At 51.3% G+C, this 119,345-nt stretch overlaps 1 protein-coding gene across 2 annotated transcripts; it reads left to right on the forward strand.

Moving 5' to 3' along the window:
• The first annotated feature begins 7,460 nt into the window (after positions 1-7,460).
• On the forward strand, positions 7,461-84,146 carry KLHDC8B (kelch domain containing 8B). 2 transcript variants are annotated; one of them, XM_032954390.2, is made up of 6 exons: positions 7,461-7,734; positions 29,048-30,543; positions 49,498-49,662; positions 68,327-68,551; positions 80,801-80,902; positions 83,492-84,146. In XM_032954390.2, the coding sequence occupies exons 2-6, from the start codon at positions 30,162-30,164 to the stop codon at positions 83,686-83,688; spliced, it is 1,071 nt and encodes a 356-aa protein (XP_032810281.1). In that variant the 5' UTR covers positions 7,461-7,734; positions 29,048-30,161; the 3' UTR covers positions 83,689-84,146. The 2 variants fall into 2 exon arrangements, with proteins under 2 accessions (XP_032810281.1, XP_032810282.1); XM_032954391.2 differs by having other exon boundaries at positions 29,051-30,543.
• The last annotated feature ends 35,199 nt before the right edge of the window (positions 84,147-119,345 follow it).

Consider the following 119,345-nt stretch of genomic DNA (forward strand, 5'->3'; position numbering starts at 1 on the left):
ATTATAAATGTGGAGGGAATACCCCGACGGCCCCAGAGAAAAACCTACGCGACCACGGAGAGAACATACGACCTCCAAATATACAGCAGCAGCAGGCGTCAGTGTCGGGATCAAAACCACGACCTCCTGCACACCAGGCGAGGGAAATAACATCTCCTCGCCACCTCGGCGAGATCAGCCGGCGCCAAATCCAGCCCTTCCCAAGCTCCGCGGTCCTTGATATGTGACGGTGTTATCGGCCAATGGATGATGGTTTACACGTGGGAGGAATCCCACGCGTGCGAGGGAGGCGGCAAGTCGATCCAGACGTGTGGAGGGAACACGTGGAGTCCACTCTCGCCGTAGCGCCATCTCCTTGCGAGCCACGGTACGACACCTCGACGCTCAAGGGATGGGAGTTTTTTTTACACCGGATCTGTGTGTGATCCACCAACCCCCGCTGCTGCCTGCAAAGCGCTGGACCACCGCCTTTTAATCGCCTATAATTTGTCTGGACTTCCAAAATCTGCCGGGTTGCGAGGTGAGAGACCGGCAGATGGCAGTGCCCCAAGCGGGTTCCAGGAATTGCCTGACAGGATCTTTGAGATGCGTGTCGGGTTATCTCGTCATTATTGATCTTATTCTCCATAGTTCCACCTATAAAACGAGCTCGAAAAGTGATGCCATATGCGTGGGTTCCGTAACGCGTCCCAACGAGCGCTTGCCAACACGCGTACGTCATCGGAATGACAACAATCGCCTGGATTGATGTGGGAGTGGTGGTCGGTGCAGTGTCGAGGGGCAGCACGCGTGGTAATCTAAGGCCCTCTAGTGGACAATGTTCGCCATGCTGCTGCAGCTGCTGCTGGAACCTACACATTCCAGTAAAACACTTTTGTCTCTTTAGTTTGTTGTACCCCGAGGTGAACATTCGACCAAACCGGGATTGAGTCTCGTCTGCAATAGCGACCTTGGGTGGCATCAGTCTGTCAGTACGGGGCGTTGATTGCTGCTGTGTGCTGGGAGTATAATCCCAATTGAACAATCGACCGGACCATGACGCCCGCCGCACGATGGCCCTTAATTCTTGCGATTGACGGCCACTGTGAAGCGTGTGGTTTAGTGCACCGGCAGTATTCATCAGGGCGGCCGCTGGACTCGAACCGTGAACCTCTACGGACTTGCCGCTAGGCCATGTCACTGCCCTTTTGGTCGACCCACTGCTGGATGAAGGCCTCCCCAACATCGTCTCGGCCGTGCTGGTCGAATGCCCATACTTCACCGCGCCGGTCAGGGGGATGTCCATGGCGGGTCGACGTAGTTCCTCCCCACTGATTTTAAGTCGTGACCGGGAATCGAACTCCGCTTTGCTGGGTTCATCGCAATGTGCGCTAACCACTGCGCCACCCCTCCTCCCTACAATACAGACTGCAAGAGCATGTGACATTGGACTCGATGCAATAAATAATACAGTTTAGAAACGTAGAATACCTCCCGTGCGATTGTCTTGGGGAACACGTTCGGTCAACGGACATTTTGCAAATTAATGTTCCTACCATTTAAGAAAAATCATCCTCCTCCTCCTCAGCCATGGTCAATTCACTCCTGGATGAAGGCCTCTTCAATCCGTCGCTATCTCTCACGATCCAGCGATATAATAATCCCACCCAGCAACTGCTGCACACGAGATGACTCCATCGCGCCGTCTCCCGGTGGACTTCCACTCGAACGCGATCCGTTCCTTGGCGCAAACGATTCCCAATTCTACAGCCTGCATGATTGCAACAGAGGATTGGTCATTGCTGCTGCTGATTATGATTGATCTAATTTAGTGGATTATAAATCAACGCAGTATCATGTTCATGCTGCAGGTCAGTGGGAAGAGACATTGATTTCTCAATATCAATAAACATATCAATTGGCGCAGTTACCAACACCAGGACACGACACAATGCATAACTCGACATTCGACCGCACCTGAAAGACGTTATGTAAGTGTAATCGCTCAATTTAGCTCAATTAGATAGTGGACTTAATGTGACGCTCTACCGATTCAAACGTGGCCCTGATTCGAAGATCATTCATCAGACAAAATCAGGGCGCTTAATGGCGAAGCACCACTCCACGCCACGGTGGCTAGGAGATGTTAACTACCTCGCCTGGTATGCAGGAGGTCGTGGGTTCATTCCCGACCATGACGATTCCTGTATATTTGGAGTTTGTGGTGTCCCTCTCCGCGGTCGCGTGGATTTTCCTCCGGGTTTTCCACATTTAAAAACATGCGTTTCGAGTATTTGGCTGCTACACATTTCCAAATGATTAAGCCACTATCATTTGTGATAGCCAGGTCGCTTCCGAAGAAGAGCTAAATAGCTCAGTGGACTCATCCGCCTGTTCAATTTCGCCCCCCCCCAACGACCCCTTTTTGTTGCCAGGTGCCAGCATAGCCCCCCCCCCCCGCCCCGACCCGTGGGTCCCGGCGCAGTTGCACCGCCTGCGCACTCGATAGCTATTGCTGCTGTCGTCATCGCCGTCGATGACAGCAGAGCGAGTAGAGAGTTCAAATTCTCGTAGCGATCATCGCGGTACGGCTCGTGATGACCTGGGTAGATGAAAGAAGCGCATTCTGGGGAGGCTGCCCCACGTGTGGCGATACGTGAACATCTCCTACCATCATGAGCTTCATCTCCGTGGCGGAGGTCCTCTCGGACGTGTTCCCTCCGTTCGGCTGCCCGCTCCGCCGTTAACCTCCACCGCCGACCACCAAACCGTGCCCAAACCGCACCCAAGCCGTGCCTACACCGCGCCCACTCGACTCGCGTTACGAATGCATTATTAGGGCTGCAAGCGCCTGCAAGGGGCGCTAAACGCACGGGACGCGTGTTAGTACGGCCACGTCCGCTCGGATAAACTCACCCAGACCCCCCGTACTCGACGCGATGTCAATTGCTCACCCGATTAGCACGGCTGGCGAGGTACGGTGGGAAATAAGTTCAACATGCGGACGTTAAATTGGCGACCGAGGCGCAGCCACGCAAGGGTTGGTGGACCACGCAAATATCTGTGAAACGTGCTGCGATAGGGTCAGGGCAGTACGACAAGTGGGGTTGCGAACCCGTGTGCGTGGCCTCGTGGTGTGCACGTCGAGGTGCGAGTCGCACATCACAGTGCATGACCCACCTCGAAATGTCCCATGCACAATCGTGCACAATCCACTGCTGGATGAGCGCCTCCTTATCTAACCATACTTCCCCCATTGCTGATCAGTGCGGGTTTGGCAAGAGCGAACGGAGCATAGACGTGGGCGCATAGACGTACGGTACAACAAAGGAATGTTCGCTGCACTGCTGTAGACCACGTGGCCCAGTCTGCTGAGCCTGAACAGTGCTCGAATGGGTGACCACCACGCGTAGTCGGTTGTTGTAGGCTGCAGAGTTACGTTGCGGGCATCAGAGGGCAGTGTCCACCGTTGTACTGCACTTCTAGGCTCCCGCGTCTTTTGCTCAGCGCCTTCACCAACCGGCAATTGCCAACATTGTGACGCGTGATCATATGACCTCCACGACCTGCAGAGACGTGGGATGGGGGGTGGGGGGAAGCCCTCGTGGAGCAGTACATCGCGCAGCATTCCCTTGCACGTGTCAAATGCTTGCCCTGCCTTCCGCCGTGTTGGTGGTCTCCCATCCAAAGCACGATTCCAGGGCTCAGGCGCACCGTAGCTTCCTAGAGAGAGAGAGAGGACAGGGCCGGGCACATCGGTCAGGCGTCCGTGTAAATGCAGATCAGCGTACAAACGCGCAGCGAATGAGCCATCACTTTTGATCAGACTAACGCTGAATTATTTAGTCGTTGAGCCGCGCATTTGTTGGCTATTGTGCGACTCGCGCTGCTCTTAGGACAGCGCAGGTGGGAGAACGGTGGGTGATGTACAATGTTAAAAACACGTTTTAAACAAAGGGGCCTTTATATAGACACTGTATACATCCACTGGTGGATGGAACAGACACACACACACGTTGTTTTTTACGTTTACGTTGCCAGGTAAGGCCCGCTGAGCTACATAGCTCTTTTTCAGAAGCGACCTGGCCACAAGTGATAGCTCAACGAAATGGCTTATTATGTGGACATTTATAGCAACCAAATACTCTAAACGCATGTTTCTAAATGTGAAGGGGAGAACCCGGACAAATATCCACGCGACCACGGACAGAGAGACATGCAAACTCCAAATATACAGCAGGCGTTAGGGTCGGGATCGAATCCACGACCTCCTGCATACCGGGCGAGGTAGTTAACATCTCGCCACCGGAGCACCCAAAATAGGCGGAAATAAGGGTCCATGGGGGGGGGGGTCCAGAATATTTTAACCGGTTCTGGGCACCCCCTAGGTCGACTCAGCCTCAAATGAGCACCCGGTTCCCTGTGTAAACACCAGCATTTGGCAGACAAAGACGGCCGGACGAGGTGCTGGCAACCCACACAATGAACATCGTCACACTATGTGACTTACGACGACGTTTTGCGATACGCTGCTTTGAACAAGGTGCATGCATCGTATCACATAATGACGACCGGCTATCCGTGTCAACGATATCCTCGCGTTATTGTGATTACTACTACGCATGTCAAAGGTCAAAGGCGCAGCCGCTGGCAAGTGCTTGATTGCACGACCTGTCAGCGGAAGGGCCTCCGCTCGAGGAAATTCTGGAGAGCCCCCTCGAAGGCACTTGGCCTCCTCTTCCCCAACTGGACATGTCGTGGAAGAGCTGGGGCAGCGGATCGACTGACTGCGGTGGTCACACATATCGATCTGTTATCTGTCGACTGTCTGTGATGTGGGATTTCATGAACTCGTCCGTTGTTTCGCCTGCCGCGCCTGGAGATTAACAATCGAACTGGCGCCCTGCGGATTGCAAGGTCACTGTGACGAGACTCACACACGCGGACACTCACGAAAAGAATGCGTGTAGCCCCTCCGTCAGCCCACTGCTGTCGGCAAGTGGAATTTGTTTTTGACTTCATGACGTTGATCAGTGCGGGTTCGTTTAGGGGCGGGGGGGGGGGAATATGGGCGGCTATGACATCACTCGCTACTGATGTTAGCCGTGGCCGGGAATCGAACTCGGAGCCACCGGGTTCATAGCGCAGCGCGTTAACCACTGTGCCCCCCCCCCATCCCACAGTGCAGTAATTCAATTCTGTCATATAATACGGCATATCGCAGTAGTCTCAGTGCACACACGGGCGGTTAGACAATAGATTACACTTCTACAACGGAGGAGTACCATTCCTCACATTTATATTCGCAGTGTCTCGAATGATCACGGGGATGGGTTCAGTCTCCTCAAGGGACGATGCATTATTGTTATTATAATCATCATTACACGCGTAATTTGAGTCGTAACTTGCAAATTGTGATGTTGTGGCCGGTGCAACCAAATTTCCCCAGATTCGTGTGCAGCTGCGCTCCATGTAGACGACCCGGCATCTTTCAGTGCGGCTCCACGGCCAATGTAGAGACGGAGCGACGCGGATCACAGATGCAGAACCTCCGCGACCAGGTGTCCAGCTAGCAGTGGATAAAGACTGGATGGCGATCATAATGATAATGCTGGTGGTTGTGGTGGTGACGATGGTAGTGGTGGTGATGATGATGATGACAGTGCTTGCTTGTAATGACTACGTTGCTGGTGGTGGTGATGATGATGATGGTCGTGGCCCTGGTGATGATGATGGTAGTGATGATGATGGTAGTGGTGGTGGTGATGACGATGGTAGTGGTGGTGATGACGACGGTAGTGGTGGTGGTGATGATGGTAGTGGTGGTGATGACGATGGTAGTGGTGGTGATGACGATGGTATTGTTGGTGATGATGGTAGTTGTGGTGGTGATGATGGTAGTGGTGGTGATGACGATGGTAGTGGTGGTGGTGATGATGGTAGTGGTGGTGATGACGAAGGTAGTGGTGGTGATGATGATGGTAGTGGTGGTGATGACGATGGTATTTTTGGTGATGACGATGTGGTAGTGATGGTGATGACGATGGTAGTGGTGGTGATGACGATGGTAGTGGTGGTGATGATGGTAGTGGTGGTGATGATGGTAGTGGGGGTGATGACGATGGTAGTGATGGTGATGACGATGGTATTGGTGGTGATGATGATGGTAGTGGTGGTGATGACGATGGTGGTGGTGGTGATGACGACGGTAGTGGTGGTGATGACGATGGTAGTGGTGGTGATGATGATGGTAGTGGTGGTGGTGGTGACGATGGTATTGTTGGTGGTGATGACGATGGTAGTGGTGGTGATGACGATGGTAGTGGGGGTGATGACGATGGTAGTGATGGTGATGACGATGGTATTGGTGGTGGTGATGATGGTAGTTGTGATGACGATGGTATTGGTAGTGATGATTGTAGTGGTGGTGATGATGATGGTGGTGATGACGATGGTAGTGGCCCTGGTGACGCCGGTCACTGTGGCGAGCTACTGATTGCGTGTCACTATAATATTACGTCTGATGATGCTTATTGTGATGCCGGTGCTGGCGATGATGATCGTGATTGTAGTTTTTTTGTGGTGCTGCGAACAATAATTTCACTCCTGATGATGACGACGGTGATGCTGGTGGCGCTTGCACTGATGATGATGTGCAACTGGTGGTGGTGATGATCGCTTGCTGGTGGCGATGCCGGTATAACAATAACATCACGACCGATAACTCCGCTTGTACTGATGCCTCTGCGAGTGATGAGAGGTGGTGCCCGCACAAGGAGTGTGATGCGTGACGGGGGGGGTGCGGGCAGCTTTGATGATCATCAGTGACGTCGGCAGACAGACCTGCCGGGTGTTGCCCGCGTCTCTCCTCGACATCGTGACGTGTGCGCAACCGCACGCAGATAGAAGGGAGCGCCCACTCATCACGGACTCGCGGAGAGAGCACCACCACCCACCACCACCCACCATCACCCCCACCACCACCCACCACCACCCACCACCCACCACCACCCCCACCACCACCCACCACCCACCACCACCCACCACCAACCCCACCACCACCCACCATCACCCCCACCACCACCCACCACCCACCACCACCCACCACCACCACCCCCACCACCACCCACCACCACCCACCACCAACCCCACCACCACCCACCACCACCCACCATCACCCCCACCACCACCCACCACCACCCACCACCCACCACCACCCCCACCACCACCCACCACCACCCACCATCACCCCCACCACCACCCACCACCACCCACCACCACCCACCACCACCCACCATCACCCCCACCACCACCCACCACCACCCACCACCACCCACCACCAACCCCACCACCACCCACCACCAACCCCACCACCACCCACCACCACCCACCACCACCACCCACCACCAACCCCACCACCACCCACCACCACCCACCACCACCACCCACCACCACCCCCACCCCCACCACCACCCACCCCCACCACCAACACCACGCGCGCGCGCGCGCGCTCTCAACAGTCGCCAAGACCCTCGGTCGCACTCCGCGCGCCTCGCTGAGCGCGCCGCTCATTGGATCATGAATTCGGGACAACAACGACACCACCACCAGCACCACCAGCAGCAGCAGCAACAACAACAAGAAGAGCAGCAACAACTGTAATAAAATAAAACACTAAAAACAAATAGTCACCTGCTGGGCGGGTGCTTCATGGACCCTCGGATCGAATTGCTGCAATCGTTGTCGACGGTCCAGGTACGTGCAGATGTCAGTGTGCCTGAGTTTAAAGATGATGATGATGATGATACTATTATAAGTTACACGCGCAATATGTATTGTGCTCGTACGCACTGATTATAATGGCCACACTTGATACGTTGCAGTAGCGGTTGTGAAGTGTGGGGATAATGATGTTGATGATAGCTATCTAGTGTGCGTGTGTGGGGTTTTTTTTGGGGGTTGTACCGCCGCGCATCATTCGGCAACTGCGTTTCCGATGTTTCGCCGGAAGCCCTGGGAGCCTCTTCAGTTCCTCGAAGAAGCCCGTCGTGCTGTGAGCAACACGGGGGAGCAACCCGAACGCAACATCAGAGTGAATGATACAACGGCGGCGGCAGCCTGCCACTGCACGGTGTTGCTGATTGTGGATCGTTCCCGCGGCACCGCGCTTCTCTAGCGAATATCTTCTGCCAAGCGGCACCGAGCAACTCGTGTGCGTATCGTGTGTGTGTATGTATGTGTGTGTGTATGTGTGTGTATCGTGTGTATGTGTGTGTGTATGTGTGTGTATGTGTGTGTATCGTGTGTATGTGTGCGTATCGTGTGTATGTGTGCGTATCGTGTGTGTATGTGTGTGTATCGTGTGTGTATGTGTGTGTGTGTATCGTGTGTGTATCGTGTGTGTATGTGTGTGTATCGTGTGCGTATCGTGTGTGTATCGTGTGCGTATCGTGTGTGTATGTGTGTGTATCGTGTGTATGTGTGTGTATCGTGTGTGTATGTGTGTGTGTATGTGTGTGTATCGTGTGTGTATGTGTGTGTTTCGTGTGTGTATGTGTGTGTGTATGTGTGTGTATGTGTGCTAGATTCCCTACTGTGTGCCCCGAACCCAATGTTGCTGCTGATGATGATATCCATTGTGCCAATCCCACTCGGGAACACACGCGTAATGAGCACAGTGCATCAGCTTTTTTATTTTTGCCAGGCCAATGTTAGCAGGCGGGAAGTGTTTAAGCAAGTGCACGTTGTGCCGATTTAGACCTTCTGGCGATCATCAGCAGGCTTGTTAAAACAATGCCGATAGATCACCGGATGTTGCTGGCAAAATAGCACTGCACGTATCAGCAACAACAGCAGCATCCACTAAAATGTGGGCCCTTTGAAGTTGCACGCCGTTTGCTATTTGTGGGAAAATATTTTTGTCCGTCTAGATTTGACGAAATTTGGCAAATTAATCTCAGAAAATTATCACTAATGTGCAGCAATTAGCAGCGATGATGGGATCTTGAGTGCAGTAAACCGACGCATATATATTGTTTTCGTGATGCCACTGCGCCGGCAGTGGGTGCACAAGCACAGACAACACAACCTCCACACAATCCTTCCATTGCACAGTTAAAGTGTGGACAAATAAATATAACAGGTGATGTTTCGAGCCATGACCCTTCTTCACAGTAGAGAGAGATGAAAATTATCCAACCGTGCAGCAATTCGCAGCAGAAGCGGTGCTATAAATGGACGCAGTAAATTAAAAACACAACGATTTGTGTAGTAATTAGCAGCAGCAGTAGCAGCAGCAACAATAAATAACATGCGCATTCAATCCCCACGCAACCCCCCAGTACCTCTGAAGATAAGATGCAGGGGATAAGCCATGCGGAACGCTTTAATCAGACCCGCTGGTTTAGAATCCAAATTTCGTCTCTCCCTGTTAACTGCTTGAGCAGTGTCGGCAAGAAGCCACGAACGAACAACGCGGGTCCCAAGTAGCTCAAGGGGAAGCCGAATTAATTTTGCACAAATAGGGGGCGCACCGTATATCAGCTCCTATTCAAATTCCAATAGAGACATACCGATCTAATTGACGTTAAATATCGTTTAATCTCTCTCATCTCCACCCTGTCCGCATCTTACTTCTTCTCTCATCTCACGACACCTCTCAGCTCAGTCGACTAATCCTGCACTGCAGAGGCAAGGGTTGGTGGATCGCACAAACGTTGCGAAATCTCCATCCCCGTAGGGCGTCGATGAGCAACCGGAGCAGCGCGGTGTGGCGGGAGAGGGCGGCACAGAACACGTGGACTCCACGTGCTCCGCCTGCATGGGATCGAGTGTTGCCCCCTCTCCGGATGCTCCGGTTTCATCTCTCGCATAAACACTCATCAATTGGCCGATATCGCCTTCACATAGAGAGAGAGAGAGGACCGCAGCGCTTGGGCTAATTGTTTATAGAGCCGGATCCGCGGTTCGTGGCTTCTCCTCGCGCTTCGGAGTCGTCCCCCCCCCCTCCCCCCCGAGAGCGAGCGACTCCTCTGTGCCGGCGGCGCGTTACAAGCTTGACGTCATTTTTATTCTTACATTCATCTTATCTCACACACTACGTCTCTAGCTCTTGTCTATATATATAGTCATCTCGCTAGCTTTTGAAATGGTGGAAGAGATAGAATGAGGAGGAGGAGGCAATTAATTTTTGATGAGGGCCCTCCAATGGGCTAGCACCATTGCACTGTTGCTCGGGGGCTGACAGAGAGAGGAGTCGCGTTCAAAAAAAAAAATATTTCCAGAAGGACGCGAGGGTCGTGCCCGCGATTATGCGCAGAGGCGCCCGCGCCGCGTCCACCACCACCACGGTGGAGGCGAGACACGACGTGCATCGTAGGCTTTTGTGCACAGCATCGTGTCTTGCTTTCTCACTGTACGTACGTACGTTGGACTTCTTTCGCACCGTGCGTCGCCAACCGTGCAAATCGGAGGTGCGCGGGGGAAAGACAACAACCTAAACACAGAAAAGCAGTGCTAAATAAGTACGTTTTCAATTTCGATTTTAAAGTGCATAGCACCGGTGGATTCCTAAAATCGGACGGAAGAGCGTTCCAGACGGCCGCAGAAGCGCATCTGAACGCGCGCGATGCAGTCACCGTCTTTGTTCGATGGCCAGCCAAAGCTGCCGTGAGGATGATCGGAGTTTGCGTGATGGTTTATGCTCCTTAATCAGGGCCCTGTAATGTAGACGGAGTGCCCTTGTCAATAACATCTGGCAGCATTTGTTCCACAAGGCTGACTCCGCTGATGAGATCCAGGAAGGCTCAAATCGGTCCGGAGCTCCCTTTTGACGAGGCACGTGTCGCTGGATAGACACCGGCCTGGAAAGCGAATGTAGGCGCATGGACTTAAACGTGTTTCGTTTATGTGTGTGTGTTGAACTTCTTTCGTACCGTACGTAGCCAACCGTGCCAACCCGGAGGCACGGTGCTGAGGTCTGAATATAGCCACGATTACCCCACGACGGATAATTCGAATTGTGAAGCAAAGTAGGCTGGGGCAGGACTAGGGAGAGCACGTGTGTCTGGATGGTTCGTCGACCGCGGAGATGGAGCGATGGAATCCGCTCCGATGCAGGCGTTTGGGTGGATTGTTGTTACATCGCTCGATCGTGAGATATGGCGGTGCGCTCGAGGATTCACTATCCAGCTGTGGATTGACCATGGCCGATGATGATGATGATGATGCAATAATGAATTTGTTATTGAGTTAAATGTTTGAAGTCTTCTAACGCAACACTCGTTCACGTGTCAACAATAATCACTTAAAGTCATTTTACAGCCGAGTTGTCAATCCCACTGCTCTATCAAGATGTCCCCGTGCGTTGCGCAACAGTCATGAGGACTGTTTAACCATACTTCACCACCGCTGCTGATGATTGATGATGATATCGTGGCAAGACGGCGGCTGTGTCTTTGTCTTCGAGTGTCTGTATGAGTGTCTTGCTGTGGGAAGCGGTTAGAGCGCTGCGCTACGAACTCGGCGACTCCAGTTAGATTCCCACTCACGGCCAACATGAGTGACGATTATCTGAACCGGTCCTGGGCCTCCCCTAGGTCGACTTAGCCTCAAAATGAGTACCTGGTGCGGTGTGTAAACATCGCCACTCGGGAGACAAAGGCGGTCGGGTGAGGTGCTAGCCACCCACCCCCTCGTGTACCGTTCCGGCCTTCATAAGGGTGCTCGCTAACAGCACTTGCCCCTACAGTCTGTGAAAGGCTACACGGGAGATCTTTGTCTTGCCGTGGGTTTAACTTTGACATAAGATGATGATTACCCGTTTGTGTAGTGTGTGTGTCCGTGATAAATCACCTGTTACGCAAATGCATTTTCCCCGTCTTGTCACAAGGCGGATTAAATATTAAAGCGCCTGCGTTGACAGCGGCGTTCGAGACAAACAACCACAGCCAGACTCTGGAGCATTGTCTGGAACGTCACAGCGATGTAACATAGAACGACACTGTCTGGCCATGCTACTGATGATCATGCTGCTGATGTTGCTGCGTTGGCAGTGGTGCACAAGCACCTGAAGTAAAAACAATATAAATAACGTGCGACGTTTCGTGCAATGGCCCTTCTTCATAGCAAATTAACGTATGATATCGGATGACGTTTTTGTCCAATGACCCAGCCTTCGGAGCTAAGCATACTGCAGTGCGCTAAGCACTGCACCGCTACTGCATCACATTGTGATATCACCACCCCATCACAATCTTAAACTGCAATAGAGGCTATCGCCTAGTTAACATGCGATAGCAGTCCTATGCTACGAGTACTAGTAGCCGAGAGAGGGGGTTTTACAGACTTCTATCGGCGTTAGCGTCACACTCCACGGAAGGAAAACAACTTGGTTCACTGATGGTGGGACTCGTGTATGCGTAAGTGTTCAGCACGAGACTTGGAGCAATGCAGCACCTTCGTCCGACTCGGCACCACGAGTGAAACCAATCTGTCTCCAAGCTGTAATGCTGGGAGCCACAATGCAAACAATTTGCTTTGTATGATTAATTATAATCACATATTCATAATAAAGGTTTTTGGTGAGATCGCGTCAGTATAAATGTGTCGTAACCCTCCACCACTCGACACAGCCGGTAAGGTTTGTCACGTAAACAAAACGCGCCAAATAGTTTCTCCTTCAGCCCACTCTATAAGCACATAACTTGATTGTGGAATAAATTAATATTTTACCAACCTTTGCTAATCCACTGCTGGATGAAGACCTCGGCACGCTGGGTTGATAATTGGGGTTGGTTGACTATACTTCACTACGCTTGTCAGTGAGGGGTTGGCGAACGATCGAGCTCCAGGATGGGTTGAGATAACACTTGCCACTGATGTTAGCCGTGGCCGAGAATCGAACAATCCGCTTTTATGGGTTCATATTGTGCGCTAACCACTGCGCCACGACTCCTCCGTGCACCGTGCTTTTACAATACAGGCTGTAAGAGAATATCTAAGTCCTTAGGCTCTCCTTAACTTCTTACACGGTTATTTTTGTAATTAATTGCACGGAACTATTCCCAACAGTCAACTCGACAAAAGTAATAAAATAGGAACAGAGTTAAGAAAGGCAGATCATTTCGTCCCATCAGCATGGGGAACACGTTCCGTCAACGGACGTTTTGTAAATTATGTTTCAGAACGAATTTGTGTAGACAAGGCTCATGACCTGTTCAGATATCTCACTCGTCATTGATGTTAGCCGTGGCCGGGAATTTAATTCGGATCGCCAGGTTCATAACGCGATGCGTCAACCACTGCGCCACCGCTCCAACCCAGACGAAGCCACACCTTTCATCTCCCTGTCGCTTCCCGAGCGTCATTAGAATTGACGTCAGTCGCCCAGTCACGGTGTTCACGAGGCAGTAAATGCCATACTTAGCGGTAATATTGCGGCATCCGAATGAAACTATTTTGGGTTTCGTATATTTCTGGTTAAAAGCACAAACTTGACCATAACTATTCTTTGGTTCTTTCGGTAAAGTTACGGAGAAATAAATGAAATAAGAATAGAATACGACGTTTCGATTGGAACACAAGCAACCATCATTAGGTACAAATGAATGAGAAAACAAACCCAGTAAACTTGGAAATATAATGCAATACAACACAGAGAGTCGGCCAACACAACAGTCAAAACCCCACCTGGTTGATTACGTTCCTCCAAAGATTCCTAAATTTGAGAGAGAGACAAAACATAGACACACAGACAGACACACACGCAGAGAGAGACTCACACAGAGACAAACAGAGAGAGACACGCATAGGCACACAGAAAGACAACGCCTCTGTGTCGACCATAACTGTCCCATATTTCAGCTCACTATGTCTTCTGGAAGACCACTACAAATGACATGAGTTGCTCAATCAGGAACGTCTGCATGCGCGAGCTGTAATACCCAGTTGTACACTTGGGTGACCCAAATTTAAACATCGCGAGTTTTGCATTTATGTGGTTATAAGCGTATACCCGATTTTAATTGTCCCAAATTTCAGCTTCCTATCTCTCGTAGCACATCATTATAATTTGCGTCAACCAGTGGCTCCGTCACGATATTCGATGCACACGAGGCGTAGTGCGCAGTGTTCGAGGCTGCTCACATTCGCCCTGTCGATAAGTATTGTTTCAAGATGGCTCAGACTGCTCAGATAAACACGGCTTTTCCTTGCACTGAAAAAGCGAAGCAGCCCGCTTTGAAATGGCACAGCGACGTCGGCGAAGGGATCAGGGGACGAGTTATGTAACATCATCCCCCACGCTCTCCTAAACATGACGCTGACCTTTGCGAATTACTATTTCGAGATTGGCATTTTCTGGTGATGGGTTAGCAGTGGCGCACGAATAACATTTCGAAACAAAAAGTAAACACGATCGTCAATAAACAACGCTCGAGCCTCGAAAGGAAAACAAATTATGTGATAGGCGACGTTTCTCACAATGAAGGGCCATTGACTGGAACGTCGCACATTGGCATGTTTTCCTTGTGAAGGCCACGGTGTTATTGACGAATGTGTTGAGCTTTGTTTAAAAATATAAATATAGAAAAAGAGAGAGCGAGGGAGGGCTTGTAACATACCGCCCACGCCCGAAAACCTCGTCGGTGTTTGTGATTGAAGTACCTGGTGTGGCGAATCGCACACACCCGGTAAGTCTGAGCTGTTCCATCGTCGCCACCAACTGCTACAATTCTGCGGTAATGTGTCTCACCGAGACACAAAAAAGTGTTACTCGGGGTTTTTTTCCCAGAGCTCTTCCGCACCTATTCTGCGTACAGCACTTCATCATCGCTCACATCATAGGACGCATTCTCTTTGCACGAGGAGTAGCAAGAGGGCTTCTAATCCTGATAACGATCTTCCAGGACCACTTGTTCTGCAGCATGATGCCTTTTGTCAGCCCACTGCTCGGGAGATCCTTCCCTCTGCCGTGCGGTTTGTCCGGGTTCGTCCAATGTACTTCATCGTCTCTGATTCTCACTACTTAGCCCCCGCAGCCTATAACACCTGTTATTAACATATAAATGTATGTTGGACTTCATTTGCACCGTGTCTAGCCAACCGTGCAAATCGGAGGTGCGTGGGAAGGACAAAAGACTAAACACAAAAGTAGTTCTTAAGAAATGAGTTTGTCAATCTAGATGATGATTTAAAAGTGCATAGCTCCAGTGGCTTCCTAATATCGGACGGAAGAGCGTTCCAGACGGCCGCAGAAGCGCCTCTGAAAGTGCACGATGCAGTGACCGTTTTTGTTCGATGGCTGAGCCAAAAGCTGCTGTGAGGGTGATCGGAGTTCGCGTGATGGTTTACGTTCCATGACGAGATCAGCAAGCTATTGTGGTTCATTTGTGGCAAGTACTTTGTATTTAATGAGCACTCATCTAAGCATTAGCCAGGCACAATACTGCTTAGAATCCCAGATCTGATGAGACTGGGTGCGCTCCCGCTCATTCGGTCACAGGTATCCCGTGGAAACTCGACCTCAAAACATTTTGAACGCCGCTCAATTATCACCAGCAGTTGTTCAATGGATGAACTGGCCTTTGCCATGGTAACGTGGAATTCCCATCACTGGATCAAGGTCACAAACAGAGATGAATTTCTCCATCACTCGATTGAGCACTTTGAGTTGACATCAAATATAGATGATAATGAGGGAGTGACACGTCTCTTTTATAGATTCTAGTGCCACACTCAAGTCTACAAACAGCTACCCTCGTTACTTTGCGTCCATACTTGTTGCTCGATTTGCCACTATACCTGCTAATGAAACAGCTCATAGACACTTCTACACTCCATCACTGTATCCTTTCAAACCCTATCTTTGTCCCAATATTTCTCCAGCACTCCTTCCAAACTTCATTCTGCTCTTAAAAATAGCACCATCTGCGAGCTACTGCTAGTCGTCCAAGGTTCACCGCTCTTCATCCTTTCACAGAAAATAATTGTGCAAACTATTAATTCTACTTTTCTTATTTCTGGGTGGTATTGAGCTTCATCCTGGCCCAAATGTAAAGAACTCGTATTATTCTGTAGATTTTTCTGGCAGGAAAGGTGTTGGTGTTCTACATGTCAACATCAGAGGGCTTGTGATTAAATTAAGTCAACTAAAACTAGAAGTGGCAAATCTTGACCCGGACATGTTTTGCCTAACAGAAACATTTCTCACTCCTGCCGTCAATGACTTACAGATTGCGAATGACAACTACAACCTTTTTCTGCTTGACCGAGGATCTAAAGAAGGTGGAATTGCCATCTATGTTCGTAATACTATTGCATGTTCACTAGCTCACTCCTTGTTAAAAAAATGTTGCTTTGAAGGTCTGGCTCTCAAAATAACTCTCCCAAATAATCAATAGATATTGGTAGTGTGCTGCTATCGACCACCTAGTGGGAAGGATGTTGAAGCTGCATCTGCACTGAGAGAGCTTTTTGTGGGCCTCCCTAAAGGTGAAATAGTTTTAGTGGGTGATCTAAATTGGAATTGGCTAAACCCGCTAGCCGTGGCCACAAATTTTGCAGATTAATTTAATCTGTTTCAATTAATAAATGTCCCCACAAGACCCAACCTAAAAAATCCGGGACAGTCATCTCTGCTTGACGTCCTATTGACAAATGCCCCTCACAATTCACACTGACTGGTGTTCTGGGTAATAACCTTACTGATCACTCCTTCATTTTTGGGGTGAGATCATCAGCCAGACCCAAAGCCCCCCCGAAATTGGTTGAGAAGCACTCTATGAGACACTTCAGCACTCAGGCATTTAGTAATGATGTGCTTCACTTGGATATTGACAAGGTCTGTGATATCCCCAACCTGACTACGGATTGGGAGACCTTCAGGTACACGTTTCTCCAAATTCTTAACAAACATGCTCCGTTGGTTAGATTTAAAACTAAAAGCAACCGCCCACCATTGTTTGATCCTTTGATTACAAAGGTCATGAAAATTAGTTACAAGGCTTGGGCATGTGCTCAGAAAAGTAATTTGGTCAATGACTGGCTAGAATACAGGATTTTAAGGAAAATATGCGTCAAAAAAATAGAGGATGCAAAAAATGCCTATTCCACTCTCCTGAAATCACATGGAAATGCCAGGATTTTCTGGAAAACAATCAAACGTATCGAAAAGACATCCAAAACAGACAATCTGCCCGTTGAGCTTAACCGAAATGGGGAATATTTTTCAGATCCCCAAAAAATAGTTGATCATTTTAACCTTCATTTTTCTGAAGCTGATAATCTTTTTGATAATGTATTGGGAGTCACCCCTGCTCATGCAAATTCCTACACCCCTGTCCAAACATTAAAGAATTTAGTTTCCAGCCAATCCATGAAAGTAATGTTCTGAAACAACTGTCCTACCTCAAAGGGTCCTCCTCAACTGGAGCAGATAGTATTCCCGTCTTTGCTCTACTAACTGTTGGTCACCTAATATACAAACCTACAGCCCATATTTTTAACCTGTCCATCAAAGAAGCATCAGTTCCTCTAGAATGGAAACATTCCAATGTCCGTCCACTTCACAAAGGGGGCCCTAAAGATGATCCAAATAACTACCGACCTATCTCAATTTTGTCCCCGTTGATGAAAATTTTGAAAAATTATTGAACTACCAAATTAGCAGTTTCCTGTCCACCAACAATCTACTACATCTCAAACAATCTGGGTTCCGAAAATAATACAGCACAACATCTGCTGCATTAGACTCTCTGAATCACATTTACAGTAGCCTTGATAATAAGCAGTACTCTGCCTGTCTTTTTCTAGACCTGTCCAAAGCTTTTGATACAGTGGACCACAACACCCTGCTTAGTAAACTGAGTTGCCTCGGTTTTTCCAAAAACGCAGTAAAATGGTTACAAAATTACCTCTTTTCTCGCACCCAAACTGTATTCACAGATGGTTGGAGGTCAAACAGTGTTAAGATAACAAAAGGGGTTCCATAGGGTTTCATCCTCGGCCCGCTTTCGCTCTCTCTATGTCAATGACTTGGGCACTGACCTGGATCATTCCAGGGTAAATCTTTTTGCAGATGACACGATACTGATTACTGCTGGCCGCTCTCTTGATGACGTGATTGCTACGCTCCAGGTGATTTCAACAAACTACAACATCAGCTAGTTGCTCTTAAACTAGTCCTGAATACCTCCCAAACCAAGCTGCTATGCTTCTCACCAGGACTAAAGCAGGACGTTATTTTTCCCCAATTACATTCCTTAAATAATTATCAAATAGAGCATCCTGGATTCAAAACTGAATTTTGAAGATCGAATTGATTATATTGGTAAAAAGACAAAAAAATTGGTTTTCTGTATCGACACAAACACTGCTTCCCCCCAATGTTCCGTTTGGAATTGATAAAAGCTACCATACTGCCTCTACTTGACTACTGTGACATTGTGTATAAATCAGCCCCAAGTACCGTACTGAAGAAGCTTGATTCCATCTATCACTCGGCCTTAAGATTTACATTGAACTGCCCATATAGGACTCACCACTGTGATCTCTACATTGGGTCAAACTTAACATCTCTTAATGTTCGACGGCTTGTGCACCAGATCTTATTTATTCACGATGTACTTACAAAAAAAATCCGCAGACTACCTGCTGGATCTCCTCTCTGTTTCAAAGAACAAATTTGACCTCAGGTCTTCACTCATTTACCAGCTTCACATTCCCTATTGTCGTACAAAAACTGGAGGAAGGGCCTTTGCTATTGATGCCCCCAGGGTCGGGAATGCTATTGCCAATAAACTGCAACTTGAATCGCTACCAATGAGATATTCTCTCAAAACTGCTCTAGAGGAGTTGTACACCCCTAGCTGCCACTATTCATTGGCGTAAAATAAAATAAAATGTTTCGCTCCGGATGACGCTGCAAAGTATTATCTGCATTTTGATTTAGCGTGCTGATCTTAAAGGTGCATTGAAAAATTTGATACTCCAACTGATGCTTCTGTTGTTGTGGAGTAACTCATGCAGCCAGCTATGGCTCTAGGATTTGGTGTTACATGTTATTTATGTAGTTTATTGTAAAAAATCGGTCACAGTCCCTATGATCACTGTTACGTTGCAATTATGGCTTTATTTTTTGGTAATTTCGAAAAGTTTTTTGGTTTGGACATGTTTTTTTGTTGTAGTACGGAGTTAGACTGATGGCCTTAATCTAAGTTTTCTTGTGGTTGTTGGTGTTGTTGTTTGACTTACATCCCACTGGGATTTTTTGCACACAGCGTTGGTGTACGGTGCTTTTTTCAGGAATATTTTGCTGTTTTTTTCATGGAATTTCTGTTTGCACAGTCACACATAGTCACTTTAAGATGTTTTTCTTGTTCGTGTTTTTTTTTTGTTGTGGTTGCACCCGATTCAGGAGCCGAATGGCTCACAGGGCTATACCAAAATAAATAAAGTAAACTAAAAAAAAACTAGAAGGGCCAGTAAGATGAAATTTGGCACAGAAGGCGGGCAGTCTTTGCGTCACCATTATTATCATCGTCCATTCTCTATCCACCGCTGGATGAAGGTGTCCCCCATGTCATCCCCATCCCTCCTGCTCCTACAAAAAATTTTGTCCAATTGTCTTTGTCCGTGTTTACGATCCATATGTCATTACTGGCAACATGCAGTGATTGAAAATTATCCTCACTTGGCCACACGCGTTAGCACGTGGCCTACAGCACTGCACCCTGCTCTTGTTCGCTCATTATTTGATCATCTTCATCCCATGCAGTCCATCTTCATTCATGGCCCTTCAGACATATGATTTAAAACACACAATTTCAAAATTGGACCCTATAAATATGTATGTATACATCCTGAAGGTTAATTGATTTCACCAATTGGGTACGGGCAGCCTAAAGTTCAACGTTACTTTAATGTTTCGTGAACACTCGCAAACACACTATCCCCATTACTAGTTAAGCGTTGCTATACGGTGCTTTTTCTGGAAGACTTTGCTGTTTTTTTCCTGGACTTTTCTGTTTGCGCGTAGTCACTTTAAGATGTTTTCTTGTTCATGTTTTTTTTGTTTGTTGCGGTTGCACCCGATTCAAGAGCCGAATGGCTCACAGGGCTATACCTAATACATGAAACTGAAGCAAGTAATTGTATTTCAATGGGATGTGACTCTAAAGGCAGTATAAAAAAGGCAGTATATGAAGACATAAATACGCTCTACAGGTGAAATTATATCACACTGCGCGAGGTACGCTGAGAGCAGCTAGGGCTTGGTGGGTAGGGGGGCGGGGGACATTCATCCAGCAGTGGATTGATGATAGCTGACGATACAGCGAGCATTCCTGTAGACACCACCAGTGCGTGATGTCGCTTTGTGTTTTGTCCGTGATTGCATGTGTGTGTCGCTGTCCGTGATGTGCGTGTGTGAGTGTGCAAGTGGGCGTGTGTGAGTGTGCGTGTGTGAGTGTGTGTATGTATGCGCGTGTGCAAGGTGGGAGCGGTGATGCAGCGGTTAGCGCGCTGCGCAAAGAACCCGGCGACCCGAGTTCGATTCCAGCACATGGCTAACACCAGTCACGACTCAGCCTCAAATGAGTAATTGGTGTGGTGTGAAACATCGCCACTAGGGAGACAAAGGCGGCCGGGCGTGATGCTGGCCAACCACCCCCTCGTGTGCCGTGCCGGCCTTCATAGATGCTCGCTAACAGCACTTGCCCCAACAGTCTGTTAAGATTATACAGGGAAATCTTTGTATTCGTGAAAGCTATGAATATGCTAATGTCGTATATACGCTCATAAAAGCAGATGTTTGTGTGAGCGTCTGTATGATATTAATGTCAGCGCGTAAGGGGCCTTGCAAGGCAATCTCACCAGCCATCCGCTGCTCCGCAGGACGTAGACAGTGTTTGGTTTCTGCCACAGACTACTCCGCGAGCCGCACGAATACAGCCACGTGTTAGTGCGGCTCGCGTGGGCCACTGTGTCCTTGACTGGCAACGGTGGACCCAGGAATTTGAAAGTATCGGCGAGCATAGTATTGGGCGACCGCGTGGGCGTTCTAGGTAGCTGCCCCATCGCTAAGACCTCCGTGTAATTATCAGTAACGGTGCAGTCTTTGCTCATGCCACTGCTGGCAAGAGGGCCTCGAGAAGGCCACTCTAGAGGGTACTTGGCCTACGCTTCCAGATATCTTGGAAAAGGTGAGCGTACCCACACTTTACCCCACCACACGTGGTGCTGCCAACGGACACTATTGTACCCAAACAAATGGAGTTAAGATGTCCTAACACCAAATAGACACCGTTTACAGGTTATCAAATCTGCATTAACCATACATACTTATGGTTCGATAATGTATGCACTGTCCTTGAATATGATTGGCCTGCCCCAGAGGCAGCTTCTATTATGGCTTTATCTCACCAGTGGTAAAGACCAAAAAGGCTGCCAGAACTCGAGCAGTACAAGGGCAATGCAAATACCAAAGCATCAACAGCTCAGGTCATGCAGAGCTTTTTAGAATCATTCGATACAGTGTCTCGATACTGGCGAAAGGATCCTCGTGGCGGGATTAAAGAAACCGCGCCTCCGATTACCGCGGTTGGCTACGTATGGTGAAACAGACGTTCGACGTCCGTACGTACAAACCTTGTTTCAAACGCCGTGGCGGGAGACCGAATCTAGCCGCCCACCCCAGGATTGCAAGTTCAGTGCCCGAACCGTTACACCACGGAAGCATCCCCGGTTTAATTACCAGCAATGCACAGCACAGCAAAATAAAATCAACCGCACGCAATTAAACGTCGTTCTTACCGCAATTAAACATTACCTGCATATTCACTGTATGCAATGCATCAAATTAAATTTAAAAAAGATAACGCCTCTTGGAGAAGACCTCCGGGTGATTTGAATGCAGTTCAGGGACGGTGCCGGGTATTACGGACAATAAGTCAGGGCCACCGCGCAATTTTCATTGCCGTAATGAACTGTCTGGAACCCGCGACACGTTTGGCTATCTCCGGAGAGCCTGTGACCGTGATCGTCTATCTCATTACAGTTTACTGAATTGTACAGTCCAGACATGAATGTAATTGTGACGTGGGGCAATTGCTATCTCACCTGCCCCTATGCAGCAGCAGCGTCGTCATCGTCGTCGTCATCAGCCACACTTTGATCCACTGCTGGCTGAAGGCCCACCCCCCCCCTTCACCAAGTCGACGACACCGATCACGATCCTGCGACGTATCGGTTCACCTGGCACCTGTGCACAACTACCTCGTATGGTATGCAGGAGATCGTGGGTTCGATCCTGACCCTGATCCTCATGCCTGCTGTATATTTGGAGTTTGCGTGTCTCTCCCTCTCCACGTGGTCGCGTGGATTTGTCTCCGGGTCCTCCGGTTTTTCCCCTCCACATTTAGAATCAGCATCACGCGTTTAGAGTATTTGACTGCTATACATCTCCACGTGATCAGCCACTTCGTTGAGCTGTCATTTGTTGTCCAGGTCGCTTCTGAAAAAGAGCTACATAGCTCAGTGGGGCCTTAACTTGTAAAATAAAAACAACGTTTTAGTTCATCCCTCCTAGCGACGTGTCCTGCACCATCCCCCCGCTTTACGCTTGTTTATTATTGAATTATGTCATTAACCTGTGGATGTTCTTGAATTCAAGTGTTCCTCTTTCTATAGGGCATTGTGAATATCCAACGCAATCGTGATACTGTATATAGAAGAAGGACCATGGCCTGAAACATCGGCCTGTTAACAATGAAGAATTGTCGAGGTATCGATAAGTCACTGAGATATCAACGACCTTGAGATGGGTGGGACACACGTAAAGGGCTTTGCAATTAAAATGTCTTTATCTCGATTACTTTACCCTATTTTAGTGGGGTGTCTACACATTATTCACCTGATTTACATAGCGAGTTTTTTTTGTTATAAAGCAGTGGTAATAACCTATGCGGTGGATATATTTTAAATTTAGTGGACAGTGGATGTGGCTCGAGAAGAGTCGCAGGAATCACATCCAAGCAGCCAACTCCATGGAATAGTGGGTCCCAGGGGGCAGGAACCAGCATGGCATGGCTCTTTGGCTTCCCCCTTGCGGCCCTTTGGCTCCCCCCCCCCCACCCTGCCCTCGCGGGAAGCCGTTAAAAATGTTTAAATCTGAAACATAATTTAACGTAGAAATTATTTCTGAAATATGGCAGGGAATTGAGTCACTCTGGAACCTCTTGGTGTCGACAAAATGTACAACAGTCAAACTCTACTGTTACAAAATACCTAGGAGGGGTGGGGGGGGGACTAAACAGACGCCGTTTATTCCATCACCTATTTTGTTCACTTCCGTCAGAATGTAAGTCTATGAGTCCCTATGGATCTTTATATAAAATGAATGGGTCTCTGAGTATCAGGGTCTCTTTGGCAGTACTCTATATTTAATTGCACCTTCTGTTTGTTTGTCTGTGTTCTCCATGTAGGTCTGTGGGTCTCCGTAGGTCTATATGGGTCTCTATGTAAGTTGATGTAAATGTATGGGTTTCTATGTCAGTCTAAATGTTATACTGTATATGGGTCTACGGATTAACTAAGCATGAGTAAGTCTGTGGAACACTCTGTATGCAAGGACGGTGGATGTGGTTAGAGGAGAGGTGCAGAATAGAAGTTCATGGAGGGAGAGAAAGAAATGCGAGCAGACGACCCCCGATGAAGCAACGGGGGACTCCTGGCTGAGCAGAAGAAGCGCTGTAACAGGCTGTGATGAATCCGCGACAGAATGAATAATACGCTATGTTAAATACTCTGGCCCAAATGTGGAGTTATTTCGCGTGCCTTCGTCCATATAAGGAATACTGGAACGGAAATCGGCCGACGTTTAACGATCTGACGCTCGATCACAGCTCGGTCCATACTCGAACACATAGACGCAAGACAATATTCAGAATGTCGTAGCTTGATCAATACTGAAAACACATTTGACAATTTGTAGATGGAAAAAAGGCCATATTAGCCCGCCCATTGGGTGCTGATTGGCTTCCCTGCGCATTAACATAAACGAGCCATTATATCCTGTTGCAGCGCCCGCACTCCCCAGCCTGGGGTGGATTCATCGTCACGGCGGGGGGAAACGCGCGATCGCCTTTGCACGCCGCAGTTTTTGTCTTCGCGGCGGCTCCAGAGAGAGAGAGGGGGCGCGGGGTGGATGCGGAGCGGGCGAGGGGAGGAGGGCGGAGAAGAGAGGAGAAAAAACGGATCCTAAAACGCACGCGACATTTATTGGGCGGAAACTAATTACACCTGTAACAATTCATTTGGATGAAACGTTTTGCAATTATGCTGAATGGAAATGCGGTGGCTGCGCGAGAAGATTTAGACGAAATGACATCCGCGATTCAAAGTAAAAAAAAAACACCCTGTTGACTTTAACCGTTGCACGGGCGTGCGTGTTGGTGACAGCCTCCCGCTTCATCCTCTCCCCCAACACACCCCCCTCTCGTTCAAATTCAACTTCGTTTGTTTAGCCAGGCGAGGTTGCATTGAAGTTCATCACCAATTTCACAACAGAGATCTACAGAAACTGCAGAATGCATACGGAGAGATACGTTTCTTGGCAGCTGCAGGTAATATTTGAATTTAGGATTTGAGTTGTGACATCAGCAAACAGCAGCATATGTACTCTTAAAAATTAGCTCTTTGGCGTTTGACACATCTCACTAAGCACACTTCGTTTAACCTGGGATCATCCACAAAGCCAGACATCGGCGGAGAACGGGGACGACACGAAGCCAGACGTGGCGGTGAGACGATCACAAAAGGCCCTGGACCTGAAGTTTTTCACTCTTCAACAGTTACGGGGTCTGGCAGAAAGAAATATTGATAACAGTGGCCTGAGCCACGATTAGCTCAATTTGTTGTAATTTTCCCGACAATTGTATATCAATCGTGATATCGGTGTTGCTGCACGACACGAAGTATCGATTCTGATCTATCTTGCAGAGCTGGACGAAAACAGCCCATGGAAGCTAATAATCACAGAGCTATGTCTTAGGTCCCTTTAAGTGAATTCTGCTCCACGTACAGGGTCAGCATGTTCCCACCTGCTCAGCATATGAAATGTTCATCCCATCTCAGAAAATAAATACAAAATATTCCCCATTGTCAACAACTTATGAATGCGTTAATGGTCTAATATGTATAAGAAACGTGGATAGTTTGGGATCTCTGCTGACGGTTGCGTTACACACACCTCAGGTTGACAACGCACTTCTGTTTTACAACACGGGGCCTTTTCTTCCAAAGCCATGGCGTGCGATGTAAATAATGCGACGAGAAATCTGAGCGCCATCTCCGTCCGTCCCCTTCGTGACATCGTCCCGTGAGTACGATGGTGGTGGGGAGATGTTACCTGCCTCGCCAGTATACAGCAGTTCGCGGATTCAATCCTTGGACCTGACGCCTGCTGTATATTTGGAGTTTGCGTGTCTCTCTCTCTCTCCGTGGTCGCGTGGATTTTTTTTCCGGGTCCCCTCCGTTTCTTCCCTCCACATTTTATGAGCGGGCGTTTATTATCTGCTATAGATGGCTGCTATAAATGTCCACATGATAAGCCACTCCCCGTTAAGCTATCTTTAATTTGTGACCGGGTCGCTTCTGAAAGAAGAGCTGTTTAGCTAAGTGGGCCTTAACTGGTCAAATACAAGTTTCGTTTAATTCCGCTCGTCTTGTTGGATGCAACGGCCCCAGTCCACTTCGCGATTTGGATGATGATGATGATAATTATGATGATTATTATGATAATGATGATAATTATGATGATGATGATAATGATGATAATTATGATAATAATGAAGGTGATAAGGATGATGGGGTTAATTTTTGCTTTGTTTTACCGTTTGATCGACGCTGAAGCGTCTTGTATTTACGGGCATGCTCTCTTATTGGAAGGTATTTCTTGAATAATGTATCGCGCTTATTCGATGATATAAAGAACACTTCACATCACCGCTCGTGCCACAACATGGACACTGGTAAAGGGGAGCTGTTTTTGCTCAGGCTGCAGACAGGGCAGTTTTATGTATTGAAAGCGTTTGTTTACGGAGGACAGCCTCAGTGAGTTTCAAGACTCTGCTTCAGGAGGGTCCTGTGCTGCTGCTATGTACCCAACTGATTATTGTATTTGTGGTGTCAGTGTTCGTTTTTGACTTGGCACATTTCTGGACCCTGACGGTGGCACGCGTGGTCTACTCATTTTCGAATAACTTCGCGGAATATTTGAACCTCCACTGTGAAGCGAGCGGCGGGGTCTTTTTTGATTGGTCACTGCAGAAGGATTCACACACGGCACGGAGACCCCCCCCCCCCCCATGCCTGCCGTTGTGCCTTTGTATGCCCAGGTCATGACCCTTAGTCGAGGCTTTTACGGACTAAGACCCAACGGCAAAGCCCCATCCCGATAAGAGACAGACCCTCAACGGCGGTGACGGCGGATGAGCTACGATTCCAGAGAGCTAGCGGCTTGGCGTGGACGAGGCGTTTGAGAGGGACGATGGTGTGAGTCCTTAACAGCACCGCGGAGGAAGGCAACGGGAAAGCATCCTCTCCTGTGCCCGCCTCTGGTCTCCGTGACGTGAGGCGAGAAGGATGCCGCCACACAACAGCGATCGTCCCACCTCCAATGAGCACGGCTGGCTAGGTGCGGTGTGAAAGAAGTTCAACATGAATCGTACATCGGTCGTTGACGGACGCTCATTAGACATTGACCCTCAGTTACAAGGATGACATGAGGTAGAGAGATGGAAGGGGAAAAAAAGGGATTTCTTAAAAAGTTCTGGAATACCGTGGCATTTGCCACGCTCCTATGTTACAACTACTGGGCATTGAGCGCTGGGTCACATTAGGCTGGGATTAAAAGGAAACGCCGTTCCTACTCCAGTGTTGCTTGCAGGGACTGCCACGTTGGTTTCACTCCGGTGTACTGCAATCAATGATTTATTCTATTAACATTATAGATGTGAATTGCCCCTGTAGTATAGAGAGAGGGTTTATCCATGAATAGAGACCCCGCGAAATTAATATTGAGACTGAGACCGAAGGAAGCCCTCACGGTGGCTGGAGGAGAAGGATCGCGGAGGGAATGTCGCGAATGAGCTAATGGAACGCACGGAAGGGTGGCGCTGCAATCTATGGGAGCGGCAGGAAATCGAGAAGGCTGCCGTCTGATGGAACCGTCGCACGCCGCAGCCGCCGTCAATGTTCTCCGTCTGTCGACGACAAAACTCGCCGGCACCGCAAGTCTACCGCCAAGCCCCTACCGCCACCCCCACGACCACCGCAGGGGTTGGTTTGATCTCACTCCGCCGAACTATCGGTGGCACCGCTGTGCTTCGCGGATGCGACGGTGGTTTGGCAACGCGGGAACGCTGCTGCTGGCTCGCGTGAGCTGCTGCTGCTGGCTCGCGTGAGCTGCTGCTGCTGCTGCGGCTGCTGCTCTTGCTGAGCCACACTTGGCAGCGTGCCTTTCCTGTAGCTCGCCCAGCCGGAAGATGAGGCATTTACAGCGACGCAGACACCAACATCGTTCAAACCCAGCCAGGAATATTTGTGTGTCTACGCACAGCTCTTTAGACGACAGTCTCCCAGTGCCGTGTTGATCGTAAACCGTACTTGACCACGTTAGTCCGTTCAGGTAGGTGGGGGCCGGAGTGCCGAAGTACAGCACAACCTGCGGATTACATCGTGGCACAATCCAGAGCGGCCCACAGGTAGTCGCCCACGCAAACAGGTAGAGCACCTGCTGCTTAGCTTCCAAAAGGAATGTGATGAGATGCATAGAAAGTCTTTCAGATCACATGCGAGCAGGAGAATGGGGCTTTGGATGAAATGCCACGGGGCAAGGTTCATTCTTTTTGATACGGAACTAAAGTGGGGGCGAAGCTGAATATAAATGAGACGCGATGTTACTCCGGCATTATAACGCCGCACGTGTGCACGCGATGGGCCACCCTCGGGGTGAGGATGAATCTTTGAACCCTGAGCTCTAGGCTGCCACGTGTTTGGGTGAAACACACACAAAAACACCAACGCATCAATACCGCGGGAGGCGCCCGATCCCGTCACGCCTCGGAAGCTCAGCAGGTTTGATGCCTGGATATTACTTGGACGGGAGGCGACAGTACGCGCCACGGGTTGTTACAGGATGCAGGTGCTATGTGTCGGGCAGCAGAAGGCAGGGCAGCAATCCATTGCTGCATGAGGGCTCTCCCCATGCCTGTGTGTAGGTTTTTTTGACCATACTTCACCAAACTGGTCAGTGCAGGTTGCCGGGGTTATTTTTGTGGTGAGCGGTGGCGTAGCGGTTAGCGCTACAATGCGCAATGAGACCAGCGACCCGAGTGCGAATCCCGCTCACGGCCAACACCAGTGACGATTATCTGAACCGGTCCTGGGCTTCCCCTACGTCGACTCAGCCTAAAATGAGTACCTGGTGCAGTGTGTAAACATCGCCACTGCGGAGACAAAGGCGGCCGGGTATGGTGCTGGCCACCGACCACCTCGTTTGCCGTGCCAGCCTACATAGGTGCTCGCTCACGGACTTGCTCCTACAGTCTGTTAAACGTTATACGGGGGATCTTTGTCTTTGGTTATTTGACCATAATTCACCAAGCTGGTCAGAGCAGGTTGGACGAAGGCAGGCAGCAAATATGTGGGCGCCTACTAGTACAGTACAACGGTGGATATTGCTGGATGGTTCTCTGCTGCTCACAACGTAACTCTGCAGCCTGTATCGCCTTTGTGCGTGGGGGTCGCCCATTCGATGACTATCCAGACTCAACCCTTGCTTAGCGTCCTCGATCTGACGAGATGGGACGCATTTCCAGTGATTTGGCCATAAGGCATTTTTCAAAATATAAATACGTGTGTGTGTATATAAATATAAATAGATTGTCAAACGGTGCCAATAACAACTCCTAAAAAACACAAACCGCAGATTATCCACGACGCGCTGGCGAAATGAAACGCGCCGCCTCGACGCGTGGAGTGACCGCGTTCTCTGTGTGTGTATCTTCAGCAGCAGCAGCATCGGGAGGAGAGTTCACATCCGCCACGCTTCGCGATCGCTTTTACGGAGAACTTCTAAACAACAACAATAATCGATGTCGAAAATCCCCCGCGGAGTTGACCTTCGCGTGGGGCCCTCATCCCGAGCGAGCGAGCCGGCACCGTCACCCCACATCACGGCCTCGCCAAGAAGCTCGCCCCGACAGAGGTGAGACACCGCGAGAGGGAGCGGGGAGCAGGCGCGACCTTGCCGGGGGGCCGGTGCGCTCGACCTTCTCCGTCTCTCGCAGCCCTTGCCAGCTCCGTCAACTTTCTTAAACAAGCGCCGCTGCCGGTTCCGCCTCTGCCAAGAGTCAAGGTTTTGGCTGCTCGCCCATTAGGGAGTTTGGGGGCTTGAGCGCTGCCGCCGCTCCAGCCACACCGGCAAAAACAGCATCGCGCGCGTGCAAGCAGTCGATATTCGCCATCGATCGGCCCGCGCACCACACCGCGCGCCATTAAGCGCGGGCCTTTTGCCGAGGAAATAAAACACCTTAAGCCGAGCAATGGTCCGTGAGAAATCGGGCGAGATTTACGCTACGCTTGGTAAAGAATACAAAATGCCGCTGCCGCGAGGTCGCTGCGCGCGGCGGATGGCAGGGGTGCCCGCAGAACGAGTTCTCTAATCTGATGCTCAAACCCACCATGTGAGCCATTGCCCTCGTAACGACCAATAGACCACCGCCGCTAAGGAGTGAAGAGTTATCGCAGCGGCGGCAGCAGCTGGCGCCCGACGGATGCCGCGTGGCTTATCCCCGCAAGTCCTTTCTCGAAACAAGACACGTGAAAGGTGACACCTCCTGACCTGCGCCGCGCCCATTACGAGGATTTACGGTCATAATAAGTCGCGGGCTCCACGATCGATACGTCCAATTTGAGCGTGTCCGCTCTGAGCGGGCGTCAGCACCAGGGACAGCTCCCCCCCCTCCCTCCACCACCCCCACCCTCCACCACCCCCCTCCCACGGCCGAGAGATGGCTCGCGACGTCGGCCCGCGGCGCCCTGCGCGGAGACCCGAGAACCGCTCCATCGCCGCCCGGCGTTGACGGGCGGCCTCGGGGCGCGAGCCGCGCCAAACCGCGCCGATGGCCACGACGGCGCGCCGGGCCAAGGCGTTCGTGTGGGAGCAGCTGCCGCCCATGCCCACCAAGCGCGTGTACTGCACCCCCGCGGCGTGCGCCGGGCAGCTGTACGTCGCGGGCGGCTGCGACGCGTCGGGGGCGCCCCTCGACTGCCTGGAGGCGCTGGCGCCCGACGCGAGCCAGTGGACCAGGCTGGCGCCCATGCCCACGGCGCGCGCAGGCGTCGGGGTGGCGGCGCTGGGCAAGCAGCTGCTGGCGCTGGGCGGCGTGGACGGGCAGCAGAGGCCCGTGGCGGCCGTCGAGGCGTTCTGCACGGAGGAGCGGCGCTGGGAGAGGAAGGCCCCGCTGCCCGAGCCGATCATGGGCATGGCGGTCATCGTGAAAGGTGAAGTGGATTGTCTTGCGCGGATGCCCCGGGGTCTTCGTCTTCACTGTCGTTATCAGCCGCGGCAGCCATGCGCGATCTACTGCTGGATCAAGGCTCCCACCCCTCATGTTAGCGTGTCTCATTGTTCCTTCGTGTCAAGATTAATGTTGCTCCTGCGCAGGTGCTGATCGCATTGCTCCATTTCCATGGTGGCAACGGAGCAACGAGATCAACCTTTGTGTTCCACTCTGTCACCCGTATCATCCATTTGTCATCATCATATCTAGGAATATGGCCTTCCGAAGTCACATCATTTATCCTCACAGTCACCACGAACGCTTCAATTTCCGTTATTCTATGATCCACATGCTTCTTTTTAGTGCTGCCGGTGTAATTTCCCATCCTCAGTTGTGCAATGTTGAACTTTTGTTCCATATCCTTTGTCAGTGTCCATGTGTCCTATTTGTGCGCTATGTGGTGGTTAAGCACACTGGTGACATTGTTTTTCATCATAAAAGTCACTTCCCCGAAAGCCCAGGTGTTGATTTCGATATCCGCGTGGTCAAAGGCAACGTTCAGTAGGAAACGTGATGACTTAAGGCGACGATTTTGTCACGGAAATTTGTTTTTGGCAAATATCAGGATCAGAATATATCTGTACTGGTGGAATCTGATGAGCTATAAAGCTCTTTTTCACAGATGTCCAGTAGCGGCGGGTAAGAAGGTTACAACAGCAAACAATACAAAAACATGATAGTAGTGCAAAATACAAGAATGGTAAACAAATCACCCAAACACAAACAAATTAAACAAAACCATACCCATACTATCAGGCAAAGCCCACTGAAGTATTAGCTTATTTTTCAGAAGCGACCTGGCCACACATGATAGCTCAACAGAGTGACTTATTGTTTGGACATTTATAGCAGAAAATGTATCTAAATAATCTCAGTGATGGCAAAAACCGAATGACCCGGACAACAAAAAAATCCACGCGACCACGAGGCACGACACGCGGCGTTCTTGAAGCGCCGAAATCGAGCGCGGTCCCGACGGCAAATTTTTCTTCCTGGCGTCTCGCGGACTTTATTCCATTTCATAATTTCCGTGACCTCCGTGCCCAAAATGATTACTCAGCGCCAGGCACAACGCACGCCAGCGAGGAAGCTGCACGGGGGCAATGACCTCCATTATCACTGTCATCACGTCATCATCATCGTCGTCGGCGTCACCATCACTCCCCACAGTGCAGGTGATGTTTGTATAACCACCGTGGTGTTCCTAAATCACGGACAATATGTTCTTCGTATGCAGTAGATCCCATGCCCTCGGCCCCCACATGCAATGTGCTGATTGAGGCATTTGGCGAATATCCCAGTGCATAACCCTCCGGCAGGGGCTTTGAGGCGTTCCTGTGTAAACATGGGACATTATTAGTCTCAGAGCCATAACCACATCAACCCCGGGAATATGACCTCGTCAGATCTCCGAAGCTAAGCTGAGCTAGGATATTGCTTTGTTGGGTGACCACCATGCACAACCAGGTTTTAATAATACTCAATAAAAATAATAACTATTTCAACTTGTCACGCGGCTCCGCGCTGTATAGTCCTCTATATACAGGGTGCTTCAAAAATTATTAACACTTCTGAGAGTTTGCAACAATACAACACGAAACGTGCTGCCTCCGGGCTCTGGAGACCGCCTAGAGAAGATTCCAGGCACGCGGTGACAATGATGGTGAACAAGTGGAGACTCTTTGACTTTTTTAAGCTATTAACATTACATTTGTTATCATGTTAAAGTGTATTATGCGTTCTTTTTCATAAAAAAAATAGTCCCATATGAATGTTAAAACATTTTTATAGCACCCTGTATATATAAAGGCCATTTCGGCTGATGAGTGAGTGTTTACATTGGGTTTGTTATAGGGCTTGTGGAGCCGAGTGGTTTCCAGCAGAGGACAATTCAGTAAAATCCAATGTTGTATAGTACTATGCTGCAACATCTACGTTCCCCGCCTTCACCAACCGAAACCGACCAATGTGGTGAGGTATGGTCAAAGAAACCCGCATGACCCTTCATCCAGCAGTGGATTAACAAACGAGCGATAGATGTACATACGTCTCATGGTAGTCTTCATCATCATCAGCATCACAATGCCCTTGCGTTAGGTCCGCCACCGATGAGGAACATGCGACCCTCGCCGTCCACACGATTCAATGCGCCGCTCAGTTACTCACGAACTGAGCCATCTGAGTGTCGTAAAACCCCAGAACAAAATCTACAACAACAACAACACACAACAATGCCGCACTGTGCAAAGGTCCAAAGGCCAGCAACGGCACCTGGGCCGTGCGAATGCTACGCGACCGTCAAGAGGGCTGCTGCCACGATCGCCAAAGCCGCCGCCACCGCCGACTTTGGCGTCACGGACGCTGCCGGTGTTCGATCAATTGCGAAAATTTCCCACGGCGATTGTTTGCCGCTGCGTGCGCGCGTGCGTGCGCGTGCGTAATTGGGAGTCGACAATACCACGGCGCCTCTCCGCGCGGGACGCGAGCGCGCGCTCCTCTCGCGCTCCGTCAGCGTCAGGGCGCGGTGTCGTTCCCGTCGGTTCAATGACTCCTCGCGTGCAGCAGTCGCACGGCCGTCGCGGTCGGTCCGGGTAGCACATCGCTTGACGATGACGTCATTTTAGACGTTGGCGTCAATCACCCCGGATATGAGCACGCGCGAACTCATAAGTCTTGTTCGTGTGCGCTTCGTTTGTTGTCCTTCCCGCGCACCTGCGATTGGCACGGTCGGCTGCGTACGCTTGCACGCACACATATTGGCAGGGTCCAGCCTGGATCGTGCCTAGATGTGTGATCGTTGTGCGCACCAGGCGATGTAGGCTGTTGCACGGTTACGTTGTCAGCAGAGGACAACCAATTGTTGTACCGTCCTACGTTTCAATGTCTATGCTTCCCTCCTAAACTCGCTTTGATCAGCGTGGTGAAGAGTGGTCACATAGCCGCCCACGACTTGCTTAAGGAGGCCCTCATCCAGCAGCGGAATGTACGATAGTATTATTAGGGCGTCAGACAAGCGAACAGCGAGTACATAGGTGACCCAGCAGTGAGTGGAGATCAATATCACCTGCCCGAACGGTGAAGAATGGTCGCACAAAGCCCTCCAGTCGACACAGCGTCCGTGGAGGCATGCATGCAGCAGTGGAATAGGCAAGGGGCTGTCAATAAATATAATATAAAGCTGCATTGCATACACAATATATGCACGGCGGGAAGATAACTCACGTTTATTTTCGTAAGGCTGAAATTTGTGGGGCTGAGTTGCCTGATTTTAATCATTAAACTTCATGAGAAATAAGTAATACTGTTGACGGCTCATTGTCAATTTATCAAATAATATCTCATGCTTGATTTATAACGGAGTAGAAGCTCTCCAGTTTTATTTTACGAGATGACTCATGACAGATTTATCAGACCTCCTCTTGGCCGATGTGTCAGATGTGTGACGGCTGACTTATCAGATACACCACAGCCGATTAATCAAAAGAAATGGCAATCCGAGATGTATTTATCAACTTCTACCTCATAAAATTTTGATTTAAAGCTTTCGTGACTGCAGGGATTCATATTCTTGGTTCTTTCGGTAAAGTCACGTAGAAGGGAACCAATAAAATAATAAAATATAAAACAATTAAATTCTCACGACGTTTCGACTGCAACACAAGCAATCATCATCAGGTGTGAAACCACAGCAAGAAAACTGCCAAATAGTTCTCCGTGGTGCTAACGTTAAAAAAGCCACTTTTTTAAAAAAAATTCTTGCTGTGGTTTTCACACCTGATGATGATTGCTTGTGTTGCAGTCGAAACGTGAGAATTTTATTGTTTTATATTTTTATTATTTTATTGTTTCCCTTCTACGTGACTTTACCGAAAGAACCAAGAATATTCTGCCTCATTGTTAATTCACTACATGTTTTAATGGGAGGCGTTTTTGTTTGTTTGTTTAATATTATGTACATATTCTATTTTCGTAATTTAAATTCTCGAAGTCGCTGTGATGGACATACACTGTGGAAGAATTACCTATCTGTGCGGATTTGTGAGTCCCGTAGCCTGCTGTGCATGTCTTGTCTCCAGATTCGTCACTTTCCTCGCAAGTGAAATGTATTTCCCTTTAAGTAATTGGCCAGAAATCCCAATGCGGGGAGTCTTGAGAGTGAACAAGTCTTTATTGTATAAATAAACACGAATCTTTAAATAAAACACAGAATAGCTTGAGTTGGCCATGCATCATCACCGCTCCTGCCGTCGGTGGCTGGCTCAGGTTTCTACACCCCTGAGTGTTCGATGTGACCAGATTATGTATTCATACTGGCGGAATCCGATGAGCTATGAAGCTCTTTCACAAATGTCCAGTACGGCGGGTCAGAACGTCACAACAACAAACACGATAGGAGGGCAAATTATAGGAAAGTTAAAGAAATTCTCTTTTAAAACACAAACAAGTAAAACGAAACAGGTAAGGCTCACTGAGCCATTGGCTTTTTTTTTCCAGAAGCGACCTGGCCACAAATTATAGCACACTGAGCCAACACTACTGAGAGTCTGGGTCCGAATCCGGGTCTCGGATGCCTGCGATTGGCTCAGTGCCGATTTAAGGGACACGCTCACTTCAGGCGTTTCACTGCAGGTGTTCCACGCAACTGGCCACAGGTTCTCTAGCATCAACGTTGAGCAAACGTTGAGCCAACGTTAACCAACATTGGTCCGACGGTTTCAACCGCATGTCGTGGTTATCTCGACGCTGGCGTGTGCACTGGCTGGATGGTGTTTAACCTCATTACCAATTACTGTAGAGTATATAAAAAATATATATAATTACATTACACGAGGGGTTTGCCTCTTAATTTGAAGGATTACAGCGAGGAGAATTAAAGAATATCGGTTTTATTGACATGCGACGGACACTCTCTGCTTGGTACATAAAAGGCGTGACCCGAGCGCGCACAAAGATCCCCTATTGAAGTGACTTCAGAGAGGGCGACTTTGATGTCTCACCTTCAGGGGCCTGTTCTCCGGCACAGCGTGGTCCACTGCTTGCGGCACTAAGGGGTTCGCCGTCGAAATATCTCCTCCACCGTGGTGTCACGGATTAACGCGCCCGGACTTGCAATCTAGAGGCAGCTGATACAATAGTGCAAGTTGATTAAATCCACCCCCCCCCCCATTCCACCCCCCACCGCCCATTCCTCTATCCATCCGACAGTCTCCGCCAAACCTGCGATTAGCACGTTTGGCTACGTACGGTGCGCACGAAGTTCAACATATACGCTTACTTCAACGGGCGCACGGCAGCCAGGCAATCGGGAGGTCTCGTGCGGACGGTGGGGGTAGCGTGCGGGGTGTTTCCCACGTGCGGCCTACCGGCGTGTAGGGGGGCGGGGGAGTCTCTGGAGAGAGAGATAGAGAGTCATTCCACGGGGGGAGGGGACTGGGTGTGGGAGTTTGGGGGTGGAGGGGGGGGACGAATAAATAAAGCAAAGACGCCCCCCCCCCCCCCAGGAGTGTGTTGTTGCGTGCAGGGTCAGCAGTGAGTTGCCGGGTCACGGGAGTCGAAGCCAAAGAGGGATACTTGAAGGATGCTTTCAAGAGTTTCAGTTTCATTTATTTGGTACAGCCGTGTGAGCTATTCGGCTCTTTAATCGGGTGCAACCGCAACAAACAAAAAACATGAACAATAAAACATCTTAAAGTGACTATGTGACTGTGCAAACAGAAAATCCATGAAAAAAAACCAGCAAAATATTCCTGAAAAAAGCACCGTACACCAACGCTGTGTGCAAAAAATCCCAGTGGGATGCAAGTCAAACAACAACAACAACCACAAAACTTAGATTAAGGCCGTCAGTCTAACTCCGTACTACAACAAAACAAACATGTCCAAATAAAAAAACGTTTCCAAATTACCAAAAAATAAAGCCATAATTGCAACGTAACAGTGATCACAGGGACTGTGACCGAATTTTCAAGAGAATGACAATTTAACGGGAGGTTGTTATTTAATTATTTCGAGTGAGGTTTGCCCAATTAAAAAAGGTAATTGCCAGTTTTTTTAACTAATAAATGTTTTAAATTAAAATCAATTAATGTAAAGTGCTTCCAGAGGCGTATTATTAATGTAATGTGTAGAATGCACGTGTATAATTTGCACTTGGCAATTATCCCACAAACCAGTAAGTGCGGTCGTATTCCAGTAGTAAAGGTTTTGTTCCATTTTACATGCAAATTTAACTTTCACATAGTGATAACAAAGCTACTTTGAGGTTCATCAACTATGACTTAACCTTGTAAAATGAAACCAAGAGTAAAAGTGAAAGGCCCTGAAAGTGCTCGCTAACGCCACTGCTGGCAGAAGGTCCTCCGCTAGCGGGAGCTCTAGTAGGAGTACCCACACTTTACCCCACCACACGCAACCTGCCCTCTTGACTATTTTTGGTGAACCCATTTATACTGCTGGGTGGGCAGAGGTCGATGAACGTCCTTTCACCTCACCGGGAGAATGAGCCAGAGGCCTCTGAAGCTCACTCCCCATCCTCAAGATTTCCCCCTTGGAATCGCCTCTGCCCACCTCTCCCCCTCTCATCTCTGTCCAAGCCTCCAGTCAACCTCTGCTCAGTGGCACGTCGGCTCATTCTCCTCTACTGCCCCAACAATCTGGAGCTCTCTTCCCCCCCAGCCACCCGTGCTGTCGGCACCCTGTCCCCTATTCTAGAGCAGGCTCAACACCTTCCCTCTTCCTCTGTCGGCGACTGCCTCTCTCTATGACATTAAATTTGCCCACTGTTTTGGTACAGCGTCTTGAGATGCAGTTGGCGATGCATTGTATTACATTGTCTTTAAATAAGGGTGGCAGGGTAGACGCAAATGGTAATACTCGTGCCTTACAGCAAGAGGGATCTGGGTTAAATTCCTGCCTCGGACGCCTCTCTCTGTGTGGAGTTTGTGTGTTCTCTCCCCCTGTTCTGCGTGCCTTTCGTCGGAGTTCTTCGGTTCCCTGCCATGGCTGAACACATTCAGTGGAAGCGGTGTTGTCCAATGTGATTGGCGTTGTCCAATCAGCCCAATGCAGGGCTCACCGAAAAAACAAATCTTTGAACTCGGCGTGGCTTTCATGGGTAAGTAACTAAACACTACACAGACTATATATTAATTAATATATATTTAGTTTAATGTCCTCTTAACACGAGGAATAAAAAAAACGCCTGTTTGTATACAGTATATATATTTTTCTTTACCCAGCCTGTTGCTCATTGAATAATACCACGAAAAGCTTCGGCAATTGAGGCACTTATTGGAGGACAATGAGGTGATTATATCCGGTGACAACTACGACACACGCGGAATAACTAAAAATAGACCGCTAAGTGCAAGACCACACACACTGTCAATATCTCATTTCAAACCTGCTGACCTTGCCAAATACGCAAGCGAGACCGTCGATGATTCATCTATCGATGTATCTATCTAGCGATGCATCTCATGATCTGTCGATGTATCTATCTAGCGATGCATCTCACGATCTGTCGTATCTATCTAGCGATGCATCTCACGATCTGTCGATGTATCTATCTAGCGATGCATCTCACGATCTGTCGTTGTATCTATCTAGCGATGCATCTCACGATCTGTCGATGTATCTATCTAGCGATGCATCTCACGATCTGTCGATGTATCTATCTAGCGATGCATCTCACGATCTGTCGTTGTATCTATCTAGCGATGCATCTCACGATCTGTCGATGTATCTATCGCCTGCGGCCGTGGCGCAACGGTTAGCGCCGCAACCCTTCGGATCTGGCGACCCGCGTTTGATTCCCGGCCACGGCTAACATCAGTGGCGAGCGATACCGGAGCCAGCCCTGGTCCGACCCCGCCCCTATCTCACGAGGGCCTCCTCACGGCATGCAGGCCCCCTGGGTGAACATTTGACCATACCTCACCACGCTGGCCACCGCGGGATGGTGAACCACGGGAATCGCAGACGTCGGAACGTAGAGGACAACAATCGACGTTTCACTGCCCTCTCTTGGCAATGTAGGCACGCAGAAGCCGATAGCACCTTTTTCAGCATGGTGTAGGAAGAGTGGTTCCAAAACTTTCCGGACGCCGAGGGCCGCTGTCAGCGCTCAAAATGTAATTCGCGTTTTTCCACCACCCTGGAGGAAAACAATTTCGGCGTTTCGTGGAGGAAGAAATAACTCCGATCATCTGCATCTCATTCTATTCCGACGCTGCTGCTGCTGCTGCTGCTTCGACAGCGGCGCACGAAGCACAGCTAACAACGCACTCCACCGCAATTCGTTAACAACAACACAATGTGGCCTTGAAAGGGAAAACAATGAAATATTTTAAAAAAATAGGGAAACGATATCTGTGCGGTCCACACACGCGAAGTTGGGAGACTCTGGCATCGACGAATGCGGTGATTCTCACAGAGGATTGTGAGTTAAATTTTGGGAATAGCGTCCTGACCCCCCCACCGCCCTCCACGTCAAATCCAATAAGAGGAGTGAGTTGCTCTATTTGTCTCAAATAATTGTCACTTTTATCATTATTATGTTTTCTTCTACCTACGTGACTTTACCGAAAGAACCAAAGAATATAATTGTCACAGGCTCACGCCTACTGATAGGCTGCCTAGCCCAGCACAGCCCAGAGTGGTGACGCATTAGCAGTGGCTCGCTCTGTTGTGCGGTCTCCCTGGCCACGTGGCTCTCTCTGTCTCGCGACCGCCCCGCTCATCATTGCTCTGCGTCACACGATGGAGGCCCTCTGTGGGTGTTTAGAATTAATAATGGATTTTAAATGTTCGTCGGGCGGAGAACGCTCTGTTTTATCATCATCATCACCACCGCCACTGTCGCCATCATAACCACCTGCACCACAATAACTACGCTCTACGGATGCAAGCATCATCGTGATTACAATCGTCGTCAGTGCTATAAGCATCACCAGTACTACCACTGCCAAAATAATCATCAGTATAATCAGCACCATCATCATCTTCGCCATCACCATCATTTGTGTCACTAACAGGACTACAGCCAGCACTCCTACAATCATCATCATCATCGTTTCTAACACCGCCAGCGCTTCTACAAACGTCACAATCCTCAATGTCATCGTCACAACTATCATCATCGCCAACGTCTTCATCCATTGTCTATGCCCTGCCGAGTGAAGGTCTCCTACTCCCACCACACAAGACAAAGATCCCCCGTACAGCCTTAACAGACTGTTGGGGCAAGTGCTGTTCGCGAGGAGCAGCACCTATGAAGGCCGGCACGGTACACGAGGGGGTGGGTGGCCAGCACTACGCCCGGCCGCCTTTGTCTCCTCATTTGAGGCTTAGTCGACCTAGGTGATGCCCAGGACCGGTTCAGATAATCGTCACTGGTGTTGGCCGTGAGCGGGATTCGAACTCGAGTCGCCGGGTTCGTAGCGCAGCGCGCTAACCACGACACTACCGCCCCCCCCCACGGCCACCTCCACCATTAAAGACACAGATCCCCCGTGTAGCCTTAACAGTGTTTTGGGGCAAGCGCTGTTAGCGAGCACCTATGAAGGCCGGCACAGCACACGGGGGGGGGGGGGGTGGTGAGTGGCCAGCACCGCGCGTGGCATCTCCAGCTCACTCCCGTGCGCAGGGCCGATCGTCTCACCGCCGAAACCGTCTTCCGGCGCGGCATTCCCCCCTCCCTTCACGTGGAAATATTTGATCGCCGCTCGCTAATCGAGCATCATTGTCACCGCCGTCATTCCCAGGGGGCGTCCGCCTTCGAAAACCCCGCGACCGGTTGCCCCTTAATTGTAGTCGCGTCGCGCGCCGCCGGTGCTGGACGGCGGCGAGCGGCGGCCGAGCGGTCAGCCGACATTCGCAGCGGTAATTGGCGGCTTTGAGAGCAAACCCGGTTAACTCTTTCCTCTCTACCCCCCCCCCCCCCCGACAAAAAAAATATAGCACTGGCCCACCCACCCCCCCCCAGACGAAGCGTAATCACCGGCAGAAGCCACAATCAATTTGCCGCGGGGTTGCCATGGTAGCCGCGATTGCTCTCCCTTCCGCCACGCGCACGGTGGGTGGCACGGAGCGGGGTCGGTCCCCGGGGTGGGTGGGGACGTGGGCTTGGAGGGAGCTTCAGGGGGTTGGGGTTTGGAGGGGTGACGTGGGGGTGACGTGGGGGTGGCGGGGGGGGTGTCCCTCGATGAGGACAGAGATTTGTGCCTGGATTTGGGCCCAAAATTGGGTGTGGGAATGAATGTTTATTCTCGCGCGTGCAGCTGATCTGAGCGAACTCGGGCACGGCTGGCTCGGGGGGTTCACGCTCGCGCCGTGCGGGGAGCAGGAACGGGGGGAGGAGGAAAGACGCAGGGGCGTGGATGACGGTGGAAACGTACAAAATAAATAGTTGCGTAAATAAATGATGCGCCAGAATATGTTAACCGTGATGGAAAGGATTTTTTCTCTCGCAATATATAAATACCGTAGCGGAATCAAATTTAAATTGAGAGGTGAGCGCGAGACAGAGGGAATGAGAGAGAGAGAGAGAGTAGAGAGAGAGAGATGAGAGAGAGGGAAAAAAATCACAATTTTAAACTTGCATGGCAAATACAAATGCCGCTTTAAGAGGTGAATCGCGCAGCCCGCGACATTGACTGCGATTACACAGCACATGGGGAAGTTCAGTATCGACCACAAAGACAAAGATTCCCCCAGTGTAGCCTTTAATAGACTGTTGGAGCAAGAATGTATGTATGTTGAACTTACTTCGCACCGTACGTAGCCAAGCGTGCTGATCGGAGGTGCAAGTGCTGATAACGAACACCGATGTATGAACGCACGCACGTTGAACTTCTTTGGCACCGTACGTGGCCAATCGGAGGTGCTGGGGAAGGGTGCACGTGGCGGTGGTGTGGCCAACGCTACGCACGCCGCATTTTTCTTCCCCCAGTACTGATGTTGACACACACGGCTGCGTCGACCTCGAGGAAGATTCGGGACCGGTTCGCAGATTCGCCCGCTGTGATTGGTCGTGAACGGGAATGGAACTCGGGTCGCCGGGTTTAGCAGCGCAATGCGCTAACCGCTGCGCCACCGCTCCCCCCCCTCCCCCATCGACAACACAACAACCACCATTCGCCGCTAAGTGGCGGTGACATCACCACGGCGCTTGTGCCAGGCTAGGTGCACATTGATGCCACACACGCACACGTTGACACGCAGTCACAGTGCATAGCGTAATAAAATGATAATAATATAATAGTAACTAAATTATAATATATATAATAATAATAGGAACGCATTCCGCCACTCATCCCCGCCAGCGTGGCGGAAACGATTTCAACCGCGAGTTCCCATGGCAACCGGGACTAATTTGTATCAAACCCAATTAGCGCCGATTAGGTCGCGGTGGTCTTCGTTAATTCGATACAAATGGACATCTTTCACGTGCGCGCCGTCGATGGTGGGAGCGGCGCGGTTAACGAACTCGACAGAGCGAGCGTTCGTCTCGCGCGAGCACCGCCGGCAGCATGCATCTCGTACACCGCGAGTTTCACATTTTTACGACACCGTGGTGGTGCTGGCACTGGGCCATTGGGAGGGCCCTGAGCAAAAATTACTTTCGGGCCTCCCACCACCACCCCTCCATCCCACCCTCTTTCAATTTAGAAACTCCGAGTGAGATGAAAGAAGAGATACAGACAATAGATAGAGATGATAATAGGGGGGGGGGGGTTTCCCCCTTTCTGGCAATAAAATAGTTGTGTTCAGATGTTAAAACACCAAACTGAAACCTTTGCACGGAATCATGTCTGCATTAACCACATGTACATGTGGTGAAAATGCAAACAAAAAAACACATGCTCTGACAGTATGTGCATTGGTCCACACCAGAGACAGCTTTCTTTAGAGCCGAGTCTCACTAACAGTCTGAGATCAGAGGACGCCAGAAGGCGAACACAGCACAAAGACAATGCCACTATCAGCACAATGAGAGCTCGGGGTGAGCAGCTACATCATGGGACCTCCTTTGCCAGTATTAAATGATGATGATGATGATAATAGGGTTTACGTGGTTAATGCTGTCATCATTCCTTGCACAGGTTGCAGTTTGGTGTTTTAACATCTTAACACAACTGTTTTATTGCCGGAAAGAGGAAAACCCCTATTTTAATAATATAATACTGGCAATGGAGGTCTCATGAAGAGATAGAGATGTAGTGAGATGAGAGGAATTGTAGACAAGGATAGAGCCCGGAGTGAGATGAAAGAATGGGGGATACAGATGAGATGGAGTGACGTATGGGAAGTGCAGATGAGACGGAAATGGAATTCGACGAGAGGAGAGAGAGATGCAGACAAAACAGAGACGAGAGACATTAATTATCTGTTCGATGTTGATATGAAAAAAACAATTGGAGAAATAGGATGTGAATTTTAGCTGATATTTCTGATGCAACCCAGAGTTTTCCATCTATCCAGGGGCCCTTGAGCTGTTTGGAGGCGTCCGCTTTGGCTTGGCTTGCTAATGCCTCGCTCCGCCACTGATTTTGTAACAACCCCGCACCACCCCCGCCCTAAAGTGGACACAGAGCTCTGCAACACGCGGCTCACATGTTTTTTTAACCCTCTCATCCGTCAATTATTAGCAAAACAAAATTGTTTTACTTTTAACATTTTTACGTCACGTGATTTTTGTATTCACATGAATTTTCGCCCTCCGGCACCCCCCCCCCCCAAATATATTTTTTTAATTCACGCAAATGCTCATCTAAATGTATTCACAAATTGTCAGATCGTGTCCATGACAGGTGGACATTGTCGCGCCTCTGCCAGAGTGCCGAGTACCCCTCGAGTACCCCTCGAGCACCAGGAGGCCCCGCCGGAGTCGTCCACCGCTGGACTGGCGAGCCGAGTTCTTCGACGTCGTACGGAGAGATGGGGGCGACTCTTGCGCGCGGTGCAAGTTCCGATGCATGTCTCGATGCGGCCGAGATGCCAATAAATCCTCGCAGTCCACCGCAGCGGATGTCACACACACGAAGGATGGGGGGGGGGGGGTAATGTATATATACAGCAGTGGCGGGGAAGCATTCCCCTATCGCTGAGATACAACAACAACAACAACAAAACCACGTTCGTTTTATTATTTACTTCATAGCGGATTGCAACGCGCATCAAAGTGCGGTTTGGCGCTCGTTCTAGCGCAGGCGAGGGCACAGCAGAGCAAGCGGTGCAAGCGACACGGAAGTCACCGCGACGTCGCTGTGGCATTGCGGCCTTGGCCAACGCCGTGGCTTTTGGAGCGCACAGATAATGTATTATTTATTATTTTAAGTAATGCATCGTTTCATCGTGTGAACCGTTTGTGCAAGATGGGTGTGCGAGCGAGCGCGCGCGCGCAAGAAATACGATGTGAGAATGGGATTTATAAGATAATATATTATTGACGGTTGATTATTATTTCGGCCAATATTGGAGGTTTTTGTGTTTAAGTTGACTGTCCACTTTTTGCTGGCAATAGCATCGTCATATTACGTTATGATATCGCATATCGTCACATTGATATAGCATCGTTATAATATGACGATATAGCATCGTTATATTACCGCCCTTGTAAATACTATAACGCACTACTGTATAAATGTATCAAACCAGCACATTCGTCAATAACACGGCATGGCCTTTAAACGGAAAAGTATGTAATAGGTGACGTTTCAGGCAACGGACCTTCTTCACGGCAGTGAAAATATCGAAAATAATTGACAGCGCTCTGGAAATCAACTGCTCAACGAAGGCATCGGTCCTGAGGATAGTTTGACCATACTTCACCACACTGGTCAGTGCGGGTTGCTGAGGGAGGCATGCGCAGGACTGATGCAAACATCACTCGCCACTGATGTTGGCCGTGGCTCCAGGGAGATGTACTTGTGTCGCCCGGTTGAAAGCGCATAACGGACAACCACGGCACCACCGCTCCCCCTCCTGAGAATGGACAGTATTTAGAGATGAGACTATGCTCGTGATCATTTGCACTCACAAAGGCACCGTTCACAGTGTCTCGGGTGCCGTATCATGTCGAATGATATGAGCTCATGTGCCAAAGCAATATAGATTATGGCAATGCTAAAGCGTGAGAGATGGCCATTAAGTGTGGGGGGCGTGGTGGGCAGCAGTCTTCATCCACCAGTGGATGTATCACGCCTGCTGTTGATGTTCATATTATTATCGTGAGCAATGTGGCGCTCAATTGCTCGTTCTCGCCTTACGTGAACAAGTTTGTGTGGAATCGGATTCGGTGAGTTTCAATAGCGAGGAAACATAAATGCCATTTTTTAAATAGGTCACCTTCAGCGGGCGGCTCATCCGCACGGAATAAAATGCATAATCAGTACGGCCAACAAATATGACAAGAGAATTAATTTTGCACAGAGAGAGAGTGAGATAGCTTCCTTTGTCTTGGTGCATTTATATCAAGAACGCGAGGCACACAACAGGAAATGAATTTGTTAAAAATACATTTTGACGTTTGCAAACACCACAAAGAATTGGTTTTCTGATAGGTATTCAAAAGAAGTTTATATATACACAATGTAACGCTGCAAACAAACCCACCTCATGGGTGCACAGTTTTTCGGTGGTTCGTGCGAATTGAGTATTGGCACCACGGTTCTTGATATGTATACATTTAAAGATGCATGATCTAAACACGTAGCCTGTGTGAATGTCTGAAGGCTGCGTTAACCCAGCGTGCCTCTGACGGGGTTCTGCAAACAAAGATTGCCCACGCTTAAAATAAACCGCAGCTCCACCACGATACGAAGGCATCGTCGCGGCTGAAAATAAAATAACATTACAACAACAACAAAAACCCCAACAACAACAAAGCCACCAACGATAATGAAAGGGTCCACATTGCCGACAATGATGTCATCGAGCGCGTGGAGCTTACGCGATCAAAGCCGTGTCAACGCGACCCCCCCCCCACCGCGCGCGCCTATTACAACGGCAGATATCCAAACGCACTCTTTGTCTCAAACACAACCGGGATACATTTAGAATTTGGACCGGGGATGGGGGGAGGAGGAGAGTGGGGACATGAAACAACGAGTGCTGCTCTATGAACAGCAGCCACCTGAGTACAAATCCTGGCCACGACTAACATAAGTGGCGAGTGATATCTGAGCAGTTGCTGGCAATTCCGCACCCGACCCTTTCAGGATCCCGCGCTGACCAGCGTGACAAAGTATGGTCAAACGACTCGCGATGACCTCGGCGGCGTGGGGCCTGCAGCGGTTTGACAATGGGTTGTAAGTTATGGCAACAATAATAATAATCATAATAGGCGTATGACGTGTGCGCTTGCCGCAGGAGTTTACTCGGCAAATACGGAGAGAGGCGTCGAGCGGAATCAACGATCCTCTTTGACACACGCCGCCGCCGCCGCAGAGAGAAGGGGGCCACTTTGCATTCCAGGGCCACGTTGACATTTGCTCGCATTTAATAATCAAACAACACGGGCGCAAAGTGCGCCGCAGTGGTAAAATATATTTAGTATTTAAATTAAAACCGTTACCGGCGTATATATAATGTTAATGATTGGTGACGGAGGATGCATGGCATAGGGGTGGATTTCTTCAGCGTGGGTATTTTTTTTCTCCCACATTTTTAGCCAGTACATCCCCTCCCATACCAGAAATGTCTAATTGAGCCCACATTCAAACAATACAAATTCTCATTATTATTATTATTTGAAAAAGAAGGAAGAAATTGACGCATTCCCCTGTCGAGAAGGCAATGAAACGCACGCAATGTGACGGCGTTGTGGCCGAAACTTCAAGTAGCGCGATTGGCTACGTACGGTGCGAAGAAGTTCATCATGCATACATACATGCATCCATTTAAATGCCCCCATGTTGATCCCGTTTCCGTGGCAACGGAGGGATTTTTGTTGGCTTTTTCCCCGACTCCACGTGGCGTGGTTCCGAGTGCCGGCGTCTCCTGACGTTTCGTGCCGTCTGCACAACCCTCCCCCCCCCCCCGACGCATCGCGATCCCGGGCAACGTGAACGGAGCGCAGATTTGGGGGCTCCGCGGTGGCGAGATGTTAACTGCCTCGCCTGGTATACAGGAGGTCGTGGGTTCTATGCAGACCCCGACGCCTGCTGCTGTATATTTTGTGTTTATTATTTGAAGAAGAAGGAAGAAATTGACGCATTCCCCTGTCGAGAAGGCAATGAAACTCACGCAATGTGACGGCGTTGTGGCTGAAACTTCAAGTAGCGCGATTGGCTACGTACGGTGCGAAGAAGTTCATCATGCATACATACATGCATTTAAATGCCCCCATGTTGATCGCGGTCGCGTGGATTTTTCTCCGGGTCCTCTGGGTTTGTTCCCCTCCACATTTAGCATCAACATCACGCGTTTAGAGTATTTGGCTGCTGTACATTTCCACGTGATGAGTCACTTCGTTCAGTGATCATTTGTGGCCAGATCCCTTTTGAAAAAGAGCTATACAGCTCAGTGGGGCCTTACCTGGTAAAATAAAAAAAATAGTTAATGGTTGTATTTACCGGTGGCTATCGTTAATAATAATTTTAAAAAATCATATCACAGCCTCCCCCTTCCCCACCACATTTGTCAACCCACTTGCTGGATGAATTCCTCTCTCCTTGCCGTGTGGGTCACGCGGATTGCCTGATCGTGCTTTGACCACACTGCTGAAATGGGGGGGGGGGACTAGATTTTTGTTCGACCATACTTCACCACGCTGGTCAGTGCGGGTTGCTGAAGTGGGGGGAGGGGAAACGCAGGACGAGTTTGGAACTCGGGGTCGTTGGGATTATACCCCCGCAGTCAAACCCCATATCAGCCCATAAATAAAAGATTGCAGCTGGAGCTTGGGAATTATGCATTCTACTTCGGTGTTATCATCGTCATCATGGTTATTATATATTGTTATCGCTATAGGTCGCTTAGGACAGCACTGCGTCTAGGAACGGTTCAGACATCGCTCACCAACTGTTGTTAGCCGTGGCTGGCAATCGAACTGAGGTCGCCATGTAGTGTACACAATGCGTTGTGACCACCGCTAATCGCACTTGGTTGTAGAATTACCTGCGGGGGGTGGAGGAGAGGGTGGGAGGTGATGTGGAGGCAGACTGCTGTCTGACGTCCGTGCGATGGCGCGGCTGTGCGAGACAAGGGACCCCCCCTGTACTATGTGCGTCCCGCGACCGCGAGCTACGTGAGCCTCAGCAGCGTGTGCGCGGAGAGGCCGGTGGTGGTGCCCTGCAAGCGTCGCGAGTCGTTACCCAATCGCCCTTTAGCCACAAACGCCGCGAAAAATGGGCATATTCACAACTATGAGCAAGGCAACAGCATATACAGAGCTGTTAAACATGAAGGGTCACATTTTTTGGTAGTGTCCTTCACCCGATCCACCGAGACCCACAAATGGAAGCACCTGGAAAGTGAAAAGGTCCGAGCTGGAAGTCGTAGGGGAACCACGCGAGATCCCGGTGTCAATTACGGGCGGCTGAAGCCTGGAATCGAACCCAGGTTCTCAGCGGTACCGGCTCGGCGCTCTTAACCTCCCAGGCCACCCATCCAGCAGGCCTCCTCTTGACGAGCTATGTTTACACTCGTCTGGCCACGTTCGCATTCTCGGCGACACCGCGCCGATGTCTCCATTGGCCAGCGTCGTCCAGATGTGGCGGCGCCCGCCCTGGGGGGGATGTCGAGCGCGGCGTCGGTGGGAGCCCGTCGAGTGATCAGTTTCGAGCGTGTGGGCGCGCTTCCCTGCGTGGGTGTCTGAGCGAGCGTGCGTGCGTCTGTGCGTCTGTGTGTCTGTGCGTACGTCTGTGTGTCTGTGTACGTGCATCTGTGTGGGTGCGTCTGTGTGCGTGCGTCTGTGCGTCTGTGTGCGTGCGTCTGTGTCTGTGTGCGTGCGTCTGTGTGTCTGTGTGCGTGCATCTGTGCGTCTGTGTGCGTGCGTCTGTGTGTCTGTGTGCGTGCGTCTGTGTGTCTGTGTGCGTGCGTCTGTGTGTCTGTGTGCGTACGTCTGTGCGTCTGTGTGTCTGTGCGTGCATCTGTGCTTCTGTGTGCGTGCGTCTGTGTGTCTAAGTGCGGCGTCTCTGTGGGTGCGTCTGTGTGTCTGTGTGCGTGCGTCTGTGTGTCTGTGTGCGTGCGTCTGTATGTCTGTGTGCGTGCGTCTGTGCGTTTGTGTGCGTGCGTCTGTGTGTCTGTGTGCGTGCGTCTGTGTGTCTGTGTGCGTGCGTCTGTGCGTTTGTGTGCGTGCGTCTGTGTGTCTGTGTGCTTGCGTCTGTGTGTCTGTGTGCGTGCGTCTGTATGCGTGCGTCTGTGTGTCTGTGTGCGTGCGTCTGTGTGTATGTGTGCGTCTGTGCGTTTGTGTGCGTGCGTCTGTGTGTCTGTGTGCTTGCGTCTGTGTGTCTGTGTGCGTGCGTCTGTATGCGTGCGTCTGTGTGTCTGTGTGCGTGCGTCTGTGTGTATGTGTGCGTCTGTGCGTCTGTGTGCGAACGTCTGTGTGCGTGCACGTGGGCGCACTTCTGTGTGCCGTGGAGCGGTTAGTACACTGCGCCCCCGAAACCCAGCGACCCGAGTTCAATTCCCGCTCACGGACAACAACGGTGGCGGATATATGAACCGGTCCTGGGCCTCCCCTAGGTCGACTCAGCCCCAAATTAGTACCTGGTGCGATGTGTAAACATCGCCACTAGGGAGACAAAGGCGGCCGGGCGTGGTGTTGACCATCCAACCCATCGTGTGCCGTGCCGGCCTTTATAGGTGCTACTCGCTAACAGCACTTGCCCCTACAGTCTGTTAAGGCTACACGGGGATCTTTGTCTTTGTGTTTGTGTGTCGCGTGCAGACTGCCGCGTGTTCGTGGCGGGCGGCATGGGCGCGGACACGACCCCCCTGGCCACGCTGTGGGAGTACGAGGCCGTGCGGGACGCGTGGCGTGCGCTGGCGCCCATGCCCACGCCGCGCTACGCCGCCACGGCCTTCGTGCGCGGGGGCAAGATCTACGTGCTGGGTGAGTCCCGAATCCTGCCGCGTCGTCGTCGTCATCGTCGTCATCATCAGCAGCACCAGTAGAAGCAGAAGCAGCTGGATCGGCACAATTATTATGGGTTCTTGAACGTCCACTGTAAATCAGGTGGCGCGGAGTGTCTGTGTGGTTAACGCGCACACCGCAGTATTAATCAGGGCGGCCGCCGCGTTCGAACCGTGCGCCTCTTCAACACGCGGACGAATGCGCCACCACTGGGCCGTGCCACAAAACTCCACAGCCACACGGCAGCAGTGCAGTGATTAGCGCGCTGCGCTGTAAACTCCGTGCGACCCGAGTTCAATTGCCAGCAGTGGCAAGAAAGATCTGAAATAGATTACCGTTAACCACAAGAACAAAAAAAAAACTCTCATGTTTTTTTTTTACCACATTCCCGCACATACAGAAATGTCTAGAGCAATAGAGATCACGTGTTTAGCTTTTTTAACTGATAATCTAAGGCAGCTGCCACTGTGGTTTAATGGTGTGCACACGGGACTTGCCATTCAGAGTTCAGCGGTTACCGGTTGTCGTTTACCAAATCTCATCTGGATTGATACTGCTCCCCCCATCCCGGGCCTATTACACCCCCCCCCCCTCCACCATCCACCAACAGCACTTAAATTAAAATGGAGATGCATCTGAAGACGCTATAAACAAAGAGCGGAACATCACGACGAGCCACCAAAAAGAGAGATACGTTTAAAATATATATTTAAGAAACTTCATTGACAGGTGACAGTCCTAAGCAGAAGACCAGAGGGAGACTGAGCGTGAACTCCAACAACAAGAGCAGGGGCATCAGCAGCACGGACGTCTGAGGGAGGGGGTTTCAGATCACGGGAGCACAGGCAGAGAAGCTGAGACCTCATGGGTCGGAGGTCGCACAAAAGTTCGCTGATCTCAACAGAACCGTTCAATTTTGCACACATGTGTTCAGATCAGAGGCCGTCATTAATGTACTCGTGGTGGGTGAAATGTGAGCCCGTGTCTGAACACGTCTCATCAGAACGGAAGTAAATCTGAACAGAAGAAAATCTGTTCCGATAAAATGGCTCTCGATTTCCAGGTGGGTGAGGTTCATCTGGCCTCAGTGGCACGCGTGGCTTTGATCTCCACGGATCTGTTCAGACTTGAGTAGATGTGTTCAGATCAAAGGTCCCGATTTACATCTCCGTGGGTTTCCTTTGGCAGCGTTTACACAAGCGCCTCTGATCTTCACAGATCTGTTCACGTTGAACAAGTCAGTCTACATCAAGGGCTCTGTGACCGGAGCAAAGTCCAATTGTTTTAAAACCATGTTGATATTATTCGTGCATTTCCATTCATCCCATCGTTTAGATGTCCACGTGTGCCGTGTCAGTTGTCCTATTAGAGTGACTGGTTTGGCCGTGAATTCCATGGATCTGGCAATACCCAGGAATAACTGTTGTATGAATAACCGTCGTATGTGTTTAGTTTGTGAGAGCAAATGCTGTCAGCAAGCCCCGATTAAGGACGGCACGGCACACGAGTGGGTGGTGTGGACAAATGCCTACATTTTGAACCAGCACTTGCCCCAACCATTCATAGGGCGACAACGGGGAACCTTTGCTTTTTTGCATTTAGTTTGGCGCAGGATTCTGACACTACCAATTTCTTGCCACTAAGGAAACAAGTCCCCACTTCACGAAGACAAAGATACCCCGTCTAGCTAAACAGAGTGTTGGAGCCATGTGCAGTTGGCCAGAACGTATTAAAGCCGGAACAGCGTACAGTGGGGGTGGAGGGGCGAGCAACACCCCAGGGCAGATGTTCAATCGAGGCATCAGCTGCTTATTGCAGGCCGAGTCAACCTAGGGGAGGACCCAAAAGAAGTGCAGATATCACCACTGATGTTAGCCATGGCTGGGAATCTTGACCAGTTGGCTGCGTGGTTTAGGCAGCGCAGGAAGAACGACGGCGCCGCTCCTCCGGGCTGCACACGCACGCGCGCGCACAATGTCACGTGGCTCACGCATCATGCACCACCACAAGGTGACCTCTCCCTTTGTGTTTTGCCACAACAGTAGCGTCTGCCCCAGGTGCCGTGGTCGTGCCGAGACGCTGGGATGGTCCGCGTGCTACCCTGTGTGACTGACTTGTTTCGTGCAGATGATCGCGGTTTAATTTGCCATCCGCGTTTTGGTGTGCGCGATTTGTGTGTGTGTTTTATCGGCCTCCCCTAGGTCGATTCAAATGGGTACCTGCCGCAGTGTTTAAACATCGCCACTAGGGATACAAAGGCGGCCGGGCGCGGTGCTGACCACCCAACCCCTCGTGTGACCGTTGCCAGCCTTCATAGGTGCTCGCTAACAGCACTTGCAACCAAAAGACTGTCGAGGCGGTGCGGGAGTCTCTGTGTTTTATTGTGGCCATACTAATCTTTGGCAGGCCGTCACTTTCAACGGTGGCAAATTAATCGTTGCATAGGCTTTGTATTTTAATTGGGGGGAGGGAAAGCAGGCACTGAAACTGTAGCACGGTGGGGTAGTGACACGTGCCCGTGTACCCGAATGCATAATGCGACATTAACACGCGTGCATGCACAAAGACAAACATTCCCCCCGCCCGTATAGCCTTTAACAGAGGCAAGTGCTGTTAGCAAGCACCTATTAAAGCCGGCACGGCACACGAGGGGTTGGGCCTTTGCCTCCCCAGTGGCGATGTCTACACGCTGCACCAGGTGCTCATTTGAGGCTGAGTCGACCTAGGGGAAGCCCGGGACCGGTTCAGATAATCATCACTGGTGTTGGCCGTGAGCGGGAATCGAACCCGAGTCGCCAGCTTCATAGCGCAGCGCGCTAACCGGTGCATATATAAACTGTGGACAAAATGAGTGAACGTGGTCCCACACGTAGGTGGTCGGGATGTCCCCTTCGCTTCAACCACGTGAGCAACTATTGAGGCCATGGGCCTCCTTTTCAAAGGAGTCCTGGGTTGTAGTTGTTGTTGTTGTCGTCGACAACCTGCAGCTTCCCACTGCGGGCCAACGGTCCTCCCACCACTCACCAGTCAAGTCGTGGCCTGCGGACTCTGCGATGTCGTCTCGCTGCTGCTTCTGCTGCTGCTTCTGCTGCCGCTGTCTCACCGTGCTGCTTCACTCTTCCCTTGCTCCCTCGGCCTCCACTCGCACGGAGTTTCGTTTCGTCTCTCGTCTCTTCATCAGCTGTTTCTCGTGACGTGTCCTGGCCCAATTCCACTCGTTTTAATGTTGCTGCAACAGCAGCAGCATCGGTGCCCTCTGCTCCTTTCCCGACTTCTTCATTCCTTAACCAATCTCTTAAGACTGACTCCTAGATCCTTGACAAAGCCGAGACACCGAAGCGCACGCGGTAGACCAATACCAACGAGCACACAGGAGTTCCCGTACGTACTCGGCACGAATGCACACGCACGAGGAGTCGAGGAGCACGAAGACTGCCACACTGCACAGAGGCGCCGCGGTCATTTCCGTCCATTCATCTTTCGCGTAAGCTAACGATCGGCACGAAACGCGTCCCAGTGGGCGTCCGAGAACCACTAATGAGATTCGGGCCCGCGGGCGCCGAGTCACAGCGACTGCGCTCGCGCGTGGCACGTTTCAAAGGGGAACTCCAAGACCGGCGTGCACACGCGTCCATCGAGCCAAAGTAGAGAATTTTTATTTTGTTTTTTAACGAGTTAGAGTACTCGTTGTTCTGAAACGGAAACTAAGAGTCAGCTGGTCATTTTCATACTCTTCTCAAGATTTTCTCCTGTACTAAAATTAATCTGCCTTTTTTTACGGATTAAAATTCCAAGAATATACGTTTCGTGAAGTTTTTTTGTTGTATTCTTTCGGATTTAAATAATATTCTGGCGAAAGAATTCCATCGATCGGAGGACAAATTGAACATTTAGAGCTATTTACAAAACAATGGGATATTTCACAAACGCGAGCTGTAAAAGGTTCGCGTTGATGCTGCCGCGATGGAATTTGCTGGACGTGAAATCCAGAGGTCGCTGGTTCGAATCGATCCCCTGGCACGGAAGTTGACACACTGGGACCAGCTTCTTAATCCCCACCCATCCCCCCCCCCCCCCCCACGTCTGCCCACCCACAAGTGATGGATTGGCAGGTCACTTGTGGAGGGGTAGAATGCGGGTTCGAGTTTTAAGTCCACATTTTTGTTGTTGTTCATTTTAATCCGGCGAGAACTCAACAGGCCAGGGTGAGTCTCGTTTTCACAAGAGTTCCCTGCTTCTCGCCAAATCGGCGAATGCAAAACAAATAAAAACGCAGGTTACTGCGACCGCTTTAGAGACGTCTCACCAGGCGTGGAAGCAGTTGGGCGAGATTATCCGCTGGAACCCCCTCGAGTAGTGGAGGTCTTTCCGCCAGCGGTGTCATGAGCCCAGACATTGCAGGGTCTGCACCTTTACCCGGATTTTTTGTTTTTACATATATATATGTATTTACGCCACCATCTGAATTATGAACGAGTGCTCGCCGTATTTGCGCGGCCCGTGATTTCATTTCGCTTCGGGGCCACTTTCACCTCTCGCTTCACGAGATAACTAGAGGCAAGAACACTTTTTTTGTAATATATATAAATTTATAAGACACCTTTCATGGGACACCGCTTAACGGCGCTCCACAGCAACGAGCGCGCCGTGTGTAACCTGCAGAGCATTAGTCCTCTTGTTGGATCTGCCCCCCAGAAAAGAGCAAAGCGACGGCGTCTGATCGAGGACTCTCAGAAATGCCGAGCGAATCGAGGCAGAGATAGCGCTTAGGTTCGACGCGTGCGCTACGGTGGGCCTACGTACGGGGCGAAAGAAGTTCTGCATGCATGCATACACGGCCGTGGTGCCATCGCAGTGGCTAGCAGTGCCACGTGAGACATTGTGCGGATTGTATCTCGGTGTCTCAGCTGTCAATGTTCGCTGATACATTCTTTACTCGCGGTTGTGATTGACAACATCGTCCGTTTACACATTGGTACAGAAGCCGCCCTTCACGTCTGTGTATTGTGTGCGCGATGTAACCGTGAGTAATGGTAACGATTTGGCGTAGACCGTCATCCCAGTAGCGGATGTGCTATGATCAGTGTTAAAGTAATCAGCATTAGTCGATTTACGCTGCAGATAATGTATAATTTTACATCGATTTAGGCACGTGCAATATTTTAAATTTCTCATGTGACACGCGCATTTTTGCTCTGTTTTCAATTGGCACCATTGCTGGACTTTACGTGGTATGATAATAGGGGTTTTCCCTTTTTTTATGGCAACAAAACAGCTGGTAAAACACCAAACTGAAACCTTTTACAAGGAATCATGTCTGCATTAACCACAATGCTTGTGGTCAGAATGCAAACAAAAACACACTCTGATAATATATGCATTGTCCTTGAAACTGATTGGTCCACACCAGAGACAGCTTTCTTTTGAGCCTCGTCTCAAACGGTGTTAGACCAGAGGACGCCAATCAGTTTCAAGGACAATGCATACAGTGAGGGAAAAAAGTATTTGATCCCCTGCTGATTTTGTACGTTTGCCCACTGACAAAGAAATGATCAGTCTATAGTTTTAATGGTAGGTTTAATTGAACAGTGAGAGACAGAATAACAACAAAATCCAGAAAAACGCATGTCAAAAATGTTATAAATTGATTTGCATTTTAATGAGGGAAATAAGTATTTGACTCCCTCTCAATCAGAAAGATTTCTGGCTCCCAGGTGTCTTTTATACAGGTACTTGGTGGTAATCACAGAGGTCAGCCGTTTATTGTAGTTGGCCACCAGGTTTGCACACATCTCAGGAGGAATTTTGTCCCACTCCTCTTTGCAGATCTTCTCCAAGTCATTAAGGTTTCGAGGCTGACGTTTGGCAACTCGAACCTTCAGCTCCCTCCACAGAGTTTCTATGGGATTAAGGTCTGGAGACTGGCTAGGCCACTCCAGGACCTTCATGTGCTTCTTCTTGAGGCACTCCTTTGTTGCCTTGGCCGTGTGTTTTGGGTCATTGTCATGCTGGAATACCCATCCACGACCCATTTTCAATGCCCTGGCTGAGGGAAGGAGGTTCTCACCCAAGATTTAACGGTACATGGCCCCGTCCATCGTCCCTTTGATGAAATTGTCCTCTCCCCTTAGCAGAAAAACACCCCCAAAGCATAATGTTTCCACTTCCATGTTTGACGGTGGGGATGGTGTTCTTGGGGTCATAGGCAGCATTCCTCCTCCTCCAAACACGGCGAGTTGAGTTGATGCCAAAGATCCCCATTTTGGTCTCATCTGACCACAACACTTTCACCCAGTTGTCCTCTGAATCATTCAGATGTTCATTGGCAAACTTCAGACGGGCATGTATATGTGCTTTCTTTAGCAGGGGGACCTTGCGTGCGTTACAGGATTTCAGTCCTTCACGGCGTAGTGTGTTACCAATTGTTTTCTTGGTGACTATGGTCCCAGCTGCCTTGAGATCATTGACAATATCCTCCTGTGTAGTTCTGGGCTGATTCCTCACAGTTCTCATGATCATTGCAACTCCACGAAGTGAAATCTTGCATGCAGCCCCAGGCCGAGGGAGATTGACAGTTCTTTTGTGTTTCTTCCATTTGCGAATAATCGCACCAACTGTTGTCACCTTCTCACCAAGGTGCTTGGCATGGTCTTGTAGCCCATTTCAGCCTTATGTAGGTCTACAATCTTGTCCCTGACATCCTTGGAGAGCTCTTTGGTCTTGGCCATGGTGGAGAGTTTGGAATCTGGATGATTGATTGCTTCTGTGGACAGGCGCCTTTCATACAGGTAACAAGCTGAGATTAGGAGCACTCCCTTTAAGAGTGTGCTCCTAATCTCAGCTCGTTACCTGTATAAAAGACACCTGGGAGCCAGAAATCTTTCTGATTGAGAGGGAGTCAAATACTTATTTCCCTCATTAAAATGCAAATCAATTTATAACATTTTTGACATGCGTTCTTCTGGATTTTGTTGTTGTTATTCTGTCTCTCACTGTTCAAATAAACCTACCATTAAAATTATAGACTGATCATTTCTTTATCAGTGGGCAAATGTACAAAATCAGCAGGGGATCAAATACTTTTTTCCCTCACTGTATATTATCAGAGTATGTTTTTTGTTTGCATTCAACGTGCTACGTTTTGGCTTTTGTCACTTTGGAGACCCAGGTCACTCTGGTAAAATAGATTCACCTTCGTATCCTTGAGTTCTCTCTTGGGCAAATGACATTACATTCAATTGTCTTGGCAATTAGTTTTTACCTTGGACACTGATATATTTTGTTGTCATTCTATTTACATTTTTTTGACAAATATGGTAAATGGCATAGGTGCTGCTCGTTCACAGCACTTGTCCAAACATTATGTTAAGGATACGCGGGGGATCTTTGTCAACGTCAGTGACAATTATCTGAACCGGTCCTGGCCCTTCTCTGGATCGACTCAACCTCAAATGAGCACCCGGTGTGTAAACATCGCCACTGGGGAGACAAAGGCAGTCGGGCGTGGTCTGGCCAGCACTTGCCACGTGAAGTCTGTCAAGGCTATGCAGGGGATCTTTGTCTTTGTGGCTTCTGTGTGCGCGGGTCAACGACATCGCGGCAGACAAGAGAAGAACTATGAAAGCAGGCGCCAGAGGAGCTCTCTGCGCGAGACGATGTTGACAGACGCGCGACTGTTCCACTCGGAAGACATGTGATCGCGGCGGGGGGGGGGGGGCTGGACAAAACAACAAACACTTTAAATGCTGCACGTGTCGAAGGACGGGGAAAACAACGACTAAAACGACTTCAAGTCGCGCCGCCGCTGTCTCGTTGCGTTGCAGGAGAAATAACATTGACGCAAACACTCACGGCCCTGAGCAGCGCGCAGAATGATGAGTTTACGGGCGTCGTCCGTGAGCTTCCAGATGGCCCATTTCATGACTAATGAGGCTTTGGGGGATGGAGCGGCAGTGCGGTGGTTAGTTTCACGGAGCTACGAAAACAGAACATGTCGAACCGAGTTCGATTCCACGCCACGGCTAACATCAGTGGCTTGCGATCTCTAAACCGGTGTTGGGTCCCTACCTCCACCTTCACCGATCTCAGAGTCAGACTAGGAATACGATGAGCTATCAAGCTCTTCTTCACGTATGCCTTTCACCCAGCGGCGTAGTGAAGTATGGTCAAACAAATCCCCGCGACTGACAAATGCCTGCAAGTGATTTTATTATTTTTAATATTTTCCCCCCATACCTCCGATTAGCACGGCTGGCTACGTGCGGTGCGGAAAAAGTTCAACGCACGCACGCATTATGAACTGCGATTGCTCGCGATTGCAGAGCTGTCTCGAGGAGTGGAGAAGTGTGCCCGCTTTGGGTACGACCCAGGCACATGTCCAGCTAATTTGCCAGGCTGTGGCGAGCGTTGTGTTCACTCCCCCGCCCTGCTGACCGCCAGACGGGGTCAAGTGGAAGCCGTGAGGAGGCAATGGTCATTAAAGCGAACGAGCCCAATCCCAGGGCTGCAGCGGCTGGAGGATAGCGCCCGAGATTTCATTAAAAGCCTCCTTAAGACACCCGGCGCGCGCCACAATGGCGGTGATAAAATTATGGACATGGACTGTTGCAGAGATTTAATTTGGGAATAAATTAAATATAGCTTCTGAGCATAGGAAACGTGCTTTTACGTGTGTGTGCTCGTGTGTGCGTTTGCACGTGTGCGTGCGTGTGTGTGTGGAGCATTAGTGTAGCGGCATCGTGCCCTGCGCTACGAACCCGGCGACTAGAATTCGATTTCCGCTCACGACCAACACCAGTGACGATTATCTAAACCGGTCCTGGGCATCCTCGAGGTTGACTCAGCCTCAAATGAGCACTGTACCTGGTGCTATGTGTAACACATCGCCACTAGGGAGACAAAGGCGGCCGGGCATGGTGCTGACCACCCACTCCCTCGTATGCCATGCCGGCCTTTCATAGTTGCTCGCTCACTGCACTTGTCCCAAAAGCCTGTGAAGGCTATACGGGGGATCTTTGTCTCGTCTTTTTTTTGCGTGTGGACGGACAGTTTTGGTGAGTGGGGTGCTGTTTTTGAGAAGGAGGTTGGCACTTGCTAACCTTGAAGTATCAATCTCGCCAGGGCATTGTGGGGGTATTTCCCCCGACAATTTCAATCCGATGCTGAATGAGGGCCTCTCCCCACGCTGTGCGGGTCGCGGGCGTTTTTCACCATACTTCACCACGTTGGTCAGGGAAGGTGGGGAGCAGTTGGTGAACGCGGGGAGCATAGCTGCTCGAGCATTGCTGCACTGCCTAATATACTGTGCATCGCCTTAAAATGTATTCCAGAACAGCAAGGGCAAAGCGTTATTATATCTCTGTTGATGGCAGCAAAGCACAACATCCAAAGCAAGGAAATGAGATAAGCATTCTCTCAATGAGCTCGTATCTGCTAAGGATTATCGATAGATCCATCTATGTTTTATCATAGTAATGTGGATTTGGTGTCCATATTTTCGTGAATAACGCTTCACATGTATATATATTATTTATTTTACCAGGTAAGGCCCATTGAGCTCTATAGCTCTTTTTCATAAGCGACCTGCCCGCAAATGATAGCTCAACGAAGTGGCTTATCACGTGGAAATGTATAGCAGCCAAATATTCAAAACGCGCGTTTCGAAATGTGGAGAGAAAACCCAGAAGGCCTGGAGAGAAAAATCCACGCGACCTCAACACCATAGCACAAGGGCTCTGCATCATAAGCGGCAGAAAACTACAAATTATGAAAAGGAAAAAGGGAAGGGGGGGTAAGCAGATGGCATCTTGGGTAAAAAGCCAAGAGGTGGAGTAGCTGTTAGTGATAGGAATATTGCTGGGAAAAACCCTATTATTATATTTTGGTATTGGCAAAGGAGGTCTAATGATGTAGATGCTCACCCCGAGCCCTCATTACTTTGATAGTGCATTGTCTTTGAGCTGAACGCCTTTTGGCGTCCTCTGGTCTAGCACCAATTGAGACGAGGCTCAAAAGAAAGCCATCTCTGGTGTGGACCAATCAGTTTCAAAGACAATGCAGATATTATCAGTGTGTTTTATGTTTGCATTCTGACCACAAGCTTTGTGGTTAATGCACACCATGATTCCTTGTAAAAAGGTTTCAGTTTTATTGCCATAAAAAAGGGGAAAAACCCTATTATTTTATTTTGGTACTGGCAAAGGAGGTCTAATGATGCAAGTTAGTGTACTAATTAGGATTAGGCTCTCGTTGGCAAGTGCTTTTTTCAGTTATGCTTAGCGTGTGAGGGCGCGTTTTCCGTACAACAATAATGCCCAGGAAAAATATACCGGAGTAAAGAAAAATAATCCCTTGGAATTCCCTCCCAAAAAAACACTATCTTGTGCATTTCACTGGGAATAAAAGTTGGAGAGAAAGCACACAATTGGCTGGACTAGCGACATGGGGCAAAGGGCCTTGAGTAGTGGGCGGTTCTCCAGGAGCGGTGGGCGGGGTCGGCAGCCGAGTCAGCGGCGACTGAGCAATGGGCGAGGCCAACATCCGAAAGAGCTAATCCACTCACCGTGTGCGGCGCTAGTGATTGAATGGGCGTGACCATGTTAAAGTAGGCGGAGCTGAGAGAGTGAGAGACACGGGGGGGTGGGGGGCGGGGGAGACTTTCTCAGCTCATAACCACGTGTCCCGGTTGAGCCTCCCAAAAAATCCAGTGGCTTTACCTTCACAGTGTCCGCTGCGTGGTTGGCGGAAATCATCGCGCGATCGATCGGCTTCACGCCGTGCCCGGCCGTGCCGTGCCGCGCGCATGCGGGAAGGGGGCGCGGCGACGCCAGCCGCTGCCCTTATTGGGGGCTCCGCGAACAAAAAAATAAACGAACTGAACCATCGGCAATCGGGCGACCGTGCCAGCGTTGGGCGGGAGCCGGCGTCCGTGTGCCCGGGCAGTGCGCCGATGACCGCCGCCGCCGCCAGAAGCCCACAGCCCTCTCTGCTGCGACGGCGGCAGCAGCAGTAGTCTCAGCGCGTGAACAGATGGCTCCCGACGCCAACGCCGCCCCCCACTCCCTTCCCCCGGGTGGCTGTGCCTCATCCACAAACGTGATAATGCTCCTCCTCCGTTTGAATTTCGTGCAAAAAAAATAAAAAATTGTTCTCGAAGCAAAAAAAAACTAAACTGCAAGAAAAGAACAACAACAATAATAACAACAGCAGCAGCAGCATTAACACAGCCTCCTTCAAACGGCATCAGCACCGGATCGCGGCATAAGCACGCACGCCCCGGTCTCTTCACTTCTCACGGGGAGCAAGGCCGCCGAGAGAGGTTCTAGGAGGCCAAATGCCAGGTGCCCCCCCCCCTTCATCCCCGATTTGCGACCCTCTCTTGTGCGAGACCCAGGGCTATGTTGTGTCCTTGCGCCCCCTAGTCTGGGCGGCCCTGCTCGAAAGCGAAACAAAGCGAGCGTTCCGTCATGATGATGTGATTCAATAACAATGATGGATTTATTCACCCAAGAAAGACTCACTTTGGGCCACAAGACTCGCTTTCAAGAGTTATCTGAGTCGTGATGGTTGGCCTATTGCATTTGTATTGGTGGCGAGTAAATCGCTACAACCTGTCCGATGTATGTCTAACTTCGTTCGCACCGTACGCAGCCAGAATCAGACTATGTATTTATGATGGAGGAATCCGATGAGCTATGAAGCTCTTTTCAAAAATGTTGCCCACGTGAACCATCCATCCAAGGGCCGAACTAGATCGAAATGAAAGGGTGCCAGGTCTGGGCTGGTTTTGCATTGTTATGATGAAGGGCTTCTGCCATCTGATACATGTGTATGTGTTTCATGTATGTATGTTGAACTTCTTTCGCACTGTACGTACCCAACCGTGCTAATCGAAGTTGCGGGGGGGGGGGACATCATGGCATTCCTACGAATGAAATGCTAAAGTTTTACATTGCAGGCCATGTATTATCCTGTGAAGCGCGTTAATTCCAAGCGCGTTAATTCCAAGCGCGTGGTCGGCGAGTCTTGAATAATCCCGTTTACACCTCTGCAGTGGGAGCCTAAACCGCATTTTCAATCAAGCCAACGTTTTTAGTTAATCCATGCGAGCGAGATTCCCCCGAGACAAACGCAACTGGTTTACGAGAGAGAGAGATGAGATTGCAAGGTGTGAACGAGAGAATGGTATGTACGGTAACCACCTCCTCATCCCACCACGGCATTAGTGCTCTGACTTCCGAAAATCCCACCGGCACATTTTAAGTATAATAATAACGAAGTAAATGCATAACAAGGAAGCAAAATCATGCATATTCATGGATTCTGTAACGCTTTCCAACGTACATGTGTTCTTGGAAACGATTTTTTGTTTAATTAATGTGCATCACCCGCCTTATACGGCAGTCAGAAACAGGTACGGTAACGAGGCATGCAGGAACAGCAACTGAAAAGTGCCACAAAGAGAGAGAGAGATTCGTGCTGGGAATCACATTGAGAGAAAGAGTGACGCGTGGATCAAGGAGAGAGTACGGAGGTTGAAGTCATCGCAATGTTTGTCAAGGAAATGCACGTGGGTTTGGCTGTGACAACGTCGCGAGAGGGGATGACGGTCGATAGTCAAGAATTCCTATTAAACTAATTAAACAAATCTGTTAATTTAACCAGGTAAGGCCCACTGAGCTGTATAGCTATTTTTCAGAAGCGACCTGGCCATCACAAATGATAGCTCAACGACGTGGCTTATCATCATCATCACGTGGAAATTCCAAGCAGCAGCCAAATGTTCTGAATAACGTCGGGGTTGTTAGCCAAGGGACGGAGCGAGTCCGAGAGGACGAGCACCTCTGGCTGTGCATGGAGACATCGGCTCGATCGTAGGTGTCACGTGGACCGTGACGCTGCTCCGACAGTCCGTCGACGCTATACCGGGGGGTCATTGTCTTCTTCGCTTTGCGAGACCGCTGTGTGCAGGACCCTGAATGATGGCAATGGATTGGGGAGGCCTTCTTAGAGCAGCAGTGGATAGATCATGGCTGCTGCTGCTGCTGCCGCTGCTGCTGATGAGTATTCCACCGTTTCGCAATAGGTGACTGGGGACAGGGACCTGGGGCACGCCGAGGGTCGCCACCTGTCCTGGCGCTGCCGGCATCGTCCTCTTTTCGAAGCAGTTGTCCTGAGTCATGTGTCGGTCTTCCCCCGTGTTCGTCCGCCGCTTTAATAACACCTCGCGAACGTAGCTCTGGACCTCCCTGTGGCATTGCGAGATGTCGCCCTTCCCACGGTACCTCCGAGGTGGCGGCCCTCGCTCGAGTCTCGTCGTTGCCTCGTCGCTCACGCTCGGCTTCGTGCGAGCGAGCGAGCGAGCGGCGAGTCGCGTCGCGGTCGCCACAAGACGCCGCTAGCGCCGCACTCCGACGCTCCTGGAACCTGTTCTTTTTTTTGCTGCGGCTTTTTTGGTTGTTGTGGTGGCGGCGGCGGCGGTGGTGGTGGTGGTGGACCGTGTTGGCTGTGAGCACTGTCAGCCACCATTACACGCGAGGCCGTTTCAAATCGGCCGTGGCAGCGCGCGGCTAAATCTGTCGCGACGGCTGACGGTCGATTCCTGGCGGCAAGGCGACTCACGCTCCCGGTGGTGGCGCGCCAGCTTCGTCGGGTTACTCGCAGCGCGCGAAAATAAAACGGGGGGAAAAAAATAACGCGACGGATAAAGTTTCAATAATCACGCGTGGTATCCGACCCCGTTGAGCTGTGGCGGAGAGTGTGACTTGCAAGCGTGTTCCGAATATAACAATCGGCAGGATCATCATCGTCATCATCATCATAAGAGCTTGATGTTCATCTAACTCTTGTTATCATTGTCATAATAACTATTACTATCATTATTAGATCCACCACCACCATCATACATTCGTCATTGTAATCATATAATCGTCACAACATCGTCATCTTCATTATTATTATCATCATCATCGTAAATGTGTTGTCATCATCTAATTAATGTCACAGTCACATGGTGATCTGCATTATTTTTGTTGTCGGCATTAGCATCAACAACAATAGCCGCCATTCACCACGAAGATGGTGTTGATGTCACCACGGCGCTTGTGCCAGGCTAGGTGCACTCCGAGGCGACGTGAATTGTTGAAGGCTCGCTGCTGGCAGGAGGTCACGGGACAGAGCCAGCAGGTGCCATGGGTTGACTGACTTAGATGAATGATAGATGCACCACCAGCTGTGACCCCCTGCTGTGCCAACTTTCTGCATTAAAGCCGCCTATCACCATCGCCAGCACCACCACTACCATCATCATCATCAACACCATCCCCAGAATCGATGCACTGGTGGGGAGCCAGCGTCGTGTGTCCCACTGGCTCATTGTGAGGCACCGCGCCTCGCGTCTGCCACGGCGCAGGCCTCGAGCGCAGAGCGAAATGCGTGGCCGGTTGGGCGGTGCAGCGCGCGGCTTCGTTTAAAATAAAGCAAACGAGTCGACGGCTGGTAATGGGTTCCTTTTGTATGAACCAAAAAAAAGTCACCATTATTATCAAGCCGAGATTCAATTTTCGATTTGCCAAATGGAATTCATTGCAAAGAAACTTGTGCGTAGTTGTTGGAGGGGTCTCCCCCCCCCCCCCCACTTATTTTTTTCATTTTACCACTTACAGAGGCTTTATAAATTAAAATCTCGGGTTGAAGGATTTTTTTGTGTGAATGTGGTCATTACATAGCAAGCATTATTTATGGTGCAATCGTAATACAAAACATAAAAATTGTGCAAATTAATTTTCCTTTGACCCGGTCACTTTTAAATGTTCTCTCGAACTCATTTCATTGGCCGACCGCTCGCATTCCACCACGCAGTCATCGGCAATCTCTGCACACAGGACCGGTCGCTGCGTGGCTCATTTCCGCGGTGGCTAGGACATGTTAACTACCTCTCCTGGTATACAGGAGGTCGTGGGGTCAATCCCGACCCTGACGCCTGCTGCTATATATTTGGAGTTTGCGTGTCTCTCTCTCTCATCATCATCACGGTGGCTAGGACATGTTAACTACCTCTCCTGGTGCCCAGGAGGTCGTGGGGTCAATCCCGACCCTGACGCCTGCTGCTGCTGTGTATTTGGAGTTTGCGTGTCTCTCTCTCTCTCATCATCATCACGGTGGCTAGGACATGTTAACTACCTCTCCTGGTATACAGGAGGTCGTGGGGTCAATCCCGACCCTGACGCCTGCTGCTGCTGTATATTTGGAGTTTGCGTGTCTCTCTCTCTCATCATCATCACGGTGGCTAGGACATGTTAACTACCTCTCCTGATATACAGGAGGTCGTGGGGTCAATCCCGACCCTGACGCCTGCTGCTGCTGTATATTTGGAGTCTGCGTGTCTCTCTCTCTCCGTGGCCGCGTGGATTTTTCTCCGGGTCCTCCGGGTTTTCCCCTCCACATTTAGAATCAATGTGCGTTTAGAAAATGTGTCTGCTGTACATTTCCGCACGATGATCCACATGGTTGGGCTATCATTTGTGGCCAGATCGCGTCTGAAAAAAAAGACCAAAATAGCTCAGTGGGCCTTGCCTGGTAAAAGTAAAAAACTAAATGGTTTAAATTTTACTGCACGATCCGACCGCGCGACGCGGCTAGCGCCATGGGACGCGTGCTCACATCCGTGGCGATCGCTGTGCTGCAGAGTCGGTATCGATGGCGCGTGCCTGCAATGTACACGTTTGGGTGACCTACTTAGAGGCACGGTTCCCGCTGGTTGTTGCTCAGAGATCAGGTGCACAGTGCCAACGCTGACATCTCTGTGCGAGCGAAAGGAGGTCGCTCCAGTGATCCGATCTCTACGCAGGGAAGATAGCCACATGCGGGTGTGGCACTGCTGAGTGGCTTCCGTTCGGTTTTTTTTGGGTCAGATTGCAGGCGGGCTCCGTGAGGTTTACTAAACAATCAAATTAGCAGTTTCTTGTCGGAAAACAATATATTGAATAAACAATCAGTTTTCCGAAAAGAAATACAGCACTGCATGCGCTGCATTAGACTCTCTCAATCACATTTACGGTAGCCTTGATAAAAAGCAGTACTGCGCCAGTCTTTTTCTTGACTTATCAAAAGCTTTTATACAGTAGACCACAACATCTTGCTAAGTGAACTAGGTTTACTTCGTTTCTCCGAACACTCAGTAAAATGGTTAAAAGATTACCTCTCTTCTCGCACCCAAACTGTCTTCACAGATGGTTGGAGGTCAACCAGTGTTAATATGACAAAAGGGGTTCCACAGGGTTCAATCATCGGCCCCCTCTTGTTCTCTCTTTATGGTAATGAATTAGGCACTGACCTGGATCATTCCAGGGTAAATCTTTTTACAGATGACACGATACTAATTACTGCTGGCCGCTCTCCTGATGACGTGATTGCTCGGCTCCAGGGTGATTTCAAACTTAACATCTCTTAATGATCGACGTCTTGTGCATCAGATATTATTTATTTACAATGTACTTACAAAAAAATCCGCTGATTACCTGCTGGATCTCCTCATTGTTTCGGAAAACAAATATGAGCTAAGATCTTCGTTCATTTACCAGCTTCGCATTCCAAATTGCCGTACAAATACTGGAGAAAGGGCTTTTGCTATAGATGCCCCCAGGGTCTGGAATGCTATCGCAAATAAACTCCAGCTTGGATCATTACCAACAAGACGATCACTCAAAAATGCTCTACAGGAGTCGTACAACCAAAGCTGCCACTGCTATCTGGTGGCCTGAAATAAAAAAATATAGCTATGGATGACCGATGTATGAACTTATTATGTATTTTGATTATTGTGCGCTGCTACTGCCCTTGTTAATCCAGCTGTTATGGATTGACTTATGCATCTCGCGAAGGACGCTAGGTTTAGTGATGTGTGTTGTGTGTGTAGCTATTGTAAACTTTTAATCACATTTGTTGGGAAAACTGTTACGTTGTCTATATAGCATTGTTTTAGTAAGTTTTAGAGGGGCTTGGTTTGGCCCGATTTGTTTTATTTATGATTGTTATAGGGATCAAACATCGAAATGGAATGTTTTGCACTTTTTGTACGCAGCATGGACGGGTTGTGCTTTTTCTGTAGGATTTTATTGTTTACGTATGTGATGTTTAGATTTGTGTACAGTTAATTTTAGGTGTATCTTGTAATTTTATTGTTTGTTGCGGTTGTACCCAAATCAAGAGCCGAATGGCTCACAGGGTAAATCCTAATAAAAGAAAATGAAACTGAAGGTTCGCCAACCACTTTGCCACGATGATGACAGTAAATCTAAATAATTGCACTGGTTGCGAGGGACTCACTACCGAGTCTATAGATCGCGCTACTGCGTAATGTAAAGGTTCGGTGATCAGCACAACCAGCATCTCTGTCACCTCGTAGAAGGAGGCAGAATAACGCGGACTCGGAAATGCCAGGAATTTTATTTTGTTCAAATTCCTGCGGGTGTCTCTGAGACATTTCTGAAAGTTGTTGGGGCGTGTCCAGACCTCCCCCCACCCCCCGTGACTGCGCGCCTGCCAGTTGCAGGTGAACACTTCACAAACCGCTCTCTCTCTCTGCCAGTTGCAGGTGAACACATCACAGACTGCTCTCTCTCTCTCTCTCTGCCAGTTGCAGGTGAACACATCACAGACTGCTCTCTCTCTCTGCTAGTTGCAGGTGAACACATCACAGACTGCTCTCTCTCTCTCTGCCCGGACTGTGGGGGGCCTGCTGTAATTTCGTGTTGCGGGGGTGGGGGGGGGGGCTCGGTATAATTAGCGGCCGCGTCGCAATCCGTCTGCCAGAAATCTGATCGACTCCTCCCCCCCCCCATACCCTCGCCTGCCCCCCACTCGGACTGCCGGAGAGACTGGGGGCACGGTTTCATTAAGTGAGGCTGCAGTTTTCTCGTGGAGGCATTGGTTGTAATAATAATGACCGTTTAAGTTTTGTGCAGCGTCATCTGTGCGTATCGCATCTCGCAGTGACGCAGGACAATCACGGTAGATGCTAGATCACACACGTGGCGACAGCCTACTTATAACGACGATAAAGTAAATGAGGCGCTCAGAAAATAAAAAAAATGAATTTACAAAATCAAGAATCGGTATAAACCAACGTATATTTGCCCTATAGCGGAACTGCCGGATTAAAAACTAAAACTTAAATCAGGCAATTCCTCACAGTAAAACTACCCACCAAGTAAAAAAATAGAGAACGATGCAAGGAAACAGATACTACAAAGCTACCTCAGAAATAACTTCAAGTGACCTCTGGTCCACACAGAAGGCTGCTCTCCAACTGAAACTAATATATTTTTTTTTATCATCTGACACCTAAAGGTTGTTAATATTCTTAATCCCAAGAGCTGGAATTATGTATCCATATTCGTGCGCGGGCCTGAACACCACCAACTCCCCAGGCTTTTGGGGCTGGGTTCAAGCCCAGGCGGCCGAATCCTGGATCGGAACTCGGGCTCTCACGGGTGCCAGACCTCCGCACCACCCGACCAGTCTCACCCAATGCGAATTCTGCTCTCCCTTCGCCTCCCGTCCTCCCGTCAATGCCCATGCAACCCCACCCCTCCGTTTCCCACAACTCCCCCGCCCACCCCGCCTCCTCCCAACGGGATGCCAGGCGGGCGGCAGGGCAAGAACCCCGTGACGGCCTTCGAGGTGTACGACGTTGAGGCGGGCACGTGGGCACGCTTCCCGGACCTGCCTACCAAGCGGGCCTTCGCGGGCCACGCGCTGGCCGATCGGGCCCTCTACAGCCTGGGCGGCCTCGAGCAGCCCGGCCTGCACAACTACTACTCGCGGCCCACCTTCGTGAGCACCGTCGAGACCTTTGACTTCACGCAGGGTGGGTGCCCCCCATCCACCACCCCCCCCCCCGTGCCCCCCCCCATCCACCCTCCCTCCATGCACCCAGCGCGCGACGCTAGGGGATTGAAGATCGTCGCGGGTTTTTGGCACCTGACTTTGGGAGGAGTTCTGGGCGTGGCGTTGCCACCTCCTGAGGTGTAAACAAAAACCCGGGAACAATGAAATTGGTTACATCAACAACAACAATAATAAGAAGAAGAATGGTCAAAGTGATTCCTTGCTCAAATGGGCAATGACAGCTCGTTGGAGGATGTGGGGAGAAGCGCGTTGCGGCGGGCTCTGTGCGCCATGAGCTCGAGTGACGTGGAGCTCCTCTCGCATGTAAGGAGATCGTGAATCACTTTCTCAATAAAATGTAGGCCGTGAGCCCAGGCCAGATGTCTCACTTGTCGGTAACACGTGAGGTGGCCGAACTGGTGTGGTTACAATGTCTCGACCAGACCAGTAAATAGTGATTTATACGATAACCGCGTGAAGTGAGTGAGATTAATCGAGTAGTTCACTCATTAGGCACATTTATAAATCGGCACTGCTACAATGTTGTTACCTTAGGTGGTACCGATTTCTGCTTTGGCTCGTGGCAAATGGAATTACCGAAACAGCCAAAGTAGCAGGACCCTCCTGAAAGGCAGTATTGAGACTCGGTGAAGCTTTCCTGGATAAATTAAACACAAGTCAAAGTCAAACCAATTTCCAAGGCGAGGCTCATCTATTCACAGACTTGAGCCAGTGGTGGAATTTCCACATTCCTATGGCCGGGGCCATCGTATCCTAATCACGCCGCACACCGCACCCAACACGCTTATCCAGCACCCAGGACGCCGCAATCCAACACCCTGCACCCAGCCCCCTGCACCCAGCTTCCTGCACCCAGCTTCCTGCACACCACACCCAGCACACCCAGCACACCCCACCCAGCACACCGCACCCAGTACACCCAGCACACCGCACCCAGTACACCCAGCACACCCAGCCCCCTGCACCCAGCTTCCTGCACGCCGCACCCAGCACACCACACCCAGCACGCCGAACCCAGTACAATGCACTCGGCACGCCACTCTGGCTGCACTGTTCATCCACAGGGCCGCGACAAAGTTCCGTTATCGCGCAGTCGTGCCGCCTGCAGAGAGCCGGATGCGTGGCTCTCGCCTAAAACGCCTCGTCGGATCGACAGGGGCCGGCAGAATAAAAGTTCTAACGAGAGATAAAGGAGAGTGACGCGCGGAATCCTGAGTGCCACAGTCTCCACACACGCCCCGCCTCCAACCTTTACCCGCCGTGCCGCTGGGCGGGGTGCATCGGCGAAAACGACTCAAATGTCTGCGACGAACGACTCTGAGCCCCCGTCCCGATTAATTCGAGTGAAGCGAGACGGCGCGCCGTTAGCGGGACTGCGTGCGAGCGACAACACCGGCGCTTAAGAAGACGCAGTCGGCGGCGACCGCTTAATCTCATCATAAATCCAGTTAAGGGGGGCTTACGGGGAGGGAGGGAAGAACTTATCATTAAAAGTCAATTACATTAAGCGTGGCGGTGTCGTTTCCCCGTAAGGCCAGCGTACACGTTGGGGCCTCGCGCGCGCGGTGCTCAAGACGCACGCTGTCACGGCTGCCACGACTGACACATTCACCCCCCTAGATGGAACGGGTTTGCGGCAGTAATTTCTGGCTCGCGGCAAAGTGTAAGATGTCATTTTTTTTCTTCGCGGAAATCATTATTTTCGTAAAAATATCCTTTTTTTTAACACACGTAAGGGTTGGGTCAGGAAGTTTAAAACATGAAACGGTCTGCGTAAAAAAAAATCACATCAAGCGGGAAAATATTTGGTGTATTTTGTGGCTTCTGGCATCCGCTTATCATTTAATAGACGAACACCGCTTACGTAAAAGGCCGCTATGGTAATAAAAAAAATGCACAGCGCATGTGAAATGTTTATATCCGGTTCTCCAAACTTTCTAACAGCCTCTTGTATGCGAGGATGTGCCTGCGCATGAGTGTTTCTGTGCGATCGTGAGCGTGTGTGTGTGTGCATCAGCGAGTGTCTTTGTGCGTGTGAGCGCGTCTGTGCACGGGAATGAGTGCGTGTGAGTGCCTTGGCGAGTTTTTGTGAGTACGCGCGCGCGTGCGTGTGTGCGCGTCTGTGCACGGGAATGAGTGCGTGTGAGTGCCTTGGCGAGTTTTTGTGAGTACGCGCGCGCGTGCGTGTGTGCGCGTCTGTGCACGGGAACGAGTGCGTGTGAGTGCCTTGGCGAGTTTTTGTGAGTACGCGCGCGTGCGTGTGTGCGCGTCTGTGCACGGGAATGAGTGCGTGTGAGTGCCTTGGCGAGTTTTTGTGAGTACGCGCGCGCGTGCGTGTGTGCGCGTCTGTGCACGGGAATGAGTGCGTGTGAGTGCCTTGGCGAGTTTTTGTGAGTACGCGCGCGCGTGCGTGTGTGCGCGTCTGTGCACGGGAATGAGTGCGTGTTAGTGCCTTGGCGAGTTTTTGTGAGTACGCGCGCGTGCGTGTGTGCGCGTCTGTGCACGGGAATGAGTGCGTGTTAGTGCCTTGGCGAGTTTTTGTGAGTACGCGCGCGCGTGCGTGTGTGCGCGTCTGTGCACGGGAATGAGTGCGTGTTAGTGCCTTGGCGAGTTTTTGTGAGTACGCGCGCGCGTGCGTGTGTGCGCGTCTGTGCACGGGAATGAGTGCGTGTTAGTGCCTTGGCGAGTTTTTGTGAGTACGCGCGCGCGTGCGTGTGTGCGCGTCTGTGCACGGGAATGAGTGCGTGTTAGTGCCTTGGCGAGTTTTTGTGAGTACGCGCGCGCGTGCGTGTGTGCGAAAATGTGTGCGTGCCCGAGTGTTTGCGCAGTGCCTGAGTGAATATTTGTGTGTTTGCGTGTGTGTGTGTGTGTGCTCGTGCGTGTGTGTGAGTCTGGCAAAACAACCCCCTACCTCCTCGTGGTGCCGGACGGGCAATTCTGTCGTGGACAGTGCTGTGGGGGGAGGGCCAATTCCGATTGGCCTCTCCCCTCATGGCGTCTATGATCACAGTGGCTAAACGGGGGCTCTGGACGGGTGCGAGGGGCTGGTAACCCCTCCACCTTCAAAACATTACCACGAAACCACGACTTAAATATATAACTAATACGCTTGTGCCGGAGGCCCCGGGGGGACAGGCGTCTATGACATCTCCTGGCCAAACCCCAATTGGCGGAGCCAGGAGATTGAATCTCTACCCTCGGGGCTCCTCCAGAAACAGCGAAAAGCCACTTCGTGTGGCCACGTGGAATGTTCAAACGCTCACTGCGGAGGAGAGGCTGCCACTCCTCTGTCAGGAGCTGGACCGGTACCGCCTGGATCTCTGGCATTCAGGAGGTCCGGTGGACCGGTTCTGGCTCCTGCCACCATGAGGGGTGGACAGTCCTCTACTCGGGGCAGCAGACTGCCAAACAACAGGGTGTGGCTCTTCTTTTGAACAAAAGAATGAAGGATGCGTGGGAGCGTGGCGGTGAGGTGTGGGAAGCTGTAAGCCCCAGGCTACTTTGGGCTCGCCTTCCCATCAACCGGAGGCGAGGAGTGGTGGACGTGGTTACTTATGCCCCCACCGAAGACGAACATCCGTGGAGGGATGCAGGCAAAGCCGATGAGTCAGATGCCTTCTATGACCTCCTGTCACAGGTGCTGGCTAAAGTGGCCCCTCGGGATAGAGTCATCTTGTGGGTGACTTCAATGCCCGAGTTGGTCATGATGCTGGCACCTAGTCTGGAGTGATTGGAGGGCATGGGCCAGATCAGCTCAATAACAACGGTAGGAGGCTGCTAGATTTTGTGCAGCCCATGGGCTTGTAATTACCAACACGCTGTTCCGGCATCGGCTCATCCACACAACATCATGGATGCATGCCGGGTCCAAGCAAGAACATCTGCTGGACTACATAGTGACGGACCAGAGGATGCGAGCCCATGTCCTTGACACCAGGACCTACCATGGAGCTGATCTGCCCTCTGACCATCGACTAGTCATCTGTAAGATGCGCCTGCCATTCTTACACTCCGGTGGTGGGTGTACACCCAGGACCCCATTCCAACCTAAAGTGGCCTGGTCTCAGTTAGCTGATGAAAGTTGCAAGCGAGAATTTCATCATCGCATGCGGCTGGGGTTGGCATCGTCCCCCACTCCTCCTGATGTCCACGGTAAATGGGCGAGGTTTAGGACTGTGACTCATGCAGCTGCAATGGCTGCATTGGGTACATGGTCCAGACCTCCACAGAGACCCTGGCTGACAGAGGAGGTGTTCAGGATAGTTGAGAAAAAGCGACAGGCCCATTGTTATCGGCTACAGAATCCCACGTCGAGAATGAGGAGGCTTACCACAGCCTTCGCTCGGAGGTTAGGAGAGCCGTGAGGCGCTGCAAGGATGGGTGGTGGTCGCAGGTTGCTGAGGAGATGGAGTCTGCCTCAGTGGCCCGCGATCACAAATCGCTATTTTACTCCATCAAAAAAGTAACCTGCAGCACCACACCTATTACCATCATTAGGGGAAAAAACGGTGCTCCAATCTCCGACCCCCAGGAAAAGGTTTACAGATTTTCTGAGCATTTCTGTGAGGTCCTGGGGGAGGGGAAACCCCTCAGCCAGGAAAACATCGTGGCACAAAGTGAGGATGACCCTGCTGAGGCTGCGGTGCCTCAAATATTGGAAGAAGTCACCCCCTGTGAGTGGCTGGCTGAGGTGCCATCTGTTGAGGAAGTACTGAGGGCGATCCGGAGTCTGAGACCAGGAAAGGCAGCGGGCAGAGATGATCTCCCAAGCGAAATGCTGAGGGAGGGTGGCGTTTGTGCACAGACTGCCCTATATGACATCATAACAACAGTCTGGACCACTGGACGGGTTCCGCAGGATTGGAAGGATGCCCTGGTGGCCCCCCTCTTTAAGAAGGAGGACCGCACAGACTGTAACAGCTACAGGGGTATCTCACTCCTCAGTGTGCCGGGAAAGGTCCTGGCAAGGATTATTCAACATCACCTTGCCAGGCACGCTGAGGAGAGGCTTGCGGAGCCCCAATGCGGTTTCAGGAAAGGGCGGTCCTGCACAGATGCCATATTTTCTGTCCGTCTGCTACAGCAGAGGTGTAGGGAATTCCAACAAGACCTACATCTCTGCTTTATTGACCAGGTCAAGGCCTATGACACCATCAGTAGGCGTGGGCTCTGGGTTGCCCTTCGTGCTTTTGGAGTTCCTGACCCTCTGCTCACGATCATTAAGGACCTTCATGATGGTGAGCGGGCCCGGGTAAAACTACGTGGCCGGGAGTCGGAGCCATTCCCTGTACACCTTGGAGTGCGACAGGAATGTCCTCTGGCTCCCACATTATTTAACATCTATTTTGACCACGTAGTTCGTGAAGCCTTCAATTGCTGTACCGGGGGAATCTCCATTTGGTACAGATATAATGGGAGGCTGATCGATGCCCGGGTGTGGTCAAGGGATGGCTCCCTATTGATCAACCACGTTATGTATGCCGATGATTTGGTAGTAGCTGCTCATTCAGAGGAGGAGTTGGAGACGCTGCTGCTGAGACTGGAGCGTGCCACTAAGAGATGGGGCCTTACCATCAGCCCCACCAAAACTAAGCACCTGCCTGGGTATTTTGTACCATCGGACACTCCATCCCCACAACTCCCAATCGGTGATGGGGCAGTTGTGGAGAGAGTGGAGAGTTTCTCATACCTGGGCAGTGTGCTTATGACCGGCTCCAGTTTAACAGCAGAGGTCTCACTCCGAATCAGTCAAGCGGCAATATCTGTTCATCGGTTGTGTAACGCTGTGTGGAAGCTACCTCGTCTGTCGCTTCGCACTAAGCTTCAGGTTTTCTCGGCCACGGTCATTCCATCCCTTCTCTACGCTTGCGAAACGTGGACCCCCTTAATGGAGCATCTTCGCCGGTTGGAAACATTTAGGCTGGCCTGCCTACGATCCATCCTGGTTTTAACCAGGCTGGATTGTGTGAGGAGCTCACAAATCCTTGAAAGATCTGGGCAAGGTCCCATCGGTGAGCTCCTCCGGCAGGCAAGGCTGCGTTGGCTGGGTCATGTAGCCCGCATGCCCAGCCACCGCATGCCGAAACAGCTTTTGTTCGGCCGGATCGAGGGGGCAAAACGGGCGCGGCACGGGCTAGAGAAGAGATGGAGTGATGTGGTACAGGAGGACGTGGAGCTGAGTGGACTTGCCGATGACTGGTACCAGCGGTGTCAAGATCGGCCTCTGTAGAGGAGGCTCGTGAAGGACGCTACTGGGCAGTTGGAGGCAGTCGCCCTCCAACAACAACGGAGAGCGGAGGAGCAACGCTCACAACAACGAGCGGAGCGCCGGGTGGCTAAAGCACAGCAGGTTGGCACAGTAGGGGGCACAGGTGGTGCACCAGCCAGTCATCTCAGTCAGTCGACCCGTAGCACCTGGGTCTGCCCCGTGACCTCCTGCCCGCGGGCGTTCGACACTTCACGTGGCATCAAGGTGCACATGGCCTGGCACAAGCGTCGTGGTGACGTCACCGCCACTTAGTGGCGAATGGCGGTTGTTGTGTGTGCGTGTATCTATGAGCGAGTGTGTGCGTGTGTCTACGAGTGAGTGTGTGTGCGTGTGTCTACGTGCGAGTGTGCGTCTACGAGCGAGTGCGCGTGTGTCTACGAGTGTGTGTGTTTATGAGTGTGTGTGTGAGGTCCGGCAAAACAACCCCCTACCTCCTCGCGGTGCCGGACGGGCAACTCTGTCGTGGACAGCGCTGTGGGGGGAGATCCAATTTTGATTGGCTCCTCCCCTCATGGCATATGTGTCCACCACAGGGGCTAAACGGGGGCTCTGGACGGGTGCGAGGGGCTGGTAACCCCTCCACCTTCAATTAATTACCACGAAACTACGAATTAAACTGAAATATGTAACAACTAAGCTTGTGCCGGAGGCCCCGGGGGGCCAGGCGTCTATGACGTCTCCTGGCCAAACCCCAATTGGCGGAGCCAGGAGATTGAATACCTACCCTCGGGGCTACTCCAGAAACAACGAAAAGCCACTACGGTTGGCCACGTAAAATGTTCGAACGCTCACTGCAGAGGAGAGGCTGCCACTCCTCTGTCGGGAGCTGGACCGGTACCGCCTGGATCTATGCGGCATTCAGGAGGTCCGGTGGACCGGCTCTGGCTCCTGCCACCATGAGGGGTGGACAGTCCTCTACTCGGGGCAGCAGACTGCCAAACAACAGGGTGTGGGTCTTCTTTTGAACAAAAGAATGAAGGGGGCGTGGGAGCGTGGCGGTGAGGTGTGGGAAGCTGTAAGCCCCAGGCTACTTTGGGCTCGCCTTCCCATCAACCGGAGGCGAGGAATGGTGGTCGTGGTTACTTATGCCCCCACCGAAGATGAACATCCGTGGAGGGATGCAGGCAAAGCCGATGAGTCAGATGCCTTCTATGACCTCCTGTCACAGGTGCTGGCTAAAGTGGCCCCTCGGGATAGAGTCATCATGTTGGGTGACTTCAATGCCCGAGTTGGTCATGATACTGGCACCTGGTCTGGAGTGATTGGAGGGCATGGGCCAGATCAGCTCAATAACAACGGTAGGAGGCTGCTAGATTTTTGTGCAGCCCATGGGCTTGTAATTACCAACACGCTGTTCCGGCATCGGCGCATCCACACAACATCATGGATGCATGCCGGGTCCAAGCAAGAACATCTGCTGGACTACATAGTGACGGACCAGCGAATGCGAGCCCATGTCCTTGACACCAGGACCTACCGTGGAGCTGATCTGCCCTCTGACCATCGACTAGTCATCTGTAAGATGCGCCTGCCATTCTTCCACTCCGGTGGTGGGTGTACACCCAGGACCCCATTCCAACCTAAAGTGGCCTGGTCTCAGTTATCTGATGAAAGTTGCAAGCGAGAATTTCATCATCGCTTGCGGCTGGGATTGGCATCGTCCCCGACTCCTCCTGATGTCGAGGGTAAATGGGCGAGGTTTAGGACTGTGACTCATGCAGCTGCAATGGCTGCTTTGGGTACGCGGTCCAGACCTCCCCAGACACCCTGGATGACAGAGGAGTTGTTCAGGATGGTTGAGAAAAAGCGACAGGCCCACTGTCATCGGCTACAGAATCCCACGTCAGAGAATGAGGAGGCTTACCGCAGCCTTCGCTCGGAGGTTCGGAGAGCCGTGAGGCGCTGCAAGGATGGGTGGTGGTCGCGGGTTGCTGAGGAGATGGAGTCTGCCTCAGTGGCCCGTGATCACAAATCTCTATTTAACTCCATCAAAAAAGTAACCTGCAGCGCCACACCTATTACCATCATTAGGGGAAAAAACGGTGATCCAATTTCCGACCCCCAGGAACAGGTTCGCAGATTTGCTGAGCATTTCTGTGAGGTCCTGGGGGAGGGAAAATCCCTCAGCCAGGAAAACATCGCGGCACAAAGTGAGGATGACCCTGCTGAGGCTGCGGTGCCTCAAATATTGGATGAAGTCACCCCCTGTGAGTGGCTGGCTGAGGTGCCATCTGCTGAGGAAGTATTGAAGGCGATCCGGAGTCTGAGACCAGGAAAGGCAGCGGGCAGAGATGATCTCCCAAGCGAAATGCTGAGGGAGGGTGGCGTTTGTGCACAGACTGCCCTATATGACATCATAACAACAGTCTGGACCACTGGACGGGTTCCGCAGGATTGGAAGGATGCCCTGGTGGTCCCCCTTTTTAAGAAGGGGGACCGCACAGACTGTAACAACTACAGGGGCATCTCACTCCTCAGTGTGCCGGGAAAGGTCCTGGCAAGGATTATTCAGCATCGCCTTGCCAGGCACGCTGAGGAGAGGCTTGCGGAGCCCCAATGCGGTTTCAGGAAAGGGCGGTCCTGCACAGATGCCATATTTTCTGTCCGTCTGCTACAGCAGAGGTGTAGGGAATTCCAACAAGACCTACATCTCTGCTTTATTGACCTGGTCAAGGCCTATGATACCATCAGTAGGCCTGGGCTCTGGGTCGTTCTTCGCGCTTTTGGAGTACCTGACCCTCTGCTCACGATCATTAAGGACCTTCATGATGGTGAGCGGGCCCGGGTAAAACTACGTGGCCGGGAGTCAGAGCCATTCCCTGTACACCTTGGGGTGCGACAGGGATGTCCTTTGGCTCCCACATTATTTAACATCTATTTTGACCACGTAGTTCGTGAAGCCTTCAATAGCTGTACCGGGGGAATCTCCATATGGTACAGATATAATGGGAGGCTAATCGATGCCCGGGTGCGGTCAAGGGATGGCTCCCTATTGCTCAACCACGTTATGTATGCTGATGACTTGGTAATAGCTGCTCAGTCAGAGGAGGAGTTGGAGACGCTGCTGCTGAGACTGGAGCATGCCACTAAGAGGTGGGGCCTTACCATCAGCCCCACCAAAACTAAGCACCTGCCTGGGTATTTTGTACCATCGGACACTCCACCCCCACAACTCCCAATCGGTGATGGGGCAGTTGTGGAGAGAGTGGAGAGTTTCCCATACCTGGGCAGTGTGCTTATGACTGGCTCCAGTTTAACAGCAGAGGTCTCACTCCGAATCAGTCGAGCGGCAATATCTTTTCATCGGTTGCATAACGCTGTGTGGAAGCTACCTGGTCTGTCGCTCCGCACTAAGCTTCAGGTCTTCTCGGCCACGGTCATTCCCTCCCTTCTCTATGCTTGCGAAACGTGGACCCCCCTAATGGAACATCTTCGCCGGTTAGAAACATTTAGGCTGGCCTGCCTACGATCCATCCTGGGTTTAACCAGACTGGATTGTGTGAGGAGCTCACAAATCCTTGAAAGATCTGGGCAGGGTCCCATCGGTGAGCTCCTCCGGCAGGCAAGGCTGCGATGGCTGGGTCATGTAGCCCGCATGCCCAGCCACCGCATGCCGAAACAGCTTTTGTTTGGCCGGATTGAGGGGGCTAAGCGGGCGCGGCACGGGCTAGAGAAGAGATGGAGTGATGTGGTACAGGAGGACGTGGAGCTGAGTGGACTTGCCGATGACTGGTACCAGCGGTGTCAAGATCGGCCTCTGTGGAGGAGGCTCGTGAAGGATGCTACTGGGCAGTTGGAGGCAGTCGCCCTCCAACAACAACGGAGGGCGGAGGAGCGACGCTCACAACAGCGAGCGGAGCGCCGGGTGGCTAAAGCACAGCAGGTTGGCACAGTAGGGGGCACAGGTGGTGCATCAGCCAGTCATCTCAGTCAGTCGACCCGTGGCACCTGGGTCTGCCCCGTGACCTCCTGCCAGCGGGCGTTCGACACTTCACGTGGCCTCAGGGTGCACATAGCCTGGCACAAGCGTCGTGGTGACGTCACCGCCACTTAGTGGCGAATGGCGGTTGTTGTTGTTGTTGTGTGAGGGTGTCTATGAGCGAGTGCGCGTGTGTCTACGTGCGAGAGTGTGCGTGTGTCTATGAGCGAGTGTGTGTGCGTGTGTATATGACCAAACGTGTGTGTGTGTGTGTGCCTATGAGCGAGTGTGTGCGGTAATGTGAGTGTGGGAGTGCATTAGTGTCTGCATGCAGCCGGTGATGAATGGGCGATTGGTGCACGCGCACGCGCGAGCGGTTTTAAATCTTTGGGGTGGATTTGACCTTGAAGCATGGGCGAATTTGGGTAAATTTAGGTTCAGGGAGGGAGCCGTCAACTATTTTGAAAGCGTTTGCGTCACTGCGTTTGCGCACCTGCACCCGTGTGTGTACGTGCCTCTGTGTGCACACCTACCTGTGTGTGTATATGTTCGCGTACTGTGCAGGAGCGGTGGTTTATTGCTTACTGCACTGCACTACAAACCCGGTAACCTGAGTTCCTGTCATGATCGACATCAAAGATGAGCAAACTCTCAACCTGCATATGGGATCCTTTTTTTCCGGTATCAAGGTGATCGACAGAACCTCAAATAAGCAGCCGGCGCGGTGTGTAAAACAAAACCCCATAAGCACTTGGGAGACAAAGGTTGACCGGGTCGTGATTTTGGCCTTAATAGGCGCTCACTAACAGCATTGCAACGGCTCCCGTCAGCAGGCGATGCTGTCCGCCCTGCTCCACGTGCCTGTGTCTGTGTCTCTGTGTGTTTGTGTGTCTGCGTGCCTGTGTGTCTGTGTCTCTGTGTCTCTGTGTGTCTGTGTGTATGTGTCTGTGTATCTGTGTGTCTGTGTCTCTGTGTGTCTGTGTGTGTGTCTGTGTGTGTCTGTGTGTGTGTCTGTGTGTCTGTGTGTTTGTGTGGATGTGTCTGTGTGTATGTGTGTCTGTGTATCTGTGTGTCTGTGTGTCTTTGTGTGTGTGTGTCTGTGTGTGTGTGTGTGTATCTGTGTGTATGTGTGTCTGTGTGTCTGTGTCTCTGTGTGTCTGTGTGTCTATGTGTCTGTGTGTCTCTGTGTGTTTGTGTCTGTGTCTCTGTGTTTGTGTGTGTGTCTGTGTGTCTGTGTCTCTGTGTCTCTGTGTCTGTGTGTCTGTGTGTATGTGTCTGTGTGTCTCTGTGTGTTTGTGTCTGTGTCTCTGTGTTTGTGTGTGTGTCTGTGTGTCTGTGTCTCTGTGTGTCTGTGTCTGTGTGTCTGTGTGTATGTGTCTGTGTGTCTGTGTGTGTTTGTGTGTCTATGTCTCTGTGTGTTTGTGTGTGTGTCTGTGTCTCTGTGTGTCTGTGTCTGTGTGTCTGTGTGTATGTGTCTGTGTGTCTGTGTGTCTGTGTGTGTCTATGTGTATGTGTGTATGTGTGTATGTGTGTCTGTGTCTGTGTGTCTGTGTCTCTATGTGTCTGTGTCTCTATGTGTCTGTGTGTCTATGTGTCTGTGTGTCTGTGTGTCTGTGTGTCTGTGTGTCTGTGTCTATGTGTCTGTGTCTGTGTGTCTATGTGTGTGTGTCTGTGTGTCTATGTGTCTGTGTGTCTGTGTGTTTGTGTGTCTGTGTGTCTATGTGTCTGTGTGTTTGTTTGTGTGTGTGTGTGACTGTGTGTCTGTGTGTCTATGTGTGTCTATGTGTCTGTGTGTCTATGTGTCTGTGTCTGTGTGTCTATGTGTCTGTGTGTCTATGTGTGTCTGTGTGTCTATGTGTCTGTGTCTGTGTGTCTGTGTGTCTATGTGTGTGTGTCTATGTGTCTGTGTGTCTGTGTCTCTATGTGTCTGTGTGTCTATGTGTCTGTGTGTCTGTGTGTCTATGTGTCTGTGTGTCTGTGTGTCTATGTGTGTGTCTGTGTCTGTGTGTCTGTGTGCCCAGGCGGTTGGGTGAGGTCGACGCGAGCCCGCAGCATGCGCGAGCGCCGGGCCGACTTTGTCGCCGGGTTTCTGGGTGGCCGCGTCTTGGCCATCGGCGGACTCGGTGAGTTTCTCTCCTCCCCCTCCTCCTCCTCCCCTCCTCCTCCCCTCCTCATCCTCGTCCAATACCGACACACACACACCATTCGCCACTAAGTGACGGTGACGTCACCACGGCGCCTGTGCCAGGCCAGGTGCACTTTGAGGCCACGTGAAGTGTCGAGGCCGCATCCTCCCCCTCCACCACCACCGGCTCCTCTTCCTCCTCCTGCCCCTCCTCCTCCTTCACCACTACCGCCACCGGCTCCTCCTCCTCCTCCTTCACCACCACCACCACCGCCTGTTCACACGTCGAGAATCGCAGCACATGCCAATCGCGCTACGGGATGATGAACAGCACTGGCCGTGATTTGTTTCTGATCGAGGCGCCGCCCCTTAACGCCGCGGTCATCTCGGAGCGCTTCGCACGCGGTGCGCGACTTGCGACGCACGTGCGTCACACACCTCGGCCGTCACACCACGTGCGTCACACACCTCGGTCGTCACACACCACGTGCGTCACACACCTCGTGCGTCACACACCTCGGCCGTCACACACCTCGGCCGTCACACACCTCGGTCGTCACACACCACGTGCGTCACACACCTCGTGCGTCACACACCTCGTGCGTCACTCACACACCTCGGCCGTCACACACCTCGGCCGTCACACACCTCGGCCGTCACACCACGTGCGTCACACACCTCGGCCGTCACACACCTCGGTCGTCACACACCTCGTGCGTCACACACCTCGTGCGTCACTCACACACCTCGGCCGTCACACACCTCGCCCGTCACACACCACGTGCGTCACACACCTCGGCCGTCACACACCACGTGCGTCACACACCTCGTGCGTCACTCACACACCTCGGCCGTCACACACCTCGGCCGTCACACACCACGTGCGTCACACACCTCGGCCGTCACACACCACGTGCGTCACACACCACGTGCGTCACACACCTCGGCCGTCACACACCACGTGCGTCACACACCTCGGCCGTCACACCACGTGCGTCACACACCTCGGCCGTCACACACCTCGGTCGTCACACACCTCGTGCGTCACACACCTCGTGCGTCACTCACACACCTCGGCCGTCACACACCTCGGCCGTCACACACCACGTGCGTCACACACCTCGGCCGTCACACACCACGTGCGTCACACACCACGTGCGTCACACACCTCGGCCGTCACACACCACGTGCGTCACACACCTCGGCCGTCACACACCACGTGCGTCACACACCATGTGCGTCACACACCTCGGCCGTCACACCACGTGCGTCACACACCACGTGCGTCACACACCACGTGCGTCACACACCTCGTGCGTCACTCACCTCGTGCGTCACACACCACGTGCGTCACACACCTCGGCCGTCACACACCTCGGTCGTTCCGATGCCCGGGTGTAGCTTTTCTCTCTTTAACCCCGGGGGGGGGGGGGGGTGTGGGGGGCACCTGACGACTGCTGTCTCTGGAGGGGTCTCTCCAGAGCTCCCCCTCCAGAGCTCCTCGCTAAGTGGAGGCCCTTCCGGCCAGCAGTGGCGTGAGCGAGCTCTGGCAGGTGCTGCGCCTCTAGCTCTTCGGCCAATTGCGCTACCGTTATAATCGTCGTCAATTCGCTTGGACAGTCGAGTTCCGCGGCGTTGGCTCGCGATGTCCTCTGCGTGCGACCTCGTCCCGAGCCTCGCTGACAGCAGCAGCAGCAGGAGGCGTCAGCGGCGAGTCGGGTGATCCAGGATGGGTGAGGGCGGGCGCGAGGTGCCACCCAGGTCAGCGAGAGACCTCGGCATAATCGGACGCGGTCTTTAGGGCTCGCTTCATCATCATCATCGTCAGCAGCTATACGTCGTCGAGTGGCATCGTGTCATGGGACGGAATAATCCCCGTTCCAAAAAAAACCAAATCTCTCCCCGGAATCAGTGGCAACTGCCCTGTGCGAGCGAACGTCCCCTGGAAGTTGATGTCATAGAAGTAGTTCTGAAGGCCCTTCAATAGGCCTCTTTATCCGCACAGACGCGTTTTTAACACACCCAGCAAAGAAGGTTAATTGCATATTTAATAGAATGTTTATCTCTCAGAGTCGGCGTGATTCCCTCTTCCAATGAGCATTGCAGCGGTGCCCAGCCCCCGTTCACAGCCCCCCCGTGAGTGATGTAAATGTCCTATTCCTATTTACCTACGGAACAACAACTGTTGACGTCCCCACAACGTGGTACATTTTTTTATCGACCCCGGAGTGATGGTGGAGGCCGAGTGAACCCCCAACCAGAATTTCAGAATCATATTCCTCCTGGAGTAATCCGACAAACCTCTCAAGCTCTTTTGTTCACAGACGTCCAGTAGTGGGCGGGTAACGACGTTACAGCGCACAAACGTGAACCTTCCGATTAGCAGCCGGCTCAACGGCCGAGCCACCCGGTTCGATGTCGTCGCTCTGTGACCCGACTAACCACGACGTCGCCGTTCCTCTCTCCCCGCCGCGTACCCTGCCCGGCCTGGCCCGGCCTGGCACGGCCTGGCACGGCTTGGCACGGCTTGGCCTGGCACGGCACGTCTTGGCCTGGCACGGCACGGCTTGGCCTGGCACGGCGCCAGGCAACCAGACGTCCCCGCTGGCGTCCGTGGAGGGCCTGGACCCGGAGCGGGGCCGCTGGGAGTCGCTCGCCTCCATGCCCACGCCGCGCTGCTCCTGCTCGTGCGTCGCTCTGGACGGGCGCCTGCTGCTCGTGGGCGGCGTCAGCCAAGGCCCCAGTGACGCCGTCGAGGCCCTGGGCGTCCTGGACGACGTCTGACGCTGGCCCGATGGACTTTGCCGTCGGCTGACGCGGGCAGGAGAAGCCCGGGACATCCGCCGCGGCCATCGAAGGCGGAAAAACGAACGCCGGGGGGGGGGGGGGGGGTTTGCGTTGGGACGCGCTGGTGGCGGGAGGCCCCAAGCGAACAAAGCAAAAGTTTAGGGCCCCCAAGCTGCGCAAGGGGTCATTCCTGAATAAACGGAGATGCACCCAAATTTCAGCTCGAGTTCAGATGCTATTCAACGTAGCAAGATAATGAATCTTCTTGGGAGCGCTGTCTTCCCGACAGTTCTGTTTCTTCACCTGTGGACGGCTACTTGTGTTTTGGCCGAAACGTCGTGAGAATTTTATTATGTTTTATTATTATTATTTGACTTTACCGAAAGAACCAAGAAGATGAATCCCTGCAGTCACGAAAGCTTTAAATCGATAAAAAAAGATAGTGAATGTTAATCGACAATCTGTCATCCCTCTGCCTCGTCTATACCCCTCTCTCATCCCATTGCACATCTACCCATCTTCTTCTTCTTGGTCAACATTGCTCTCACGTCGCGACATCTATATCCAACATCCACATCTCGTCGGGGTCATCTCGCTCGGAGTTTTTCATTAAAAGGGGGACGTGGAGCACTCACGTCGCGACATTCACACTCACGTCGCGACATTCACACTCACGTCGCGACATTCACACTCACGTCGCGACATTCACACTCACGTCGCGACGTTCACACTCACGTCGCGACATTCACATTCACGTCGCGACATTCACACTCACGTCGCGACATTCACACTCACGTCGCGACATTCACACTCACGTCGCGACGTTCACACTCACGTCGCGACATTCACATTCACGTCGCGACATTCACACTCACGTCGCGACATTCACATTCACGTCGCGACATTCACACTCACGTCACGACGTTCACGCTCACTTCGCGACATTCACGCTCACGTCGCGACATTCACACTCACGTCGCGACGTTTACACTCACGTCGCGACATTCACACTCACGTCGCGACATTCACACTCACGTCGCGACATTCACACTCACGTCACGACATTCACATTCACGTCGCGACGTTCACACTCACGTCACGACGTTCACACTCACGTCGCGACATTCACACTCACGTCGCGACATTCACACTCACGTCGCGACATTCACACTCACGTCGCGACATTCACGTCGCGACACTCACGTCGCGACATTCACACTCACGTCACGACGTTCACACTCACGTCGCGACGTTCACACTCACATCGCGACACTCACGTCGCGACGTTCACACTCACGTCGCGACATTCACACTCACGTCGCGACATTCACACTCACGTCGCGACATTCACACTCACGTCGCGACGTTCACACTCACGTCGCGACACTCACGTCGCGACGTTCACACTCACGTCGCGATGTTCACACTCACGTCGCGACATTCACACTCACGTCGCGACATTCACGTCGCGACATTCACACTCACGTCGCGACATTCACACTCACGTCGCGACATTCACACTCACGTCGCGACATTCACACTCACGTCGCGACATTCACACTCACGTCGCGACATTCACACTCACGTCGCGACATTCACACTCACGTCGCGACATTCACACTCACGTCGCGACATTCACACTCACGTCGCGACATTCACACTCACGTCGCGACATTCACACTCACGTCGCGACATTCACACTCACGTCGCGACGTTCACACTCACGTCGCGACACTCACGTCGCGACGTTCACACTCACGTCGCGATGTTCACACTCACGTCGCGACATTCACACTCACGTCGCGACATTCACACTCACGTCGCGACGTTCACACTCACGTCGCGACATTCACACTCACGTCGCGACATTCACACTCACGTCGCGACATTCACACTCACGTCGCGACATTCACACTCACGTCGCGACATTCACACTCACGTCGCGACGTTCACACTCACGTCGCGACATTCACATTCACGTCGCGACATTCACACTCACGTCGCGACATTCACACTCACGTCGCGACATTCACACTCACGTCGCGACGTTCACACTCACGTCGCGACATTCACATTCACGTCGCGACATTCACACTCACGTCGCGACATTCACATTCACGTCGCGACATTCACACTCACGTCACGACGTTCACGCTCACTTCGCGACATTCACGCTCACGTCGCGACATTCACACTCACGTCGCGACGTTTACACTCACGTCGCGACATTCACACTCACGTCGCGACATTCACACTCACGTCGCGACATTCACACTCACGTCACGACATTCACATTCACGTCGCGACGTTCACACTCACGTCACGACGTTCACACTCACGTCGCGACATTCACACTCACGTCGCGACATTCACACTCACGTCGCGACATTCACACTCACGTCGCGACATTCACGTCGCGACACTCACGTCGCGACATTCACACTCACGTCACGACGTTCACACTCACGTCGCGACGTTCACACTCACATCGCGACACTCACGTCGCGACGTTCACACTCACGTCGCGACATTCACACTCACGTCGCGACATTCACACTCACGTCGCGACATTCACACTCACGTCGCGACGTTCACACTCACGTCGCGACACTCACGTCGCGACGTTCACACTCACGTCGCGATGTTCACACTCACGTCGCGACATTCACACTCACGTCGCGACATTCACGTCGCGACATTCACACTCACGTCGCGACATTCACACTCACGTCGCGACATTCACACTCACGTCGCGACATTCACACTCACGTCGCGACATTCACACTCACGTCGCGACGTTCACACTCACGTCGCGACATTCACACTCACGTCGCGACATTCACACTCACGTCGCGACATTCACACTCACGTCGCGACATTCACATTCACGTCGCGACATTCACATTCACGTCGCGACATTCACACTCACGTCGCGACATTCACACTCACGTCGTCACATTCACACTCACGTCGCGACATTCACACTCATGTCGCGACATTCACACTCACGTCGCGACATTCACACTCACGTCGCGACATTCACACTCACGTCGCCACATTCACACTCACGTCGCGGCATTCACACTCACGTCGCGACGTTCACACTCACGTCGCCACATTCACACTCACGTCGCGACATTCACACTCACGTCGCGACATTCACACTCACGCAGTCCGGCCTCGCTCGCTCGCTCAGCGCCGTCGGGGGGGGGGGGGTGGGTTGCGAAAACGCCGCGCGGTCTGCGGCGACTGTGCGCCAACGCGGAGGCGTTTGCATCGTTCTGTGGCGCTCATCGGAGGCGGCTTTGCGCCACCGATGAAAGGCGCCGTGGCGGCGCTGGGGCCGCGCTACAAAGCGGCGGTGGCCGCTGCCGAGGAGGAGGAGGCGAGCGAGCGGGCGGGCGGGCGGGCGGCCGTGCCGTTGTTCACCGCGGTGGGGTGCGGTGGGTGCCTGACGCCCCCGCGTAGCTCCGCCGCAGAGGAACAGAGGAAGGGGACAAATCGTTTGATGCGGGGAAATCGAGGGCGAGCGATGGCTAAAAAGGAGGGTGGGGGGGGGGTGAACGGCGTTTTTACGGCACGCGTTTTACGAAATGCAAAACAGCGACAAACTGCGGTGGTCCTTTGATTTGGATTTAAAAACAATGTAATATAAATATGTGTGTAGAGTGGACTGGCGAATTGATATATACAGGGACAATGGTGTACAAAGTAAACATGTAATGTGTACAGAATGCACAATGTGTGTATATTTACTCTATACTGTGTATACGCACGCACACGGGCGGCAGGCTAACGTCACGGCGTATATTTCATATGGATGTGATGGTGTATGTCGCATTGTGGAGGGTTAGGGTGTGTGGTGTAGGGTGTCTGGTGGAGGTGGTGTGTGGTGTAGGGTGGAGGTGGTGGTGTAGGGTGGATGTGATGGTGTATGTCGCATTGTGGAGGGTTAGGGTGTGTGGTGTAGGGTGTCTGGTGGAGGTGGTGTGTGGTGTAGGGTGGAGGTGGTGAAGGGTGGAGGTGGTGGTGTAGGATGTAGGGTGTATGGTGAAGGTGTAGGATTAGGGTGTATGAAGGTGTAAGGTGGAGGGTGGATGGTTTAGGGTGTATAGTGTATGGTGTATAGTGTAGGGTGTATAGTGTATGGTGTAGGGTGTATCGTGTATGGTGTAGGGTGTATGGTGCAGGGTGTATCGTGTATGGTGTAGGGTGTATAGTGTAGGCCGGTGGGTTGTGATGGTGGAGGTGGTGGCGGAGGCTGCTGGGGGCGGTGGGGGGACAGATCGCTGGCGGTACGATCGTCTCCTCCAAGACCAATGCAGCAGCATCACCTGCGCCCGTACCATCCGTAGGTAATCTTCCGTCCGTGGGCAATCGTCTCGTTAACAAGGAGACCCAATTAAGCAACTTCGCGCGGAAAGAGAAAACGGATTCGCGGGGCAGAGCAGTGATTTAGTAAAACAAAACAAAAAAATTCAAATAAAAAAATTTAAAACGAATTCTGGTTAGGGATTTCGATTGCTCCAAAGCAACATGCCGGTTGTGTGATCACCCCGCGGAGCGCGTGGGTGGCAGGTGTCCGTCCCGTGGTGGTCCAGCCAAAGGGAAACATTTTCCGGTGCCTTCACCACGCGCTGACCTTCAGAAAAACTGGGTCAGGTTTCTCTCTGGGACGCCATCCATCATACCCCGGGAGCCCGCGGGGGTTGACAAGGCAAGCGAAGCGGGGTGGCGGGGAAGGAGGCATAAAGAGCGGGGAGGAAGATACAGCCAGGGACAGAGAGTGCGAGAGAGCGTGAGTGAGAGAGAGAGCGAGGGTGAGAACCAGATGGACGCGCGAAAAAAAAGAGGGAAACGCAAGCGATTTTTATTCTGGAGAAATCCCCGTATTCGGACACTAACATTAATTGGACAACAATCAAGACAAACGCGAGAGGGCTCGTAAGAGTATATTGCAACAAACAAATGTCCCAAGATATAAATGCACATTTATTTATGTTGATAAACGGCGAACCGCCGCCGCCCTCGTTATTTGGTCAAATTCCTGGACGAAATCTCGGAGTCTCGCGGGGTCGGTGTGCACAGTGAGGACGCTGCGCCACTGGAAGATGTGCCGAGTAAATGCCAGGAGGAGCAGGAGGAGCAGGTGGCGGTCGAATGGAAAATAAATCACACGGCCGCGCGGAACGACGCCACGGAACAAACACGTTCCGTGGCTCCCCCCCCCCGCCACCGTCTCCCCAGCAGCAGCCTCCCGCCGGCGAGCGCAACGGAAAAAATAATCCCATGGATTAAATTCCCGCGCGTTTATTTTCTGCACGATTATATATTTATTTTGTGTTCATTTACGCGGACTCAGACAAGCTTTCGGTGTGCGCTCGCGCGTGCGCCTCCGTGCGTGCGTGTTCGTGTGCGCGCGCGCGCGCGTGCGTGCGTGCGTGAGAGATCCCGTAATCGAGGCAGGCTCTTGACCGTCTCCGCGTTGTAAGGCAACCGCCGATGTCCGTCGACACCTCGCGAACGAACGACGGCAGGCGCGGCTCGGGCGCGGAATTCACGCGGGCAGGAGCGGAGGCGGCGGGGGGGGGGCTGGAGGGCCTCTGCCGGAGTTTCGTGCGCGGCGGGCTGCTGCCATTTCTCGCCGGCTACGCGAGTTTTCTCCGGGCGTTTTCTCAGGGGTGTCCGTGCGTGTCTCCTTCGCCTCGTCGTCTTGTGTCTTCTCGACCCTGACCGTTCGATGCGCGAGGGACATTTCGTTGCAATGCCGCCGCTGCCGCCGCCGCTGCTGCTTCCTCTCGGCATTCCCGTTGGACAGAAGGGGCGCAGCCACGCACGCTGGGGGTGTTGGGACCGTCCCTGTCTCGACTGCTCGCGATCCGTCCCGGGTGGTTGCTCGCTAGGCCACACGCACACCACGACGAGAGGGGAGGGGGGGGTCTCCCGTTCATGGCCGTGCGTAACAGGAGTTCTGCTTTGAATCAGAGTGGGAAATTATTCGTTTCCCCGTCAAGCGAGGCCCATTTTTGAGCTACGAAACTCGTTTTGAAGGGCGACTCAGCGAGCAGATAACAGCGTTCGGCAGCAGAGTGTTGGACATTTTCAAGTTATACGCGGGTCTTTTTAAATCGATAACTGCAGGATGGTCCAGATGTCTTGCGACCACCAATTAATCAACATGTTTTTTGCCCCTTTGCATGTTCATATATGTTTTAAATAAACCATACGCCAAAAAAATCTTAAGTTAGAGAATTAAATGGGGGTCACATGACATCTGAACCACCCTGATATTAAATTAACTCAACTACTGTCTACTGCTGACTCAGTTCTGCGTCGGCTGTTCGTGCGCTGCTGTGCATTTGTACAGCTTCCCCAATTCACACTTACGTCATCGAGTTGAAAGGGAGACAGACTCCCAAACAACAACAACCCAGACTCCCCAACAACAACAAAACCCAGACTCCCTTACAACAACAAAAACCCAGACACACCAACAACAACAAAAACCCAGACTCCCCAACAACAACAAAAACCCAGACTCCTCAACAACAACAAAAACCCAGACTCCCCAACAACAACAAAAACCCAGACTCAACAACAACAACAACAAAAACCCAGACTCCCCAACAACAAAAACCCAGACTCCTCAACAACAACAACAAAAACCCAGACTCCCCAACAACAACAACAACAAACCCAGACTCCCCAACAACAACAAAACCCCAGACTCCTCAACAACATCATCAATAAAAACCCAGACTCCCCTACAGCATCAACAATAACCCAGACTGCCCAACATCAACAAAAACCCAGACTCCTCAACAACAACAACAAAAACCCAGACTCCCGAACAACAACAAAACCCCAGACTCCCCAACAACAACAACAAAAACCCAGACTCCCCAACATCAACAACAACAACAACACAGACTCCCCAACAACAACAAAAACTCAGACTCCACAACAACAACAAAAACCCAGACTCAACAACAACAACAAAAACCCAGACTCCCCAACAACAAAAACCCAGACTCCTCAACAACAACAAAAACCCAGACTCCCCAACAACAACAACAACAACAACAAAAACCCAGACTCCCCAACATCATCAACAACAACAACCCAGACTCCCCAACAACAACAAAAACCCAGACTCCACAACAACAACAAAAACCCAGACTCCCCAACAACAAAAACCCAGACTCCTCAACAACAACAACAACAACAACAACAACAAAAACCCAGACTCCCCAACAACAACAACAACAACAAAAACCCAGACTCTCCAACAACAACAAAACCCCAGACTCCTCAACAACATCATCAATAAAAACCCAGACTCCCCTACAGCATCAACAATAACCCAGACTGCCCAACATCAACAAAAACCCAGACTCCCCAACAACAACAACAAAAACCCAGACTCCCGAACAACAACAAAACCCCAGACTCCCCAACAACAACAACAAAACCCCAGACTCCCCAACAACAACAACAACAAAAACCCAGACTCCCCAACATCAACAACAACAACACAGACTCCCCAACAACAACAAAAACTCAGACTCCACAACAAAAACCCAGACTCAACAACAACAACAAAAACCCAGACTCCCCAACAACAAAAACCCAGACTCCTCAACAACAACAAAAACCCAGACTCCCCAACAACAACAACAACAAAAACCCAGACTCCCCAACATCAACAACAACAACAACACAGACTCCCCAACAACAACAAAAACTCAGACTCCACAACAACAACAAAAACCCAGACTCAACAACAACAACAAAAACTCAGACTCCCCAACAACAAAAACCCAGACTCCTAAACAACAACAACAACAAAAACCCAGACTCTCCAACAACAACAACAAAAACCCAGACTTCCCAACAACAACAAAACCCCAGACTCCTCAACAACATTAACAATAAAAACCCAGACTCCCCTACAACATCAACAATAACCCAGACTCCCCAACATCAACAAAAACCCAGACTCCCCAACAACAACAAAACCCCAGACTCCCCAACAACAACAACAACAAAAACCCAGACTCCCCAACATCAACAACAACACAGACTCCCCAACAACAACAACAACAAACTCAGACTCTACAACAACAACAACAAAAACCCAGACTCCCCAACAACAACACAACCCAGACTCCCCAACAACAAAAACCCAGACTCCCCAACATCAACAACAACAACACAGACTCTCCAACAACAACAACAACAAAAACCCAGACTCCCCAACAACAACACAGACTCCCCAACAACAACAAAAGCTCAGACTCCCCAACAACAACAAAAACCCAGACTCCTCAACAACAACAAAAACCCAGACTCCCCTCCAACATCAACAAAAACCCAGACTCCCCAACAACAACAACAAAAACCCAGACTCCCCAACAACCACAACAACAAAAACCCAGACTCCCCAACATCAACAACAACACAGACTCCCCAACAACAACAACAAAAACCCAGACTCCCCAACAACCACAACAACAAAAACCCAGACTCCCCAACATCAACAACAACACAGACTCCCCAGCAACAACAACAAAAACTCAGACTCCCCAACAACAACAAAAACTCAGACTCCCCAACAACAACAAAAACCCAGACTCAACAACAACAACAAAACCCCAGACTCCCCAACAACAACAAAACCCAGACTCAACAACAACATCAACAAAAACCCAGATTCCCCAACAACATCAAACACCCAGACTCCCCAACAACAACAAAACCCCAGACTCCCCTACATCAACAACAACAAAAACGCAGACTCCCCAACAACAACAAAACCCAGACTCCCCAACAACAACAAAAACCCAGACTCCCCAACATCAACAAAAACCCAGACTCCCCAAACAACAACAACAAAAACCCAGACTCCCCAACAACAACAACAACAAAAACCCAGACTCCCCAACATCAACAAAAACCCAGACTCCCCAACATCAACAAAAACCCAGACTCCCCAACAACATCAACAAAAACCCAGACTCCCCAACAACAACAACAAAAACCCAGACTCCCCAACAACAACAATAAAAACCCAGACTCAACAACAACAACAACAACAACAAAAACCCAGACTCCCCAACAACAACAACAACAAAAACCCAGACTCCCCAACAACAAAAACCCAGACTCCGCTCCAACAACAACAATAACCCAGACTCCCCAACAACAACAATAACCAAGACTCCCCAACAACATCAACAAAAACCCAGACTCCCCAACAACAACAAAAACCCAGACTCCCCAACATCAACAACACAGACTCCCCAACAACAACAAAAACTCAGACTCCCCAACATCAACAAAAACTCAGACTCCCCAACAACAACAACAAAAACCTAAACACATCAACAACAACAAAACCCCAGACTCCCCAACAACAACAAAAACCCAGACTCCCCTCCAACATCAACAAAAACCCAGACTCCCCTCCAACAACAACAAAAACCCAGACTCCCCAACAACAACAAAAACCCAGACTCCTCAACAACATCAGCAAAAACCCAGACTCCCCTCCAACATCAACAATAACCCAGACTCCCCAACAACAACAACAAAAACCCAGACTCCCCAACAACCACAACAACAAAAACCCAGACTCCCCAACATCAACAACAACACAGACTCCCCAACAACAACAACAACAAAAACCCAGACTCCCCAACAACCACAACAACAAAAACCCAGACTCCCCAACATCAACAACAACACAGACTCCCCAGCAACAACAACAAAAACTCAGACTCCCCAACAACAACAAAAACTCAGACTCCCCAACAACAACAAAAACCCAGACTCAACAACAACAACAAAACCCCAGACTCCCCAACAACAACAAAACCCAGACTCAACAACAACATCAACAAAAACCCAGATTCCCCAACAACATCAAACACCCAGACTCCCCAACAACAACAAAACCCCAGACTCCCCTACATCAACAACAACAAAAACGCAGACTCCCCAACAACAACAAAACCCAGACTCCCCAACAACAACAACAACAAAAACCCAGACTCCCCAACATCAACAAAAACCCAGACTCCCCAACAACAACAACAAAAACCCAGACTCCCCAACAACAACAACAACAAAAACCCAGACTCCCCAACATCAACAAAAACCCAGACTCCCCAACATCAACAAAAACCCAGACTCCCCAACAACATCAACAAAAACCCAGACTCCCCAACAACAACAACAACAAAAACCCAGACTCCCCAACAACAACAATAAAAACCCAGACTCCCCTCCAACATCAACAAAAACCCAGACTCAACAACAACAACAACAAAAACCCAGACTCCCCAACAACAAAAACCCAGACTCCCCTCCAACAACAACAATAACCCAGACTCCCCAACAACAACAATAACCAAGACTCCCCAACAACATTAACAAAAACCCAGACTCCCCAACAACAACAAAAACCCAGACTCCCCAACATCAACAACACAGACTCCCCAACAACAACAAAAACTCAGACTCCCCAACATCAACAAAAACTCAGACTCCCCAACAACAACAACAAAAACCTAAACACATCAACAACAACAAAACCCCAGACTCCCCAACAACAACAAAAACCCAGACTCCCCTCCAACATCAACAAAAACCCAGACTCCCCTCCAACAACAACAAAAACCCAGACTCCCCAACAACAACAAAAACCCAGACTCCTCAACAACATCAACAAAAACCCAGACTCCCCTCCAACATCAACAATAACCCAGACTCCCCAACAACAACAATAAAAACCCAGACTCCCCAACCATAACAACGACCACAAAATCACGTGATTAGTTTTTGTCGTTAAAATTTAATGGGTGTCTCTGAGCAGCATCTAAACACGCTGAGGTTGTCCAGGCACTCACAACACCCAGAGAGTGTGCCTGTGACCGTGCTTGGGAACATTACAAAAATACTGCATCTATTCAAATATATATGTGAATCCGTGCGTAAATTGTTGGCCGTTGATAAGCAATTCAGAGCCCACCCTTGGTTGTCGGCACAACGAATATTCCAACACCTTTTAAGGGCTTTAGAAATAAAAATGGTATTTTCATTGACGGAACGCAACGCAACAGCGGTGTTGTAGTTAGTAATCGCTATCAACTCACGCGGGCAAGGCAAGAGTGGTTATTGTAAAAAACAACAAAGACGAGTGTGTGATTGAACAACGAGAGATGGAAATTATGTTAAAGGGAGGCAGCATTAAAAACAACAACAAAATACACAGGGCCTCAAGGGATGCTCCGGATTTTTTTTTAAAGCTATTGTCTGCTATTTCCCTCCCTTGGCGTAATGTTCATCTTCGCGAAATAAAAACCAAAACAATTCAGGAAAATAACGCAACACTCTGGAAGTCATTCGTGAGGCTCTGCGTGAGAATTGCCGCTCATCTCGGGCCACTTGCCAGGATTTGAAGTTCAATTAGTCACCACCACGGCTTTATTCTTCAACGAATATTTCCTGGGTCGTTGGGTGCCACGGTGGCGAGATGTTAACGACCTCGCTTGGCATACAGGAGGGCCGTGGGTTCGATCCACGACCCTGACACCATGTATATTTGAAATGTGCATGTCCTCCCCGTGGTCGCGTGGATTTTTCTCCGGGTCAACATCACGCGTTGAGATAACTTGCCTGCTACAAATGTACACGTGAAAAGCCACTTCGTTGAGCAATCATTTGTGGCTCAGGTATCTTCTAGGAAAATAGCTACATAGATCAGTGAGCCTTACCCGTTGAAATTACAAATAGTTTAGTTTTAATTGCCACAACCACTGCGAGAAGTATACTCGATGTGGTGTGCCAGCGTAGAAACGCTATCTGGGTCACCGACCTGGCTGTAATTCAGCCCTGGTCCCCAATGTAAGTCCACGCAACCCTGTATAGGCCTATGGGTCTCATGTAGCTCCATTGTTCCGAATCGCGGATTCGCCACACCGGCACGACCCACGCGCGTACAAGAGATAGCGACACGTTGAGCCCCGACTCTTTCCCCCCCGAACAGACTGACGTCACTGTGGGGGGGTCGTACCCACGCCCTCCTGTATACCAGGCGAGGGAGTTAACATCTCGCCACCGTCGGACAGCCGTACGGCACAACCGCGACAACCCACAGACGTTATTTCAGAGTCACAATCCTCATTTATCCTGGAGAAATAGCGACGAGCTACGCAGCTGTGTTGTTCACACGCGTCCAGGATGGAGAGTGACGCCCGCGGAGCCCCAACGGCACTTCCGCGAGGAGTACGAAAACCTCACGCGGTGGCCGTGGACAGCTCCTTGGCTTGAACGCGCAGCGAGCCTCGTTGCCGCCTGGACACGTGGCAAAAATCGCCGATTCATAATCCCCGAGGAGGTCACGCACTTGTAAGAGTGTTATCTGCCCGACGGTAGCGCGCCGCAAATTTATTTTTTTAATTCGCTTTAAAAAAAGCCTGTCAGGATTATGAAAAAAGCAGAAATCCCAGCGGGGAAGTTTTGACAAACCGAGGACGTTTGCAAAAGAAAAAAAACATCCACAGCCACCGCCGCTCCGGCGCTCCCGCACCGCAAAACCAGCCGCTGCGCTCGCTTGTTCTGCCAGCCGTCGCTAAACGCGCTAAACATGCTCAGCACACTAAACCGCGTGCTTCTTTGTCACCGGCATATCTGGGCCGCCACAGTTCGGCGGCTGGTCGTAGCCCCGGGACGTTTCCCGTTGGCTTATTTGTCGAGCCGAGCCAGAACCAAACTGTGCTGAGCTGGGTTCAGAAGAAGTCTGATTGGCGCTGGAGGGCCAAGCAGGGCCACCCGGGGCGCGGTGCTCACGATGCATTCGTTGTTGCGCGTGGCCGTCAGTCGGCACACCGCGCGGCGTCTCTCCCGCGTCGTCCAGGAGGGCAGAGCACTGCCACCCCCCCCCCCCCCCCCCACCACCGTGCGGGTCCCGCCACGATGACCACCTTCGGTGGCGCACTCCCTGCGATCCGGTGCTTGGGAACGCACGGTGCCTGGATTACTTCGGCCAAGGAGGTAAATCGCCCGGCATGTACCCCATCTCGCCGAGGTCTTAGAAGCTTACAGTGACTGAGCTTTACGATCTATAACAAGATATTTTCTTTGGGTAAGATCGCGTAAATATAAATGTGTCCTTAAACCCGCCACCAACCGACACAGCCAATTAGCGAGGGTTGTCACGTCAACAAAGCATTCCAGTTCGTTACTAGTACAGCACACCGGTGTGTGGGAGAGTAAACCCATGCTGTGCTCTACTAGTTACGAATTGGCATATTTTGATCCGTGACAAAGCTCACCAATTGGCTGTGTCAGGTGGTGGGCCGTTTTACGACGCATTTATATTTATGCAATCAAACCCAAAAACCTCTGCCGTAGATAATATTGGTCGCGAAAGCCTGCTACTACTACGACCACGTGTTAAACTGAGTCGAGGATGTTGCTTGGACGGGCGACCACCATGCGTGCACCTGGTGCTGTCGGCTGCGTGGCTACGCGGTTTGACAGCAGAGGGCAGTGCAACAATATCCGTAGTTGTACTGCACTACGCCACGTCGACTGTTCCCTGCCTCGACCAAAATCCCGCACTGACCATCGTGGTGAAGTATGGCAAATTAACCCCCACGCCCCGCACGTATGTTGAACTTCTTTCGCACCATACGTAGCCAGGTGAAGGGAGGCCCTCGTTCAGCAGCGAATTGGCAAAGCGCTGTGTATTCTTTATTCATTATAATCGTATGATTCGTATGACTACGCACGCCCCATCTCCTCTCGCCCACGCTGCAGCTGATGCGGGCGCGAGGGTTTAAATCGGCCGCCCTCCTTCACACTGAGAGGAAACAATCCCCTTTTCACTCCACAACCACCGGCACCACCAACACCACCGCCGCGTGCCTGGACTCGCCCGGACTGAGCAGGGCCCGACTAACGAGGCTGCCATAACAATCACTCCGGCGTTATTATCTTTATTCTCCTCTTTAATTAACTACCCAAGCTCCATCGCGAGGGGTGTTCTCTGATCCAAACGTAGATAGATAAATACATCAACAGACGCATGAATAAATTAATCACACGTCCAAAACATGCCGTGTCGGAGACTCCTCGGCTCCTCGGGACAACGGCTCTTGCGTACCCGAGGCGCGGCCCGCACCTTGTGAGAGCGCCTTCCAGAGCCGTCGAGGAGCGCGCAGGCGCTGCAACTGCGCCGTGGCTAACAAGGTGCCATCGTGGCCCCAGGCGCCGCGCTACGGAGACGGTGGAACTGAACAATCGACTGCGCCGGGTCTCAAGACAACCACGCTACGTCCCTGCCCAAGACGATTTCCACCACCACCACCACCCCTCTCTCCACCAAATGGAATCCACGAACAATTTTTTTTGTTAAAATATTTGTTTTTGTCAAAACGCCGTCACATTTCTCGTCAATAAACATTTGGCCTCCCCTTGGAAAAAGACAAACAAAAATCCCGAAATGGCTGTCGGGAGTTTTTTGCGGCGCTGTCTGATCAACGGCGCGGGGAGCCAGACGGATCCCTCGAGTGAGACGGAGGGGGGTTCAGGCGCGGGCTCAGCGCACGGACGGCCGCCCCAACTCGCAGTCTCGGGGAAGCGAGAGGGGCGCTAACGAGCGGCACGCGCGAGTGACGGCGGCAGCAGCTGCGGCGTTCGCCTCGCGACGTTCGAGACGCGAAGCGTCGCGGTCTGTCCCCGGCCATCAACGTCCGGCAGCGCAGTCGCCGTGACTCCGGAACGTAATGGGCACCCCCCCCCCCCCCCCCTCAGGGTTTAGTGAGAGGCTCGAACTAACTCTGAGAGGGTGCTGCGTCTTAATTCCTGAGCGACGTTCACCCACACCGACAATGCCAGAACTACCACTTCCTCCCTCCCCCCTATTTGTCTCTCCACATAAAGAATAAAACCGGGGGTGGGGGGGGTGTTTTGTTGGTCGTGTAGATTCCCATCGGCCCCACACAATCCTGAGAGCGCGTCCTTTGTCGGCGTACAACCGCACCCAGGAGCCGTGTCGACATTCCGTGTCTCTCGTCGGCAGAGTCAGGCTCGCTCTGATCTTCGACAAATCGATCGGTGCGGCTCGATTCGTGCAGGGAGGCCGACGACGGGGGGCTTCGAGAATGAGGAGCGGCGCTGGTGCCGGTTTACGAGTGATCATCAAGCGCCGTGGCGTTCGTCTTCATTGTTGTGACCTCACGGCTCCCTCCCCCGGGTGTGTGACCTCGCAGCCGCGACGGCTCCGCGGCGCGGCGACGCTTTAGGAGGCGACTCTCAAACAAATTGACAAACGAAGGCGCAAATCGGGGGCGGCTTTCGGTGCTAAGCGGCAGCAGACGCTCCATTAAACACACGCGGGAGATGTAATTATGAGCAGGGCAGGGGTAGCCATGCATCGCAAACATCCTCGTTTCCAATTCCACAAATTGCGAGCCAGACCTCCACTGTTGTTATTGACCATTACGCGGGGACAACGATTGCCGGAATTTCATCCGCAGCCACAGGGCTTCACTTATAGCGGGAGCTGTCCCGGGGCAGAGCTCTGGAAGCGTAGATTTGTCTCCGAGTCTTCCGGGTTTTGCTTTCACATGTAGAAACAACATGCATTTAGAGCATTTGGTTGCTAACAATTTCCACGTTGTAAGCCACTTTGTTGAGCTGACACTTGTGGTCAGGTCGCTTCTGAAAAAGAGCTACAAAGTCTCAGTGGGCCGTATCTGGTAGAATAAAACATAGTTTCTGGTTTTCTGGATTAAATGTTGTGTCGCCCGCTCTGTGCCGTCACCCTCCCCTAGTTTCAAGAGTTGTCCTTTTGGAGGGCAACGGAAAATATCCTGTGAGAAATGAAGCCTCCGTGCGGATCAGCATCACCACTGTGTGCATGCCCCCCCCCCCCATGCGCTCAACGCTCAACGAATTCTGTAGAAAATCTAAATCAAATGGTGGGCGAAGACGGATGAAAGGTGCACACCGGGATAACGGCATCGTTCTCATAAATAAATTAAAAAAGCCACGCGCGCGCGTGATCAAGGAGTCGCTTCCTTAGCGCAGCATTAAAGAGCGGAGGAGTCGTTACCACGTGGCATCTGTGGAGCGTTCCGAGGGCAGGCGACACAGTGCGGCGGCCAGGGAGCGCGGAGTCAAAGCGAGCCGATGAGTGGGCAAGGGACCGGGGTGGGGGACGCCGTCCAAGCTATAGGAGGCGGTTACCTGTTTGAGAGAGGCGAGGGCTGTCGCAATCGGCGTGACAATCGGGGGGGGGGGATCATCGGCCGCGAGTCGAATCTTTGTGTTCATGGTGCTGTATAGGCTGCTGTCCTGGTCGTGTGAACAAACAACAAAATATTTATTTTAATAAAAACCAGAGAATCAAACAACGCGTCTTTGTATGTGTGTGTGTCTGTGTTTTGTGTGTGCGCGCACGCGCGTGAGAGCACGAGTATCATTTTTTTGTTGTTGTTGCAAGAGTGGAAAAATCCCGGGGCTTTGCCACACCAGACAATTAAACGTAATTGCTGCCCCCGCAGATCGCGCGCGGGCAAGACCGCGAGCGTTTGGCCGCGTCTCAAACCTGTCGCCTGATGCGTTGTGGGAGAGGGGGGTGGCACATTGGGTCGCGATCGCAAACCCAGCAATGGAAACCAGCGGCCGATTGCGGAACGCGAAGCTCCGTGCGAAATGTCCAGAAGACAGACCGCCTCGAGGCGTCGTAACGGACTGCGCGGTACGAGAGGGAGGAGGACAAAGGGGGGAGGGGGACGAGGGGGTGGAGAGGAGGACAACGAGGTGGGGGGGAGGAGGAGGAAACTTCACCAAGTTTTGAGAAGCTTCTTACGAATGAGAGGGAGCCGCTGCCAATGCCGGCTGTTCTCAGCGAGCCTACAACGCTCAATTCAGTTTTCGAATATGCTCCCGCCACGCGGGGCGAAACGTCGGACATTGCGCCGAACGACGCGCACGCAGTACACTCATGAAGACACATCGGACAGATGGAGATAAGTATGTTCGCGAGTCTCCAAAAAACTTTATTCTCTACATTTTTTTATTAAAAAAAAAAGATTGTGCTGGGCTGACAGAATATATTTTTGGGACAGTCTTTTCGTGAAGCTGACATTAAAAATAAGATCCCTCTAGGGGGTTAGCACTGCCCATTGATTTTACTATTTTACTGCATGGGCGACCTACGCACATCATCAGTGCTTCTGTGCACACTCGCTGCTCACCGCAGCACACTCACTCCGCTCACCACGCTCACTGTTCAACAAACCGCCCTCACTGCGCTCACTACGCTCACCACACTCACACTGTTAGGCACATTCCACTCACAACACTCACCGCAGTCACACACTGCACTCACTACGCTCACCGCACTCACTGTTGAACGCTCTGCCCTCACTGCGCTCACGCTCACCGCACTCACACTGTTTAGCACACTCCGATCAGGACGTCCGACGGTTCACGCCACGTGCTTGGAGCTTATTCAGGAACTGAACTCCCAAGAACGGAACTCCTGAAGAAGCGCCCACCAGCACGAAGAGCGAAACGCTCGGGCGCTTTCAGATGCGCTTCTGCGGCCGTCTGGAACGCTCTTCCTTCCGATACTAGGAAGAAACTGGAGCTCTGGACATTTAAACCATCTTAATTGCAAACATATCTCATTAAGAACTGCTTTTCGTGTTTAGTTTGTTGTCCTTCCCACGCACCTTCGATTAGCACGGTTGGGACTACAGACAGGTGCAACATACATACAGTGAGGGAAAAAAGTATTTGATCCCCTGCTGATTTTGTACGTTTGCCCACTGACGAAGAAATGATCAGTCTACAATTTTAATGGTAGGTTTATTTGAACAGTGAGAGAAAGAATAACAACAACAAAATCCAGAAACACGCATGTCAAAAATGTTATAAATTGATTTGCATTTTAATGAGGGAAATAAGTATTTGACCCCTCTGCAAAACATGACTTAGTACTTGGTGGCAAAACCCTTGTTGGCAATCACAGAGGTCAGACGTTTCTTGTAGTTGGCCACCAGGTTTGCACACATCTCAGGAGGGATTTTGTCCCACTCCTCTTTGCAGATCTTCTCCAAAGCATAATGTTTCCACCTCCATGTTTGACGGTGGGGATGGTGTTCTTGGGGTCATAGCCAGCATTCCTCCTCCTCCAAACACGGCGAGTTGAGTTGATGCCAAAGAGCTCCATTTTGGTTTCATCTGACCACAACACTTTCACCCAGTTGTCCTCTGAATCATTCAGATGTTCATTGGCAAACTTCAGACGGGCATGTATATGTGCTTTCTTGAGCAGGCGGATCTTGCGGGTGCTGCAGGATTTCAGTCCTTCACGGCGTAGTGTGTTACTAATTGTTTTCTTGGTGACTATGGTCCCAGCTGCCTTGAGATCATTGACAAGATTCTCCCGTGTAATTCTGGGCTGATTCCTCACCGTTCTCATGATCATTGCAACTCCACGAGGTGAGATCCTGCATGGAGCCCCAGGCCGAGGGAGATTAACAGTTCTTTTGTGTTTCCTCCATTTGCCAATAATCGCACCAACTGTTGTCACCTTCTCACCAAGCTGCTTGGCAATGGTCTTATAGCCCATTCCAGCCTTGTGTAGGTCTACAATCTTGTCCCTGACATCCTTGGAGAGCTCTTTGGTCTTGACCATGGTGGAGAGTTTGGAATCTGATTGATTGATTGCTTCTGTGGACAGGTGTCCTTTATACAGGTAACAAGCTGAGATTAGGAGCACTCCCTTTAAGAGTGTGATCCGAATCTCAGCTCGTTACCTGTATAAAAGACACCTGGGAGCCAGAAATCTTTCTGATTGAGAGGGGGTCAAATACTTATTTCCCTCATTAAAATGCAAATCAATTTTTTACATTTTTGACATGCGTTTTTCTGGATTTTTGTTGTTGTTGTTCTGTCCCTCACTGTTCAAATAAACCTACCATTAAAATTATAGACTGATCATTTCTTTGTCAGTGGGCAAACGTGCAAAATCAGCAGGGGATCAAATACTTGTTTTCCCTCACTGTACTCGTGTGTGTCAGGTAAGGCTGTACCCCCCGTACCTACATTTACCGACTTGAATAAAATAATTTATAAGGGGGGGGGAGGCGGCTGTGCCTTCAGCAGGAGAGCTTAGCCCCCCCACCCTCCCACTGGCCCACATCCCAAACCCTGCGGACGGAAGAGCAGATGGTGAAAGCACTTTCATCATAAAGTCACTGGCCACGCGAGTCAGAAGCCTCCGTAGATTTTCCATAAAAAATCAACGGCAAAGTGAAAGAGGCTCGCGAGTTCCAATTTATTTGGGGCCGAAAAAGATACTGGGACCGATATAGCCCCTTGCTCGTGGTCTACGGGAGAGCCGTAACCACGGACGGACATGAATTTCACATCCACGGTGTTGAATTGATTTCCATTCCGCCGCAATCCACTTGCTCCCATCTCGCGAAATTCAAATTTTCGAGGGCCGTACGGGCGCATGCCCACGGGCGCACACATACACAAAGACAAAGATTCCCCGTGTAGCCTTAACGTAATGTCGGGGCAAGTGCTGTTAGCGAGTAGCATCTATGAAAGACCACCAGATAACCGTCACCAGATAACCGTCACCGGTGTTGGCCGTGAGCGGGAATCGAACCCGGGTCGCCAGGTTCGTAGCGCAGCGCGCTAACCGCTACACTACCGCTCCCCCCTACCCACCCACACTCACACACTCATCCACACAAAGATAAAGATCCCCCGTATAGCCTTATCAAACTGTAGGGGCAAGTGCTGTTAGCGAGCACTCACACACTCACTCACCCACACACTCATCCACACACACATCCACCCACCCACACACTCATCCACACACACACACACTCACTCACCCACACACTCATCCACACACACACTCATCCACACACACACACTCATCCACACACACACTCACCCACACACACACTCACCCACACAAACACGCATCTACACACACACTCACCCACACATACACTCACCCACACACACTCACCCACACACACACTCACCCACACACACGCGTGTTGTGTCCTGTGCCGTTTGTGCGGCTCTCGAGCGGACGCGCGTCCACGCGACACACGGATCAAGTCCCATCTCTCTCCTCCACCGAGTGACATTTACATTTAGAGAAATCGCCTGCCCCGAGTGGATTTGCATAGCTTGCATTTCTTGACATTTACGCTTCCCGATATTTTTTTTCACAGAAGCGGCCATCATCATTAGTGACGGGCAACTGACTAAACCGTTGTCGTCCTTGTCGTAGTGGTTGGTGATGCTGCTGCTGCTACTGTGGTGTGGGTTCTGGTGCTACTGGCCCTGGTGGTGGTGGTGCTGGTGGCGGTATTTGTGGTCCTGATACTGATTCTGGTGGTGGTAGTGGTAGTAGCGGTGGTGGTGTTGAAGATAGCGATGATGTTTATTATGGTAAAGGTGGTGGTGGAGGTGGTTATGACGGTTGTGACAGTGATGGTGGTGCTGGCGATAGTGGTGCTGGTAGTGGTCCTGCTGGTGTTGGCAGTTCTCGTGGTGTTGGTGCTGGTACTTGTGGGGAGCGGTGACGCAGTGGTTAGCGCGCTGCGCTACGATTCCGGTGATCCGGGTTCGATTCCTGCTCATATAACAGTGGTGAACATTTGAAGTTGTCCTTGAGCCACCCCGAAGTCAACTCAGCCTTGCATGAGCACATTGTGTGGTGTGTGTACATAAGCGCTGAGGAGACAAAGGTGACTGGGCGTGGTTGATGTTAGACACCCACCCTCTCGTGTGCTGTGCCGGCCTTCATAGGTGCTCACTAACAGCACTTGCCCCAACAGTCTGTTTAAGGTTATACGGCAGCTCGTTATCTTTGTTTGCTGGATGCCTGTGGTGCTGGTGGTCGTGATGGTACTGCTGGTGACAGTGGTACTTGTAGTGGTGGCGGTGCCACTGCGACTACTGCACGCAGCGGTCGTGTGGATAGTGGTGACTTTGGGAGGAAGCCTGACCTCACAGGGTGCCTAAACGCTGTCTGAAACAGCGAACGCTGACCATCATATTGCCAGCGAGGGCCATGTAGGGTCATGGGTGCTTTCAGCTCATGCCCTCTGGGCCCCTTTACTCGAAGCGTCACTTGCTCATCCGCGCGTAAATGAGGTTAACGCAATAGGCTTAAGATGTTTCATCTGTGCGCACTGTACCTGGCGGCTGTGACATTGACGGAGGCGATTTCAGAATTGGCCAATTATTTCGACTTCCGCGCCGGCAGATCGGATGGAACCCGGCGACCTCTGAGATTGCAAGTCCAGTGCGCTGGCCGTCACAAAAAAAAGTGTAACTCTCACCAGTTTAGTGTTCACGAGTTGGGCCGTGAAACCCATCCCAGGACGGGTTTGAAAAAAAATAACAATTAAACACACACAGCCCATACATATATATTAAAACAATTTGGAAAAGTCAACACCCATGGTTACATTCGCGTCAGCTATCTGGAGGATGCACACAAACAGCCGTGACCGTGAGTCGTACAATATTATGCGATAGGGAAGGCGGGCGGGCGGGCGGGGAGATGTTGGATGATTCAAGCGCATCCCTTAGGGGCCCATTCCTTGCAATATCTGAAACTACCGGATTGACTCAAACCGATGCCATCAAATTCACGGCTTGCAGCCGTCTCCCACGGTCTCAGTCATGGAGTTAAGTGGTGTAAAGGGTGGAGGATGGGGTGGGGGGTGGCTGGGAAGTGCACTGGGTAAGATAAAAAATATATATAGACTCACACTGTCAGGAAAGGCATGAAATAGAGCCTAACGGCTCATTTGTGCTCTTCCTGCTGAAATAAATAAAATCTAAATCTGCCTCGTCAGTTCATTGCTGGCGCAGTGGTTGCACTTGCGCCTCGCAGCAAGATGCCGGACTCTGGTGCCTCTGTGTGTGTTCAGTTTGTATTCTCTCCCCCCCCCCACCCCCTGTTTTGTACGGATTCCTCCAGCCTCTCCGGGTTTCTCCCATGGATAATAATAAATATAAGAAGTAAATAAACATCACATTTTATTGGTGTTGTCCAAAACATTCCAGTGCTGAAAACTTCACTGCAAATTACTCAATTAGGGTCACACACGGCAGCGGCATCGGCCCTGACTGCATCAACTTGGTAGGACCTTCCTGAAAATGAGCACTGAGACTCAGTGAGGCTTTCTTGGATAAATACATTCTGAATTATGAATACAGGCGGTCGAGATATTTGGCACGTGAGGGGGCAACACTCTCCATACAGATGGAAACAGATGGAGATTAGTCCACTTGCTTTACCACGGCCTTCTCCTGGCGAGCCAAGGTATTGCACTTTCCTGCAGATCATGTACGCAACCTCCACCATCCTTCACAGCCCCCCTTCATGCTGGACATTACCGCCTCGGTGTACGACGTCCCCCCCCCCTCCATCCCCCACCAAGCCGTGATAAGTTAGAAAAATCAACGGATATCCAAGCGGTCGTGTTGCGATCGAAACGTCGTAGTTTTTTGTTATTTTCTTTGAACCTATCTACGTGACTTTACCGAAAGACCCAAAGAATATTAATTCCTGCAGTCACGAAAGCTGAATTAGTTTTTGATATTTTGAAGATCTGTTTTTTTATTTACGATGAAAGTAAATGCAAGCAGAGCTCCATCCTGTCTGAGCGGGAATCGAAGTCTGGCCGCCGGGTTCGTAGCGCAATGCCACGCAGGAACGGGCTTCACTCCCGCTCCCCGCGAGCACACATCAACACGCGCGTTTACACGAACGAACTTACGGAATCGTTTTAATTTCCAGCGCAATAATAAAGCATCTGCCATAACAACTTAATGGGAAACGATAAATGAGAGGTAACGCTACATTAGGCAGCGCGGGGATTTCCAGCCTCACGAAACGCACCGAATGCAGCCGCCGGAGCCGCTCGGACGTCAAAAGTTTTGCGCGCATTGCGGCGTTTTGAACGTTCACACCGGCAATTAACGCTTACGCCGCTTCGTCAATGTTATGATGCGGGATCACAAGATGCTCGCTGTTTGTTTGTCACAACCTGCCGTGGCAAGATGAACGTTCTTCACGTTTTCTGCTCCTCCGCGACGACCGCACGGCACGCCAGGCGTCGCAGACGCCCACGACGTCGCAGACGCCCACGACGTCACAGACGCCCACGACGTCACAGACGCCCACGACGTCACAGACGCAATCGCGCAGGGAGCACGCGGCACGTTCGCGGACGCGTCTGTGCTCACGCGCTTGGGACCGACAGCGGAGAATCACGCGACGTTTTATAGACATTCGACGAGATTAATTTCTCGCTGAATGTGTTCTGGGTCGCTTGGTACACTGGAGTGAGCACGTGGCACGCGACTAGTCGGCCAGATTTCCTGGATCGCCAGACCAGAGAGACCCGGATGAGATGAATCCCTGGACACGAGCCACTGCAGGACATTTATATAAGTCTCCCCTCTGATGTTTCATTCGCCGTTCTGCTAAAGAGTTACGTCCTTCAAATCAATGACACCCAGAGCTTAATTACAGCGTGGTGTGTGCGGGTTGGCGAACCAGCAAATATAGTCGCATTGGGCCCACCACATCCACTGTGCCTCTCACGATGGCTGTGGGTTTCTAGTCACTGTGCTACCTACTCCAGTCTACCAGCGGCCAAGTTAATATTAATTGGGAAATTAAGTTATCGTGATACCCGTGCTATTGGTTGATGCGAGACACGTGCCTCAACCCGAACATTAACAGTTTTGAATTTACTGTGAAAAAGGGCAATGACCTGAAACGTCAGCGTACGACATCTTTTTTCAGGCATAAACAAAGGTGCAAGGCCTTTAGTGTCTTGCTCACGCCACTGCTGGCGAAAGGGCTTGTGCTCCAGAGTGGCTCCCTAGTAGGGATGTTGGCCTAAGTTTCTACACTGCCGTTCACACATCTTGGCCGATAACACCTTTATATACAGAGGGCCGTAGAGCTTGGGGGGTGGGGGGGGGGGGTTCGGCACCAGTCGCTGCCTCGCCACTTATCTGTGGTTCCACTGCTGATTTACTTAACCATGACGTTCCCATTTATACAGCTGGCTGGACAAATTCGGGAGAGAGGGAGGGGGTGCTGGAGGCGAATTTAAGAAACTTGCCCCTATCGTTTCAACTGGCGCACCATGCTCTGAAATCCATCTCTGTGGACCGCGAGGCTTTAGCGTGCGGCGATGGCACCGCAGCGGCATTCCGCGAGAGCAGGGGGTCGGCAAAACTGCGGCTCTTTAAGGACCGCTTCGTGACGTTCTTTGTCAAAGACCGTCACGGTCTCGTACTCACCACGCAGTGCATTGCGGCTCTTATTGTGTTGGTTTGCCGACCCCCGCGCGAGAAGGCAAGAGGCATTGGCGAATGACGAATGTAGTGTTTGAAGCAATGCCGATTGTTGCGCTCCGCTGGGGGCTCCCGATCTCTCCGGGTGCCAGGCAAACCTCGATGCTGCTGAGCCATCAACTGTGGCTGGAAATTCCAAATTTGCATCGCCACTGCAGCGGGCAAAGCCCTCACCCCCCTCCCCCTCTTCTCTCGATCTCTCTCTCTGTGCGCGCATTTCTCAGTAATTTTACGCGCCAGCAGACAACTCACCCGCTCGTGCGTTATGAAGATGGACGATCTCTCTCTCTCTCTCTTGTCCATGTACCAAGCCGAGGCTACTTAACCCCAAAACTTAACACCGATGTCCGAATCCCTTATTTGCAATCGGCCGCCGGTCGAGGGCCGATTGCAAATAACGCAGCTCGGCCGCGCGCTCGCTAAACAAATAATAAATCATACTTCAGCGATGATTTTTCCGGGGTCTACCAAGAGATTCCGACTGAATTCGCCCATCTTAATTTTTTGCGCGACGATTTAACAACAACGACAACAAAAAAGACAAAGTCGAGATCATTGCAAGATTCATGCCGGTTCTTTTGTTGCACCAATCGACGGCGACTGTCGACAAAGGTGGAGTGGAGGGCGGCGGCTCTCGAGAGAAGACTTCGTCACGCGCACGTGGCCACTGCTTTCATGAGCCGCTCAGAAAGAATTCCCTATCCCCCCGCCCCCCCAAAGACAAAGATCCCCCGTATAGCTTGAACAGACTGTTGGGGCAAGTGCTGATAGCGAGTGACACCTGTGAAGGCCGGCACGGTACACGAGGGGGTGGGTCGCAAGCACCACTCCCGGCCGCCTTTGTATCGCAAGTGGCGACGTCGTTTACACACCGCACCACGTACTCATTTGAGTCCGGTGTGTGATGCACAGACACACGCAGACGCCAACGTCCGAGAGGCCCAGGACCGGTTCAGATAATCGTCGCTGGTGTTTGCCGTGAGTGGAAGTCGAACTCGGGTAGCTCGGGTTCGTAGCGCAGCGCGCTAACTCCTCCACTAACGCCCCCCCCCCCCGCCTACTCACCCACTCCCCCACCCCCCAGGCCCCCCCACCACTACAGAAAATAATGAGCGTGGCCCCTGTGTGCACGCGTGGGTGAGACAGCGTTCGGAAAACCGCGAGTCTTGGCCGAGGCACAGACGACTGGGAGGGGGTGGTGGGGAATTCAAAAACGGAGCGGGGCATCCTCGCCCTTGAACGTCGCATTACCGTCCCCAATCAATATCGCCAATTAATATCGCCAATCAATATCGACAATCAATATCGCCAATCAATATCGCCAATCAAAATCGCCGTCGTCGTCGTCAACACCGTCCTCGCTGTCAATCGTTGGGTCTGACTGAAGCGAGCCGTCGTCCGAGAATTCCGCGCGAATCGATGGCGTTGGTGTGGGTTGGGGGGAAGCGGGCAGGCTGGTGCAGGCAGTCGCTCGTTAATGCGAACAAATGTTCTGCAATAATAATGGTGATGCGACGCATGCCACGAGGGGCCCAGTGCGGACGGCTGCACCGCGATATAATCCATCCCTCCTCCATCTCATCGCTGGATTCCCCGCGTGATGTAATTGCCAACGTTCGCAGCTCCTGAGCGGCTCCACTACCCCCCACCCACCCACCCCACTCCCCCCGGGATTCCGGCATTGTCAGGAATTACCTTCTCAAGGAAGACTAGAAGCCTCCCAAGTCACGCTTGGCTCGGCACGCTCGGGTTTATTTGTTGGTGGCGAACGCGTTTTGGAGGTTGACAATTCGTAGATTTTTGCCTGTGCGGGAAAGCTACAAGCCACGGGGATGTACGGCTCTTAACCGCCGCTTACTTAAAAAAAATCAAGATCTTAAAAATGGCATGTAGTGTAGCGGTGGTGCAGTGGTTTGTACGATGCACTGTGAACCTGACGACTTCCATTCGAATCCCGGTCACGGCTAACATCAGTGGCGAGTGATATCTGAACCAATCCTGGTACCCACACCCCTCCCCCACTTTCACCAGCATGGTGAAGTATGGTCAATACACCCCATGCTCGACACGGGGCGAGTAGTTCTTCCTCCGATTCATCCAGCAGCTGATGTAACGAATGGTGGCGTCGATTTGGAACACCGCATATTTCCGAATTCGCGTCGCACGCATGCAGTAAAAAATTTTCTAACACGGGAGAGAGAGTGAGAGCGAGAGCGAATGGAAATTGAGCTGATCCATTAATAACGAGGCCAACATTTCATCCTTCAGCCGAGACGGCGCTAACGAGGCGCCGGGGCAGCGCCGCTGAAAGGGGTCATCCCATTTCGTGTCAAAAGCCCACAAGCGCCCGCTCATCCTACTCGGTGGAACGGGGACCCCGACGATTAATTGCGTCCATCGCGTCCGCTCCGCGTCTGCACCGCGCGGCCCGCACCTCGCCTCTCCCCCACCGCCCGGCCGTGCCGGTCACCTCGAGTCCCATTGATCTTCACGAGAGATTGGGGGGTGGCCGGGGGGGCGTGGGGGAAGGGGATCCGGTCGTGTGGCCGCTCACCGAATCTGCAGCCGTTTATTTGATTTAACACGCACCTCATAAGGCCCGGAGATGGCCCATCGTCAACGTTGCCTGCCAATGGGACGTGGCGTGTGGTTATCTATCGCGCGTGGTGCTGGCCATCTACCCCCTCGTGTGCCGTCACGGGTGCTCGCTAACAGCACTTGCCCCAACAGTATGTTAAGGCTGTTAAGGATCTTTGTCCTTGTGGTTTTCTGTTGGGATCAGCCTCAAAATGAGTACCTGGCGCGATGTGTAAACGCCGCCACTGGGGAGACGAAGGCGGCCGGGCGTAGTGCTGGCCACCCCAGCCCCCTCATGTACCGCGCCGGCTTTCATGGGCGCTGCTCACCAGCAGCACCTGACCCTAAAAGTGTGCTCGAGGCTATACGGGGGGAATCTTTGTCTGTTGGGCAAAAAAAACAAACAGTGCATCCATCGGCCAGGCCAACGCTGCCCACATTCTCCCTCCCCTGGTGGGCACGTGGTGGGGAGGACGCGGTTGACGGCGACGATTGCCATTGTGTTTTGGGTTGTTGTTGCTGCTGCTGCGAGAGATTTGAATGCGGATTCAAATCAAAGCCACGATGACGACAGACGGTGTGCCGGGAACAATGGCTCGAAAGATAAAGCAGCAGCAGCAACAACATCAACAAAACCCCCACGCCGCCGTCCCTTTGCATTTTCCACAAAGTCACCGAGCGCACCCTGGAAGCAGCAGCGTAGCTAGCGAGTGCGCAGGCGGTGCAACTGAACAGGTGGCCTCGCAAGGCTGGCAGGACCCAGCGGGTTGTGAAGAGGAGGGGTGCCCAAGATTCTCACAAAACCTCGCGGTGACCTTGCTAGGAGGGTTTCTTTTTTTTAATTCCTGTACAGGGAGTCGAACTCCTCTGCAGCGAGAGGGGGACACAAGAATTTGAGTGAAAGTGATGCAACGGTGCCCAGCGGCAGCCTGCACCGCACATCCCGCGGACAACTACGTCGGCCGCATATCTCCGGATTATAAGAGGCACCGCCCCTCCCCCCCCTTGTATTTTACGGTAGCCCGTGTGTGCTTGGGTGTGTGGTAGGGCCAGATTTGTTAAAGATGATTTGATAACGAGTGCGAGTGTTGGGGTGCGTCTTACTTTCCGGAACGTTTAAGCATCCGGAGAACACATGTTATGGGATGAAATCTCCACTATCATCAATGTTGAAATGTAAAAAATATATTATATATACCAGTATTTATTTTTTACGTGTGAGCAACAAGGAAATTAAGAGGGGGGAGGGAGGTGTTGGACTAAAACAATTATACTTTCTCAAAAACATTATTCGTAAATTAGCAAATCCGCGTGTGAAGTGACGGTGTGCTGGATGCATTATTTAACTCTGCAGAAAAAATAATACGTAAATAATCAAAGGGGAAATATTGACTGAGAGACAGGACAAGAACCATACCTCCACGGAGAGGGCATTAATAATGCAGTCGCAGCAATCTATACTGTACACGATTGCACAGAGAAGCCTGACGTTTCATAACACTTGTTCACATTTATAATTAATCCGTGTTGTCATTTTTTTTGTTAAGTAACCATTAAAATGCTAGATATGACATGAGGCCCACCTTTTTGGTTTGATTTACCGATGGTAAAATCAAGACACCGACGGCATTGGTTTGACGTGTACCGCGTGAGAATCGACAGAATTGAATCGTAGACGCAGTACGTCATCGGGACGGCAGCCCCTTGCCGCAACCACAGGAGACAATCGCCATAATGGTTGTTATTAAAACAAAACAGAACATAATCGATTACTTAATCGCTTAGTCATCCCGGATCGTGAGAATGCAATGGATCGCGAGGGGGGCGAATGTAACGAGAGAGGGCTCGATTTCAGGCGACAAATACAAAGCGGAGCGGTAAATGTGACTCCTCTGAGCTAGTCTTTGTTATCTAAATGTAACAAAAAACATTTAACCAGGAAAGATTTTTGCACTCTTTTTTTCAGGAGGGTCCTACGTGGAATGGCTGGCCAGCGGAATTATTTGCGCACTTTTAGTAACCTGCACTGAAGCGATGAAATCAGTTCGGGTACGGGTGGCTCGGTGACATCATTACGTCTCAACGTCGTGAGGAACAGAGGCGTTTAGAGCGGAGGTCTTCATCGTCATCCGGCGGTAGATTGATCACGGCCGACGACGATAATGCACGGATGTACGTTGAACATCTTTGGCACCGTGGGTAGCCAACCGCGCTAATCGGAGGTGCGGGGGAAGGACAACAAACTAAACACAGATGATGGTGATAATGGTGGTGATGATAAAGACACTTCAGGCAATTGTAAATGCAATCGCCCCCCCCTCCATCCACCAACGCGAACAGAAAATCAAAATGTGCCACTAATAAACGCGCCAAAGCCGACGCGCGGATCGAAAGTCGAGGCGGCGAGACCCCTCGTCCACAAAGGGAAAGCAATCGCGATCAACATCTCTCGGGACCGCGGCTGCTGCGACGGCGGCGGTCTCTTTGCTGGCGGTTTGAACCCCCAGCGCCGTGGCGTGCGGGAGGCAGAGCTCCATCCGTCAGTGATGGGAAATCACCAAAAGCCGCGGGCAGCGGTGGATTAGCGCCGAGAGCGGCAGTGGACTCCGAACGGGGCGGTTCTCAAACCCACGGGTCTGGGGGGGAAGAAGAATTCCGTTTGACGTAGGGACGCAGGCTGCGGCATGAATACCGTGCAGGGGACATTTTTATTGAAACTGAGCACACGGCGGGGGGGGGGGGGGGGTCGGCACCGCGGTTCGACGACACAACGCACCGCCACGCGAAACGACAGCGGCAGGGATGTTCAAGTGCGTGCCACGAGTGCGGGGGATGGGTGGTGCGGGGTGGTGTGGGGGACGTGCGGTCGTTATTGGCGGGGCCGCCAAACCGACGAAGGCTGAGAAAGGAACCATTCAGTGCTCTGAAACCGATAGCCAACAACGCGAGCGAGCGAGCGTGCGTGTAAGTGCCCCCGCCTAAGCACTCGGACGAGAACAAAAAACGCAAAACCCAAAACGCGACTGTGGGTCATGCAGAACATGACCCACAGACCCTACAAGGTTTGCCCCAATACACAAATACGAAGGAGACATCGCAGCGGTTATCTGGCTTGACCACCTGAATGTGAAATGATAACTTGTTGCTCTGCATCTACATCCGCCACGCGACAGAAGAATAAGAGCCGCAACTTTCCCGTGCACCGTGACACCACGTCCCACTCGCTCTCCGAACTTTAACACGTCGTCTTCTTTGCCATTGTGACGACACGCGGCGACGTCACGGTATTTGCTGTTCGATCACAGCGTGGCTGTGCGCACTGTTACGTTACAGTGGGGGGTGGCGGGGGGGGGGCGAAGGGGAGTTACATTTTGTCATCGTGCGGTTAGGAATCGGGATGTGAACGCGCTGTAGAAGAAGGGCTTTGCGTTGTTTTATCGCGGGAAGGTATAAAGTGCATTCCAATATCTGGCGGCGACAGTTGAAAGCCCCCGGCCTAGAAAGCCTCGCGTTAAGCTTTGAAGGTATAGTAATTGCAGTCCTGTGTACAATGTATCCCAGATACACGGATCTTCTCCTATGGGGTTGGTGAATGTTTTCATTCATTTCGCCTGTGTAGTTGCGCCAAACTTCAAAGCTCATAATTTAGAACGGGTGCACAGCGGCAAGCCTCATGTAATAATCATTACATGGTATATAGATGGCGCCGATGATGGCAGCCTCGGCCGGTTGGTGCGCCCTGTTTTGTCCAGTTTTGTCTTGTTTTGTCTTGAGAGGGGCTTGCTGTTCAACACACTCGTGCTGGTGAGAGAGGCCTGCTTTTCATCACACCCGTGCTGGTGAGAGAGGCCTGCTGTTTTGGGGCCTGCTGTTCATCACACCCGTGCTGGTGAGAGAGGCCTGCTGTTCAGTACACCCGTGTTGAGGGGCCTGCTGTTCAGCACACCCTTGCTGGTGAGAGAGGCCTGCTGTTCAACACACCCGTGCTGGTGAGAGGGGCCTGCTTTTCAGCACACCCTTGCTGGTGAGAGAGGCCTGCTGTTCAACACACCCGTGCTGGTGAGAGGGGCCTGCTTTTCAGCACACCCGTGCTGGTGAGAGAGGCCTGCTGTTCAACACACCCGTGCTGGTGAGAGGGGCCTGCTTTTCAGCACACCCGTGCTGGTGAGAGGGGCCTGCTGTTCAGCACACCCGTGCTGGTGAGAGAGGCCTGCTGTTCAGCTCACACGTGTTGAGGGGCCTGCTGTTCAGCACACCCGTGCTGGTGAGAGGGGCCTGCTGTTCATCACATCCGTGTTGGTGAGAGGGGCCTGCTGTTCAGCACACCGGTGCTGGTGAGAGAGGCCTGCTGTTCAGCACACCCGTGTTGAGGGGCCTGCTGTTCAGCACACCCGTGCTGGTGAGAGGGGCCTGCTGTTGAGGGGCCTACTGTTCAGCACACCCGTGTTGGTGAGAGAGGCCTGCTGTTCAGCACACCCGTGTTGAGGGGCCTACTGTTCAGCACACCCGTGCTGGTGAGAGGGGCCTGCTGTTCAACAGACCCGTGCTGGTGAGAGGGGCCTACTGTTCAGCACACCCGTGCTGGTGAGAGGGGCCTGCTGTTCAACACACCCGTGCTGGTGAGAGGGGCCTGCTGTTCAACACACCCGTGCTGGTGAGAGGGGCCTGCTGTTCAACACACCCGTGCTGGTGAGAGGGGCCTGCTGTTCATCACACCCGTGCTAGTGAGAGAGGCCTACTATTCATCACACCCGTGCTGGTGTGAGGGGCGTGCTGTTCATCACCCCCGTGTTGGTGAGAGGGGCCTGCTGTTCACTCCCATGCTGGTGAGAGAGGCCTACTGTTCATCACACCTGTGTTGGTGAGAGGGGCCTGCTGTTCACCACTCCCATGCTGGTGAGAGGGGCCTACTGTTCAACACACCAGTGCTGGTGAGAGAGTCCTGCTGTTCATCACACCAGTGCTGGTGAGAGAGGCCTGCTGTTCAGCACACCCGTGCTGGTGCGAAGATGGCGCTGATGATGGTAGCCTCAGCCGGTCGGTGCGCCCTGTTTTGTCTTGTTTTGTCTGTCAATTCAGTGTTTTGCCAAGATTTTCGGAGTTCTCTAACAAGAGACGAACTTTTAAATATCAGGGAAACAACTCCTGTGGATTTAATTCCTACTTTTCTGCTTCCAGCGGCAGAATTAGTAGGCATTCTAGTCAATGCCGCGCTAGGCTTTGCTCAAGCGACGAAACGCCGCCCAAGGGGTAAACGGTCGGGGGCTCTAGTACGGCTACGCAGACGCGGGATCCGAACAGTGCTTCCGAGCTTTTTCCTCTCCAACGTACGTTCACTGTGCAACAAAATGGATGAACTTCAGCTACTGATGGTAAAAAACAAAGACTTTCTTTCAGCTTCTGCATTGTGCTTCACGGAAACATGGCTGTGTGATTTGATTCCGGACACTTCGCTACAACTAGCAGGATTCCATCTTGTAAGATCGGATCGTGACATAGCACTCTCCGGCAAGACGAAAGGCGGTGGTATTTGTTTTTACATTAACAGTGGCTGGTGTGTAGATGTCACAGTGATTCTGCAACATTGTTCTCCACTCCTTGAATCAATTTTTATAACCTGTAAACCGTTTTACTCGCCTCGCGAGTTCGCGTCGCTCATTTTGGTCGGAGTTTATTTGCCGCCTTGTCCTCAGGTTAAAGAGGCCCAACGCATGCTCGCCGATCAGATTCTGAGTGTGGAGCGAGCAAATCCAGATTCGTTGGTTATCGTACTTGGCGACTTTAACAAAGGTAATCTCAGCCACGAACTCCCCAAATACATACAATTCATTAAATGCCCAACCAGAGAAGGGAACACTCTGGATCACTGTTACACTACAGTCAGTAGAGCCTACCACGCTGTCCCCCGAGCAGCACTAGGACACTCTGACCATGCCATGGTCCACCTGATTCCTGCATACAGGCAGAAACTAAAACTCTGTAAACCTGCTGTGAGGACATCTAAACAGTGGACCAGTGAGGCTGTGGAAGATTTGCGGGCGTGCTTAGACTGTACTGACTGGGATATGTTCACGACTGCTACCAATAGTCTGGATGAACTCACAGAGGCTGTGACGTCCTACATCAGCTTCTGTGAGGACTGCTGTATCCCAACACGTACCAGGGTGAACTTTAACAACAATAAGCCCTGGTTCTCAGCAAAGCTCAGAAGGTTGAGGTTGGAGAAGGAGGAAGCGTTTAGGAGTGGAGATAGAGACAGATTCAAGGAGTCGAAGAACAGGTTTAGCAAAGCGGTGAGAGAGGCTAAACGACTGTACTCAGAGAGACTAAAACACCAGTTCTCTACAAACGACGCTGCTTCTGTCTGGAGAGGGCTCAGGCAGATCACCAACTACAAACCCAGAGCCCACCACACCACTAACGACTCCCGCCTAGCCAACGACCTGAACGAGTTCTACTGTAGATTTGAAAGACAATTGGACTGTCCTGAACCACCCCTTCCAACCCAAGAGGCCCCATCCCCCACCAATACTACAGAGACGACTATCTCCTTTCAGGAGGGAGAAGTTAATAGACTTTTCAAGAGGCAGAATCCACGCAAAGCAGCCGGGCCGGACTCTGTCTCTCCAGCCACCCTCAGGCACTGTGCTGACCAGCTGTCTCCGGTGTTCACCAACATCTTTAACACCTCCCTGGAGACATGCCATGTACCAGCCTGTCTCAAGTCCTCCACCATCATCCCTGTGCCCAAAAAGCTAAGGCCAACAGGACTAAATGATTACAGACCGGTCGCCCTTACATCTGTGGTAATGAAGTCTTTTGAGCGCCTGGTCCTGGCACACCTCAAAGCCATCACAGACCCTCTCCTGGACCCCCTTCAGTTTGCCTACAGAGCCAACAGGTCTGTGGACGATGCAGTTAACATGGCCCTCCACTTCACCCTACAGCATCTGGACGCCCCAGCATCCTACGCCAGGATCCTGTTTGTGGACTTCAGCTCTGCCTTCAACACCATCATCCCTGCCCTGCTTCAGGACAAGCTCTTCCAGCTGAACGTGCCATACACCACCTGTAAATGGATCACAGACTTCCTGTCTGACAGGAAGCAGTGCGTTAAGCTGGGAACACAAGTCTCTGACTCCAGGTCCATCAGCACCGGAACTCCTCAGGGCTGCGTCCTTTCCCCTCTGCTCTTCTCCCTGTATACCAACAGCTGCACCTCCAATCATCTGTCCGTCAAACTATTGAAGTTTGCGGATGACACCACCCTCATTGGGCTGATCTCTGGTGGGGATGAGTCTGACTATAGGTGGGAAGCTGACAATCTGGTGACCTGGTGTAGCCAGAACAACTTAGAGCTAAATGCTCTAAAGACAGTTGAGATGGTTGTGGACTTCAGGAAGAATACAGCACCACTCACCCCCATCACCCTGTTAGACTCCCCAGTAAAAATTGTAGAGTCCTTCCGCTTCCTGGGCACTATTCTCTCCCGGGACCTCAAGTGGGAATTGAACATCAGCTCCCTCACCAAGAAAGCTCAACAGAGGATGTACTTTCTACGGCAGCTGAAGAAATTCAACCTGCCAAAGACAATGATGGTGCAATTCTATACAGCGATCATTGAATCCATCCTCACCTCCTCCATAACCGTCTGGTACGCTGCTGCCACTGCCAAGGACAAGAGCAGACTGCAGCGTATCATCCACACTGCTGAGAAGGTGATTGCCTGCAATCTACCAACCCTCGAGGACCTGCACACGACAAGGTCCATGAGGCGAGCGAGGAAGATTATGGCCGATTTCTCCCACCCTGGACACTCTCTGTTTCAGCTACTCCCCTCCGGCAGAAGGCTTCGGTCCATCAGGACCAAAACCTCACGCCATAAAAACAGTTTCTTCCCATCTGCTGCTGGCCTGTTAAACAAGGCCAAGGGCTAACACTGTTTTTAACATTTGATCTACATAACGACACCTTGCCGATATTAACTATGTTACCCTATTTGTATTTTTTATTTTTAAATTATATCTTAAAGCTATTTTATATTCGATATGTATTTAATTTTATATACTTCAGCCCCTTGGTGTTAGACTTTTAACCCTTATTATAGTAAGACTTGTTTAAAACTTATTTAAGATTTTAGATTCCTATATGTTGAATGTATGCACCATCCTGCCAAAGTAAATTCCGTGTCGGTGTGAACTTACATGGCGAATAAAACCCTTTCTGATTCTGATTCTGATACCGCGCATCAAATATTAACTCTGCTGGCATGATTTTACTTGTGCATGCACGGCTCTATCCACCAATCCACTGCTACATGACGACACCTTCGCACCTTTGCGGGGTTTTGAGAGTTACGTGACCAGACTTCGCCACGTGGGTCGGTGAGGCCTGGTGGAGGTGGTGTGGTGTGACCTTCGAGGTGCCGGCCCTCTACTGCCCGCCGCGTAGCCTCACACGCACCACGGCAACCTGCCCGTACACAGCGGTCACCCACACAGCAGGATTCAGCCTCAACCACGCTGAGCTGCTGAGATCTGACGAGACGGGTGGGGCACATTCCGGGCGACTTGGTCACGTTTTGTTCTCTTTTCTTCTCGTGCTGGAAGGATTCGTTGCATCGCAGGGACACGAGG

This window comes from Petromyzon marinus, chromosome 14, assembly GCF_048934315.1.
Source record: "Petromyzon marinus isolate PM22_M1 ecotype Great Lakes invasive population chromosome 14, UKy_Petmar_22M1.pri1.0, whole genome shotgun sequence".
Classification (NCBI taxonomy): domain Eukaryota; kingdom Metazoa; phylum Chordata; class Hyperoartia; order Petromyzontiformes; family Petromyzontidae; genus Petromyzon; species Petromyzon marinus.

Excerpts from the sequence above, each read along its gene's own strand:
- KLHDC8B (XM_032954390.2), top strand. The coding sequence starts at position 30,162 with ATGGCCACGACGGCGCGCCGGGCCAAGGCGTTCGTGTGGGAGCAGCTG. Across the intron at positions 30,544-49,497 it reads CATGGCGGTCATCGTGAAAG|ACTGCCGCGTGTTCGTGGCG; the intron begins GTGAAGTGGATT and ends TGTCGCGTGCAG. Across the intron at positions 49,663-68,326 it reads GGGCAAGATCTACGTGCTGG|GCGGGCGGCAGGGCAAGAAC; the intron begins GTGAGTCCCGAA and ends ACGGGATGCCAG.